This window comes from Bos taurus, chromosome 17, assembly GCF_002263795.3.
Source record: "Bos taurus isolate L1 Dominette 01449 registration number 42190680 breed Hereford chromosome 17, ARS-UCD2.0, whole genome shotgun sequence".
Taxonomy (NCBI): Eukaryota; Metazoa; Chordata; class Mammalia; order Artiodactyla; family Bovidae; genus Bos; species Bos taurus.
In genome coordinates, this window is record NC_037344.1 from 25,011,448 (window position 1) to 25,155,626 (window position 144,179).

The following is a 144,179-nucleotide window of genomic DNA, read 5'->3' on the forward strand; positions in this document are numbered from 1 at the left end:
GGCAACCCACTCCAGTATTCTTGCCTGGAGAATCCCCATGGACAGAGGAGCCTGGAGGATTACAGTCCATAGGGTTGCACTGAGTCAGACGTGACTGAAGCAAATTAGCACACACACACATATGTGCTACATGAGAGTTGTTCCTTTTGGGACTTCGTAGGTGGTACACTGGATAGGAATCCACCTGCCAATGCAGGGAACACCCATTTGATCCCTGGTCTGGGAAGGTCCCACACAACCATGGAACAACTAAGTCTGTGTGCCACAACTCTCGAGCCCGTCCTCCACTCTGCGTGCAGCAACAAAGATCTAGCACAACCAAAAATAAATTAATTAAAAAAAAAAAAAGAGGTAAAGGACTCTGAAAATCTCTTGCCTCACAGAGACCTAAACTTTAAATAAAGGTAAAGATGTCACTATCTGCACTAAGCCCCCAGTTCAAGGCCTCACCAGAACACTCTTTATTACCTTCAGAATTCCAATGATCATAGATAGTGGTCAAGGCATTCTTTTCACTTCTCAAAATAGATGATGTTGAGTTTTTGAAGAAGTCATTCAATGCACTGCCATGTCCCCTCTAAACCCCAGGCAGCCAGTTAAACTGAGAGATAAAATATCCGACCCCCGCACTACTTTCCCCCCTCCCCCCTGCCCCCCGCCCCCCCCTCCCCCCCACCAAAGAGAGCACAAGGACCTCCTGCTATTGCCACAGGCATGGATCACGCTGAAGCCGTGTCCGCTGGGGACAAGCACTCTCCATACAATGTCACAGAAGTTCCTCAGTTTCCCTTATTGTTCATAAAAGGAAGACCTCTAAAATTCATGTTTTTGAAAATCACCTCACTGTGTGGTTTTCTTCCTCCTCAAGTGGCTACTTCACATCCTAAAGAGGCACTTTTACTCCCTGGAAGTCTCAGCTAATCACCAATATAAAAATTGATGGCAAAGCATCAAGTAGTTAATTATAGTATAAGAACTAAAATTACGGCCCAGTGTTATGTGCTGCTTTGACAGCTGGCATAACCAGGAGTGCCATTAATGGCAGAAACTCACCTTCCTCATTTTCCACTCAAAGACAAGATCCCTTAGGCAAAGTGTTCTCCTTATCAGTAAGTTTCATTTCCTTGCCAGCCTCAGAGAATTCAAACAAGCCAATCACATTCTCCCATAGGAACAAAGGAGAAACCATTCCTTTTAATATAAAAAAAAAGTCAATTTCTCATAGCTTCTGGTGTTCCTTCTATCCCTGAGTGTAAAAACACTGAGGTCCTGTGTTTTGCGTGGTGTCCTTCTCTCCCAAACTGTGAGAATATATAAGTAATAGATTGTTGTCAATTTCCTCTGTCTGTCCAGCTTCAGGTGTCATGTGTTCTTCATTCTATAACCCTAGGGTGGAAGTCTCTCCCTCGTCAATAAGGTGGATTGTTGTTGTTCAGTTGCTAAGTCATGCCTATTCGTGACCCCGTAGACTACAGCATGGTCCATGCTGCAGTCCATGCAGTTAGGGAAGGATGACGTCCTTCACCATCTCCAGGAACTTGCTCAAACTCCTGTCCAGACAGTTGGTGATGCCATCCAACCATCTCATCCTCTGTTGACCCCTTCCCCACCTACCTCAATCTTTCCCAGCATGAGGATTCCTTTCCAGTGAGTCAGCTCTTTGCATCAGGTGGCCAAAGGATTGGTGCTTCAGCTTCAGCATCAGTCCTTCCAAGGAATATTCAGGGTTGATTTCCTTAATAGGGTGGATAGCTGATGATTAAACTACCCTTTTTCTACCTTATTTATATTTCAGTATTTAACTAAATTAGTTGAAGTAAGTTGAGCTCCCCTGGGTGAACTTGTTAGGTGGGATGATGATGATTTTACAAAACCAGGTTATTCAGACCTATTCTTGGTAAAGCAGCAGTTTGTTGAATATGATTTCTCTGGGAGATGTTTTCATATTTGTGTGACTCTAGTTTTGCTTATTCACTGCCAACTAGCATGCTAAGGCGAATAGAAATGCATATATTAAAGCAACATTCTAAATATAAATCCTAAAAGGACAGTCAGAACTGTCTTTAGTTTCTTAGTTCCAATTTCATGGTGTCTTATACATGAGAATCATACTTACAGATGAGCATGTGGCAAGGAAAGCACTGAAATTTTAAAATATAAAATGAAGTTCTAGATGCTTTAACTTATTTGTGTATTTTTAAGTATAGTTGCTCCTAGGATTTCAACTTAAAATAAGACACAGGGACTAGAAGCATATGTTAGCCCAGGCTGAGGATTCTGAGTCAAGAGAAAGGGTCCAGGTGAGAAGAGTTAGGATAGTGGTTATGTTCTCTCATCAATTGGTCTGCATTTGTCTCATCTTCATAGGTAGGATGTGTACATGCGTGCTCAGTCACTCAGTTGTGTCCAGCTCTTTGCTACCCCATGGACTCTAGCCCACCAATTTCCTCTGTCCATGGGATTTTCCAGGCAAGAATATTGGAGTGGTTTGCCATTCCCTTCTCCAGGGGATCTTACCAACCCAGGGATTGAACCAGCTTCTGCAGCTTCTGCATTGGTAGGCAGATTCTTTACCACTGAGCCACCTGGGAAGCCCGACTTTTTAAAAAATAGTGCTAAAAACATTATTTGAATGCAGGTGCAAAGGTAGGTTACAAAATAAGTTTTTTACATTTATTGTTTCCTTTATTTATTTTTATTTGCATTTCTTTCTCTTCATTGGGTAATGGCATGTGTGTATGTCACACACAAAAAAAGGAAGAGCCAGAGGATTTGATTTAATCTGTATCCTTTTTAAATTGATCAAGTGCATTTTTGGCAATACACTAGCCAAAGTTCCATGTGAAAAGAAGAGTAGACTTTAAAAATATTTATAATTTACATATTACATATTTATAGAATGATTTCCAAATAAACATAATTACTGAAAACATTAACTGAGGAAATATCATTTAAAAAGTAATAATAATCATCAATTTTCACACAAAGAATAAAGTAGAATACAGTAGAGTGACTTTTATTTGACATAAGGGTAAAAGTCTAAAATTCTCTGGGAATTTTAATACATAAGACTGATTGGGTCCCATTTGGATAACAAGCTTAATAAAGCTTGAATGATAAAATTATCAGACTCTTCTACAAATAAGCTTATCTTCCCTGCAAACATTTTTCTTTCTTTGGTGTCAATTAATACCTCTACCCATCACACACACACATACACACACACACACACACACACACACACACACACACACACACGCGCGCGCGCGTGCGCGCGCGCGTGCGCACGAGCGCATATCAATTTTAAGAGAAATAATTGCCAGAAAACTTTGAAAATGGCCATTCAACCCATTGTTAATTAGGAAACACTCAGTGACAAAAGTCTCACACTTTCAGAATAAAATTCAAAATTTCAGGTTTATGCAATTCACCCTGTCAACAGTTGTATTCTTCCTTTTGTCATGATTAAGAGGAGTCATTCGCGCTGATTAGGGGATGGGAGAGAATGGGAATTTGCTCCAGACTACCTGAGGGCAGTGTTAATTAAATGTACCTTAGTCCTAAATGGATTCCTTGAGGAGTCGCCCAATGATTATCAACTGCTCTCAGAAGAGCATAAGTTAAGAGGAAATAAGACAAAAGTATCTTAATCTACACAATATTCTCAAAAGAAATTTTTACATGGACTAATAAATTTTCTTTAAACTATAAATGCTCCCTTAGAAACATTAACTTAGTCAAAGATGAATAAGAATTGCCTTATTTTAGCTGATAAATTTGAATCCTATTTTTCACAAGAACATAAACCTTCCAACTGATTAAAGAGAGAAAAATGTTTAAACTTTTTGCAGAGCCGAAGGACAACTCTGGAGAACACAGTCTGCCTAGCTAAGAAAGGACAACTTCAAGAAGTCTACAATTAGAACGATTACAAAGAAATCCAATTTCCACTGAGCAGATAGTGAATACTGCCCACATTCACTTTTATAACATAAGTCAGATACAAAAAATGTGATTCTGTCAGGCAGTTAATTCCAACTCATTTATTTGTATGGAAATATAAAGATATTCAGAAAGCACATTGGGGTCAGGTTAAAAAATCAAGTATATATGGCCTAGTGCTGAGGCAGGAGATAAGGTGACTCCCCAGCCCCCAGAGAAAAGTAATTGGAGATTCATTTCCTGTAGATCAAAACTGCTGCTGCTGCTGTAAGTCGCTTCAGTTGTGTCCGACTCTGTGCGACCCCATAGAGGGCAGCCCACCAGGCTCCTCCGTCCCTGGGATTCATCAGGCAAGAACACTGGAGTGGGTTGCCACTTCCTTCTCCAATGCACGAAAGTGAAAAGTGAAAACGAAGTCGCTCAGTCACTTCTGACTCTTAGCGACCCCATGGACTGCAGCCCACTAGGCTCCTCTGTCCATGGGATTTTCCAGGCAAGAGTACTGGAGTGGGGTGCCATTGGTCCTGTTTAGACCATACATTTCTCATTCTTGAAGTCAGGAGACCTCCCTGACCACACATTCACAGAAAGGTTTCTTTGAGGCCAAAGGGGAGTGATGCCAAGGGATGATCTACCCACAGGCCTTTTCAGTAAAATCCATCTTGGCTAAGACATATGCACATCTCTTGGGACTATCCTAAGATATACCAAATATGGTCTATGAACAAGGCGAATCAAAATGATTAACCAAAGGAAACCTGGGAGAAATGCCCCACAGAAATAATTCAAACTGTCAGGAGGGTATGGCTCAGGGATTCTCCCTCTGAGTCTCCCCCATGTCTATCCACATTTACTGTACTCTTTTCCTCTTAATAAATACTTTACTTTCTTCACTACTTTTTGTCTTTATGGAAATTCTTTTCTTCAAAGCCCAAGAGCCAGGGCCTTTACCACTGACCACTGGTCTAGTGGCTAAACATTGGTGCTTTTACCACTGCGACCCAACCTCAATCTCCAGCTGGGAACCCGGGCCCTGCTCTAAGCCACTGCAAGCTGCGGCCACCCAAGATCAGGGCAATCATACTTATACACTTTTCATTAGTATGGACAGACAGCAACTTGAGATTGTCAAAAAGGGGTCGAGAGAGACGACTCAAAGTCAGTGGCTGTGATTTTTGATTTCCTGGACACCATATCACCAAGAAATAAAGAGGCACCTATGGACTGAGCTGATGAGTGGGTACCAAACTTAGGTATATTTTCATCTTGAAGTTTTGAAATTAGTATTGCTTAAATAAAACTCTGAAGCAGTCTGGAATTTCCAGAAAGGAATTATTTCCATTCTCAGACTGTATTCCATACTTTAGGTAACCAAGAATAAAGTAATAGAAAAAATATTAATGATAAAATATGCCACTTATTGTGTGTTAGCATACATCAATTCACCCAATTCTCTTCTACAGCTTAGTTAGTATACTTCCCCATATTTTAAAAGGTAAAAATTCAGATGTGAAGTAACTTTTCAAAAAGATCTTGCTTGTCTTTTCACAGCCATTAAATAAGTTTAAATTTGAAATATAGATCATATGGTGCAGTGCTTTTCTAACATTTAGGGCAATGTTCACAGTAAGAAATACATTTCACAGTGTGACCTAGTTCACACATGTATCTGAAAAAAATATTTCACAAAGAACTATTGGCTTTTATCACAAATGATGTTTTGATATTTTTCTATGCTACATTTTTCATTTTTGTCCTTTATTATGGTTGGAGAAGACTCTTGAGAGTCCCTTGGACTGCAAGGAGATCCAACCAGTCCATTCTGAAGGAGATCAGCCCTGGGATTTCTTTGGAAGGAATGATGCTAAAGCTGAAACTCCAGTACTTTGTCCACCTCATGCGAAGAGTTGACTCATTGGAAAAGACTCTGATGCTGGGAGGGATTGGGGGCAAGAGGAGAAGGGGACGACAGAGGATGAGATGGCTGGATGGCATCACTGACTCGGTGGACGTGAGTCTGAGTGAACTCCAGGAATTGGTGATGGACAGGGAGGCCTGGCATGCTGTGATTCATGGGGTCTCAAAGAGTCGGACACGACTGAGCAACTGATCTGATCTGATGTCATCTTTGCACGAAATGTTCCTTTGGTATCTCTAATTCTTTTGAAGAGATCTCTAGTATACCAAGAGATACCAAGGGAACATTTCGTGCAAAGATGGGCACAGTGAAGGACGGAAATGTCATGGACCTAGCAGAAGCAGAAGATATTAAGACAAGGTGGCAAGAATACACGGAAGAACTATACAAAAAAGATCTTCATAACCTAGATAACCATGACAGTGTGATCAGTCCCCTAGAGCCAGGCATCCTGGAGTGCAAAGTCAAGTAGGCCTTAGGAAGCATCACAACCAATAAAGCTAGGGGAGGTGATAGAATGTCAGTTGAGCTATTTCAAATCCTAAAACGTGATGCTATGAAAGTGCTGCACTCAATATGCAAGCAAATTTGGAAAACTCAGCAGCGGCCCCAGGACTGGAAAAGGTCAGTTTTCATTCCAATCCCAAAGAAAGGCAATGCCAAGGAATGTTCAAACTACTGCATAATTTCACTCATCTCACATACTAGCAACATAATGCTCAAAATTCTCCAAGTAAGGCTTCAATAGTATGTGAACTGAGAACTTCCAGATGTTGAAGTTGGATTTAGAAAAGGCTGAGAAACCAGAGATCAAATTGTCAACATCCATTGGATCATAGAAAAAGCAAGAGATTCCAGAAAGACATCTTCTGCTTTACTGACTACACGAAAGCCTTTGACTGTGTAGATCACAACAAACTATGGAAAATTCTTCAAGAGATAGGAATACCAAATCACTTTACTGTAAGGTGAATGCAAAAGAAAAAGCGAGTGAGCCAAGCAATCAGGCAAGAAAAGGGAAATTTATTAGAGGGAAAAGAGAGGGTGATTGGCTCTTAAGGAGAAGTAGCATCCTCCCTTTCTGATGGAGTCCTTCTTATACCCACCAATGAAAAATTCTCTGAAGGGATGTTCTCCACATAGCTGGAGATCTGGAATCTGGTGGCCTCACAGCTTTGAGAAGTTTTTGATAATCAGATTGAGTTCGAAGTAGCTTGTAGATAGTTTGGTTGGTGAAGGCTTGTAAGCGATCCTGAAGAAATTTTGAAAAAAGACACATTAAACATGAGCAGAAAGTTAGAATTAGGGTAAATAAAAGGAGAGGAACTAGAAAAGGTAGGACCCAGGACATCCAATTCCAATTGCTTACCCAGTTTTCCCATGTACTGCTGATGTGTTGGCGTATTCTCGAGGCCGTTTGTCAGATTTCTTGCTGCTTCCTTCACAATGCCTGATTTATTGGTGTAGAACCAACAGGCTTCCTCCAAAAATAGGCATAGGCCTCCTTTTTCTGCTGTGAGGTCTAATCCTCTTCTGTTTTGGAGGACCATGGTTGCCAGGGAATCTAGCTGGTTTTGGATAGTGATAAGGCTGTTAGCTATTTCTTCTAGGCTGTCAGTGAGGTCTTCAGAAAGGCTTTGATAGTAATTTAAAGAGGTTGTGAGTCCTGCGGTCCCTGTCCCAATCCTAGCAGACATTCCTAAACTAATTAATAGAGGATAGAATTGAATTGCCTGTCTGGGTCTGTTATGAGTTAGTGGGATAGGAAGGGTCTGATTGTTAGGAGCGATAGAAATTTCTGGGGCTAGATATACCAGGGTGCATGTTCCTCTCCAGTTAGTGGGAAGACATAAATAAGTAGTGGTTCCACATAAGAAAAATATTCCATGAGTAAGAAGACAACACCTGAAGTTGATAGCAAATAGGTGTCTTTCTGGGAACTTGTTAGTAGTCTCTGAAACTGACAGTGAACTCTCTAGTGTAGCTTCTACGAGAGGAGTATTTACACCATATGCAGAAGGGAGTCTCCCCAAGAAAGTAAGAGAATGTCCTGCAGTTCCTGAGACATGATAGATCAGCCTGAAGGGAAGGAGAGATGTGAAGTGTGATTCCAGAGGTGTGGCGGTATAGTTCCTAGTTGGGGGTAAGAATTGCACATAGAGTTTTGTCTGGAAAAACAGAAAGGAACCTATTGTAGACACACGTCAGAAGTGGTGGGTGTTAAGGAGCAGTAACCAGGCTAGATCAGAGGGTGGGCTTGGGATAGTAATAGAGGCTTTGAATTTTGAGAGAAGGTCTCTCCCAAGAATAGGAGTGGGGCATTTTGGAGAGTATAAGAAAAGAATGGGAAAAGGGGGTATTTTAAAGTGTGCAAGATAGAGGCTCAGTTATTCATGGCATAGATATTAAACCCCCAAATAGAGACTTGAGAGACCTTAGTTTTTTCAGAGTAGGCAAGCATAGCAAAGTAAGTGGCCCCCATGTCAATGAGAAAGGAGACTGGCTTACCTGCCACTCTAAGAGTTACCCTGGGCTCCTTAGAGGTGATGAGAGTTAGGGCCTCAGGCCCTGGGCACCTTCAGTCTTCAGTGGCAAGCCCAAGGAGGCTAGGCAGAGCTGGGCAGAGCTGCTCAAGACCAGGAGGGGATGTCTGGATCCCTGGAGGGGAATTTGGGTAGTGGACCCTCCAATGTCCCTTTATGCCACAGCTGGGACATGGACCTGGAGGGGGTCTTGGCTTTAGGCATAAGCGGGCCCAGTGGCCTTCTTTTCTGCATTTGAAGCAGGGCCCAGGGGCCTCCTTTCTTTGTTGGTTGATGGAGGCTTGGAGCCATTTAGGGCAGTGGCTAAAAGGTGGTATTTGGCCTGATCTCACTGGGCCTTCTCTAGATTTGCCTGTTCTTCCTGGTTATTGAAAATCTTAAAGGCTAAATTTAAAAGGTCTCATTGAGGGGTTTGAGGCCTTCTGCCTTTTTTAGTTTCTTTTGGATATCTGGGGATGACTGGGAGATAAAACGGGTGTTAAGGACAATGGTGCCCTCTGCTGAAGTGAGGTCTAATTTTGTATATTTTTGTAGCGCTTCGATTAACCTGGCTAGAAATTGTGCCACATTTTCATATAGTCTTTGAGTTATTTCTCTGAGCTTATCAAAGTTGATGTTTTATGGGCTTTATGCCCTGCCTTTTGAAGGCCCACAATTAGGCAAGCAATCATATGCTCATCCAGGTCTCCCTGCCTGATAATCCCAGTTGGTATCATCTCGGGGGACAGCCATTGCCCCTACAGGTTTAGTGTGTATCTCATCAGCATGCGCCTGAGAGGCTTGCCATACTCATTCCTTCTCTTCCGGGAGAAGAGTGGAGGAAAGTATGATGTAAATATCATGTTGGGTTAAGTCATAAGACTGGATAAGATACTTGAATTCTTTTAGATAATTAACTGGGTCTGAGAAGAAGGAGCCAAGATGCTTTTCAATCTGAGATAGGTTGATGAGGGAGAATGGGACATGAACCCAAACAATGCCTTTTGCTCCAGCTACTTCCTGTAAAGGGATAACTGGGGCAGGGAAGGAGCGGAATCCTGCGGTGAAGTTTCCTGATTTAAAGTACTTTAGACCAGTATGGGGAAGAGATCTAGGGAGGTCAGGGTAAAGCCTTGGGACCCTCAAGGTAGAGGGTGGGGCTGAGGTCTCTGCTTATCTCAGGCACAGGCTGGGGAGGGGTATTGGGAGCTGCAGCTTTGGAGGAGGCCTGCTGAGAAGGAGGGAGGGAGGAGGGGACTTAAGGTGGGGGTTGTGGAACTGGAGGATTCCAGAAAGGTGGAATCCAAAAGGTGGATCTGGAGCTGCTGCAAGGGGATTGGGAGCTATAGGGTGTGGGCTGTGGTCCAAAGGGTGGAAGGAAGAAGAAAATTCTAAACAGTGATCGGGAGACATTTTATTAGGAGGATGTGGCTCAGAGTGGGCCAAGAGTATTTGACAAGCAGAACAGGATTCACAGAGAGAGCAGAGAGCGAAGAAAACCTGAACATAAGGGATTTCTAAGCACTTTCCCTTGCAGCAGTGGCTGAAGTTATCAAGGTTCCATAGAGTATTACAATCAAGAGTTCTGTTTTCTGGCCATTGGGACCTGTTATCAAGTCTCTATTTAGGCCAGAATAGTAAATAAGTCTTTTTGGTCTTATCTCCTCTTGGAAGCCCAAGGTTTTTAGGTTTTGGAGAAAGCATCTTAGAGGATTAGATTTTGAGGGCTGGGATTGAGAATTTCCCATTGTGGCCAAATAGGAAGGTTAGACAAGGGTGAGAGAAAGTGAGGAGAAAAGTCCTAGAAAAAAGGCGTCCCCGTTCTCAGGACGTTTTCAGAGAGTAATAATACTCTGCTTTGAAATGGGTGCCCCCTATTCCAAAGTCAGATGGGGCACAAGGCAGAGGGCCTGAGGGCCATGGGGATCCTCCCGCCTAGTGCTAGGACTTGGAAAAGAGGTGACAGAGAGAGGATCCGAGGGAATGGGATTTCACTCACTCTTGCAACTGATGGATGAAATGTGGGCCGGTGAGTGGATGTCAGTCACAAGGCAAGTGGAGAGTCACGTCCCAGAGCTCACTCAGTTTCTCAGCAAGGTCTGAGCTAGGGGACCACTGGAGCTGGGCTTATGAGAGGAGCCCACACAGTTGCGGTGGATCTTCCCTCCCAGGTTTCAGCACAAGAATGTAAGGCTGCTGCTGCTAAGTCGCTTCAGTCATGTCCGACTCTGTGCGACCCTATAGACGGCAGCCTACCAGGCTCCCCCGTCCCTGGGATTCTCCAGGCAAGAACACTGGAGTGGGTTGCCATTTCCTTCTCCAATGCATGAAAGTGGAAAGTGAAAGTAGGAAGTCACTGGTCGTGTCCGACTCTCAGCGACCCCTTGGACTGCAGCCCACCAGGCTCCTCCATCCATGGGATTTTCCAGGCAAGAGTACTGGAGTGGGTTGCCATTGCCTTCTCCGAGAATGTAAGGCAAGTGCAGAGAAAAAGAAAGCAAGCCAGGCAGTCAGGCAAGAAAAGGGAAATTTATTAGAGGGAAAAGAGAGGGTGACTAGCTCTTAAGGAGAACAGGCATCCTCCCTTTCTGATGGAGTCCTTCTTATATCCCATCAATGAAAAATTTTCTGAAGGGATGGTCACATAGCCAGAGGTCTGGAATCTAGTGGTCTCACAGCTTTGAGAAGATAGGCTCCAGTGAGATAACAGCATGCCATTTGGACAATTTGGTCAGTCTCACAGATCACTGTGATTTTAATCTTTGTTTGCAAGGTCAATGTAAGGAGCCATCTTATCAATGAGACCCCATGTAGGCCCTATCACTTACCTGCCTCTTGAGAATTCGGTATCCAGGTCAAGAAGCAACAGTTAGAACCAGATATGGAACAATGGACTGGTTCCAAATAGGGAAAGGAGTATGTCAAGGCTGTATATTGTCACCCTACTGATTTAACTTATATACAAAGTACATCATGTGAAATGCCGGGCTGGATGAAGCACAAGCTGGAATCAAGATTGCTGGGAGAAATATTAGTAACCTCATATATGCAGATGACACCACCCTTATGACAGAAAGTGAAGAAGAACTAAAGAGCCTCTTGATGAAAGTGAAAGAGGAGAGTGAAAAAGCTAGCTTAAAATTCAGCATTCAAAAAACTAAGACCATAGTATCTGGTCCCATCACTTTATAGCAAATAGATGGGGATAACAATGGAAACAGTGGCAGATTTTATTGTTGGGGGCTCCAAGATCATTGCAGATGATGACTGTAGCCATGAAATTAAAAGATGCTTGCTCCTTGGAAGAAAAGCTATGACCAACATAAACAGCATATTAAAAAGCATAGACATTACTTTGCCAACAAAGGTCCATCTAGTCAAAGCTATGGTTTTTCCAGTAGTCATGTGTGGATGTGAGAGCTGGACTATAAAGAAAGCTGAGCGCCGAAGAATTGATGCTTTTGAATTGTTGGAGAAGACTCTTGAGAGTCCCTCGGACTGCAGGGAGATCAAACCAGTCAATCCTAAAGGAAGTCAGTCCTGAATATTAATTGGAAGGACTGATGGTAAAGCTGAAGCTCCAATACTTTGGCCACCTAATGTGTGGCCAACTGACTCATTGGGAAAGACCCTGATGCTGGGTTAGGGTTAGGTGAGAGGTGAGAGGAGAAGGGGCCAACAGAGGATGAGATGGTTGTTTGGCATCACTGACTCAATGGACATTAGTTTGAATAAACTCCGGGAGTTGGTGATGGACAGGGAGGCCTGGTGTGCTACAGTCCATGGGGTCGCAGAGTCAGACACTACTGAGCGACTGAACTGAACTGACGTTTTTCGTGTCCTAAGTACTTATTTTTGATCTTATGCTACCGCCTTAATATATTGAATTGCTCTCACAACTCAATGTTGGCTTTGACCACAAATGTGATCACTGACTTATTTGATCATTTTATTATTTAATAGTCTCCTCTTATATCTTTGGTTCCCAAAGCAAATTATTAATAGAATTTTCTTGAAGACAGATATTACCATGTTACATCCCCTCATTGTCAAACCTTAATATATGTTGAGAATCTAATAAAATTTAACTTTACCTCTGAAAATTCATAATCTGGATTAAATAGACGAGTACATGATATGATTCACAGAGCAGATAACAGTAAGGGGTAGGAGATCCAGGTGCACAGGGGAACCAAAGCTACTTGTAGTTATAGCTGTTAACATTTAACTGAGAACCATCATTCCTGCATCTTTTATTAGTTCTTTTCCATTATCAGGTTGGCTTTACTACATGTTCATATACTTGGTCTTCTCTTTGTGTTTCATAACATGAACCTCTGTCCAGATGTGTGTAGTTTGAACTCAAGAAAATAACTTATGCAAACCACACATGGGATTAAGAAGCACACATTTTTTCTATTACTTTTTAGCTATTAAAAAACATAAATTTCTATAAGATTCATTCAGATTATTTTACATTATAAAAAATTCTATACCTTAATTCATGTTTTCAGCTTGGGCAATGATACCCAAATGATTTCTTTTTAATGTTTCCATTGACTTTAAATATGAAACAGTTTGCTTCTAAAATTTCAGATAAAATTTTTTTCTTTTATTGCTTGAAGGCACTCATATCCTAAATATAATGTTGTTTTAATCCTTGTGGACTTTTGTATTACTACAACTTAAAAAAATTAAAAAGAAAATATAACAGGTGGAAAAATACATGTATAAAATATTCATTGAGGCTATCATGAGACTCATATGGAACTAAATGCCTACTTTCAAAACTATAAATATAGTGAAATCCTTTAAACCTAGCATATGTTGCTTCAAATAAGACTTGGTTTTGAACAGATGTCCCCTTAGACCTGTTATATTAAGACTAAAATTACTAAATTAACATTAGTTGTTTTTAAACTTAGGGCCACATTTTGCCACTGATTTTTATTGAAAGCTCCCACAGGCGTAAGTGGAAGACCCATGCATGGAAAAATGGCATAATATGTATCCTAGTTTTATTTATTTCATATGTATACAGCAGTATAAAATAATATATTACATTTACACTCATTTTACTTATGTATTATTATAGCATTCACAGTAACAAACACTATAGTTAAGATTTAAACTCATCTTTTGTTATAATACCCTGTTTTCACTCACAGATAACTGTCTCAAAAATGTGTTTAGAGCTGAAATTCCCTGCTTACTTTCAGCTTAAGCATGTATGAATGTATTGGAAGTCTGAGTTCTGTCACTCAGAAATTTTTGAGTCTCATGTGAAAATTTAATTTTTTTTGCATTATTAATGCATTATTCTCATGCAACTCAAAAACATCTCGAGTGTAAAACTTCAAACTAAGCATGTGACAAGTTTTCAAGAAATAAAAGCCATTTTTCTAATTTTACAAATACTTAAAAATAGCGGTGGTTAGAAATACATGCATGCACACTAAAGGTATTAGAATTTTAGTCATATTATTGCCTGCAATACTCTGGCGGCACCCAGCAACCCACAGACTTCCCTGGTAGCTCAGTGGTAAAGAACCCGCCTGAAAATGCAGGAGACTTAGGTTCAGTCCCTGGGTCAGGAAGATCCCCTGGAGAAGGAAACGGCAACCCACACCAGTATTCTTGCCTGGGAAATCCCACGGACAGAGGAGCCTAGCAGGCTACAGTCCCTGGGGTCGCAAAGAGTTGGATACAACTTAGTGACTAAACAACAAACAACCACCACCACCCATTCTCATAGAACGCTGTAATCTAAAACCTATGCCAAGTTTTAGAAGAAAATAAAAATACCTAACAGTAGTTTCACAAATTACTGTCTTAGGGTTTTGTTGTTTTGTTTGAGGGATATTCCTTGAAATGCTAACAATATATAAAGTAATTTTACTACTCCATGGCATAAAAAATATGGAATTTTGTAATTTTCTGTTTTTCCTTGTTAAAAAGGAACATAAAAAGGATGTTAAGTGCAAAGCCTTTACCACTACAAAATTTGAGTTGAAAAAGATAACCTAAGAAATTGCAATATGAAAAATATAAGATTTTCAGAAAAATTATTAAGTATATCAATGTTTTCAGTATTTTTGAATTCCTTGGATATTAAACACACACAGAAATGTAAAGGGGAGGAAAAAAAACCACATGCAATGACAAATAACAGTACTAGTATCAGTCAGTGACATGAATTATTTTATCTTGCTGAACACTTGCAACATTTTGACTGAATAATTATATTAAAGATGAACTTTACTCCAGTAAATAACTTTTGGAAGTTAAATGGTACAATTAATGCACAGCTATTGAAATTTATGTCAAAAACTGTAAGGATTTTCTTTCTTCCTCTTACTGGAGATGCAGGAGGGTTTCTACATTACAAAAGATCTGACAGCAAATTATAACACTATTAAGAAAAAATAATTAAAATATTTAAACCTTCTACTGTAGCACTTAATTTGCAATGTTTGATAAAGGCATTGCATTTAATATCTTCATAAAATAAATATTCATATCTCCTTAGTATTTACTAAGATAGATGATACGCTTGTAATGATACAGACGTCTTATATCTGTAAAGTAATTCTGATGCAATATTTAAATATCTTATTTAAAATGATTTCACAAAATTATGTTCACAAGTTAAAAATTAGAATTTTATATATGGATGAAATATTTCTAAAAATTGTCATTTGACATACCTTTGAAACATCAAGACACTGTTTCCACAGGAAAATATCGACTTTTTACTACTCTAAAACTAACCATGTTAACAAGGAGTAAATGTCATGATTATTCTTTTCTGAAATAATTCATTGATGGAATATTGTCTAATAGTTTGGCTATTGTTTTGCATTGATATGTACAAAATTATGGAAGATTGGATATAAGGATGGCTAGATTAAATAGAAAACTTATTCTAAATTTTCTTTTCATACAAACCTAGTAAATGTTCATTTGGAAAACTTCATTATTGGTTGGTTGAATCTTTCCATCTTAAAATCCCCCTCACTGGTAGCTAACATTTTGGCCAATTTAATAAAGTCATAAGCTTACTGTGTTGTAACTTCTGATTTATGCTGGTTGCAATGAACAGATTAATAACTAATCACTTAATATTTCATGTTTAAATCATTCTAGTTGTATCACAGATTAGGCAAAAAATTTGTTGTTTTAGAAGATCATAAAATTTAAAAACTAAAATGCAAATTAGTATGTGTTTACTACAATATATTAAAAAAACAGACAAACATATGATATGAGAAGTTGATTCAAGGGGGATTATATTCAATGATATGAAAGACTAAATGATTAAATAAAGTCTTGGTCAGACGAATTAGTGTAACTCTTAGAGTATAACATATTTTCAACACATGTAATAAGTCTGATGGATGTGGGCTTCCCCCCATATTTGTAAAATTGTGAGTGAAATGTTTTAATTAAAGCAGAGTGATTCAACAAGAAAATAATTTTCTTGTTTAAAACACAATTACAATGAACAGACTTTTTGTTCAGTTAAATTATTTAAAAACACATAGTTTCTTACTAAAATAGTCTATCACCCAAAATATTAACGTAGTAATGCAAAAGTTTTGAGAAAATTTCACTGCTGCCTCTAGTGAATGTGTGTGCTTTTTGTGTCATATGTGATGGATTAGCTTCAAATATTTTTAAAAGGTCCCCCAAAGCCTGGAACATTACACAGATTATTTTGTTACATAAATTGATTGGGATTGTGAATACTAATATCTATTTTGATAAGACAAATAAGTGATACCAAGATATCACTCAAATATGCACAGCAATGACCTAGGAATATATATGCATATTTATATGCATTTTATTGTTAAATCTAGGAAAATATCCCCATTCAAATGACATAAAATTAAGTGGAAGACATTTGTTATGTGTCAAGTTTTGTCTGTTCTTTAATAACAGTCTGGCTCAAACTATCATTGAACATGTGATCAGTTAAAATTAAGGAAAATATTTCAGAATCAGTCCGCAATTTGGGTTGGGAAAGTATTTAGATATAATGTTGAAGGAGTTTTTTAGAGAGGAACTGTGAAAAAGCTGGTTTTTGCTTAGAAGGTTATCACATCTTCTGATTTTCCCTTTCTTATTCATACTTTAACAAGCAATAAACAGCAGTATAATAAAAGGAATATATGTAAAAGAGGAAAATGCAGATTACTAAATTTAATAATCAACTTGTTGACATAAACATAAAAGGAAAACTTCACTTTTCAAGGCTGACTCATGAAGAATTTTCTCTTTAATAAAATAATGACTACATTTAAACTATAATTCTCACACATAAGATAATGCTGAAACAGTAATGTACCATGTTTCTATCCCAAATTTATCTGTTTTAAATTTAGAGATCCTTTATATCTTATAGTTATTCTTTACCAGTTTAGATATTTATGTATCTCTATATATTCATATAGAGTTATAGATTTTATATGTGTAGCGTGTATTAGAAGTCATGAAGCTATGCAAAACTATGTAAAATAAAATTCTATGTGAGTTGTATGATTGAAGACTTCATTTAAAATAGTAATTTTCAGCTACATATTTTACACCACAAAATGTACAGACACCAGTGCTTTTTTTTTTTTTTTTGCTAACAACAAATACAGGTAAATGTATAGATTCTTTATAAAAGCTTTAAATGATTCTAAATTCAAAGCCATAGAAGTAGAATTGAAATTATCTAGATTGTTAGATATTTTGAGAGTACATGTTCAGTGCTCTTTTGATAACATCCACAGCTATATCTTTGGCATTGAAAATTCAGTACAAGTTCTTGACAAAATTTTGTAGCTTGGAGCTTCATTTTTTTTTAAACAAGGAAAAACAGGGTTGAAAAAGATATGAAAACTGGGAGGAAACTATTAATGATTTTCTTTTCCTTCGTATGTTTATCTTTGGGACCCTGAATTACCTTTTATTTTATTATATGATGCGGATTGTATGAATCCATTTAAAAACCAACTGAGTTGTACCACATTTTAGGAAAATTATATAATATAATATATATATTTTATATTTATTTAGAAGCTTTGAAATAGTACAGTAAACACTTTGCAACACGGTGTATAAACTACAGAATGTCTTTGATATTTTGTGGGTCTTCAGAATACAACATTTTTTATAACCCACAAGTGAAAAGAACATAATCACAATCTCTTTTGTAAAGTTGGAATAGTTTGGGGAACACTTGATCACACAAAAATAATATAAAACAGTCAAGTTTAAAACAGTGATATTGCATTTATAATGCACAAATTTCCTTTATCTTTATGACTGGCTTCTCGTGGTGAATATAAACATCTAAAGGGCTCAGTGACATTTGGAGAGAGAAAGATATATAGTGCTGTAAACAGGCACACACTGATCGGAGAGGCAAAATCAGTTGCCTAAAGTTTCTACAGTTCTGCACATTTCAACTCATTTCTCAGGCCTGCTGAGAGCAATTAGGTCCTATAATTGGCCATGATACTCTGCCGGCAATCTAATACTCAGTTACACACAACTAACTGGATGGCCAAGATAAATGAAGTTGAAAAGTTGATGCTTTTGTTGGTCGACTTTGTGCAAATCATGCTGCTTCAGGTAAGTCCTGTAGAATTGACTAGCATATCCTTTTCCGTGCTGTGAAAAAGAAAAGAAAAATACTCTAAGAAAAACAGCCTGACTTTTGATGGTTAGAATTGTACATTATTGTAAAAGAAGCAAATACAGTAAGAAATAAGTTGTATCCCCGTAAAAGACCCCTGTGATGGCAAAATATTTCCGTGTCCCTTTGGCTTCTAATAGTCATAGTCATTCTGCTGTTTGACTTTCTGAAAATGACAATTTTGACATTTATACAAATCGGTTTTGCAAGTGAAATGTGAGCTTTAAATACCAATCTTCAATTATGTTATTAACTTTTTAAGGTTATGTACAAAACAATCCCCACTTCACTGTCTATACACAGAATAGAGGAAAAATTTGTAGTCCTTACATTTGCAGAATAAGTCTTCAGTATATCTATGAATACTAGATATATATTTAATTTAATAAGCTCTATATTTCATACTCTTAATCTACATATAATAAGAGAAAACTATATCAGGAAGTGTTTATGTAGTTAAAAATTAAAGGATGATTCACATTTTTAAGTTTTGTTTTATTTAATTTTTTAGAATCATATGAAGATCAAATCTTTTTATGGCCTATAATTTTTTAAGGTAAATGTTATCTCCTCAAAGGAATCAGTTTTCTCCTAAAGTGGGAAGAGGCGGAGGGGAGTAAAAGATATTATTGAATGTGCTATTGAGTTTTGAAGCATAATATCCAGATTCAATCATGTAGATTTATGATCTTGTTTTTATTTATTTATAAAAAATAAAGGCTATTTCTTCCCAGTTATTCATTATCTTTGTAATATTTGACCTCGAGCACAATGAGAAGAGAAACTGTCTTTTAGCTCAGTATCTGGCACATAAGATATATAATAAAAATGTGCTAAAAATCAAGATAGTTCAATCGTAATTAAAAAATACATGTATGTCTATCTCATTAGAAATTAAGAGCTATGCTAAATAGCATAACTGAACTGTTTCAATCCGGTGAATAGTTATATTTTTACTGTTTCTTACGAGGGTAAGAACATGCTGATGAGTTCAATTTCTCTTGTACAGTATTTCTACTCATTTCAAGTAGATTTTCAAATTATATGTTATTCTTAATTTATTTTTGCTGACTATCTTACTTATTTCTCCTCAGAAACTCAGTTCCTGACCAGATCATCAAGCATTTCTTCATTTGTTCACCTATTAGAAAAGACATCAAATAAAATTATAAAAATCAGGTACCACCACTGACAGAAATGAAAGTGAAAACAAGCATATACTTATTCTGTGTACTAACTGGTATTGAAAATAATCAAAATGTATTTTATAATATATAACATTATGAATTATAAAATGAGTTAGCTGTAACAGGAGTCCACATGGTAGCTATTATAACTTACCTGGTCATAATGCTACACATAGTACTCTAGAGCAAATAGAAACTTTGCTTTTTTCAAAAAATCAAATCCTACTTTTCCATATGCCTTTGCGTTCAAATTCTCTGCTTCATGATAAACTTGATAAATATGAATGAATGCTTTATTTTGTATATATCAATCAAGATTTAAAATTCTCCAGGAAATTAAAATATTTAGCCATCATAGAAACTTGGGCTTATAAAATGAATTAGAACATATAGTTCCTGTGATCAAATAACTTATTGTCTAAACTGAACAACTGTGTGGCTGAAAGAGAACACTATTAATAACTACAGAAGACATACTCTTGCACTTTTCCGAGAACCCAGAATATACCATCATCTTACAAATGATATAATTTTTGTTTTCAAAATAAGTTGGAGATATTACTTACAGGTTGAAGTTTTTTCTTAAACAGTATAAATCAGAAACTATTGATTTATAAGAACCATCATTCTACAAAGTTCAAAACCAGAAGAAAGTCAGGAATAACCTATTTCAACCTATGCTGCTGCCAAATCACTTCAGTCATGTCCAACTCTGTGCGACCCCATAGACGGCAGCCCACCAGGCTCCCCTGTCCCTGGGATTCTCCAGGCAAGAACACTGGAGTGGGTTGCCATTTCCTTCTCCAATTTCAACCTATAAGCCAACACTATGTGAAAAAAATGAATTATACTGAAAATCTGCATCTTAGTATAAATACAGAAATTAGTGAACCTAACACAGGTTTAAATCAGTAAAGTATTTCTAATTAGGTTAAAAGATCACTTATGAAAAAAGCTATTAGCATAGATATTATATGTTTATTTGATTTAGAGTACCAAAAGAAATAGTATTATGAAAATAGTTCACAGTTATAATTAATATCTGAAATATAAACAAAAGCTTAAAAGGTTTACCTTATTGTTGCTTAGGGTTACATGTGTGCTGCTTTTATTTAAAGTGCACCTATTCCACTAGTGCTCTGAAGAATATAAACCACCTTTCATTAAATTTACCTTTTCCCACCTATGTGTTAATTCAGGAATGCAAATGTGAATAAGACAAGTGTAAGGACTGAGGTGGATGGTCAGAAGAAATTAGAATGGAGAGGGAAGATTTCTTTTACTTCAAAAGTTAATTTCCTAAATGTTAAGGATTGCTAGACAAGCTAGAGAAAATAAAAAGTTTTATTTACTAAAGTTACAGTTATATACATCTTGTTTCAAAACTTTTAAGAAGTTTGAATACTGAACAATGATTATTCTTTAGGTGTTGTATGGATTAAGGTTGAACAAGCAGCACACAATAAAAAAAAAAAAATCAATCTTTTTACGTTTTAGGCTCTGTACCAAGGACAGTTGTTCCACAGTATTAACTATTATGTCAATGCATCTGTTACTTTTCAGGCTAGAGACTATGGGTCAAATACATTGAATCTCTATGCTTTCTGATGTATTCTATATATATTTTGGAATTATCAAAGCATAGTTGAAAAATTTCTGCTTTTTCTTTTCATTTCACAAATGTATTTTTCCTTAGCTGTTCATTAGCATATGTGGGGATTTAATTACTTGATATGAATGAAATATTTTACTTTCAGTCAAATCAAAAGTAATAGGAAAAGGATGATTGCCATTCCTTTTCACCTTGATTCATTCACTGCATTTATTCTTCCTAATGAGTCATAAGAATGTTACATTTAAGACAGCTATTTTACAGTCTTAACTACATATGAAAAATTATTATTAATGTAGAAGAGATTCAAATACCCATCTTCTCATAATTTAGCATATATGTATGTGTATATTTACCATATATACATGTATATTTTCAGCATATATGTACAATTTCAATGAAAGTTCCATGATGCAAATTTTTTCTTATATTGGAGAATCATGTTGTTGCCTTTAGTAATTTGTAAAGTATGATATTAAACTGTTGGACAGTTAAAAATTCTAATGACTTAAGAAGAATGACTGTAAATATGTATATTTCAAAAATAATTGAAAAAATCACTAGTGGTATTCTGTTTATTCAGCATAATATCGTTTAATAATAGTCTGGTGAAAAATAATTTTTTATGATATATTAAAATGATAATTTAATCATTTGGATAGTCACATTCCTCTGCTTTCATAACAAGAAGCATAATACCCTTTATACTTTATGACAGTGTAGATCACAGAAGCTAAAGCAATAAATAAAGCTTCCGAAGTGATCTAATCTATTTCTGCCACTGAAAGAAAGAACAGCCTTCAAATATCCCACATGATTGAGACTCTCCACTACAGTGAAAAACCTCTAGAAGCTGAGATCAGTAAGCGACTTGGGAGGTCATTCAAATGTTTCATGAGTCTCACGGTCAGGACACTTCTTTATGTATAAAGTCAACCTAGCACACAAGAGTTTAAGCCCGTTCCCCCTTGTAGGAGTCTGAAACACCTGCTCTCTGTTCCCTGTGTGAACGCCTATGATAAACTTAAAGAGCATTTAAAAGCAAGCCCCCATTAGAGATCTTTCCAGCTGAATAATCAGTTCTTTTAACTTTCCTCTGTCTCATTCTCAAACCATTTTTGAAGATTCTCTTCAAAAATGTCTCTAAAGAATTTTTTTTTCTCTTTAACCCTGAAGTTTTGAAATGAGCATAGTTGCATTAACTATTAAAAGTTGCTGTTTTGTTTTTTTTTATCTTCCCACTTCCCCATATTTGCTTTTCTTTTTCAATATAGTTGCATATTGTTCATATTATGTTTCCCCCTCTCAAAAATTACAAAAATATTTAAAATTAGATATGTATATAATTAAAACCATTACATGCTATGCTTTATTATGAATTATAAAGACCAAAAGCCTTCTGTTAGTATAATATAGATTGTCTTTCTAACTACATTAGCTCAGAGCAATGTAATCTTGAGTTCTTATATTTATTGCATATTCTTCACACCACCCTCATGTTAAATTTATTTTTTTTTCCTTTCATCAAACAATATACCTTTTTATTCTACTTTGACAGAGTTAAGAGATTATAGAATATATCTAGAAAGAGTTAATTTGGAGAAGGAGATTTCCACCTGTAAACTTGATTAATCTTTTAGAAAGGAAACTGAAATAAATGACTCAAAAAAGCCTTCAGAACATTCATATAAGAAATATGTCATACAACCAAGTGTTTTATTTTTAGTTTAATCTATATAGGCATGCAATGCTTACAATATGCTTTGTAGTTATTAAATATCTATTAAATTAAAAGATAAACCCAAGGGTATTTTAAGAGATAAGAAATCGGCAAGTGTAGTTTTGTGGATTACAAATGTACATCAATAAATGAGTAAAATGAACCATTTCTAAAATAAGAGATAAACATTGACACTTTAGGTCTAGCAACTCTGACACCCCTAAATAGTCACCATCTTACCTAAGAATCTAGCTACCAATACATTTATTTTTTAGTTATGATGTAAACTGTATATCAATTTTGGACATCATTTGCTTATTAAGAATGGTTTGTGCAAAGATGAACTTAATTTCATAAGCTGGAAGTTACCCTTGAGGTGAAGCAGAGTTCATGCACTATGCAAAGTCCTGAATTTATTACCTGTGAAAATTTCAGAATTTAGTATTGCTTGGAACTTATTTTTAAAGCCTGTTTTGTTGTTAGATTTAATAGCCTTGAAAATACGGGCTTCTATTTGTCTACAAGCACAGTCCAAAAGTATGACAGAATATCATTACCTTCACATAGCTTTGAGGAAGAGAGTCTCCAGAAACACCATGAAATTCTTCTCAATAGAGGATCCATAGGCTTCTAGAAGGAGAAGGTAATGGCACCCCACTCCAGTACTGTTGCCTGGAAAATCCCATGGATGGAGGAGCTTGGTGGGCCGAAGTCCATGGGGTTGCTAAGAGTCGGACACGACTGAGCAACTTCACTTTCACTTTTCACTTTCATGCCTTGGAGAAGGAAATGGCAACCCACTCCAGTGTTCTTGCCTGGAGAATCCCAGGGATGGGGGAGCCCGGTGGGCTGCCGTCTATGGGGTCGCACAGAGTCAGATATGATTGAAGTGACTTAGCAGCAGCAGCAGGCTTCTAGAAGTTTCTACATACTTGTGTGTATTTGTGTGTATGTGATATATATGTGATGTGTATGTGTATATATACTTTAAAACTATATTCTTATTAAAGGCGATGCAGATGCTGTTGCTAAGTCGTATCCTACTCTTTGAGACCCCATGGGCTGTAGCCTGCCAGACGGCTCTGTCCACGGTATTTCCCAGGCAAGAATATAGGAGTGAGTTGCCATTTCCTTCTCCCAGGGATCTTCCCGACCCAGAGATCAAACCTGAGTCTTCTGTTTGGCAGGTGGATTTTTCTACCACTGAATCACCTGGGAAGCCTACTAAGGCAATAAGATATTTCATCAAGAAATATCTCTTCTATGGGTTACTGCAACTTAGTCAACTATCATTAATACTTTTAACAGGGTAGGGGTAATTATAGTAACTCAATTTTGTTTTGTTTAAAAATCTTTGTCTCTAATTATATTAAATAATGCTTTTAAATCTACAAGAAACAATATTGATAGTAATTAACTCCTTTAATTAGACAATATACTTTATCATTATTTGAATTGATTTAAGCAAGATATTTAAAAACACATGGTAGTCATCTAGACACAAAAATTATCAATATTTTAAATATCATTTTTAAACACTAAAGAATTAAACTTTGACATTAAAATATATGCTTAAAATTTTTATCATAATGATGTACTTGCATAAAATATTATAGATTCAATGGATGTGTTACAAACTTATCTAGAAATGTCAGAAATTTTGCCTTGTAAGCTTAACAAATATTCCCTGAGGAGGAAAAAGTAATAGGACATGACCCTACCCAGAAATCTTTGGCCATCATCTCTTTGACAAACAAAACCCCCTTGCCTCAATGGTGTCTCACAATCAAGTCTGAAGACAGAATTATTTTTTAAATCTCTGAAGCTATATAGGCACATATTTAGGAAATGAAACTCTAATGTTTCCATGTTCATAATGTCATTGAAAAAATTTCTGGAAAACTTTACCACAATGTACTAAGATATAGAAACTATGATTTGTTCTACGACTATTTGAAAATTATATTCTTTACATGGCAATAAAGAAATATCTGTGAAATTTTTTGTGAAGGCAATCCACTCAATTATCTTTTTAAAAATGACAAAGGATCTTTCATTTAACTTAGACAAATACCATTATCCTGTGAATCTAATTTCTAGCAAGATATCCATATGCTTCTTTAAAGAATAAATGGTTCAGGTTTTTTTTTTTTTTCTTTGAAAATTATGGAGTTGATAATATTTACTGACATTTCAAGTAATTTACTTTAAAACAACATTATAGGGAGATAAAATTAGTTACTTCCCTGTGAGGCTGAAATAACATTAATTTTCCAAGCAAAACTTTGGAAAATTCATGCATAGCATTAGTCACTCCTCTAAGAATAGGGATGTTATACCTGTATAGGCTTATTTACAACAACCAGCATCACTGTACCACAATATTAAACCAACCATTAGTGACACGCACAACTTCATCTTTTATGTGAAAACCAAGCAAAAATTCCAGCAATGAAAGATGGGAAAAATTTAAGAATAAATGCATAAGATCTTCATTTTAGAAATATATAGCCATGTGTCTAATTTATTAACCACTAATAGCCTACTTAAACAAGGATAAGATTTCTAAATAATTTAACCTTTTAGATAGCTAAGCTATGAAAATAAGTGGAAAATCTTTGGGCTGGTAAATAAAATATTATACTAATAGCATGATTTTTACAGGGTTATTATCAAAAAGATAGAGACAGCACACATGACTTAGAAACTGTGTGTAAAAGTATGACTATTTATTTAATATACTTGAATTCCCCTAACATCATTCAGTTGCTTCTATGTAAAAACAAACAACAAATTAATAACAGGAATTACATGGTCAGAAGAGGATTGAAATGCTAACACACTGGAAAGCTAACCAGTAGTGTTCTGTATCTAGGGAAAAAAAAACAACAAAACACTAAACAGGTTAGGAATCTAAGAATATAGACATCAGCATCAATAACTTCTTGAGTGGGGTTGCCAAATAAATACAGACGGTCTAGTTATATTTAAATTTCAGAAAAAAAACAATGAATAATTGTTTATATACCCCATGCAATATTTGGGTATCATGTATTTTTACTTGCTAAATCTGGCAACCCTAGTCTCAAAACATCAGTTACAAGATCCCACATATGATACTAGTTATAACTTAGGAAAATGGTATGCTGTGTTTCCTAGAAAAATATTACACTATAGTCTCTAATTATTCCATAGCACTCTGTCATATAATAAATTTTGTACATATTTCCATCTAAAATGATTTTAAAGTTAAAATGGCAGAATTCAAAAGGAGATTAAAAATAAAATATAAAAACAAGTTATCTATGATCATACATGAATACAATCTTGTCATTTAAATTTTTTTGTTTTATAATTAAATTTTAACTCTGATTTTGAGTCAGATACTTGTTCTGTGAGGTAGCTATAGCATATTTGATTAAATGTTCTTTCTTCTTTCCATAAGAAGTATAATTTTTAATTATTTATTCTAAAAAATTAAACCTAAATATACATTCTCATTTCAGTTCTATTCTGGAAACTCATTAACCTCCCTCCCTCTTGGCCTTTCAAATTAATCTAGAATAGGATAATTAGAGATTTGAAAACTGATAAGCAGTGAATCAAACTCAGCTTTAAAACATCACAAAAATGCTAAATTGCTAAAATAAGATTATTATCATGCTTGTTAAACATTAAAAATCATTTTAGTTATGTTCTAATTAAATGACAAGGTTTAAATCCTTAAACAGTTATATTACATTCCGTAACTGTAAACTTTGTGTTTGATTAAGGTTTATCCTAATTACTGCAAATATTTAACCACCCAATAAAAGTAAAAAATAAAAGGAAAAGTCAGGTATTACATTTACTATCTATGGAAAGTATCATAGTAAATCTAGGAACAAGTTCAAATTTTAAATAACTAACCTTTGTTAAGGCAGTAAGAGATTCTGGTTAAATAGTATTAATAATGTATATTTATATATAACATATCTATATCATTAACAAAATATGACTAGAGTATGAATGTACCTACATGTCTGATACTAAAGTTCTCATAGAGCAAAATAAAAATTTTGCATCTTTGTTTAAAAAAAAGCATCTGAGATATTCTTTAGTTGCCACAATGCCATAAAGAAAAAATTTGAAAATAACTTATGTGATAATGAAAAGCAAAAATACCAAAGATTTAAAAATTCACACAAAAACCCCAAAAACCTACAGGAAAGCCAGAAAAATTTTCTCTAGCCATAGTTATCCTGAATTATCAACAATTTCTTGCTCATACTTGTTTCTCTGTAGTGGATTGTGTTTTATGTTCATGTATAAGATTACCTTAATTTTATTTAATGTTTATATATATGTTTGTGAATTATATGTGACAGACAATTAAAAAGATATAGACTAGTGACATTAGCAGTTGGTGATACTGAACTATGAGGATTAAGAGGTTATTAATCCAATCAGAAAAGAATAAATATGTAAGGCCAGAATAAAAGAACATGAAAATCATGGAAGGTTGAAAGATGATGAAATCCAGGACAGTGTATGTTAGGAACAGAAATGGTTATGTTGGGGGGAGTTGTTTGTTTTCCCACCCAGAGATTACTGTAATTATATTAATTTATGTTAACTGGGGAGATATCTAAATAACTAAGGAGAAAAAATGCACTTGCTTTTTTGGTTTCAGGATGTTTCATCTATTGATTCATTGATGTAGTCTAATAAGCCTTTCTCGGTATTTACTTCACTCCAGACAAAGTTCTGGGTTTTGAGACCTTAATGCTTTTGAACTGTGGTGTTGGAGAAGACTCTTGAGAGTCCCTTGGACTGCAAGGAGATCCAACCAGTCCATTCTGAAGGCGATCAGCCCTGGGATTTCTTTGGAAGGACTGATGTTGAAGCTGAAACTCCAGTACTTTGGCCTCCTGATGCGAAGAGTTGACTCACTGGGAAAGACTCTGATGCTCGGAGGGATTGGGGGCAGGAGGAGAAGGGGACGACAGAGGATGAGATGGGTAGATGGCATCACTGACTCGATGGACGTGAGTCTGAGTGAACTCTGGGAGTTGGTGATGGACAGGGAGGCCTGGCGTGCTGCGATTCATGGGGTCGCAAAGAGTTGGACACGACTGAGTGACTGAACTGAACTGAATTGAACTGAACTGAAAATAGGTACACATGGATTCTTATCTAAGAGATCTACCCTTTTAATAGCTTAACTAGTTTTACAGGATATCTTAAAAACAGCAATTACATATAAAACCTATAAGAAGTTACAAGGAGAACATACATGTACATCGTTGTCTGAGAAGGCGTCCCATTTAAGTAAAAGGAGCTGAATCTTGATTGATGAGTAGATGTCCAAGCAGACACGGTGGGGAGTGGATTTGTAGATGAGAGAGCATTCCAGAAGGAGAAAGGAATGCCAAAGTACAAGGGCCTGGGAAAAGTGGTGTATAAAGGAGCCAGCAATCATTGAATGGCAGGAAAGAAAACATGCAGGCAGGGTTTAAACAAAAAAGCCCTTAAAGCTAATAAAAATGTGAATTGCTGCAGCCAAAACAGAAAGCCTCTCAACATTCTTAAAGTGGGGAATATTACAGTCAAATGTTTATGGATGTAAATGTATTCTCTAATTATTTGACAATGGAAGTCAAACAGAAAAGTAGAGGGGTTTTCATTAATTTTGATGAATTAGAAAGAAATGCCTGGGTTCAGGGAATGCAAAGGAAAGCATATTTGTCTTCTCACAGAGAAAAAGCAAGGATCCAGAGTTTATACTTCACACATCTGGAAATAGTTTGCATTCCATCACCCTAAATCTTCCAAGAGTGACAAAATGTTTTGCAGCCAAAATGACTGCCTGGATGTTTCGTGGCTGATAACTCAATTCTAAGCATAATTGTGACAGAAAAAAAGCAGTTTTGTGAGCTGCTAAAAGAAGTCATTCCATCCCAACAACCTCAAGCCTCTGGTTCCATCAACAGCAATAAAAACCAGGAACCTCCAGAAAAGCATCGGACGTTTTTTTTCTCATAAATTTTGACAAAGACAAATTAGGCTTATAAGGATCACTGACTGATATGAATCATATATAAGATTTATATATGATTTATGTAAAGATTTTGGTGAATATTTTTTAAAATAAAATACTGCTTCAGGGTTTCTTTTTTCACAGAGAGACATTCACAAGTAAAGTAAATCACTCCCTAGAAGCATCTGGTCTGCAACTCACAGAAATCGTGATGACACAGGGACAGTTTTAATCATGGGGTTTAAAATAACATATTTAAAGTGATTAAAGTTCTCATTGTTGCTGCTGTTGTTTACTGGTGAAGTTGTGTCCAACTCTTTGGGACTCTATGGACTGTAGTCCACTAGACTCCTCTGTCCATGGGATTTCCCAGGTAAGAATGCTGGAGCGGGTTGCCATTTCCTTCTCCAGGGGATATTCCGGACACAGGGATCAAACCCAGGTCTCCTGCATTGGTAGGCATTCTTTACCACTGAGCCATCTTAAAGGACACATACATTAGATCAAATATTTCCTATGCAAAAACAAGTTCTATTATATCTCAACCTACTAGTATTTTCAGTTATCATCTTTCACAGTGTCTACTTTTCATGTCTAAGTATCTTAATTTAAAAAAGAAAGCACATTTGTTTTTCACACCATCTCACAACTGTGAGCTTGCAGATGCAATCTTTTTCCAATCATCCAGCCTCAAGACTTGAGAGCTACCCTTTAGCTTAGTCGCTCAGTCATGTCAGACTCTTTGTGACTCCATGGACTGTAGCCCACCAGGCTCCTTTGTCCATGGGGATTCTCCAGGCAAGGATACTGGAGTGGCTTGCCACCTTCTCCTCCAGGGGAGCTTCCCAACTCAGGGATAGAAGCCCAGGTCTCCCACATTGCAGTCAGATTCTTTATCTTCTTTACTGTCTGAGCCACTAGGGAAGCCCTGAGAACTATCCCCGATAACTATTAATACTTCCTTTACCTTTTATTGTTACATTTAGAATTCTAATGCTAAACTTTTTTTTCCCCAAAATTTCTCTAATCCTTTCATTTTCATTCTCCATTGGGCCCATATTACCACAAAGTTTGAAACTGCAGTAACTCTCTGTTAGTACAACACCAAAAATTAAACCTCATGCAACAAATCCATGCTGACTTCATTCTAGTGTCCAATTTCTTAAGCCAGGGATTTAACAGTGAATTGGTTAGAGATGTTTACACTAGAATCAGATGCCAACATACACCATGGGCTGGCTCCCCACTATCTCTTGTTTCTCAATGTTATAATCTATAAAATGGGGACAGTAAAAATATCTATTTTAGTTGGCCATTGTAGGATTTAAATGCATTAATGTCTGAAAAGTTCTTAGAATAATGCCAGGAACATATTAAGTTCTTAATAATTGTTAGCTACTATTACTATCAGTATTATCATTAAATCATGTCTGAATCTATCCAAAACATGACTTTCAAACTAACTTCCAATATTCATCCTGGATTTCGTTTAAAGATTTAGAAACCTAGAATATTAAGTTCATAATTTTTTGCTCTCTAATCCCATACTTTTCTTCATGAAAGTCTGTACTTTTTGTCTATCAGTTAAAAATCACATAGTGCTCCAATATTGGCCCCAAAAGAGAATTCTATAAATTCTTCTTAGATTACACTCTAAGATAGCAGTCCCCAACATTTTTGGCATCAAGCATTGGTTTTGTGGAAGACAAACTTTCCATGGACTAGGGTAGAGGAGGATGTTTTACATTTATTGTGCACTTTATTTCTATTATTATTACATCTCCACCTCAAATCACCAGCCATTAAATCCTGGAGGTTGGGGACCCCTGCTCTTAGGGATCTTTCCCAAAGATAACCAAAGCCATTTTATTCTAGCAAAGTAAGCTTAGAACATAGAATCATTGAGAACCATTGCATTTTGAGAGACAATGCTTAATACAGTTGAGAGTTTAATATCAATCACGAATATATTAGGTGAAAAAAAGCTAAATCTATTTTAAGATATCATTTCTTTCATAGCTGGGAAACAGCACTATAAATGCAGGAAAATTTCACTATTTTATAAAAAATAAGAAAATTTTATTTTCATAGGAGCCAAACATAAAAAGAAATAAGCACATATGATGCATGCAACTGGGCATCTAACAACTTAGTTGTTAGGCCTCTTGCTTTCTAGGAAAATAATCATATCTATGAGCCTCCCTGGTGGTTCAGATGATAAAGAATCTTCCTGCAATGCGGGAGACCCAGGTTCAAATCCTGAGTCAGGCAGATCCCTTAGAAAAGGGAATAGCTACCCACTCCAGTATCCTTGCCTGGAGAGAGGAGCCCGGTGGGCTACAGAACATGGGGTCATAAAGAGTCAAACACCAATGAGCAACTAATACTTTCACTTTCATGCAGAACTGAAGTGGAAGGCAGAAGACAAAAAACATAGAGAATCATAAAATCATGAGAATTATACTGCAGAGAGTCCAGTGAGTAAGCCATAAACAAAAAGTAAAATTTGAGCAGCTTTTTCAGGCATTAGTCAAAAGCGCTTATGACATCATTTTCTAGTTCTTTCTGACTTTGAAAGACAAAAGTATAAAAATATAAATATAAGGCTGACTGAGAGAATCAGGTTTACCAGATAACAGGATTTTAAAGAAGAAAAAGGAGGCAGGAAAAACTTAGAGCTTCTGTGTGTAAAGACTGATTTATGGCAGACATAGATACCTAGTATATCTTATAGAAAGACCCAATTTTCCACACTAATAGACTCTACACTTACTTTGTGTGATAATTTTAGGGCATTTGTGTCTCTCACCCAGGGCTCTCAGAACTCTTTGGAATAACAATATCTTGCCCAAGGCCAGAATTTACTCTAAAGGGTTAGTACAATTGTCAAAATTCAGATAAAGTCAAATTGGATATGGCCATCTGTTTGTATCATTTTTAAATTTTTTTGACTTGAAAAAATATGTTATTTTTCTACAATCATCAAATATATTCTGCTGCTTTCTGTATGAAATACAAATCTGTTGTTCCAAAAAAGAGTATTCTTTGTCAGATTATTTTTACTGTTTATTGTACATAATCAATATCTTCACTCACTGGAAATGCAGAAGTAAAATAATGAGAATATGAAATGTTAAAAGTTATAACCATGCTTTGTGACTAACATCATTATGAAACAAATAAACTTTAGTATTTGCTGTGCATTATGCTTTTGGTTCTCTTCTATGCGTTTCATTGGTTTTACAGATGAAAAAGAAAAACAGTCATACTGTACTTTTAAAGCATATGTATTATGTGAAAGAATATATACTGCAGATGTAAAATAGTGATATATCATGAAAAGAACATTTGGAGTCTGATTTTTCTCTGGGAGTAAAAGAAAGCATAATTAGTTCTATTTAAACCCAGAATTTAAATTTTCTCCATACTCAGGCTGATGTCATTGTTCCAATTTTAACTGAATATATGGTTGCCTTGAACACTTAATGAGTGCTTCCTTTGGGCCAGGCACTCACTGCTTTAAGTATGTTAAATAATTTAATCTCCACAATGAGCTTTTGAGGATCTATGTCACAGATGAGGAAAATGAGTTCCAGGAAGGTTAAAGAAATTACAGAGGTCACACAGCTAGTAACAGGTTGGGTCAGTATGTGAACCTTGGCAGACTGGCTCTCTAACTGGAGCTATTAAGTACACCTCACTTCTTTAATATGAGGATCAGAATAAAGATCCACTCTTGTAATTTTGTAGAAAGCTAAGGGTCCAAAGGAAATACCTGCGTACTTTGAGAACAAAATCAGAAAATGATGTCTTGTGAAATTAACCTTTCCAAACTATCATAAAGTCAAAATGAATAAAATTAGTGATGCTTAGAAAAACCTGTCCTGAAAAGAATAAGACTATAGTATTTTATAAGTACTTACTAAGGACACCACAGACCTTCCTGGAGGCTTGGGGGTAAATAATCCACCTGCCAATGCAGAAGACACAGGTTCTATCCCTGGGTCGGGAAGATCCCCTGGAGAAAGAAATGGTAACCCACTCCAGCATCCTTGCCTGGGAAATCCCATGGACAGAGGAGTTTGGTGGGCTAGAGTCCGTGGGGTCACAAAAGAGTTGGCTACAACTTAGGAACTAAACAACAACAACGACACCACAGTTCAACCAGGTGAACAGCTTCATAAAGAAAGAAGAAAACTTTTCATTGGCATTATAGTATGCCTGAGATTGGTTCATTCATTTTTTCAAAATTATTTCAAAGAAGGCTTGTATGAGGTATTATGAGGTATGGAGTGGAGGGATATCAATAACTAAAAATGCTTTTGCATGGTTCTAACACGGCCCAGAGTAGATGTCACTGAGATGACCAAAACTCAGTTATTTGATCTGTGCATGAAGCATAGTGTCCTTACAGAGTGAGGATGCCCGAAGTTGTGATCACCAGTAATAAAGCTGATCGGATGCCCTTTATACATTTTCAACCAGAGTTCTTATAGTATTTTCCCCTGGATATCTTCCAGGAGTACTTCAGTTGATTCAGTTATTACATTTGTATTTTAATTTTTGATATCGATCCTATTTTCACATCACTTTGATGAGTTCACGAGCCAAAATCATTTTCATATTTGGCCAGTCTTCAGAACATTCATATAATCTAGATCTAGGGCAAACAAAACTGAAGACCACCATGCCCACAATATAACAGGTCTTCAATAATAAGTTTTCTTGAATGTGGGTCACACTGTTTGGGAAGACTTGTTTAAAACAGCTGGTTAAAAACCTTTTTACAGTTTTAAATGGCCGTGGCATTAAAGAACAGTATTACAAACAATAGGACCTATGGATGTCTACCCCTCAGAATTAGAAAGTAGTGGAAATATGAAAAACTTTAAAAGGTTTTTTAAAAGACATAGATTTAAAATTAATTTCAAAGCAATAGAATATGCCCTTTGTGAACTACATTAAATGTTTTTGTTTAAAGTGAAGGCAATATTCCCTCATACTAGATACCTTAGCACACTTTTTATGAGCATTTGAAATCACAATTTCTATGAAGAATTCCTACAAACATTCCTACAAAATCCCTCCAAACTCAAAATAATTTAAGTTCTCCAGGATGGTGTTTCTAGATTTTGGGCTCAGTTTTAAGCATGAAATGAAAATGAAATTATTCAACGTCAAGTATTTTCCTAAAATCAATTCTAAAGTAAACCTGCACTTAAAAATGTATACTTTTCTCAGTAACATTTAAATAGTCAATATTTTGTTATAACTGAGAAATAGTTATCTTCCCATCATTTCATAATATAATTTTTAAATGTAGATTTCTCAAATCTTCAGCTTAATTCAAGTTCAAAGGAGTTAAAATTCATTCCATTTTACCGAAAAAAGTTATTGCTACATTGTCTAATACTAAACCCCCTTTACCTATATAAAACTGAGTGGATTTATATAATCATAAAATACTTTAAAATAATTATAAAATTATGTACTATAACCTGAAATTCATAGAGCTTATTTTATCACCCTTGACTGATGAGAATAACTATCACCTTATTTCATCTTCTCATGCCTATATTAAATAGGCATTCAGTAGTAGCTGCTACTATTATTAAATCTAGCATTAATGTTTAGCTAACACAATTCCCCTTTATTTTTCCTTTCTTAAGTGTGTAATGAATTTATGCCTCCACATTACCATGCTAATGCTACATCTTAATTTACTCTCCAAAGTAATCAACCCAAGATATAATGATCTTATATAGCCTGTTTGCTATATCTTCCAAAATAATTAAGAAAGCCTATATCACTACTAGGTTTAAGGAGAGTAGGTAACTTGATCTTGAATCACTAATGCTGGATGTTTCATTTTATTTGTGAGGCACGTCATAGTAACTAACACCAAGGGTTTTCCTTAAAATTGCTCAATAGAGGAAAATATAATACCTAAAGTAGAAAATTCTTATTATAAGAGAAACAAGCCAACTCAATGAAGAAAAGATCAATATTTGATGAACTAAGAGATTTAAAATATTTAAAATATCTTCATATAGATATTTGAAATCTATAGCTATGGGTTCTTTCTAAAAATTATTATTATATAATAAGAAGTCTTAAATCTTTAAGTCATAATACATACATTTAATAGACAAACCCAATGGTATTTATTGCACATACATAAAATATACTAGACATTTTCATACTCAGATTTTGCATTATTTTCCCAAGTTTCCTTCTAAAACTATGATTTCTTAATTTCTGTTCCTAGACATTTAATCATTCATTGCAATTCCAGGTGTGAGAGGGCAAAAAAAGGATTTAAGAAACCAAATATTTCCTTTCCAAAATTCCAAAGTAGAAGAGATAAGAAGTCATCTATGTAGAAACAGGAAGGGAAGGAAATATATAAAAGCACAAGGCTTTCTCAACTGCCTTTCTTTTCTCCCCTAGTAAAATTGAGCCTCATGCCTTCACTCCTTTCAACCAGGCCCAGTGTTAGAAACGCATTCTTCGGGAATACATCACAGGACTAGAAAGTGCTATTCCACCAAATCACAGTTGGCATATGCATACGTTTGTAGTTTGTAAAGCTTTCTAGGTAATGTGTTTTCATATCTCTCAGGAGCAAATACCAATGTCAGCGTCAGGATATTTACCATAGCATGTCATTTAAATCTCTCAGGATCAATATAGATCCTTTTTTTTTTTCTTTTCTGCTCTCAATAAAGACAGATTAACTGATCGCTATCTTATCTGTGTCATATTTGTTTAAACACTTAACATTTGCTTTGTTACCGATCCCCTTTTCTTCTCAATTTGCAGTCCTTCAAACCTTTTAGACTCTCTTCAGATATGCTATTTTCCAAAATGTTAATCTCTTTACTTTATTAAGTATCTCCTTTAAGCATCTTGATCTCCAATTTGCCACGATCTTCTAATCGAGACTCAAAGAAATGTGAAACAGAGACATTTCAATTTTTCTACTCTGTTGTCATAATCTGGTATTCAGGTCAACATATTTAAATATTTGTTTCTGTAAAACACTGCAAAATTAACAGAAGATTATGTTTCAATAAGAAGATATAATGAGATATATCAAGCACTTTAAAAATATTAGATGTGGTAAGAACTCCGAAGATAGTAAGAGAAATCATATTCAAAGAGAAAATATCCTAAGTAAATTGTCTTTTTAGCTTACACACTGATATATTTTAGCTATATTTGCTTTCCCTATGTTATCAGAGAGAATAACCAGCTATTATATTCTAGTTAACTCAAGTATACTGCACTATTTATGCCGTGTCTGTCCAATATACATATCATATATTAATCAAAGTTTTAAAGTAAAGATGGGTTTCCATCAACAAACTTGATTTTAATCATGAATAAAATTAATTATAAATGCAAATAAGAGTTATGAGAAAATTATGGAAGTTTGAACAATGACCAGACAGTGAAAAATAGCAAGCAAATTTTTAAGGAGAGAGAGTATTCTTGTGGTTATGCTAAACTTTAATAAACCTGCTGAAATAGTTATGGGTTAAACAGTAGGGTTTCTGGATTTGCTTTACAAAATCTGAATGAAGAGGAAGTATATTAGCTTTTGCATGAAACAAATTTGGCCGAGAACTGGTAATTGTTTAAGCTGGAGAATGTGGAGAGTTTAGTAAACTATTCTCTTTTTTGAATAAGCTTGAAATTATCCATCATTTCAAATGTTTAAAAACATAACTTAGTAGAATGTATGGGTTCTACATAATATTGTTCTCTGTTACCACTGTTCTTATCAAAAAGACTGAGATAAATCAAGAACCAATATATACTCCCCCAGGACAGATCTAGATTCATGACCTCCAATGCAACCGTCTGATGAACAATTCTATGGTAAATAAAACTTAAAGCCACATTACTAGTCACTAGCAGGGGGATTAGTTCTGGCATCAGATTTATTAAAGATGAAAAGTACAATAATTCTATAGGTCAATCTCCAGGTTTTCTAGATATTTCTAAAAATAAACTCATAGCAACTGTCAAACTATAACATTAACTTTCTTATCTGAGGACCTACCACCATTTCAATTAAACCTACGTGGGAAATATTTTATCTTAAATACACCATCAAGTGTACATCATCAAGACATCTTGCTACGTATACTTTATCTACTGTTGCCATTTTTGACTCAAAAACGTCCTACCATATGTTGCCCTTTGAGACAAAGCCCAACAGTGTTTAGTTAGGTATGAGAGAAGCATCCTACCCTATTTCTTTACCCAGGATGATTAACAATATAACCCAGCAAATATACCTTTGATATTGAGTTTATTTTATGTATTACTTCTAGGCTTAAGTTTTCCTTATCTTTCAAAACACTTATTTTGGAAATTTCTGACAAAAACATTTACAAATATGCTTTTTATGGAATAATACAGTAATTATCCAAATTTCAGCTGAAACATAGTTACTGGCATATATATAAATCTTGGAATATTTGATGACAAACTAATGTCAATTTTCTACTTTGTGTAAAATATACAGGTAAACATCCAACACAAGTGGTATTAGAATCTGGTGTGGGATTCTAGTCGACATCAACATTAAAGAAGAAAAAAAGCCCTACTGATTACAACATTTTTACAAGCAGTAAAAATAATGTCTTCCTTATAATATAGACATCTATTTTCTCTACAGAGTCATGGTTAATTTCGCTACATGATGTAATATGAACTGGTCCTCAAAAGTACAACTAGTAGTTTAAAAAAATAAAGGAACAACCAAACTTGTTCCTCTGATTGTCTCACTCATCTTTTCCTCCAAAAGCACTACACTATCATGTTAAACAGCTTCTGATAATGAAGTGGCAATTAGTTAAATAAGTTTACTCTTATTTTAAGCATAATCCTTGTTTATTCTTTCTCTGGAAATAGATACAATTAAAAATTAAACTTAAATTAAAAATATAATGCTTCTCTATGGGATACATAAATGCATAACTGTATCCATACAACAGAATTGTGAAAATAGGACACAGAAAATATATTTATAATCACTTGTTGAACTCAATGACTTAAAAGCTATGCTTGATGATTTAGATAGCACTTTAAAGTACAGGTTATACAACTTTTATTCAAATAAAGTTCACATATAATCTTTTAATCCTTAGTTAAAAATAATCTATCTCTAGGAGAAAGAAGTACCTAGGAGTTAAGTGCCTAGATATAATGTATAAACATAAAGTTGTATATTGTATCAAAGAAATAAGACTGGATTTTTTTCCTGTAAATTTTATACCTTACAACTTGTTTTTATTCATGTCATTTTGTACGTGATTACATTTTTGGGTTAAATCTTTCAAATCTTCTATACTGTCCCCACCTAAACTGATGTAGGTTATTAGAAATCATTAATGCAGTAATTAGGGAGTCTTATTGGACTTTAATATAAAACTTCCAAGATTATTATTATTAATGTTATTTGGGAAGCATTAAGTGGATCCACGTTATGCTGAGTTTAGTCTTGACTCAGTAGTATTATCTAATCTTGAACAATGAACGCTATGGTCCAAAACACTTTCTAAACTGTCTAAATGATGCTATCTAATTTCTATTAAAAGGATATCAGAAGACGCAGACTCACTCAAAAAAAGTCTGGCACATTGAGTATTGAACAATGTTTAATGATATTTATAAGCAATTGAAGTTGTAAATTCCAGACTTATATACAATATCTTTATAAATTAATGCATTTAAATTTTGACCCATGATCTTCAGAATGATGAGGCAGGAAAAATTCCCAAGTAGATATTCCTTTTGATTGATAATTCTATTTATATTTTAATTGATAATCTTCCTTTGTTAGGCTCACATGATGGACAAATGCTTATATGGATTTACTTCCAATGTACAAAATAAGAAAAAGGATGAAAATGATCTGTAATATAAAATGAGGTATATAAATAATATTAATATGCTAAATGTTAATTCAATAAAATGCAAAGTGTGCACAAAAAGAACGGTTTTATGTAAATAAAGAATCACTTACTAAGCAGTGTAAACATTGAATAAATATATAAATTAGTTTTATTAATTTTCTCTTCTGTATGTCCTTCAATATTTTATTTAACCATGTATCAATGAACTGAAAAATGTAATTAATAACACACAAATAAATACCTCCTACCTGGGAACTAAATAAGAAGAATAAGTGACTGTAACAGAGCAAAGAATGGAAGATATACTAGCTTTAAAAAATGTGAAAGATGAGAGCTTATGTATGAAAGTTGCTAGTAAGTAAAACATGTAAAGTATTGTTTTACAGATCTGGCAAGAAAGGGGAGCAATTAAAATTCTAAGAGAGTTAAGAAATAAAAACAAATATATTTCTTCCTTAGGATATGAATTCAATTCTTTGAATAAATCAAAAGAAATTTAAAATCTTAAGGTATTAAAAAAAACATCATATTTCACAAAACAGCTTGGTTAGGTGTATTTCAGTATTTTGAATGAGTTCAAACTCTGTCTTCCCTCATAAAAGCTTATAGACACTATTTAGAGATAAATTTAAGCAATTTAAAACATGTTTTATTAATTGAAAAAAGAGAGTTTGCCTGTTGTTCAGTCACTAAATTGTATCCAAATCCTTTGTGACCCCATGAACTGTGACCCACCAAGCTTCTCTGTCCATGGGATTTCCCAGGCAAGAATACTGGAGTGGGTTACCATTTCCTTCTCCAGGGGATCTTCCCAACCCAGGGTCTAACCCCCATCTTGTGCATTGGCAGGCAGATTCTTTACCGCCGAGCTACCAGATAATTTGCCTAGAGATATCAAAACTATGTGTAGTTGTTGTTTAGTTGTTCAGTCGTGTCTGATTCTTTTGTAACCTCACGGACTGTAGCCTGCCAGGCTCCTCTGTCCATGGGATTTTCTAGGCAAGATTACTGGAATGGGTTGCCATTTCCTTCTCCAAGAGATATCAAAACTATGTGTAGATGTGTGTGTAAATTAAAATACGATGACAGCATTAAAGAAAATTTGGTTACTTTAATAACACTTATTCATCCATTAATTCATTTCCCATCACATAATTACTTTGCACTTATAATATGCATAGTTGCATAATGAGTCTAAATATGCCAAGAGAGTATCGGTTACTAACTAGTTTCACCCAAAGGCACAAATTTTTAAATGACATGTTGTAAGAGAAGCACTGCTGTCTAAATAAGTAAAATGCAAATTGTCCACAGAAACTGTCAGATATATAGATTTAAAATGAACTGCTCTGTTTCATATCTGCACCTCAGAAGATTTTTATATCTTTCACTTTAAATCATATTAGTTACAGAAGATCATTACTCAACAACTAAAGGAGAAGAAACAATATAATCTTATAACATCTCACTTATCTAGAGTATAAGAAGGTTCCAGTCAGCTGATGCATCAGTTAACTGGAATAATGATATGAATTGTGAATAGATTACCATTTTTCAAAACAGTGCAATATTGTAAAATTCAGTGAACATTGAATTCTAACAGTAGATATATAGAGAATATGAACTAGATCAGGTTTCTTCTGATCTTGAGTTGTCATATGTTTCCTGCTCACAGAGTTGAGGTGAGTAAACTTTTTTGACTATGAGAGATTAATTTATAATTACAAAATAAAAGAATTTAATGGAAAAATAGAAAGACTGGTGTGATTCAAAGACCAGAGGTTTGTCACAAAGAGATAAACCAAAAAAAGTAATAAATTAGTTAGGCTCACAAATCTAGATGTATTTTTATGAAGATTAGTGAGAGAACAAAAATCTCAGAAATAGGATATTTTTTTTAAAGCAGTACAACTTGAAGAAAAAGTGAACAGAAACAAACATATCCATTTTAAAAAAAGGAAAAAAAATATTGAAAAAGATGTCCATTCATTTAGTAATGTAAGGACCTAAAAAACAAAAATGTTAAAAAGGCCACATATAAAAATACCTTTTGTGGAATTTAATATTTGGTAAAGTGATGCTATGTTTATGACATTAGAGGAATATACAAATCCCAAAGAGAACACTATACAAGGATATAAGGGTAATCTGTACTGCTAAGAAAAGTCATTTTATTTTGAATTCTATATATGCTCCTACACAATCTTGACTTTAACACTCAGAGGGCAGGTTGAAATAATGAAAGGATTGGAAAAGGTGTGACTCAACAAAATATACTCTACAATTTTAAAAAGTTCTAGGTAGAAATAATATAGATACCAAAAAGAATTTTTCCTAAAATGATGGTCACGAATGGAAAGTCTAGGTTAAAGTGGCAGCAATATTTTAAATGCAGTGTTTCCAAATTCTGACATCTTTTCTTAACACTATGTTATGTATGATTCGGGTTGAAATTTCAAAAGGGCTCCAAAGTAGGCAAAAACAGGTCAGGAGACAGCTAGAGTGATTTTTTGACACATCTGGACCACTCTAAATGTTATTTGATATGAAAACAGAATCAATTGCAACACTTTTTTTTTTTTTAACACTTTTCAATAGATGGTTTCCTACAGTCCTAGGATTATAGAAAATTTCATGGATTTAGGATTTTCAAAAAATCATATCAATGTAGGCTTTTTCACTCTATTCGATATAATTTATTTTGTATGATTCCTTAAACAAATAAAAGAAATATTTCACAAATACAGTTTAGATGAAACTTCATTAGTCATTTATAAGTGTCTTCAATTCTTAGGGAACGATTATGTTTTTGGCAAGAAATCAACAGGTTTCCAAGACACAAATCCTTATATCTTTAGTACTGTATTGTTTAGGCTGATTTAAACTGAAAGATATACTTGCTTCCAGACAAAAAAAAATCTGGAGATAATGTTCAAAATGTGAAGCCAAAATCATGAGCAAGAAAGATTACAAAAATAATATTAAATGAAAGTGAAGTCGCTCAGTTGTGTCCGACTCTTTGCAACTTCTCTTTGTAGCCTGCCAGTCTCCTCTGACTCATTTGAAAAGACCCTGATGCTGGGAAAGATTGAAGGTGGGAGGAGAAGCGGACAACAGAGGATCAGATGGTTGGATGGCATCACCGACTCAAAGAACATGAGTTTGAGTAAACTCCAGGAGTTAGTGATAGGCAAGGAAGCCTGGTGTGTTGCAGTCCATGGGGTTCCAAAGAGTCCGACAGGACTAAGCGACTGAACTGAACTGAACTGAGGCTCCTCTGTCCACGGGGATTCTCCAGTCAAAAATACTGAAGTGGGTTGCCATTTCTTTCTCCAGGGGATTTTCCCAACCCAGGGATCAAACCTGGGTCTCATGCACTGCAGGCAGACTCTACCGTCTGAGCTGCCAGGGAAGTCCCCAATATTAAATATATTATTTTAAATATTGGGATTTTCTAAATTACATTAATGATATAACTTTTACCAGTTATATTCTTGAACTTAAATTACTTTTATGTTCCTTATTTGCTTGGACTATCTAGATTGCTTTATATTTAACTTACCGTGTCACTTGAAACACGTTAGTTTTAAATCACATGTTTACAGTTTTAAAGAAAGTATTGAATTCCATATGAAAGAATATAAGGAATTTTAAACTCCAGAGAATATTTTTATTTCATTTTAGCAAGTGTTGAAACAATTATTAACTTTTATTAAAAGTTAGTTATGTTTTATTATTCTAGTAAAAATTAAAGGTAAAGCTAAGCTAAAATTTACTAACATTTTAAAATAAAATCTAAACACTGCATGACCATACTCTACATGTTTACATTTATTGTCTCAATCTTTCAGTGTATTCCTTTGATCCTTAATAGAGTATTAGAAATCTACAACATAACACAAATAAGAGAAGGCATGGCTGTAAAGCGCTCATGACTAATGATGTTAAATATTAACAGATAAGTTAAAAATTACTCCTGATTAAAAAGTTCCATTTCATTAAGTGCATTATATATATACTCTTCATGGATCTTTTCTTATACATAGAAAAATGAAGAAATAAAATCGAACACAGGTTTTTTAGAAACACAAAGTATGTTTTTAAAACATGTATATACACACTTCTGGGTAAAAGTTGTTTTCCTCCAATTTTTAATTTTAACTCTAGCATTCAGAGGTGTAGAAATGGAAAGTTCTTGGGTGCAATGACCTCATTTGTATTATTAAGCGTATCACCATTTCCCTGGGATCATTTCTAAATGATAGTACTAGCTTCATAAGGCTTTTTTTTAGGGCTTCACAAAAGTAACTAAATATACAGCTACTTTTTTTAACATCAAAATGTACATTATGTTCATTTAAAAACTAAATGTATGTTTAGCAAAAGTAAAACTGCTTTCTCAAGAATTATTTAAACACTCTTGATTTTTAAAAAGGTATTTAGTGCTGATTTTTAGTTTCTTTAGTAACATAAGGGACGTGCTTTTCAATTTAGATGATGAGAATATTTTCATTTCTGATGATACATGATACACATATTAACAGCTACCACTATGTGAATTTGGGGGCAAAATACTCAGGAATGGATGGTTCTGATTTAGTTTGTATAGTTAAATTAAGCATAAATTGACTATGCTTATTAAGTCAGAGGCACAAGGTAATTTAAAGATAACTGTGTGTCTAAGATGACATTAATCACTGGAAGTTAAAAAATGTTCAGATATGACTAAAATTATATGAAGAACTGAGGAGAGTATAAATAAAAACATCAAAATAGCTAATTTTCTGCTTCTTTTTCATCCTGGTTACACTTTACTCCAAACCCTAAATTGTGAACAATGTGAGCTGAGCTGACTAAAACAGAAGACATAAATTGCTACTCAAAATTAATTGATTATAATAAACATCTGGATAATATGCAAAAAAATCTTAATTTTCTTAGTAAAATAATACATGCATTCTTTGATTTCTAGCAGTACATATAACTGATAACATATTTCATAATCCCTGAAATCAAGGATCTAAGTGAAAATACTAGACTTCTAAAGTAGAGACACTGGCATTATAATATATGCAGCATTAAAATTTTTATCAAATAAAAAATGTTACCATGATTTTTTAAAATTAAAAAGAAAAACTAGTCAGTAGAGAAAGATTTTTATAGATGTTCAAAATTTCAGTTCTATAATGTAAATGAAACTTCATCAAGGTTGGTATTCACTAAGAGTTAAAGAGGGTGAAGTGATTTCTCACTATATTTAATGTAGAATTACCATGTAATATATGCTAACAGAAAATATTGTGTATTTATTTAGAAATACACATTTGAATTAGTCTGAACCATATACACTTTGAATTTTTGCCTTGACATTACTGATAATATACTTCTGTAGTGTATATTCTTACTTTAAGTGAAACACTAGTGAGAATATGTTGTTTTAAATTTGGAAAACTTTGGTAAGTAAAATTTTAAATCCAGAATTTAGTTTGAGGGGCAAAGAGTGAATTATAGTCCTTATTTATTAAAATTTGATTTTAAGCTGCTTTAAATCATAGTGTATGCGGATGTGTAAGTTAAACATTAGGACTTTAGCATCCAAATTACATCTATAAGATATTTTGTTAGATAATTCAACAAAATAAGTATTTGTGCCCTCATATTTCATAACTTTATAAAATGAAGCAAAACAAATATCAATAATTTATATTTATTTGGTTCTGAAATGCTAATATACTATATTATTCCGAAGTAATTTGAAAAACTGAATGCAATCCTTCTAAATACACAATTTGATCACTGTTGCTATCAGAATGGACGTATTCAATGGCAGATTCACATTTTTAATAGTAAGATAATAACTAACTCTTATTATCAATATCCAAAGTTGTAGTCAGATCCTTATCCTCCATATATTTAATCCATGACTTTCATATTTACATAAAAGGGCTAAATTCTAGTTTTTTCTTCCATTTAAGTATTTTTTTCATCCCATTTCATAAGTCATAAAAGAAATAATATATCTGCAGTGGCTCATTTTTGTTTCTAATTTATAGTTCCATTATTTTTATTTTTTGCACTGGAAGATCAAAGTAAGAAAATGACACATACATTGGATTTGCTGTACAAGATGAAAATCATCTTTTGATTAAGTTTTTATAATTTCCATTCTTATCAAATATTAGTTGATGTTGTTTGATCAAAATATTGAATCATCAGTGGTATTTAACCATTAACTAAAAAGTAAAGATTCCTTTATAGCAGTGAATAAATGGAATAATTTCCTTAGCAAGACCCTCAAATAAAATATACTAAATAATCCTAAAGCATTTGTTTTTCAGCTGATTGTATAAAATAATCCACTTAGAGACTAGGGTCCCCACATCGAAAGAGCTGAGTACAATGATCAAAGTCTCAATATTAGAAGAAGAACCTGTTGTTGTAAATAAATGAATAATATTGCTGCAGTAATATGCTTTCATCATGTAGTTCCTCTGATTCTGATAAGTGACTTGAATCCATGCCAACATATTACTAAACTATGCAAAATTATCAAACTGATGGCTGCAATGTATTCTGAACTTAGCCTAACATGTTTAATGTCTTTATGGGAAAAGGATGACTAAGCAATAATGCTGGTATCGATAAGAAAACAAAATTTCTCTGTGAATTGAGTCAAGAGATGTTTTTTCCGCCTTACATAAGCCCTTCAAAACACAAGGAAATCAAGTAAACAGGTGAGCAATATTCAAAGGAAATATGAAGATCATTCGAAAAATGTTTTCAACAACATCAGAAGTTATGTTTGATTTAATATACCAACCCAGGAACCTGTCTTCCTGTTAAGTATATTCGTTTCTGTATTGTATAGTGCTGCCTGCATCCCAGAGTCACTTTTATCTTTGTTTTTGAAAACAAGGTGAATTCTATTTTTACTAAGAAGAAGGGCACGTTGAACTTTATTTCCTGAAAGGGAAGACTTTGATACAGCCTTTTATGTAATACTTACTCAAATATGGTGGTTTGTAAGGCGCTCGTGTATTAGACAGCAGTCCATCCAGCTCCTTCCTCTCCAGGGTGCTGTGAAGGGCCTTCTCTTTGCCGAAGGTGGAGAAGGACCTCTCCGCCCCGGGCTGGGCTTCTGGAGTTTCAAACACTTCAGTGTCTGGAACAGAGTCCATGCCAGGAACATGCAGATTGCTACGATAATCAGCAGCCTGGCGTCCATCAGAAGGGACAAAGGAGGGCATCCAGCACCGATCTGAGTGGCCAAGTGCTTTACATTCCTCGGTGCAGTTGGAGAAGAGATCCATACCTGTGAGTAGAAAACAGAGAAGCTACGGATGGAGGCTTCATCAACATGACCAGCTGCTTGTGTCTGTGCTCAGTCGCTCAGTCTTGTCCGACTCGTTGTGACCCTATGAATTGTAGCCCACCAGGCTCCTCTGTCCGTGAGATTCTCCAGGCAAGAATACTGGAGTGGGCTGCCATACCCTCCTCCAGGGAATCGTCCTGGCTTAGAAGTGAAAAATTACAGGCAATGTAAAGAGTAATAGGTAAAGGTATCTTAACAGATTTTTCTTATGTTAAGAAAAATCTGACAGGCTCCTGACAGGAGCCCCAAATCGCTTTATATTATTTTGTTAAGTGTAGGACTCTTGGCAAACAAGGTTCTGAGATAGATGCTGAACTTGTCAGGATGTTGAGGGAAAATATTGACTCTAAATTATTTAAATAATTAGAAAATAGTGAGAATCAATATTAAGAAAAAGAAAATCTGTGAAATTTGTAACAGAAAAAATAAAACCCAAGTGGAAAGCCTTCATTACCTGTAATTTCTAATGATGATAAGTCATATTTTTTTCCTAAGAGACAAAAATGGAAGAAATATGGGAAGCGTGAGTGATGATATTTAGATAATAAGATCTAGACATGAAATAAAAAGTGAAATTCAACAGACACATGGCATACATATGGATACACCAATAAATAATAAGAATAAAACAAGAGTGGCCAAGAGCATGCTTTTTTAGGATCTTAGAAAATGACTTTCTACAAGTTATTTTTCAGTGACACTCTTGTAGTCCATATTACTACAAACTGCTTATCATTTACCACTTAGACAAGCCCAGAACAAATGGCTGTAATTAGTGAAACCAAGGTAACCAAGTGCAAGGTGAGTCAGCTGCAGACGCTATTGGCGAATACCTTATTACTTGTTCTATATTGGAAAACACTTGTCCCAGACAACACAGAAATGTTTGCTTACTGATCCTAGAACACCAAGATTTCAAATGACACCTTCAAGTTTCATTGTCTCCTGTATACTGACAAGAATATTAAACATGATATTTATGACCCAAGAAAGCTCACTCAGTCTCTTAAGCAAAATATCATTTTGGGGCACTACAGAATACTATCTGTTATTCAATTTGATAACTAGCATTATGTAAAAAAGTAAGCACACAAACAAAAATCACATTTTAATGTGTTTCTAGACAGAGCAATGCATTTATTAAATGTTTAAAAATAGGATCAATTAGAAATAACCAAAGAGTGATTATTCTGTACATCAGAAACACTCAAATGCATGAAATGCCTGGTGTGAAAAAACCAAGGATTATTTTTTTAATCAAGAGAGTGTAATGAAAACACTTGTTTGTTTCTTCTATAAATATTATGAGTGACTTGAGCTCTTGAGCAAGTTTTAGTTTGTAAAATCCTGACACACAATAATTTACTTTTTATATGCATATTTTAACAGCTCTTTATATAATACAAAGAAATAAATTTGTCATAATTACTAAGCCCCCAGATTATCCTCAAGTATTTTGGAGTTTAAAACAGTTAATTATGTAAATTGCTTAAAGAAATAACACCAAACTTCTTATCATATATTAATTTCACGTTATAATGACTTTTTAAATTTTAAATTAAACTGTGTATAATGCTGGGGCTTTCCAGGTGGCTTATTGGTAAAGAATCTGCCTGCCAAGCAGGAGATGCAAGAGAGGGGAGTTTGATCCTTGCACTGAGATCTACTGGAGAAGGAAATGGCAACTCACTCCAGCTTTCTTGCCTGGGAAATCCCATGGGCAGAGGAGCCTGGCAGCCCACAGTGCATGGGGTCACACTGAGTCTGACAGGATTTAGTGACTCAACAGCAGCAGCAAGCATGTGTGACTAAATCTGACTTAGATTATAATAATCTATTGATAATTGTCATGCATAAACCCAGAACTAAATTACTGATCAGTGCATTATTGAGGAACATAAACATGAGCTGAAGCTGGGATAAGGAATCAGACTAAGATCAGCCAGTGAAACAGGTCAACTATTTTCTAGACACCAGGGAAGTTATCTTATTCCTATAAGGAGATAGGTATTAGGAAAAAAAAAAAAAAAGAGGAAGGGAAGAAGAATATCCCTGATGCACACTGACACAGCAGGTAACTAGAAGCTATAGAACCAGAGAGATCTGTATGTTGATGTGCTGTACTCTAAACACTCCCTATTTATAGTGTGATAAGGAATAAAAGGTCTTTTTGATAGATGGAGGTACCATTAAAATTCAATTATGGGCAATTATTTAAAAATAAATTTATATCATATTAAATTTGAAGTTGATGGAAAAATTCAAATATTAAGATAGAATTATATTACCAGATCCTGATAAAGATGGGTACTAATGTAAAATTTGGAATTAATACAATTTTTCATCACATAACTGATAAAACCCTTTCAAATACACCTCATGAGACCATTAATAGTATTTCACATCTTTTTGAGCACTGTATCCAAGGATTCTTATAATTCTGAATATGATAATCACACAGAAAAGTTTTAATGATCTAGTCTCTGCATTATCTTTAAGATATTTGAAGGTACTTTTATGAGATGTTAGAAGGTACTTTTATTAGAACTTGTTTTCATGGCTAGTTGATATTCAATTGTGCTAAATTTCTTCTCTTAAAGTATATGGTTTTCTGCCTCTTTGACTTATTAGACGCTAGTTAAAATTCCCTTAGATGATGAAATAAAGTTCTCTGACTTGAAAACCTGCACAAAAAAATTATCATGTGCATAACAAGAAAAGTGAGAAATATGATAAAGTTTTCTGTTGGATAAATAGTGTTACCTGCCTGGAAGGGGAACAACACTTGTACATAATGTTCCTCATAAATTTATGAGCTACTCCTTTTAAAGTGGGATCCCCATAGTGATAACACAGCTTTATGTAACTACAAGGACAGGGAAGATGGCACACCTTGTGCATGAGTATGTTTCACACGTTTTACCAACAAAACAAGTGTACTAATTTCTCATGAGGAAAATATCAGACGTAGAAACAATTTTTTTTAATCGCATAAAAAGTATATCAATAAATTTCAAGTAAGTTTTTGAAATGTTCATTGACAAAAAAATTTTTTTTCCGTTTCATATGTATAGTTTGAGAACCAAATAAATTGTGCCCATTACCTGGCCTCACCTTAGGGAGCCACTGAAAGATGAAAATGACTTTATCCTTTTTCATATATCACTAGTCCCCATTAAGTATATTATTTTAATGACCAGACAAGCAGAGGCATGTTTAAGTTTTGTGGTGGTCAGTGACTGCACAAAGGACTGGAATGCCAAGTATTTCAGTACATGGGACATTTAAAAATGCGTGTCTTTCACACTGCTTTTGGAAATTTTTAACATCTCAGGTTGAAGGCCCAAGAGAAAATAACTTCAACGTCATGTCATTTCTTTTCTCATTCAAATGCCCTTATTTTAGAACCTGTGAGACTTGTATAGCAGAAAAGTACAGGCCACACCTGAGTTATGAAGTTTTGGTCATTCTTAAGAAACATTTCAACATACAGATTTTATTTGCAATTTCTTGTAATTTATTTTTTTCCACTTCTTGGAAATGGTCTGTTCTACATGGCACGACAGCTGAAGTGATAGACTGCCTGTTATATAGAGATATATTTAGACAAATTTTAAAATACATCTTTTTACACTAGCAAGTAACTTGATCCCTTATAGTCAGAGGCTGTGATATTACCACTGAGAACAAACTGTGATTTCAAAAATGTAATTATAGTCAATTTGTTCTGTTTTCTGATGAATTCAATACAACAAAATTACATGGACCTTTCTCATGTAACCTTCTCATTTTTTCTTCAAAAAATGTATTTTTCCCCAAATATGATAAATTAGTTAAAAAAATCAACACACATATTTTTGAGGAAATTGTAAGTCTTCTTTTAATTATTTAACACTGGAGAAATTAGAGATATTAACAATAATCACCAAAATTTCTGTAGTTTTTGGTTTGGTTTGGGAGCAGAGATTTTACAACATAATTCATCTATGAAAAAATCAAAACATGCAGATCAGAATTTTCTCACTACTAACACATTTCAATATGTTTATATTTTTCTCCATTTTATCTTAATATTTGTTTTATATCTTTTTCAATTGTAAATGTCTTGGCATTACCTAGTTGTAGCTCATATTTTCAGCAGAAACCTTAGAAAAAAGCTTTTGCTTATTCAGACTATGGTATAAATTCACCTTATTTATAAAGCCAGAAGCTAATTGCCAATATCTAAATTCTTATTGGAGTTGAGAAAGGGAAATTTTTAACTTTATGATAGGCCGAAAATTCTTATTGATATTGCAGTAGTAGTACAATGGCTTAATTTATTTCATGATATATGTTTTTCTACTAGTATGAAAACACTGACAATATAAATCACTTTTTAAATTTATAGTCAAGTTTTGACCATGTGTCATGTACAAGTCTCCTAATAATTAGTTAAGAAATAAACACATTTAGAAGCTAACCTGTCTTTTAAATAAACGAAAAATTTAGAAGAAGAGAAATTTGAAAAATTTCAGGTAAACTATAACAAGTAACATTAACTTATGAGGGTTTTCTTCTTCAATATACATTTTAAGAAGGTCAATTACTAAAAATAAATTCAAATTTAATCTTAGTGTGCACATTGTGTACTTAATAAATGGGGTGGGGTGGAAACAACTACTTACAGCTAAATAGATCTCCTTAGATCTACCTCGGATAATACTAAAATGTTTAAGACTATCCAGCTAAAAATGTTGTATCAGTATTTAAATCAGACAAAAAAATCTGTCTTTTAATCTAATGGTATTATAAAATTGAACATATACTAGTTTTAAGTTCACTTTGGCTTTTTTTTTTTTTTTTTTTTTGCTATTTAAGCTGTGATTAATCAGTTTCTCCCCTTGTGATGGTTTATGCAAGCATTTACCACATCTCCTTGGACTTCTGCCATACCTAACCAATACATCAATAGTGTACTGAAAAAAACGGAAAGCACCTTGACAAGGCTATAGAAAGAAAGTACCACAGACCCGTGGTCAAGTCGAAGAATTCCACACATGGAGCCAGGTGCAGTGGAAAACTGAAAAAGCTTATGTGATTCTCTGTGCAGCTGCCTCCGTGTTTAAAGCCCTTCTATGAACAAGATTGGTGACTGCAAATGGCTTAGAGAGGAGAAAAGCAAGTGGGGGGGAGGGAGAAAGAACAAAAAATAAAACTGTTCATAGAAGAATAAATGGAAGGCATATCCAAATAAATAAATACAAATTAATTTTAACACGGAAAATGAAAATGGGAATAAATAAAGACTTAGGAAGCTTAAACAGTTGAAGAACTAAGCTAAACAGTGTATACTATGTAACATGAAATGAGGTATAAACTAGAGAATTCAGAATTCATATCTTTTCAGTGTTGTTTTCCCATGATAGTCTAACTTTCCCCTTTAAAACCTAAAGCTGAGTGGGATTTGCTTATTAGCTCAAAAGTTTTTCATATCCTAACACTGGAAACAGATTTGCTATAAAGAATATTCTCTAAATATTGCCAAATTGGAAGATCATCCTGGTTGGAAGATCATCCTTTATTTCCTGGTTGTATAAGGAAATAAAGCAGATGTACCTGTTTACCTGAGACAGGCTTAACTTTTAGGAAATTAGCTCTAGCTACTTGGTGTGAAGTTTATAGTACACAACAAAGAATGGACTGGAAAAAAGTCATTAAGTAAAGGCATCTTAATTCTCTGCATTTAGGGTTTTATACTTTAAAAGGTAAACAATGTAAAATCATTTTAACAATAAAACTAGATATATTAAATCTGACTGCAATTCAGCACACAAATGTGTAATTATTTCTTAATACAAGTGTGTTAATACAATTCAAAAACAGCTATCATTATGCCCAGTAGGTTGTGGCAACCCTATAAATGCTAATGAAATAGATCCACAGATTGTTAATTCTGTCATACTTTTACATGTTAAAAATCTAAAGACAGAAAAAAGAATTTGCCATTTTAATAAGAAAAATGAAAACTACCCTGCTTTTAAACATGTTTTCCAAACACGATTTAGCATTTAACATTTTCAAATGTTTTGACATCTCAAATAATTTGTAAGTAATGTTACCAAAATGGCAACATTGAGTGCTTGCGAAATAAAAGAGCCGCTGGGAAGGCACATTGATAAGAACATATTCCCATCCATCTTCCAAATTTAGCACTTTTTGCAGATGTTTATTCCTTTCTCTTTCTTCAGTTAAGTTATTATGGCTCATTATGTCTGAGGAACTAAACTAATTGAAATGTTCATTGAGACTGGAGTGTTACAGAAAAAAAAAAAAAGTAAGGGGGAGTGGGAAAGGAATAAAATACACCCACAAGGAAACATGCAGCGGGGGATTTTCTTTTTTTTAATGTTAAACATTTTGTTTCAAAAGCTTTAAAAGGCTGACTATGAAATCAGAAACTGAAAAAAGAATAGGAATGAGCAATTCCAAACATACACCTTTTAAAAGATAACAATAAATCATATGTCATATATAGGCCAAAAATGAAAGGGACTTTGTACTCAAATATAAACTTCTGGCAAGATCTGGTTTGTTGTCGGGTTCCCAGACACTAAATAGATGCTCTGTTCACTTAGCGTGAAGGCCCGCAAGGGGCAGGGACCTCCGGGGATTCTTGGCAGTTCTCAAGTCTCATTAGGTCTGCATATTAATGACTTGCAGCAATATAAAGAGACCCTTGAGCAGTCTTTTCGCCCCCTCCTCTTGCCTGCGTTTCCCAAGGCCAAGGCAGCCTCAGACACACCACACATGAGCCAAGTGAGAGGCCTGCAGCCACTACTGCTGCCAGGCGACGGTGGGGCGGGTACTGCCCTTTGACACACTGCCTCAACACCTTTCAGAGGTCCATGGAGTGTGTTAAGGAATGGGTGCTCTCGAGGATCAATGTTACCTTGAAAATGAGAACCCTATCTCCCTATGGCTTAATCATTAACCAAAATAAACCTTAAAAGCTCAAGTGAATGAAGTTGAACCTCCAAACAGTCCAATGATGGGCGTTTTTTAGAAGTGACACAAGCTAGCTTGCCTTTGCATTGCTTTATGTGTCAGATAAACACAAAACTCAGTTGAAAGAGAAAAAGTTTAAAAAAAAATTCAAAAAGCATCCTTCATAACTGAAATGCAAATAAAGTAGAAAGAAAATCCAAACCTTGTGAAACTGTTTTCATTAAGGTACATATTTTATTTCTTTTCAGTGTCTTCTTTAATTATTAGTAACTAGAGTTATCAGGATTCTATAAAACTTAAAGGGGACATGTATACAGGAGAAAAGTAAAGTAAAATAAAGTAAAACAAAGTAAAAAATATGTATCACATTGTAACTCCCATCAGGGAATACCTTCAAGCTTATATGCAAATACACCCAGAAGTCAACTTTTGAACATGGATCCTGTTGAAAATATGAGGAATGCTTCAGAAAATGCACATTATCAAATGTTTACTAATGTCCTGAAGCCTAAGAACCCAGATTTGGAAATCCGGCTTTCAATGTACTCATGACTTTTAATCACCATTCCTTCTCTCATTCAATATTCAGTGGAATGTAAAATGCATTGCTCTGGAAATGAGAAAATTTGGATTTTGGTTCCCAGTCATCCACTTATCTTCTTGTGACCTTGTGCAGGTCAACCAATTTCATTCATCTTCTGTTATTTCATCCATAAGCAAGTCTAAGAATAGCTTAATTGACTGAAGACTGGGGACTGGACCAGGTGAGAAATCTATGTCCTTTGTATGCAATATAATTCCCCGAAAGAACATGACATAAAAAAGAAAAGTTTCATGATCTCACGTATTCCACAATGAATTTCTAACTTTCATTCTCTAAAGGAACGTTAGACTGTACTACAAGTCCCTTTGAGTATACAATTGTCAACATAGGATGACACCAGTTTTCTGTAGGTTTACTAACACTAAAAACTACCTATAACATCATCCTCTCAGGATTTATTTTTTAAAAAACCACTATAAAAGTCAGCATCGCCCTTTAATCACACTTACCAGCTGACTGGCCGCGGTTGGTGGCGTCATGATCACTATCTCCCTGTTCACTGTCTCCATGACCACTGTCCTTAGAGCTTACTATGTCGGCTTCCTGGAATGCAGAACTAGAAGTACAAAAATGTGAATATTAGAATAAAAAAGATTGAAGAAACACAGAAAACATTCTTCTGCCACCACATGGTCACCTATGGTGCTGCAGATGCTTATAGCTCTTGATTTCTGCTTAAAGCTAGTTTTTAAAACCTTAAGCCTAACTCTCCAACACTGAGCATCAGCAGTCAGTTTGAGCCCTTAAGGCATGTAAAGTTCAATCATTATTCTATGATTGGAGCTAAGCATATGCTTATATCATTTTCATAGGACAGATATATATGTATATGTCTGGAATAGTTAGAAAGATTATCAGAAGCAGCGCAGGAGTGTAAACTGACAAAATATTCAAATATACTTAGTGGTTGTATATAAAAGAAACACACCAATATTTTTTAATTTATTGTCTAGAAAACCTAATACAATCAATATTTATGTCCTGTCCTAATTGGAAATATTTTATCATTTTCTATTTTGATATTGAATAATATGCCTAATTCCTACTTTTAGTAGGGCGTAATTTGTCTATACACCAAGCTAGGAAAAAAAAAAAGGAGTCCATACCTGTTAACTCGGCGAGGTCTGTCAACTAGATAGCTGAGCTCTGCTCGCTGGTGTTTAGTCTAGAAAAAAAATAAATAAATCAAGAGCATTCGAACACTATGGGTTTAACTAACAGTCTGATTTTGAGGCTAGGAACTATTTCTAGCTTAAGGAATTGTGTACATTTTTAAGGAATTTCTAAGCTGTTCTAAGACCTCAGACTAGTTTTTATAAAGACTAGTGCTAGTAAAGACAAGAAGATATGCAGATTTTGCATATCTAGATTTACAGTAAAGGTTAAAAAAAATACACAAAAGGCCAATTTTAAGTGTGTGTGTGTGTGTGTGTGTGTGTGTGTGTTTTAAGGAGAGAATGCAAATAACCTCATAGCTGGCCCTCATAAACTACTGTCTCCAATAGTCAACCTAGATATACGCTGCAGTCTTTCTTTCAGTGGCCTAAAAAAGTGTTTAGGTGCATACTGGTTGACACAAGAAAAACAGCACGCTCAATAAGCAAAAAGGTTGGATATTTTATGGAATTATTTTGTTGTTTATTTTCAAAATGTGCTTAAGATACAAATGAGCTGTACAAATATTCATGAAAGTCAATGAATAATATCTAAGACTCAAAATAAATAAAATAACCTGCCAAAAAAAGGAGTTCATAATACCCGCTTCCCTCCTGGCCCCAATTCTTCCCCCTCCAAACACACTCTGCATTCTCCTCCCCGCCTCCACCACCCCACACACACCTTTTCCGGTCCAAACTTTCTTTTACAGAAATCAACTCTGTTCTCCCTCTCCCTCCCTCCTTTCAACTTTGCCACTTCTCCATCTTAAAAAAGGAAATCGGAATTGACAAGCCAAATTCTTTGATAAAGAAAGCCAACAGCAGTGATTCATCAAAAACGATGGCAAGGTGATTATTAGCTAAAAGGAATATGTAAGACAAGAACTGTTGAAGCCTTTCCGTGAGTTTACGCTTACAGGGGTTTGTGCCAAAGCAACTTCATTCAAATTCACACTGTGTGGGCGTTGGGCTTCAAGAACGTCTGTAAATGCTGTCCAGAGTAGAACTGAAGGCTTTTTTTTTGCAACCCGAGTTCAGAGAACAAGGATCTGATAACTCATTCACTAAAACATGCATTCGAGTTTAGACAACTGTGCAAAGTTAAACAATCTATAGCTTACTTTTACACGCGACTGAAGGCATCGATAAACAAAGCCAAACAATTAACTTTATTATGCTTGGGACAAATGCAAAGAGAAAAAAAGACCTTTGCCAGTGCCAGAAGGTCCCTCCCTGCATTTCCCTCTCCCCTCGGGCACTTTCTCCTTTACCCCCAGCTTTCTAAGAAGGGAAAGGACTGGGGTGGGGTAGGGTGGGGTGAGGGGGCTAGGATTTTAAAGGAAAGATGCCAGAGGGAAGAAGGAGGGTCCAAGGTGGCAAAGCACCAAAGGAGGGGAATGAAAATAAATGTGGAAGGGTGGAGCGCAGAAAATTAGGGACGACACGAAGTTTAAGTTACACAGGAAGGGGTGGGAGAGGCGGCTTTCCATTCCTGCCCCCACAAAGATACAAATAAGCTAATATCCTAAAAATAAATACACAGTGCACCAGAGATACAAGGGCCGGGCTAGAGGAGGCTTTCGGATGGAGGAGATGAGAGATGGTGGTCCTTTCGCTTCAGCCTTACCTCGTTGGACAAAATGCTTCCGTTGGAGATGATGTCGGGCTGCTGGTCTGTGTAACCGGTGACGATGGCCCCGCAGGGGTTGTGCTCAGTGTCCGTACTCCGCGATGGGCTGCAGGGCTTAAGGAACATCAGGTCGGTTTTGGCGGACTCGGGGGTCAGGCAGACCTGGTAGCAGTAATTCTGGTTGTGGTGATGGGAGCCAAAGCCCCCGGACTCCTCCACCGGCACCTGGGCCGGGTTACTGGGTACGTTGGAGCTTTGAACCAGCATGATGTCCGACTTGCTGAGTTTCTTCTTGCGCGCCCGGGCTTGGCGGCCACAGCAGGTCGACCCCCCGCTGCCACAGCAGCAGCAGAGGCAGCAGTCGCTGGCCAGACACGTGTAAATATTCAGCTTTTTCTCTTTCTGGCAACGCACGGCAAGCACGATCATGGCCAGAAGGAAGATGAAGGATACCGAGCCCAGCGCGATGATGAGGATAAGGGTGAGGTCCAGCGACGTCTCCCCGCCGCCGGAGCGGCTGGGACGCTGGTGCTCTCCTGACCCCCCGCCCCCGCCCCCGCCCCCGCCCTGGGGCTCGACAGCGCCATCCACCAGCTGCACCACCAAGGTGGCGGTGGAGGACAGGGGAGGTTGCCCGTGGTCGCGCACCTCGATCACCAGTTCGTAAGGCCGCTGGGGGTCGCGCTTGGCTGGCACCCGGCGCGCTGTACGGAGCTCCCCGGTGCGCCAATCCATGCGGAAGAGGTTCATTTCGTTACCCCTCACAATGCTGTAGGTGAGCCGGGCGTTCTCGCCGTCATCTGCGTCCACCGCGGCCACGCGGGTCAGCAGGTAACCGGGCTCAGCCGAGCGGGGCAGCACCTCGCGCGCCGGAGTCCCGTTGCGCCCCGGAAGGGGGGCTACGATAGCAGGAGCGTTGTCGTTCTGATCCACGATGAGGATGTTGACCGTGGCGTTGCCAGCCAGTGCCTGGGGGCTACCGGCGTCCCGCGCTTCCACTTGGAAGCTGAAGTCCTTGAGCTGTTCATAGTCGAAGGAGCGCAGGGCATACAGGTAGCCGTTCTCGGAGTTGATGGACACGTAAGTGAAGACGCTCATGCCCTGGATCTGGCACTCCAGGATAGAGTAGGCTAGCTGGGCGTTGGCGCCCTCATCACGGTCTGTGGCGCTCACCGCGTAGATGTAGGCGCCTGGCACGTTGTTTTCGGTCACATACACATCGTAGACCGGCTGGCTGAAGCGCGGTGCGTTGTCGTTCACATCTGACACTTGCACCTGGATGGACTTACTGGTGGAGAGTGCAGGCTCGCCCCGGTCGCGAGCCACCACGGTCAGGGTGTAGGAGTCCCCCGCCTCTCGGTCCAGAGGGGCCTCGGTCACGATGGTATAGTAGTTCTTGAAGGAAGACTTGAGGCGGAACGGCACATCCCCCAGCAGCTCGCACTGCACCTGCCCATTCTCCTCTGAGTCGCGGTCGGTTACACTGAACAAGGCCACCACCGTGCCGGGCGCCGCGCCCTCGCTCACCGCCTCCTTCACGGTGCTGAAGCTGATCTCCGGCGCGTTGTCGTTAGCATCCAGCACCCTCACTATCACCTTGCAGTGCGCAGGCACGGCGTTGGGGCCCAGGTCCTTGGCTTGAACGTACACTTGGTACACCGGGCTCTCTTCGTAGTCCAGCTCGCCGCTCACCTCCAACCGCCCGGTGCGAGGGGAGAGTCCGAAGAGCTCGCGTGCCCGGGGCGAAATGTGGCTGCTGAAGGAGTACACGACCTCTCCATTCTGGCCCTCATCTGGGTCTGTGGCGTTAAGCTGGATCACGAGCGTACCAGGCGGCGAGTTCTCTGGTAGGGACACAGTGTAGACGGGTTGGTCGAAGGCGGGCACATTGTCGTTTGAGTCCAGCACTCGGATGGTGAGTAGGGCCGTGCCGGTGCGCTGCTGCTGGGGGAGCAGGCCCCCTCCCCCGCCGCCGCCTCCTCCTCCTTCTCCGCCTCCCCCTCCTCCCCCGTCCACCGCGGTCAGCACGTAGCGGTGCACCGCTTGCTGCTCTCGGTCCAGAGGCTTCTCCAGCACCAGCTCGGCGAATCGGTTGCCATCCCCCTGGGTCTGCACGTCCAGGGAGAAGTAGCTGTTGGGGGTGATCTCGTAGTCGCGCAAGGAGTTGGTACCCACGTCTGGGTCGAATGCGCTCTCCAAGGGGAAGCGGGTGCCCGGCGTGGCGCTCTCAGAGATCTCTACGGTCAGGTCCGGCTCCGGGAAGGAGGGGGGATTGTCGTTGATGTCCAGCACCTCGATCTCCACCCGAAACAGCTCCAAGGGGTTCTCCAGGAAGACCTCCAGGTGCAGGACGCAGGAGGGGCTCTGCTTGCAGATTTGCTCGCGGTCAATCTTCTCATTCACGTACAACACCCCGGTCTCCAGGTTGAGGTCCAAGTAAGGGGTCCGAGAGTTGGGAGCCGTTTGAAAGCCGCGAGCCGAAAGTTTTGTAATGTCCAAGCCCAGATCTTCAGCGATATTCCCCACGAAAGTGCCATGTTCCTGCTCCTCCTGCACCGTGTAGTGAAGCTGGGAAAAGACTCCTTCCACCATCCAGAGCAAGGCAAAGAATAATAGCACAATCATCTCCAAAGGGAAAGGAAGCAGCTTCCCGCAGCCAGTCAGCCACCCAATCACCTCCCCCACCACCACGGAAAAAAAAAAAAAAAACTCAAATAAAAAATACAAATAAAAGTGCGCTATGTGGGGGGGCTCCTGTGGCTTTCTGTCCTTACAAATCTTATTTCTTTTGCTTCATTTTAGGGTTTCCCCCAATTCAACCTCATTTTTTAATCTTAGATCAGGAAGGGTGACAGGCGTCCCCTTTCCTCATCTGTAATCTTCCCACTGACCAATTAATAAAATAATAATACAATAGTCAGCGTCCTTTATTCCGACAGTCTTGGCGCAACGCGGCGCTGGCAAATCCCAAGGAGGAAATTTCGGTATTTCAAGACTGTCCTCGGTTTGTCTTCTCGCTGATGGGAGGAGAAGAAGGAGGAGGAAAAGGAGAAGGAGGAGGAGGAAGATGAAGAGGAAGAGGAGAAGGAAGAGGAGATGCTGTTGGCACCGCTGAACATGCCTCTTACTGTCAACGGCTGGCAAATGCAAAAGGGCTTAAAAACAGCGAGGGAATTTTGTGCCGGAAAAGCATAGAATGGCTCTGCAGCATAAAACTTTCATTCTCTTCATTTCTCCGGATGGATGTTCTTGGCATTTTTTCCTCTTTCGCTCTATTTGTCTGTTTTGGCTGTCATAGTCTTGCCTCTCTCTGTCCTCATCTCCACCGTCGTTTGCCTCTCAGTAACTGTGAGGAGCAGTTTCTTTTTTGCTGTTTCTTCCCAAGCCTCTTCTTTCCTCTAACCTGTCTCTCTGCTTTTCAGTTCTTCCTTCCTCCTCCTGCCTCAGCCCTAAGCCTGCGATCTCGGCTGGCAGTTTCTGAGCTCTGAGCGCTCCGCTTCTCTGTTTTTGCGCAGCGCCCTCATTCTGCCAACCAATCGCCAAGGAGCACCACCCACCGAGTCAGAGCTAATTGGACAAACTGGCCGTCAAGAAGGCGCGTCACGCAGTAACCGGGCCGGGCGCGATGGAACCCGCGTCTGAGCTGCCGGGGTGAGTGTGAGTGTGAGAGCGAGAACAGCCCGGCAGGTCCCGAGGTGCTAGCTGGGGACTCTGCCGCGGAAAGTTCCCAGTCCCCAGCCGCAGGTAACGGAGAGGGAATAGAGAGGTTTCCCTGTTTGCATCAGCAAATGCGAAAACATAATAGCAGCAGCGGTATCCTCTCCCAGGAGCGGGGTTTCCAATGACGCTAACATTCTTTTTCCTTTAAGGTGTTTTCCTTGCTGCTGATCGTGAAAATAAGTCACCGAGAAAAACAGGAAAAAGTTGCAGAGGGGCCACTAATTGGCTGGGGTTACCAATTTAAGGGACCCTGGCGGAGATTAGCAGGACATTTTAAAACAGATATGGCGTAGGCTGTGTCAAACTAAGTGTGAAGGTCTGAAGGGGCTGCGGGGAAAAGGGGTTAGACAGCTGGAGTGTGGAGGGGAGGTGGGTCCCAAACAGCCAGGGGATGCAAGCCCAGGGATGAACGCTGGCGGCTCCTATAGACGTGCAGACGCTTTATACTCGCCTCTTCCCTTCCTAAACGTACATCCACAGTATCTTACCAAAAAATTAATTCGCTTAGGGACCTGGTTTGAGCTGTGAGCCCTTTGATCAACGACTGAGGAGTTTCATTTGAGCTCTGCTTTCCAGCCCGCCAGCCTAGCGCTGACTCTCTGGCCTCGGGCACGGAGCTCTGCCGTTCGCTGCAAGGCGCCTCGAATATCCCTGCGCCTCCCCCTGCCAAGTGCGACGCAGCGGCGGCGCGCACAGGCTTTTTTCTGCTTTTTCTGACAATTGGCGATCTCCCCCTCCTCCCTACACTAGACCCGAGCACCGATTCTTGCCCAGCCTGGAGCAAGACCGCAGGATGAGGGCAGAGGGACGGCTGTGAACGCGTGTGGGGGCGGGGTTGAGGGTAGGTGCGTGGGCTGGGGCCGTGCACACGCGGGGCCCCAGTGTGTGTGAGGCTGCGAGTATCTGCGAACGCGCTTGCACATCCATCCACGGCGCTCGCATCCATCCTGCCTGGTTCCGTTCACCGCTCTGTATAAGCCCCAACGGAGCATCCCTCCAACACCTCCGGGGCCCCGAAGGATGCGCTTGAGGAGCTCCGAGTGCTCACTCTCGGCGAAGCGCCGGGGCAAAGCGGCGCGTAAACGCACCCAGTTCTTGTGAAGTTAAAATACAGCGCGAACTCTTCAATGCTAGAGTGGATTCAATGTTAATTCTCCAAAAAAGATTTTTAAAAGCGTAATTGTGTATTAATTAATGGGCTGTAGGGGGTTGTTTATTCAACCAATGCAGCCCTTGTTCAGTTGCCTTCTTATGCTACAAGATAGAAAGATCCCTTGGGGCTTCCTGGTAATGAATGACCTGGGAGTAACACCGCCACAACCTGCGGGGAAAAGGAGAGTCATTTACCCGATCCTGAGGTATGTTGTCATTCCCTCCTGGCAGGGAATTAAGAAGGGCGAGTGGCCATGGCCGGGAATATAGACTGAGGCTTGCCTCTGCGAGTTCCGTGAGTGCCTGTCTTGCGGCTCTAGGCCCCCCGCCCCCATTGGCTCTTTCATGGAGATAGGTCCAGCCTTTGAGCGGTTGGAAGGAAAGGATGCCAGCAAAAATGGCTAATCCTTTTCCAGCTGCAGTAAACTGACGATTGGCCAAAGCCAAGAGAAAACCGCCGCAGTTAAAATGATTTTAGCGTCACGTCTGCAGCTGAGAATGGAGCGTCAGTTTTTAAAAGGACCTGTGGATCAATGAAAAGGAGATTATAGTGTATCTGAATATTAATAATGGCATTGCATCTGTACTTTCTCCCCCTCCCCTTCCTGATTTTTCCTTAGATCTGCAGGATTGAAATGAAATGTTTTGAGGTCTTCAAGCTGACTCATCAGAATAATCCTGGAACATTTTTAAAATGACGGTAATTTTCTAATATTTCATTTGTACGTACGGAAACACTTGTGTGTGCGCGCGTGTTTGCGTGTGAGAAGCATGCGGCTGAATGACAATGCAGATCCAGAAACTGTTTGCGGGAGGGGGATTGTGTTCTCAAAACGTAGACGAAGTTTGAGCAGACTTTGGACGTTCGCTTAGAGCCAGAGAGCTTCCAGAGGTGGAGATGAGAACGTGGAGAGATGGCCAGATTTGCCTGTAAATAATCACTACAGCCACTGTAATACTTGAGCTGCATTTTTGTTTTTTTGATAGCAGTTGTGTTTGAAAGGGAAACTCTCTCCACAAACGTGGGTTACAGGCGTCTCCTAGCGGCGAAAGCGGCACAGGACAAGCCAGCGAATTTTGCTTTGGGGCTTTGGTTCGGCTGGGCCGGCCTGTTGGGGGCTCTGCAGGATTTCTTGGGTCGCAGAGGCTAGGATCCGCGCCGGCAAAGCCGGCCGAGGTCCTCTAGAGGTCTCGCCTCTGTGACTTCTAGTCTCCGAGACGCCCTGGAATCGGCGGGGTGACGACGGGGTCTTCCTCTTGTGAGAACAAGCACGAACCCTCGGTCCCTTCTACGTCGCTCCAGCCAAGGGTAATTGCAAGAGCATGTTGCCCCCGGCCACGATTCAGACATCTGCCTCGTTACCCTGGAACCATTAAACAGCCCCACCCCATCACCCAAGGAACAAAACAACACTTTAAATCTATCTTTAAAAACTGCCTTCTTAAAACCCGTGTACTTTCTTCCTTGCTGTGTCAATGGAGCAGATTTCCCCCTTTGCTTTTTCACTCGGCGGACCCCAGAATTTAGTGAGGCCGTGATTACATAAATAACAGCCCGGGTGGTGGGGCTGACAATCTGTTTGAAGTACAGAATATCTTATATGCAGCGTCCTTCACCCCCTCCCCCCTCATAACTGAAACCGGCGGGGAGAAGCAATCTTCAACATAACCCTCCTCCCTCCCCACGTCCCCTCCAGGAGCGCCAACTCTCCGGGCCAACGCAAACTGTATCCTAAAACAGACAGGGGAAAGCAGCTATTACTATTATTTGGAGGGTTGGTTATCAACATCAGTCTTAATAGAAGTCCTTGTTGGTGTGTGAATGATAAACCATCCTCGTTAATTTCATTGTCCTCTAAGGGCAGCAGGCGAGGGTGGGCGCTAAGAATCTCACAGTCAGGTTTTCTGTACACAGTAGTTACAAACTTTGAAACTAACTAACCGGGCTGCTTTCCTCCCTGCCCTTTTCAGGGAAAGGCGGAAGGGAAACAAGTTTGTTAACTATCATTTGGATGAATGAGTGTTTGCAGTGATTTAACTTGACTTGAAAGCAATTTGTTTCTAAATCCTCTTATTATTGCAGTGTGCCCAGAGCTTTGAGAGAATTTTTTTTTTAAAGAAATAGGAGAAATAAAATTTAAATTGTCAATAAGGAGTCTTTCAAATGCCAAACCCCTGCCAGGGTTGAGCTGGGTGGTTCACTGCACTTATTACTCCCAGCAAGCACAGTGCAGAGAGCAAACGCAAAGGACCTGGACTGTATGGAGCTCTTATGGGTAACCATGAAATCGGTTTATTTGTAGCAGTGTAACCTAATTTCAGAGGTGTGAAGGCAAGGCTTTGGAACCAATGCCATACTGTTTGCTTTGGTTCATTCCAGGAGAGTGAGTGTTGATGAGAGTTGGCTGGAAAAGATTTATAGCATATACATGCTATATGTTATAAGCATTCAGGTAACTCTTTAGTTACTGTGTTCTAATGCTTTGAACCCAATGGAGACCAAACCAACCTGTTTGGGGGGCTGAGAATACTAGCTATTAAGTGTTACTTGATATTCAATGTAGAAACGTTTTCTCCATTTTGTTTAACCTTGTTAATATTGATGTGGCTTCACATTTCAGTGTCTTTTCAGTTATCAGACAGGGCCAGCATTTTGTTAAACTCTAAACAGTGAATTAAAAGCACTGATGAGCTGAAGCAGCCCTTTAATGCAAAATGACAAATTGCACTTAAGCAATACATGAACAAGAAAATGATTTATGGATTTTTTACAATAGTCTGAGCAAATGAAAGCAACATGAATTATATATCCTAATGCTCAAAATATCATTTTCTAATAATACTGTTTCAGTTCAGATGCTATACTCTTATCCTTTCTCTAAGAGGTATTGATCAGTAAGAAGTCCAGGAGTATTTTAAAATCAGGCAATAGTGTTTGATACTGTTTCCAAATATATTTCCTGAGTATGGGGTGGGTGATCAACATTGAGTACACTCACATACTTGTCAGCTCCTTCACATACTGTGTCTTTTAGTGAAAAATAGGTAATCCTTTGGAAACTTATGCTTTGCTCCACACCTTCTTTCAGAATGTAAATAAAGAGATCTGATATGGAATGACAATCTTTATTACATCATGACCTCTTTTTCTGAAAATCAAAATGCATTACCTCATCTTATCCTTCTATAAAAAATTGCCTTAGATATTGAAAAATCTGATTTCTTCAAAATGTCTCATCTCTTTATATTGGTTTATCCTGTTGTTTATTTTTATATTTTTCTTAGTGTCCTTAAGACACACCTGAGTTAGTATAAGTGTCATGTGCCTTAGTTTGGGGGGCATTAAGTAGACAAGATAGATGTATTGTTGTCTTAAATTACAGAAAAATACTCAATCAGATAGAATTTGGTGGGATGCCTATATGAAAAAGAAAATTAGTTACTTCTGTGTTATGATGAGTGACTACTCCTAGCATTTTTTTAACCATTTGTGGCTCATATAAGTATTTTGGGGTATGTGTAGAAGTTTAAGTGAAGACATTATCTTTGCTGTATTACGTAGTCAATCATAGGAAATGAGTTTCCTCTAGAGTCACATTATTAAGCTTTATCTTAATTATCCAGGTTTATTTATTTTTTTAAAAGGAAAAGAAAAAACTTGAATCCCAGCCTCTGCTTTTGACAGCATTAATAATTACTCTTACTGAAGATTACTGAAATCAATGATGTGATTAGGATTGTAAATAAAACTATAAGACATCACATTTTAAAAAACCAGCTAACAGGGATGATATGTGGGTTTTACTTACTGATGGGGCCCAGAGGTAGAAATGAAGCTTTAAACATTAAGGATGATATAGAACAATTTCAAAAATTTAATTGCAAGCCCTGATTAAGTTTATATGAGTAGAAGAAAAGATGTCTAGAATTCTGTTTTCTTCCCCAGTGAGTTTGCTTCTTTTTTGACACTGATACAGTCAGCAAAATACTAGTGTTTGCCTGGCAAGTATAAATTGTTTTCATCAAGGGGAAGCCCCTTGATTTTTATGAATACAGAATGAGATTACTCAAATTGTGATTAGGGTTACAAGTCATAGCATTCTTTTCTAAAGGATTTGAAAATGTTACTGGAGACAGCACCACAGAGACACTATCACATGTAGAGTGAGAATTACATTGGTAATTAGAATTATAATAGTAAACAGACCAAATAGTAGAACAGATATTTCAGTTTAAGAAAAATATCTTTCTCAGTTTGGCTGGTTACTATAATTCGTTCTATAAGAAACCTGATTTCCATGATGTCTTATTTAAATAGGCTTGTCTATGCAATACTGTAAAATGCTTTATTTGATTGCAATTTCTTGTTTTTTTTTTTTTTTTTTAGGTCAAAATGGTTTTTAAACAGCCAGTATATGTCAAGCATTCTTAGATAAGTTGTAGTATTTTCACCCATGTCTACAAGTAATATCATCCCAACATTATAGATAAATGATACTCAGGATGTTCAGCATTTAAGTAACTCAGCAAATTAGTACAAAATTTAAATCCAGGCCTTCTGATGCTCTCAGGTTGAGGCTCCACTATGATGTTCCTCTGGTCTATCTGATTGGATTTACTTTGGAGGTAAAACAAAAAATGAATTAATTTACAGATTAAAGATGGAGTTCAATCTTTAAAGTTCATCTTTAATCCAGATTTTGTAAAATAGAAGTACTGATTTTAGACCAGTCAAAATGGCTAGTACCTCACTGAGTTGAGCCAAGGAGGAGTTCATAAACATATTTGAGGAGGCTTTTATTTTTTATTTTTTGAGATTTATTAGGAGACCAAAACTTGAATACATTTTCTTACAAGTGAGGTTATGAAGCATCCATCTCTTTCTCACATTTGAAGTGTGTGGCATGGGAATCATGGTTTTTAGTGACTGAAAATAGAAACTGATAATACAACCATGTCCAAAAGGAAGGCACTTCTAGTTCATCCATTCCTGAAACATATACTAAGTTGATCAATGGTCCCAGAAGGCTTGTTCACTTAGTTTATTAGAGATTGTTAAAAGCTAGGAAGAACTAAGACATGTACCCATTTTACACAGCACAAATATTCTTTTTTTTTTGTATGTATTTCTGAGTTGATCTTTAAAAGGGAAAGAGTGTTTTGTTAAGCAAAATTTCAACCATCATTTTCATACTAATTTCTTCAATGTTACTCCAAAAAGATTGTTTAAATTTGAAATTTCTGAAAATCAAACAATGGAATTTATTTGATAATCTGTGCCTGCAGGAAATGAAAGGAAATGACTTAAAAACAATTTTAAATATAGGAAGAAATCACCAAGGGAAGAAGATGATGGAATCTTATTTACTTACTGTAAGTATAAAATATGTATTACTATTTTGGTAATAAGTACTGATAGAAGAAAAATATTGTATTTCTTTTAGAAGTGTGCCCAATAACTCAGAGTATGTGTAATGTAGGCCCTCTAAGGAAGGTTCTATATGTTACTTATTTCTGAAGGCACCTAACTGTGGTGGGTGATGATACAGTAAATTATGAAGAATTAAACCAAATTGGGCTTAAATCCCTGCTTCTGCAAATATCTGAACTTGGTCAAATTACTTAACTCCTTTGAAACATTATCAAAGTGTGTTAAACATCTTAAACATCTGTTAAAATATGACAAAAATTGACCTTATTGAGTCATTGTGAGGCTTAAATTGAAATGATATATGTAAAACTCTTAGCCCATAGTAGACTTTTAATAAATGTTAAATAATATTATAGCAAGATGTTTTGAATGAGATAGTCCTTAAATATTTATTGAGAATAATTAATATTGATTTTCTTGGTGTTTTTTTTTCTTCATGAAATCCATACTAAAGTATTTACTTTGAGGACAATTTTGCATTGTCCTTGTTTTGCAGGATATTATAATTTTAAAGAGAACACAAATCATAAGTGAAGAAGATCAAACTAGCTAAATGTTAATTAAACATCAAAATATAAAAGTCAATGAGCTTCTCTTCATAATCATGTTGTTTTATTTTAACACTTTAATTTTCTTCTAGATAAGTTTAAATTTTCGATATGTTTTAGTTTATATGATAAAACGTGTAGATTCAGAAAATCATTTAAATGAAAACATGGTGTTTCATTATAAAATACTGTTGTTTTAATTCTATAATTATCAACATTTTAGGATTGTGTGAAAGTGTTTGTTGCTCAGTCGTGTCTGACTCTTTGTGACCCCATGGACTGTAGCCTGCCAGGCTCCTCTGTCCATGGGATTTTCCAGGCAAGAATACTGGAGTGGGTTGCTATACCCTTCTGCAGGGAATCAGCCAGACTGAGGGATCCAACCCATGTCTCCTGCATTGTGGGCAGATTCTTTACTGTCTGAGCCACCAGAAAGTTCACATTTTAGGATTCAAAAACTCTTATTTGATATAGTCACTATTTTCCCTCTAATTCCTTAATACAGTATATACTACTATAGTCAAGTGAGCGACTGAACTGAACTGATATTATGTCAATGGGTACAAAAATTCTCCAGATTAAAAACAAATTGCTAAAAATCACTTAAGATAGAATGAATTTATTAGAATGACCAATTTTGAGCCTCAAGCCTTTCTCTTTATCATTCTCCTCTTTTGCTATATCTGTGTCTAGCATTGCTGTTATTAGTATTCTCCTTAGTAACTCATTATACTTTTAGAAAACAAAAACACATTGGTGCTGGTGTGATAGGAGCAGAGCCATACAAATACTTAAAGAATAGAAAATAAATGTAAATCATGGATATATTTCTCCAGGATTCATCATCAATTTTATAAAGAATGCATATAAAATGTTTAGATACATTCATTAAATGGCATAAAAATACATTTAAACATCTAATGACTATGAATGCTGAGTGCATGGGAAATATAGAAAAGACTAGAATAAAAACAATTAAGCAAAGATTTCTAGAAAAGGGCAGTTTGTGTTATGATTTTAAAGGCAACAGTACTATACAGATAAGCAGAAAAAACATTTCTAAAGCAGGTGAGAAGGACTTGCACAGTAAAGAAGTGAAAATAGTGATAGCAAAAAGCTTTTCTATGGAGATCATAAAAACAGCAAATTGAGCTTTTCAATTACAGGCCAACATCCTGACTTTGGACCCAGTTACTTACATCTATGATGCCAGTTCAGTTCAGTCGCTCAGTCATGTCTGACTCTTTGCGACCCCATGAATCTCAAGGCAGCTTCAATTTTGTTTCATTGGATTTATTCCTCTTTATCCCCACCCACAAGAATTTGGCCAAATTTAAGGTCAGCAGAGTTGGGTGAGAGTCTCATTTAGCTTTCACACCTGAGTAATGCTTTTGGTATGGATTGGGCTAATAGCCAGTGCTCAGCCTTAGAATTATAATAAAACCTAATATTATTGCTTATTCATTAGCATATATATTTGAGAATCCTGGCTGCTGCTTGTAATTTAATAGTGATGTGATGATGGCTGCTTTTCTCAAAATACTGTAAAAACCTTGTCTGGTTAGACTACCTAACCAAGTATCTAATTTAACAAAAACGTATTTTTATTCTGCTAAGCAAATAAGGGAGAAATGCGTTGCATAAGCCCAAGGAACCTAACAAACATTCGGCTGAATGGTCCCACTTTTGATAGTGTTGTTGGCTGCATTACCAATGCTTAATAAAGATGTGCTGACTAAATGAATGAATGCTTGACCTTTTAACTTTCCACTTTATTCATCTTTAAAATATATCTAAGATGTTATACTCAACTCCACAGGCTATATTCTTAATCATCTGTATTTGAGAAAGGTCTTTGAAGTGGGTTATTTCAGAAGAAACCCAAATTAAAATGGAAAATTCACTGTACAAGTGTGTTCAAAACACTTGATCTCTCATTTACAGCTCATGAAATGCATTCCTTCTCTCTCAGAACTGCTACTACTCAAAAGTGACATTATCAACTTATAATGTTCTTTGTTTTCTAGTTTTCATCTTATTTTGTATATACTATGTTGACTGTATAACTATGACTAGAATAAGTACAATGGCTAGTATTCTGAATTGTTTTATTGTTTTTATAAGGTCAGAATGGCAAGCTAAGAAGCAGTCCCCCAGGATTAGAATGTTAAGATGTTAAAAGTAAATATGACTGAGATAGGAGGACATTTGCTGCCATAGGTAGAATCAGGAGATATTATAATTTATAAATGTTTCGGGGTTAAGTTTAAAAGAAAGGTTGATTGACTTGCTAGATTCAAAGCAATGAATATCCTGAATTTTAAGTCAGAGGGGACACTGTCTTGCTTTTAGCTTCTGTTCTTCAAGTCTCCTGAAATGAAGAGATGTCAGTTCCAAAAAGAACTGTTGATTACCATAGTATGTGTATTTTTTCCTTTTCTTATTCCCCAGTTTCCTTTTTCATAACTGACAGACCTGTATTGTTTGTGGCTTAGATATGATGGACTTTAGAAACAATTCTGTAATTAGGTCATAATTATTTTATACATGAAGGATTAAGAATAATCTGAGAGGTTTTTCACAGGCTAATAAAACCAGGATTAGCTGACCAGAATGAAAGGGTTTAAGTGTAAATATAAAGTACACACACATAAGAAAGAAAAAGGGCAGAGTAGATACAACTGTATTTTTCCATGTAAGAAAATATAAAAATGTATCAGTGAAACAGGATGGATCAGAGTTGGAGGATACTATATGTTTGCTTGATTTACAATGGAAAAGTTCCATGTCTGTGATGAACGGAAAGATTGACTTTTTCATCTTGCAATATACAAAAATGAACTCCGGGTGGATTTGAGCATTAATTCAAATATAAAACCACGGAATAACTAGATCTACAGTAGTATCTATCAGCCTGAATAATGAAGTAAACTGAGTCAAGCTTGAATTACCAGAAATTGAGTTCATTCCAGAACAGCAGAAGAATTACAATTGGGAAATGCCAACTGCACCAACCCAGGCTCAAGTCTGTAGAGGGTCCGCAGCGGGAGCCCAGCCGCAGTTCAAGCGGTAAGTTCATTGGCTTGAGCAGGATTGATGGCAGCTGTTCATTGGTCAGTTTCTGTCTTATGTAAATCACGCATTTACAGGAAATCAGTGTCGCAGTACCCAAGTTTTGTTTTCCTGAGGGAAGTTAGTGAGGTTATCCTTTTCATACCGCTTTTTCATTTAGAATTGAAAACCACCGTTCACATATAGAGGATTTACATCCCTCCAGTTAAGTTTCTTAAAAGTGTTTAATGTCCTGTTGTTCAAATTTATTCCAGAAAGCAGAAGAGAAAAACAAAACAAAACAAAACAAAAGAAAACCTCAATATCTAAGGGACAGCAGAAGCAGGAAGCGCTTCTGGAGCAGAGCTGTCATCCTTTCCTGGAAGCTGCTGCTCAGTAGCCTGTCTCCACCGAAATGCTAATGGTGACAACACAGGCAGATTCTGGAAGGGGAACTCAAGGATTCACAGGTCAGACATGTCTGTTAACAGCATGGTGAGTCCCTTTTGACGTTGGAAAGAGAAGGAATTAGGACTGTTAAACTTTATATATATTCTTCACTAGCTGGATAAAAAAAAAATCCCAGTTTTTGATACTGAGGTTCTAGAAACTCTAGGAAGAGGCTTCTTCCAGTTGTGTGCTCAATCGTGTTTGACTCTGCGACAACATGGACTGTAGCCCACCAGGCTCCTCTGTCCATGGGATTCTCCAGACAGGAATACTTCAGTGGGTTGCCATTTCCTTCTCCAGGGGATCTTCCCAATCCAGAAATCCAGGGATCTAACTGGTGTCTCCTGTGTCTTCTGCATTGGCAGGCAGATACTTAACACTAGGCCACCTGGGAAGCCCTCTTTCAGTTGGAGAATCCTTAAATAATGACCTGTTTTTCAGATTCCTAATGGAGAGTCCTTTTGGAATGCTGGGAATGCTTCTAACATGCATAGATCGTTTTGACAATTTCTTCTGATAGAAGAAACTAAGTTACTGGTTGTTGTATGGTTATTTCTTACTGAATTCACATTCGTATTTTTCTAAAAGTTTCTGTTTCTTCATTTATTTGTATTTTAGTGTATTATTCCTTGTCAGATTAACTATATTTCTTCTGTCAATAGAACTGAAATAATTTAAGACTGTGTTTATCTTGGAAAGGCAGGAATGAGTAGATATCATCCTAGAACATATGATTTATATGATTTACTTATTTTAAAGATCTATTGTTCTTTACCATGATTCTTTTTAATAACACTTATGAAATAAGCTCTATTGAGATGGGAAATTTTAATTACAATTTAAAAATAAAGCCCCCTCTAAAAACCTGCTCTTCTTCCTCCTTAAGTGAGTAGTTTGGATTTAGCTGGCATTCTCATAACTATGCAATGTTTTTGTGTTTAAAATAAGGATATACATGCATGGGAACATAATATCTGATTCGTAGATGGAAATTGTAATAGGAATTCCTCTTTTTATTTCTATGCTCTTAAATTTTACCCACATATGAAGATGAGTTTTAGATGTAAAGACAGAAATGTTATTATTGTTAGAGTTTTATTTCAACTGTAATAATTAAGAATAAAATGGATAGAGAAAAAAGGCTATGGCATTTAAGGACATTATTTTAATATGGTGCTGTCTTAAATTGCTGATGGTCACAGAGTCACTGCAGAATTTTTCTTGTGTTCAAGAGCATTTGTACATTTCCTTCTTTTATTTGAGAGAAATGTGTTATAGTTTGGTGAATTATAGGTGGCAGTATACACAGCTAAATTCCATGTTTTATTGCAGGTATATAGAAGATATTTCAGTTGGTTATCAAATTTATTTTTTAGCTTTTTGTCTCTTTAGCCCCATTTTAAACCCCTCCTTCCTTTTTTTTGTCACTATAAGAGCATGAAATAAACTCCATTAGATTAAAAAAAAAGTGTTTTAAGTATCAGGTTTATTCTGAAACATTTTTAAGAAGTTTATTTTTAATGTTATCAAATAAAGATATACTAGAAAGAGTATAATATTCACCTAGCAGTTGACTTAATATTAAAATCAGAATTTTAATGCTGAAAGGATTTTTCAGAATTATATATCAAACCAAAGACAGAGAAATTTTTATTGTCTCTTTACATTTTCTGTAATAAAAGTTATAGGCAAATACGATTTGATTGCTAAGTTGTAAAAATGCAATACTTTCTTGATTTACTGTCCTGAGGTGGGATAGCTATCTTTGAGCATGTTAAGTACACAATTGCTATTCTTTATGCCTGCTATCCACTCTAAATGCATTATATTCATGAGAACAATAATACAATTATGAATGATGTAGCAAAACAGAATAAGCTTAAATTGATGATCTATAGCCATACTGTGGCACCTCATGGAGAATAAGAAAGTTAGCTGTCCATTGAAACCATTTCTTCCAGAGATTTTGACAAAGTGCATCTAGGGTTTCCTGAAAGTTACCCACAGACAGATGGGGTAGGAGTGGCAGGGGGAGGGCAGGAATAGTGGAAGTGAGAGCCTAAGAGGTAAGCAGGTCTGACCTGGTGTCTTGCAGTTTTCCTGTTGTTTTAATTTACTTACTGAACTTTGTGAAATACCACACCCCTTTCCCTTTTAAACTAAAATCTTTTTATCTAATTCAAATTGTTCATGTATAGAGAAGAACACTGAGAGCTGAGTAGATGGGATACTTACCCAGGATCAAGACAGTAATTAGCAGTGTAGGGTTGACATTACACACTACTGCATGGAGAAGTAAGCAATCCTAACTTTGGATTTATATTTTCTCCAGTATTTCCTATTTGTTTGTTGGCTTTGTCCTCTCTGCCAACATAATTTGTTTATCTTAATGCACTCAATTACTCTGCAATTATTGGCCCATATGTAGCTTATAATTTTCAAGAAGATGTGCTTGCTTGCAAATGCTCACTTTACTGCTGGCCAGTTGTTTTAGGATCATGTGGTTCTCTCAAGCTGATGTATAAGCATGATGAATTACAAAATGAAATAAGCAGACAAAGAAATTCAGAAACTGTTTCTTCAAATTTTTTTTCCTTGCCCTTTTCCAAGGTCAGTAAGATAAATTCTCTAAACTTGAGTATTTTCAAAGTACTTTCCAATGAAATTTATTGTTTTTTGATGAGGTGTAAGTTCTCTAGCATTCTGAAGTCTGAGTGCTCTTAGGCATTTGGAGTTTGAAATAGAAACAAACCTCTAGAAACCCAAGGAGACATTAGCTAAATGTATTAAGTTCATTTTTAAAATAAAATGAAGGCATGAACATCTGCTAAAATAGGAGGTGAACCCATAGCCTCCTTTTTGGGTTGGAGAAATGAAATGGGCCCCAGGTTTTATCTTCGCTGTTTTTGAATAAGTTACTTTCCTGGATAGCTTCTGAGTGAAATAGCAAGTTAAGTATGAGTATCTTTTCACTTGAAACAGATATGCTTAGTGCTAACCTAGTCCCACTGGATATGTCTCCCTAAGAAAGTTTTGGTTGAGATCTCAATCCTTCCCACTATTGATGCTTAGGTTTAATAAAAAATAAATAAATATCTTTAAGATGCAGATATTACAATATAATTACAGCTGACTTATTTTGCTTATTTAGCTAAAGCCTAAGAGAAAACAAAAAGATCATTTCTTTAGGTTGTTTCTTTATATAGTGCTTACATAGAGCTGTATTATAATCTAGATTTTAGATCTTTTACTTTTATGAACTCAAATTTATCAGCTATAGGGTCCTTCCAAAGTTAATAACATGTAATGTGCCATATGATTTGAATTTGAAATGAAAAATGGCAAGACATTTTGGATGGTTGATTAATTCATTTATTCATTCAGGAAATACATATGGAGCACCTACCGTGTACTCGGGGCTTCTCTGGTGGCTCAGTGGTGAAGAATCGCCAGCCAGTGCAGGAGATGTGTTTTTGATCCACTCCAGTATTCTTGGCTTGAAATCCCCATGGACAGGGGAGCCTGGCAGCTACAGTCCATGGGGTCGCAAAGAGTCGAACACTACTTGGCAACTCACCACCACCATGATATACTAGGGTGTTTGGAATACATTATGAATAAAATAGGTGTTCTCAACTGCTTTTGTGTGTGTGTGTGTGTGTGTGTGTGTGTGTGTTTAATAAATAAACCAGTATGTTGGAAAGTGAAAAGTACCATGGAGAATAGGAAAAGAAGAACAAGTTAAGAATATCTCTTAATTTAAAATTAAGGAGAGCAATTTTTCCTTCTCAAATTTGTGAGGGTAATAGAACTCAGACATGAAATAGATTGAGTTCTTAGTAACTGGCTATGGTTGTTTTGCCATGACAAGAGAAAACAAACACAACTTGAGATGTTCTTTTTTAAGGTTTCCTTTAGGAGTTGCTTTAAAGTAGATTTCTCATTATCCACTAAATTGAATGTTTTCCCACTAGGCAATTTGCCCCTAACACTAAATTAGGGGGAGAACCACTAAAACAACTCTGTCATTTAATGACAAGGAGGTTTTAAAAATAAAGGGATGTCTACATGGGACGTAGAGTAGGTTTCAATTTTTTGATAGTTGCTTTTTTTTTCCCCCCACCAGAAACAAAAGGTAGTATTTAAAGATGTGTTGGTGGAGGGGAAAACTGGGTTTAGGTTATTAAGTCCCCAGCAGGAGACTTTAGAAGAATTTCTTGGTTGCCTCAACAAAACCTTTATCTTCCATGGGGAATAGTTAAACAATAATAACAAAGGAAATTAAAAGCAAAGCAATGTCTAGTGACTGTCATTTGAACAAGTACATTTCCTAGAAAAACTGATGATGAATAACTTTGTCAAACTTGAGTGCTTTAAGTGCCTACCTCCATTGACCTTTACAAAAATATGACTTGCCTTCAAGTTGTAATGAAAAATGCATCAACAAGCTAAATGTCAATATGATAGACTCTTCTAGAATGTGCTGTCTGCCAATAGTATAGGGTGTGTTGCCTATAAGGTTTCCTAAGGTTTCTCTCAATTCATTCAGGTATGTAACTGGACGAGCAGTGGTCGTAGAACAAATTATGTCCTCTGTCCATACAAAATCTGTAAGTATAAAATGCTCACTCTTGTAGTTCTCTGGATGGTTTTTTCTTGCTAAAATTTCATTGTTTGATTTTATCAGTATGCCTGTCTCCCACGCTTGCTTATTTATTTGCTTACTAACTACATACATTCATTTACTCACATATTAAAAAAATATTAATATGAAATGAACTCCTTTATGTTTGGGACATTGTGCTAAATACTTATAAAGTCCTGGATAAAAATGTTTTCGTATGAAAAGTGGAACTGTGATATGGTTAGTCTCAATACCTAGTTTGAGAATGACTAGTCCTTTCTGGATTACAGCTGTATATAGGAAAGGGGAAATGGATGATTGTGAAGACAGATGTACAAATCTCATTAGGTTTCGAAGCAGAGACACAAACTGGATTAATTCAGTGAGGTGCTACATATGTGATAGTCATAATGATGACAGAGAAAATGTTACATGTTGTTGCCTATATTCCTCTTAATAAGACAGATATTTTAATACATTTCGGAATTATTTCAGCACAGTAGTCCTTTATGTGGAGTTAATAACAAATTGCATTATTAATAACAATTGTTCACATTGATATATTTAAGTAGTTTGTGAAATTTTTAAGGTTCTTTTGTAAATAAAATTACTTTGTAGGGATGACTTTATTTTTAAACATGGATGCATCAGTTATACCATTATATATTTTATTCACTCTATTTTTTTAGTTGTACTATTTCTGTCTTACTGGTTTGCTGCAACAACCTGTTTTCTTTCTGTAACACATGTATACCTGTGGCGGATTCATTTCAATATTTGGCAAAACTAATACAATTTTGTAAAGTTTAAAAATAAAATAAAATAAAAAAAAAAAGAATTTCTTACACTTTATAGATTTGCAATGCAATTAATGAATGCATTTCTAATCTTTCTAAACATTCAAATATTGATGTGTAAATCACTCTTCCACCTACACACAATGAGTTCTATTTTATTACGGCATATGTAGAATTATCTTATACATACTTACCTGTGGATGTCTAGTTTCTAACTTAATTTCATCCCATAGAGTTAAAACTGTGTTTTAGTTTTTTTTCAGTATTGTATTTTAGCTTCTGTAGAATGGATGTGAAATTTCATATAATACCTTTCTGGGAGAGATGAAAGTAATTAAGAAGCACAAAGGTACCTATTTAATTAGCGTAGTTGTATCCTCAGAAGAATCTTTAGTTGTGAAAAGTCTAAGGGAGCTTGCCCTTAGTTAATTGAATCAGAGCATTTTTCACTTTTTTCATGTCTCTCCACTTTATTTGATTTCGTTGTGTTCTCCACAATGACTCACTAAAAAAAATTCCAGAGTATATTTTTTCTCCTAAGTAATATTTTGTTGAAGCCTGTAAATCTGTGGTCAAATCTAGGATCAATATCAATCCTGTTTTGTTACCAGGAAGACACTGAATGTATTTTTATGATAAGAAGGTATTCAAATATGAAAATATATCTCGTTGATCTTTAAGAGTAAGGAATTTAATATGCTGACATCTACTGAACAGTTCAAATGCAGTTTGAGAGCTGCTTAATCTTCTTTTCATGTGGATATTGCTAAACCACAGGTATAAGAGCTTGTCTCACATATAGATCCTTCCTTCCCTAGATAATTGTAGTATTTACTAAGATGAACTTTATCTGTTTCAGCTTAATATTTCTTTGAAAGGGCAGTCCTAATTTAGAAGCAAGTGAATAAAAGGCATCATGCTTTTAATTACTTTTAGAAAAGTTAATTCTTTCCCCTTTGAATACTCTAAATTAGATTAAACTTTTTTGGGAGAGACAAAACAGAGGGGAGTTGCCAGTGGAGAAGTGTGTGGAAACCAAATGTAAAGTTACCAGTCCTTTTACTAAATAAAGGAAACCGAGAAAAATAGCAGCTGCCATTTCAGCTCAGTAACTCCAGTACCTCCTAGTGAAATCATTTCGAGACTGCTGAGTGGAAATAGTTTAAAGGTCTATTGTAAAAGAAATAAGAATTTTATTCATTAATTAGATGCGTCAGAGACTGCTTTGATTTTTTGCAAAACTGAATGACCTTTTATTCCCTGGTTATAGTTACATCCTTAAACTCTTTTGATTTCCTGTGCCCCATTCCATTTCTCTTTAAGATTTCACCTTTGCAAATGCATTATACTAGGCCAGTTGCGAAAAGGTTTTCATTTCCCTTTCACTCTAGTAAAAAAGCAGAGTAACTGTTTTTAAAATTAACACATGACAGGAGGGATATAAATTGCAGATTTGAAATCTATTGATAATGCATAAGGAACATTTTGTTAATGTTTTTTGCGCTTCTTACCTCAGCGGAGATAGATACTGAAGATATTTTTTGGTCTTATAGTGAATTTTTTTTGTTTTTGTCATAAAATATTGGACTTTTATGGAGATTATTTTCAGTTTTGCTCCTTTACAGTTGAGATTGGTTCAAAGGCAGAATTTATGCCAGCATTTGGAATTTTGCTGTTCAGCATGTATTATGTAGTAATTCACATTTGATTAATTTAGAATTTCTGAAAATGTGAATCTAACGTTGAACTATTTTGGCACAGTGGAAAAAAGCATGCCAAACAAATAAATAGCATAAAAAATGAGAGAGGAAAAGTATAAATAGTTCAAGATCAAGCAGTTTTCAAAGGTTTAATAGTTGAAAATGTTCAAAGCATTATTTTTCAATCACTTTGATATGACAGTTTCAACTCACTTGTTAATTATAGCATTTATCTTCCTAAGAAATAGTTGTCTTTTAGATAACATATTTAAAGTTATTATAGTTTCTTAAAAATAACTATTTTTGAATTTTTTCAGTTATAATGAATTAGCGTGTGTGTGTATGTATGTGTTAGTGACTCAGCTGTGTCCAGCTCTCTGTGACCCCATGGACTTTAGCCTGCCAGGCTCCTCTTTCTATGGAATTCTCCAGGCAAAAATGCTGGACTGGGTTGCCATTCCCTTCCCAACCCAAGGATCAAACTTGGGTCACCTGCACGGCAGGCTGATTCTTTACTGTCTGAGCCACCTATACATCTTAACCAAATAGTACACTGTGCAAAAATTTGAGTTCTTCTGCTCCTATTCTCCTCACTCAAGATACCCAATCATCAGGGGCAAGTATTTGAACTTCAGAGGATTTTTCTTTTGGTATTTGTACATATATACCTAAATGGCTTGTTTCTATTTCTATTTATGGATTTCTCAGTTTTACATTCTATGTATCCATTAATGTCCCAGAGTAGAAGCTTTTTTTTTTTTTTAGCAGTCTGTTCATTCATATGAAAACACATTTTCTCTACCTCCATTTTTTCATTAGAGGTTTATCATAACTTTTGGTTAAAATGTTATTCAGTCATTACATTAATATGTGTTTGTAAGTATTTCTATCTGAGCTAAATACTGTATATTATGAATATAATTGCTTTCTTATGTGATACTTTATCTGGAGTTAATCACTTGCTTTATTATGTGTTTAGTTTGTATATCCTTATCACTCCAAATTCTCGGAAGTGCCAAAAATTCTTTCAGTACAAATATATCATGTAAATCAGGTAATCTAGTTTCTTTCTTGCTTTCTTCTTTTTTACTTCCAACTTTAGCATCTTATTGCATTCTGCAGTGACTATCAATGGAGAGCTTTCTTTCATCATCATCGCATCATCCCCCAATTCCCTTTGCTTTTCTCTTTATTGATTTTATTCACTGTTTTTTAATTCGAGAATTATTTATGTGTGGTGCTCATCCAGTCAGTTTAAATGCAGAATTAAAATGTTGATTTAATGCTCAAAATAAAAGGGTTGATTGGATGCTGTGTGTGCAAGGTCAGCATGAGAATGCAGCACATCCCTAATGTTAGGGAGAGTCATTTAATTGGGGATTCTTAAATATCAGTGTCTAGAGATCATTTATTTTGTGCTAATTTTCATAGAGCAGAATCCTCTAATCTCTTTCAGTCAAATGGGCCAGGGGAATTTCTCTTTTGACTATGCCCACTTTGAATAAATGGGCAGGTCTTTGCATGGTTAATTGAGAAAGGAAATATAAGCAAGAAGTTTGGAGAAAACACATGTTCAAATGTATTAACCTTGAGGTTCTTTTGAAATACTAAATAGCAACCTATATATAGGACTGGAGCTCCTCAGAGAGATCTGGCTTGAGTTCAGTTCAGTCACTCAGTCGTGTCTGACTCTTTGCGACCCCATGGACTGCAGCACACCAGGCCTCCCTGTCCATCACCAACTCCCGGAGTTTACTCAAACTCATGCCTATTGAGTCGATGATGCCATCCAACCATCTCATCCTCTGTTGTCCCCTTCTCCTCCCACCCTCAATCTTTCCCAGCATCAGGGTCTTTTCAAATGAGTCAGCTCTTTGCATCAGGTGGCCAAAGTATTGGAGTTTCAGCTTCAACATCAGACCTTCCAATGAATATTAAGGACTGATTTCCTTTAGGATGGACTGGTTGGATCTTCTTGCAGTCCAAGGGACCCTCAAGAGTCTTCTCCAACTGCACAGTTCAAAAGCATCAATTCTTCGGTGCTCAGTTTTCTTTATAGTCCAGTTCTCACATCCATACATGACTACTGGAAAAACCAAAGCTTTGACTAGACAGACGTTTGTTGGCAAAGTAATGTCTCTGCTTTTTAATATGCTGTCTAGGTTGGTCATAACTTTTCTTCCAAGGAGTAGGTGTCTTTTAATTTCATGGCTGCCGTCACCATCTGCAGTGATTTTGGAGCCCCCCAAAATAAAGTCTGCCACTGTTTTCACTGTTTTTCCCATCTATTTGCCGTGAAGTGATGGGACCAGATGTCATGATCTTAGTTTTCTGAATGTTGAGCTTTAAGCTAACTTTTTCACTCTCCTCTTTCACTTTCTGGTTTAAATATATAGAATTGATTGGATTCACCCAACTGCACAGAACAGTAATATTCTCTTACCACACGTGCTTAAATAAATTTATTTCAATCTTGTGGAAGAGCATGGTGGAAGGCAACATTGCCTGAAATGAGTTCTAAAATGTCATTGAGGCTCCTTCTGCATCTCTATTCTGCCATCCCAGGGTGTGCATTCCTCTACAGGGTCCAAAATTTCTGATGTAGACACTTAATCACAGTGGTGTCTCTGGTAGTAAAACAAAGGAAGAGAGGAGGATAGCATACCTCCTCCCTTAGAAAAAGACCTCGTCAACTTCCAACCCATTCCTTTTTCATCTCTTTTACCACAATTTGATCATATTTGTGGTCCTTTATTCTGTGTGGTATCATGGCAGGTAAAAATAACTTACTATATTTAAATAAAAGTGAGGGAATGGAGGATGGAGTATGCATCTAACAGTCCTAAATTAAGTCACTGGCGTATAGATTGCATTTGCAAATATAGATATGTGTGAATCACAGTATGTATATTAAAAACCTTATTTTTAAGTCAGATTTTTGTGGATTGAGCAATGAATGGCAGATGAGGCCCTAAAAAGAGAGACCAATCCTTCAAGAAGCTTGCCTGAAAGGTGAGAGTGGTAGGGACCATAGTCCAGAAGTTTAGGTTTTGTGGGAGAGGACACTAAAGTGAATTCAGAAAGAGGTGAGTAAAAAAAAAAAGAAGGACATGGTAAGACTGATGACCAATTAATATTTATTAAGTGATGCTGTTGATACTGAACTGAATGCTTTTATATGCACTATTTGCTATAGGTGTTATTACCATCTTAATTTTTTAAGTGAATAAACTTAGGCCTGGAAGATTAAATAACTTAAACTGAGACACAGAGTTGCTAAATTCCAAAGCTGAGAATTTTACTCTAAGCCTCTATGTCAACTTATAACCCCAACCCACCTTACTATCTTCTTATTTATGAAGCATCTCAACTTTGAACTGCCGTCCAACTTACTACTTTCTCTTTAAAAAAACAGAAGTTAAGGAGCTCAGTGAAGGTTAATAGATGGTTTTAGTCAGAAAGGACAGTATATTTGTAAGGTTTCAGTGGAGAAAAACTTTTTAAACACTGCTTAAAAGGGGAGGGCTTTACATTTCAATATATTTAGCTTTATTTTGTATACGATCATTTAAAATTTTAAATAAAAGTTCGCTTATAATGACTATGGTAATGTTTTGTGTGTGCTCAGTCATGTCCAACTCTCTGACCCCATGGACTGTAGCCCGCCAGGCTCCTCTGTCTATGAGGATTCTCCAGGCAGGGATAATGGAGTGGGTTGCCATGCCCTCCTCCAGGGGATCTTCCCAACCCAGGGATCGAACCCAGGTCTCCCTCATTGTAGGCAGATTCTTTACCGTCTGAACCACCAGGGAAACCCTATGGTAATGTTTTATTGCAGTTAATTTTGTCTGTATGAAGAAGGTGCCCTAGATGTCTGTGTAGTTGGTGACTATATTGTCAGATGGTTTTATTCTTTAGAGCCATGTTATTACACTAGATGTTCAAATAAGTGTACAGAATAGAAAAAGAAAAAAAAAAAGGATGGTTTCTTCTTAGGGAAGGACCAACAGTTTGTTTCTCCCTAAAATCTTCATTTAAGTGGATTTTTCATGGTATAAAGTTTAGCTTAAAAGCCTGATTCTTCGAATGTATTGAGATTATTTCTGTTTCTCTGGTATCATTTTTCACTGACTAATAGTGAAAGACGGATGTATATTTTGTTCTTGTTGTTTAGTCACCAAATCGTGTCTGACACTTTTGTGACCTTATGGACTATAGCCTGCCAGACTCCTCTGTCCATGGGATTCTCCAGAATACTGGAGAATATTCACTCCAAGAATACTGGAGTGGGTTGCCATTTCCTTCTCCAGGGAATCTTCCTGGGTCTTCTGCATTGGCAGGCAGTTTCTTTACCACTGAGCCACCAGGGAAACCTGATGTATACTAGCAGAATAAGTCCAAATATAAATAAATAACAGAGAGCAGAGGTGTAAACTAGACTAGAGAAGCACCTTTACTTCATGGAATTAAGCCTCTGCTGGGGCCAACTGCTTGGTGTTCCTGAAATGAGTCCAAGGCAAGTTAATTTAATTTAAATTTATAGTATCATAACAGTTATCTAACACATTCATCTCATACGATGGTCTTACCTCAAGAACAGTTCATTATTTGTAGCTCATTGTGAGGAGAGAGTATAAGTGTGTAATTGTCTGGGCCCTTCATATGCAGCAGTGTATCAAGGTTTTTAAATTACTTAATTTTCCCTTTACTGCAACATTTTCCAGTTGATAATGTTATTCTCATTCTATACATGGGAAAACTAGAAGTAAAAGGTACTATGAATTGTCCAAGGTTTGTAAATGCTTGATTCAGAATTGTAACCAAGGCCAATTCCACAGCCTCAGATCTACAGGACTCACTCTATAATACTGTCTACAGAATGCCTGCATTCATTTGCAAGGGCTGCTGTAACAAATGACCACAAATTTAGTAGCTTAAAATAACAAAAATTTGTTTTCTCAACAGTTGTGAAGGCCATAAGTCCAAAGTCAAGGTTTTGACTCCTTCTGAAGGCTCCAGGGAAGAATCCTTCTGACGTTTTCTAGCTTCTAGTGGCTCACAGTTTTCCTTGGCTTTTGCCAACAGAACTGGAGTTGGCAACTCCACTTTGCATGGCCTTCTTCACTGTGTTTGTGTCTCTTTTCCTTTTTTTTTTGTTTCTTATAAAGACATTTCTCATTGGTCTTAGGACCCATCCTCATCCAGGGCGATTTTCTTTCAAGATCCTTATCTTAGTTACATTTACAAATTCCCATCTTCCAAATAAGACCACATTATGGGGTTCTGGGTGGACATATTTTGGGGGAACCACTGTTTAACCAATGACAGTGATCAAGGCTGAATTTTTAAGAACATTTTAAAATTGTAAAATATAACAAAAGTATGGAGAAATACGTGATACATGATATACACTATAATTAATAATAATAAAGTGATAAGCTGAGTAGCCACCCCTGGTATGGAGACATAGAACATTTTAAGCACTCTGAAAATGCACTGTTTCCTTTAGTAATCATCTCCCTATCCATAAGATTATCTGAACTTTATGAGAATCACTTCCTCACTTTCCTTTAAAATTTTACTCATGTAGTAAAATAACACAGTTTTATATATTTGTGAATTGTATGTAAATGAAACAATTATATATCTTATTTTGTGTTATGCTTCCTTTAATTAACATCATACCTGTAAGAATCATACACATTAGCAGGCAGAGTGACTCAGTGCAGAGTGGAAAAGAATCTGCCTGTCAATGCAAGAGACATGGGTTCGATCCCTGGGTCAGGAAGATCTCTTGGAGAGGAAACTGGCAGCCCACTGCAGTCTTGCCTCGGAAATGGCATGGACAGAGGAGTGGGCTACTGTCCATGGGGTCTAAAAGAGTTGAATATGGCTTAGTGACTAAACAACAGCAACAAGAATCATATGTATCACTGACTGGTTATCATTAATTTTCTTTACAACGTAAGCTATTCATTTTACTTTTGTTGCATATGTGTGTTATATATATGTATTTGACTATCATAAATAGTGTTAGTAATTTTTATATATTCTAGTATAGCTGCAGGTTTATGTGAGATATGTGCTTATTAGATGGTGACAGTTTTTCAAAGCCATTGTAGCAATATAGCTCTCATCAGCAGTTCATGTTGAGTTCACATTGCTTTCACATATTTAATAGCTTATAGTGCTGGATAAAATTTTAGTTATCTGATAATTCCATAGGTGTGCATGTATATTCCATGATAGTATTCACTTAAATATCCTGAATTACCAAAAATATTGAAAATAGTTTCATAGTTTTATTGCATTTATAATTCTTTTAAAACAGTCTCAGATTTCAAATTTTCATACTCAACCCAAGCCAATGAGGAAAGCTTCACCTCTCAGCTTATGGGATGGGAAAGGGTAGTGTTGAAAAAGTGAGAATATAGATCTTTTGACTAAAGATATATTTTTATCACAAAAAGATGAAATACAGTAATGAACTGATAAATTCTGAAGAAAATACAAGATCTGTACTAATAGAGTACCTTCAGATAAATATGCTCACAGTTGTGAGATTTTCTAATTTCCATTTCCCTTCTAGCTAAGGCTATGAACAATTTATGCCTTAATTAATTCTTAAGAACTCTAATATCCATATAAAACAGAATTTTAATGAAAATTTAGTTACTCAAAATAAGATTGAATCTGTCAGACCTGTATTAACCTAGTAAGTGGTAAACTCTCTTCTGCACATTTCTCCTACCTATGGTCATATTTTAGTATTATATCTCATTTTGAAGATTTTTAGTAGCTTCCAGATTTACAATCCTAGTGTACATATGCTTCTTTAAAATAATTTTTGTGCTTTATAATTATAATCACATCTCTTTCAGAAGAAGAAAAATAGAAAAGGTGGCCATTATGTATCAGTTTCTCAGATGAATTATATTCTATCATGCTGCTATTGTCTCAATATATGTCTTACTACTGGATATAGATTGAAATCTGGGTAAATCTATATTATCATTCTACTGGGTGTTGGGGGGTTTCTCTTAAAATCATGCTTTTCAATTTGCTTTGAGTCTCTTTGGCTCCATCTCCTGCTGTTGTAATCATTAGAAGTCCATAGAGAGTGAAATTTCTCAAAATATAGATAGTTTTATTCAGAACATGAGCCCTGCAGGCATTTCTTTTCATTTTTACTTCACTTGGGATATACAGACGCACCTTTGACTTTCATATGCTTATTACAGAGCCTGAACGCAGGGTATGTTTCCTTCTGCTTTGAGATACAGATGGCAAAAATCCTCAGTCTGCCAAGAAACTTTATTTGCTTCTAAATTCTGACTGGCCCATTATATGAGTTTGTTATATGAAGATTTTAATAGTGCACATAAGGGTCAAGCATTCTTTGTTGCTGAAATATTAAATCATTCTTTGGTTTTCTTACATCTGACGGTTGTTTTCTACTTCATCCTTAAAAGCGGAAGTTCATGAGCTTTTCATCCGGTGGAGTCGTTGTGTTTTATTCATGCTCAGATTCATTGAAACCTGCCAACCATATAAAAATAGTTGCCAATATGGGAGAAATTTTTCTTGTGTTGTGATAGAAAGGGTTTCACTGTTGAGATGTGAGCCTAAAATAAATATATATTCCTCCATTAAAAAGACAAAGAACAAAAAACATGGCTGCTTGTCCCAGGTGGCTTTTTATAAGAAAGAGGAACAAAATGGATTATTTGATGACATCTTAGATCTTAAATTATTTTTCGAACTACATGTACTTACAAAACTTGAATATGTTTGTGTGTGCATGTATATATGTATATGCACATACATGCAAACACACATACATATACATTCAATGTTCAGTTCAGTTCAGTTCAGTTCAGTTGCTCAGTCCTGTCCGACTCTTTGCGACCCCATGAATCGTGGCTCGCCAGCCCTCCCTGTCCATCACAAACTCCCGGAGTTCACACAAACACATGTTCATCGAGTCGGTGATGCCATCCAGCCATCTCATCCTCTGTCGTCCCCTTCTCCTCCTGCCCCCAATCCCTCCTGGCATCAGGATCTTTTCCAGTGAGTCAACTCTTCTCATGAGGTGGCCAAAGTATTAGAGTTTCAGTAGAAACAGTTTTAACTTAATGTAAGTGTTAACTTAATGTCAATGTTAAATTGAATACAAACTTTTTTGGACTTGTTTTCTGTTTTTGACAAACTAGGAAAGCAAGCAAATATTTTTCTTTTTTAAATTTACAAGTGTTTTCTGGGCCATAATTGAGATGTAGGTATCTGGATTTAAAACATATTCAAAATGACATGACTTTTTTTTTTCCTGAGTAAATGTCACTTAGCACAAGTATGGTTTTTCTCCACTACCTGGATTCTTTTGTTGGTTATATTGTTATCCATCTAATTACCTATAGCAGCAAACATGAGGAGGTCATAGTTAAAAACACTGAAGTCCTATTGATTCTGCCTGTTTGATGTTTCCCAGTCATCTCTTTTCCTTCTGTTCAACTGATCTCAGTTCCTAACATTCAGATTTTTTTTAAGTTTCTATGTGGCCATTTTTCTTTCCAGTTTCTCTCTACTCCAATTCATTCTAAATGTTACTTTCACTATCATTTTTCAAAAATATAGTTCTTTTCCCATTATTTTTTCTTCTAGAAGACCTTGTATAGATTCCTGTTGTCTTAAATTTCAAATTCCTAAGAAACTTCATAAGTCAATACAGTAGCCACTAGTTCCATGTGGCTATTTATATTTAAGTTTAAAATTAATTTGAAAAGTAATAAAAGAAATTGAGTTCTTCAATCACAGCCTCATTTGAAGCACTCAGATGACATAATACTGAATTGATAGTGATTACTGAATAGGACATGACATCACCAATCTAGAGTATTTCCATCATCATAAAAAGTTCTGTTAGATCTGCTTTTGAATGTTATACCAACGCTTCTATAGCCATGTTGCAAGTTACTTTTCCAGCATCATTTTCTTCTACTCAGTGTCAGCACACCTCTGTGATCCAGTTATGTCCATGAACCTATGGTTGAAAGCATCATTCAGTCAGCAAACTCTGAGCACCTTTGCACTATTCTATTCGAAGTGCTGTGAATTAAACCAAGACAAAACAAAACTGCTTTCATGGAGTTAACATTGGGGACAAGATTATAAACATCCAAAATATTAAAAATGTAAAATACTTTGTGGCCAGGGATGTTAGAAAGAAAAATAAAAAATTGTACTGTGCAGAGAACAGTAGGTGACTGGTTACATGGGATGTTCAGGGAACAAAAAAAGGCCTTTATGATGAGAGGATATTTTAACAGAGCCCTGAATAAAGTGAGGAGATGAACTATATAGCTCCCTGGAGAAGTATAAGCCTTTCATCCTATGCCTTCAAGCTTTTGCCCCTCTTACATTTGTGGGAATATCATTTATAAAGGTCACAGCGTCATTAAGTGGTATCTCTTATCTTATACTAAAGATTTTTGGTCTCAAGCCAGAATGTAATCAGCATCACAGACTGTTAAAGCATGAGGCAACCATAGAAATCATCTAATCTAGTTCCTAATTTTAAAAAGGAGGTGGCTGAGATTCAGACAGGTTTAATTGATTTGTTTCAAGTGACAGAGTGAAATAATGGTAAAATGGCAATTAGAACCTTGGTTTCTTGGCTCCTGTCATTGTCCTGTTTAGATGAGAGTTTCTGAGTAATGAAATCCAAATAAGGAGGACCTCTGAAACCTTTGAGGAGCTTTCCAGGTGGCACAGTGATAAAGAATCTGCCTGCCAATGTAGGAGATTAGATACCTAGAGAAAGATATAGCAGCCCACTCCAGTATTCTTGCTTGGAAAGTTCCATGGACAGAGGAGCCTGGTGGGCTACAGTCCATGGAGTTGCAAAGAGTAGGACATGATTGAATGACTACACATGCGAGCAACTAGAACATTTTTAAGAATTTATATGCATATGTGTATATGTACATACATATTTGCAGCCAAAGAAGGAGAAGCTTTATACAGTCAGCAAAAACAAGACCAGGAGCTGACTGTGGCTCAGACCATGAGCTCCTTATTGCCAAATTCAGACTTAAATTGAAGAAAGTAGGGAAAACCACTAGACCATTCAGGTATGACCTAAATCAAATCCCTTATGATTATCCAGTGGAAGTGAGAAATAGATTTAAGGGCCTAGATCTGATAGGCAGAGTGCCTGATGAACTATGGAATGAGGTTCGTGACATTGTACAGGAGACAGGGATCAAGACCATTCCCATGGAAAAGAAATGCGAAAAAGCAAAATGGCTGTCTGGGGAGGCCTTACAAATAGCTGTGAAAAGAAGAGAAGCGAAAAGCAAAGGAGAAAAGGAAAGATATAAACATCTGAAAGCAGAGTTCCAAAGAATAGCAAGAAGAGATAAGAAAGCCTTCTTCAGCGATCAATGCAAAGAAATAGAGGAAAACAACAGAGTGGGAAAGACTAGGGATCTCTTCAAGAAAATCAGAGATACCAAAGGAACATTTCATGCAAAGATGAGCTCGATAAAGATGTATGGACCTAACAGAAGCAGAAGATATTAACCTCAAGAGATGGCAAGAATACACAGAAGAACTGTACAAAAAAGATCTTCACGACCCAGATAATCACGATGGTGTGATCACTGACCTAGAGCCAGACATGCTGGAATGTGAAGTCAAGTGGGCCTTAGAAAGCATCACTAAGAACAAAGCTAGTGGAGGTGATGGAATTCCAGTTGAGCTATTCCAAATCCTGAAAGATGATGCTGTGTAAGTGCAGCACTCAATACGCCAGCAAATTTGGAAAACTTAGCAGTGGCCACAGGACTAGAAAAGGTCCATTTTCATTCCAATCCCAAAGAAAGGCAATGCCAAAGAATGCTCAAACTACTGCACAATTGCACTCATCTCACACGCTAGGAAAGTAATGCTCAAAATTCTCCAAGCCAGGCTTCAGCAATATGTGAACCGTGAACTTCCTGATGTTCAAACTGGTTTTAGAAAAGGCAGAGGAACCAGAGATCAAATTGCCAACATCCGCTGGATCATGGAAAAAGCAAGAGAGTTCCAGAAAAACATCAATTTCTGCTTTATTGACTATGCCAAAGCCTTTGACTGTGTGGATCACAATCAACTGTGGAAAATTCTGAAAGAGATGGGAATACCAGACCACCTGATCTGCCTCTGGAGTAATTTGTATGCAGGTCAGGAAGCCACAGTTAGAACTGGACATGGAACAACAGACTGGTTCCAAATAGGAAAAGGAGTTCATCAAGGCTGTATATTGTCACCCTGCTTATTTAACTTATATGTAGAGTACATCATGAGAAACACTGGGCTGGAAGAAACACAAGCTGGAATCAAGATTGCCGGGAGAAATATCAATAACCTCAGATATGCAGATGACACCACCCTTATGGCAGAAAGTGAAGAGAAACTCAAAAGCCTCTTGATGAAAGTGAAAGTGGAGAGTGAAGAAGTTGGCTTAAAGCTCAACATTCAGAAAACGAAGATCATGGCATCCGGTCCCATCACTTCATGGGAAATAGATGGGGAAACAGTGGAAACAGTGTCAGACTTTATTTTTTTGGGCTCCATAATCACTACAGATGGTGACTGCAGCCATGAAATTAAAAGACGCTTACTCCTTGGAAGGAAAGTTATGACCAACCCAGATAGCATATTCAAAAGCAGAGACATTACTTTGCCAACAAAGTTTCGTCTAGTTAAGTCTATGGTTTTTCCTGTGGTCATGTATGGATGTGAGAGTTGGTCTGTGAAGAAGGCTGAGCACTGAAGAATTGATGCTTTTGAACTGTGGTGTTGGAGAAGACTCTTGAGAGTCCCTTGGACTGCAAGGAGATCCAACCAGTCCATTGTGAAGGAGATCAGCCCTGGGATTTCTTTGGAAGGAATGATGCTAAAGCTGAAACTCCAGTACTTTGGCCACCTCATGCAAAGAGTTGACTCATTGGAAAAGACTCTGATGCTGGGAGGGATTGGGGGCAGGAGGAGAAGGGGACGACAGAGGATGAGATGGCTGGATGGCATCCCTGACTCGATGGACGTGAGTCTGAGTGAACTCCGGGAGTTGGTGATGGGCAGGGAGGCCTGGCGTGCTGCGATTCATGGGGTCGCAAAGAGTCGCACATGACTGAGCGACTGATCTGATCTGATACACACACACACACACACACACACATATACATACACACTTTAGTTTGACTTTCTTCAGAAGTGTGTTGATAATGATGTTCCAAATGGACCTTTTCTCTTACACTGCAGAGTCTACCCGATCATTCAGTAACATATTTGCAACAATTTTCACCTATAAATATATTTTGAGCCCCAATACTGTAAAACATTTTTAGCATTATGAACATGATACTTACATATATTTTTATGTGCATCTACAGAGTGTGTATATATGCACATCTCTTTGTAATTAATTCCTTATGCTGCTTTTGTGTTCAGAGTGTAGTCACAGAACGCTCAGATTTCCTTGTGTATAGTCCTAAATAGCATAAAGTGGTGGATTTTAGCTGAAATATAGCTTTATTCTCCCAATGAAATCCTGAGGAATTTCTCTAAGAATTTTCATAGAAGGTGGCATAATAATAAAGTTTTTAGAACATCTTTAAAGAACTAGAAGTCTTTAAACTCATCTGTGGTAGAGAAGGGCTAAGACTTTGCTCCTTTATGGAATGCCAGTCCATGGCACATTCTTCAAAGTTAATAGCTTAGTAGTAAAATTTTATTATGCTTATTACTATATTGTCAATGTATAGTAAATGCTTACAGTGTACAGTAAATAAACAAAATTATTTAATAATTTTGAAAACAATGAGTTTGAACACTAAACTCCAGCTATTTGTTTAGAATAAATTTGTATGTTTATAAACATGTTTATATTTTTATAGCATATAAGATATATATTTTTATAAAACATAAAATATATAATTTATATATAATATTGTATATTTCTAAATGTATATGTGTATAAAATTATATGTTTCAGTGTATAATTTTGGGGTAGGAAATTATTTTCTTGTTATATCAATAAAGCTTTCATTTACAGATACCTTTTCAATATACTAGATAATTATTTCTTTTTAGTATGTTCATAGTTACTTATCTTAAATCAATATAATTCTTTTTAAAAATATAGAAAGCAACCTGCCAAAGCCTTTATTTTATTCATTTTTTAATATATATTTATTTTAATTGGAGGTTAATTACTTTACAATATTGTATTGGTTTTGCCATACAGCAACATGAATCTGCCACAGGTATACACATGTTTGCCATCCTGAACCCCCCTCCCTCCACCCTTCCCGTACCATCCCTCTGGGTTGTCCCAGTGCACCAGCCCCAAGCATCCAGTAACATGCCAAAGCCTTTAAAATGCATTCTGTGGTTCCAAATTCTGGTTGGTTCCCTTTTGGATGTGAATTGTGCCTGGTCTGATTAGTTTAATCTTTATGCCTTAATTGTAATTGTGCTAAAGCAAATTGAATATCTAATGGGCTATTTATTACAGTTGAAGATACAGTGTAATAAATCACTCTTTCAGTGTTTTTTGGGGAAAATATACGTACTTGAATGATTATATACTGTCAGTTTAAAATAGTCTTTAATTAAAGACAACGTGTGTCTATCATGAAAAATATTCTGCAACAATTTTACCCACAGGTGAAATGTGTTTGGAGTGTTCCAAATTTTGTATCATGAATCATTTCTGCCATTCTCAGACTAATGACACTCTTCTCGGCAGGCCTGAGTACACTCTTAAGCTCCCAAAGAAAAATATGACTAAGCAGTGTACTAAAATACATATAGTTGAACCAACAGGCAAATGTTCATTTTTTTTTAAGCATGGGCTTAGAAACAGAATTCTGAAATTTAAAGGTCAGTTTTCAGATAAACTCTCATTCATGGAAGTTTATAAGCTAGCATATATTATATAAGGACAGAAAAATCAATTACATATCAATGTCATGCTTTAAAGCACCACATTCTTTTTTTTTAATAAAAAATTATGAGCTTTTTTTGATCCCTAATCCATGGTTTTTCAGATTCTTTTCTAAATGCACACTATGTGAAATGAAGGCAAAGATGAAACAAAAATGTTCTTAAAAGGAAAATAGATTATATGAAAATATAAGAAAATGAGGGAGTTCAAATAGATAATCTAAAAATATTGAAGAGAAAATTGTTCCAAACAGCCTCTTTAGCCTAGCATTCTTGGGCTTAAAGCCTTCATTCCTTGTGGTTGGTGGAATCCTTTTCATTACTAAATTCCCTTGAACAAATTCTGAAATTGAATTAAGGTAAAATATGTGCAATTGTGAATCATCTTATCTCAGAGTAAGATTTCAGTGTATTTATTTTCCTTAAATGTCAAGAAATTATACAAGCTAAATAATTATTAGAGTACCACATAAAGTTTAGGTATTTCTTTTCTTACAAAATATATATATATTTCACTTTAGTGATACATTTTATATAAAATTTGACAGAAGCAACCAAGGAGAGAGAGGAGAGAAACCCCAAGACAGTTGATTTTCTTAGCTGACCAAAAAAAAAATCACTTCTAGTAATTCTCTTTCTTTGCTGTATTTATTCCGTATATGATCTGACTAACACTAGACAAGGAAGGAAAAATACAGTTTATTTTTTTCAACTAAAGAAAGGTTTGTAATGCATTTACAGGTTATTTCCAAGGTAATTTTTCTTTTATTTCTAAGTAGTAAATTTTATGAGATTCAGAATCAACATCTAGTCCGTGTGTCATAAATATAACATTTCAAATGGTGCAGGAGACATATTGTTGCCCTTATAGACATTGAGTGATGAATGTGAGCATAACCTAAGGAAGGATTCATATGAAGATTCCAAAACTAAGCTTGTGGGCCATGGCTTGGGGTGATGGGTGTTAGAAGGAAAGGCAGGTGTTTTTCTACTGTCAGCATCACACATGTTGCCCTGCTCACCTGTCTACTGATACTTTTGTAGCCCCAAGATTTATGGAAAAGGCAAGAGAAAGCAAGGCCTCTCTTGATATAATCCATCTTATTACCATCACAGAACAAGTGTTACCAAGTGGTAATGTTTTCATCATTTTTGTCTTAACAGCAACAAACCACAGGTTTTATTTCTCCAAGGAGAGACTTGAGTAGTTAATATAATGAGTATAGACATAACAGATCATAATAATGGTAGTAAGTGTCCTAATGAATACACAAGACTGTGTTTTAATGATGCTCAAATTAAGATGTTTGATCTAAGAAGAAGAAAGAGTTTCAAATAGCCCTGACCTTTGCCTATACTGTCAATAAAGGAAATGGTTTAAACACTTTAAATATTAGGCCTTCCAGTACCTTGGATCTCTTTGAGGTTACCAACAGATATTATTCCTTTGTGGTTGCTCTTTTCTGTTCAACTCTATATGATATTGCTATGAAAGTCACAGAGAATCTTCTTTCAGCTTTAACAAAGCCATTGAATCTACATCATTGGTAGGAGTCTTTAAAAAGTTTTAGAATGATAGTAACTGTATCTGTAAAGTACCTCATCATGTTAATTCTTTTCAAATACCAGTTGTCATTTTTATTTGCTTGTGAAAGATGAGTGTAGGAATCTTTGTGGTCATTTTTGTGTGAGTTTGAGGAAAAAGACAGCATGCATCCGTGTGTATTTTGGTACTTGTTTCAGTAAATATCAGTATTTTTTGGTTGCAGCACATGGTAAAAATATGGTAGAAACTAGAAACAAATTAATTATAATAGTTATTGCCCTCATAGATAATCCTGGGTACATTATTAAGTAGCTGTGATCATAGAGGCATTGATGCCAGTACACTGTTTGCTTTTTGTTTTTTGTTTGTTTGTTTGTTTTTCTTTTTTAATACCAGGGAGTTCTTTGCCTTTACTTGGTCTCTGGTTCTTGAAATTCACCCATAAAATGGGAAGAATTTTCCTACTTTCAGAATTTTAAAATCTGTGTTTTCAACTCTAAACCATATATATGGTCTGGTTTTGTCTGGTTTTGAAATTTACATGGCAGAATTTTTCAGTATGAATTATTTTGCATGGTATTAGTATGATTAAAAAACATGTTTATGAAATTTGTCCAGACCATTGCATGTAGGTTTAGCTTTTACCTTTCATTTCTGTGTAATGTTCTCGTTATATGCATTATGTTACAGTATATTAACACTGAAACCCATTTGACTTTGGGCCTCTGGGTTGTTTTTATGTTTATAGGCCATTTGGATATTTCTTGCTGTGAAGTGTCTGTTTAGGTGTTTTTCCCAGTTTTCTTCCTTCATTGTGTTGTCTGTGTTTTCTTGTTGATCCTCAGTATAAATCCTTCGTCAATTTCACATGTTGAAACCCCTTTTCTGTTCTGTGATGTCTATTTACTTTCTTCATGCTGTCCTTGATGACTGTTTTAGGTGGATGATTTTTTCTTTTTTTGTATTTTTGCTTTGTAGTTAGTGCTTTTCTGTTGTATTTTAGGTATTTTCTAAGATTATATCTCCTAGGTTATCCTCTGCAGGCTTTGTAGGGTTTTTGTTGTTTTGTCTTAACATGTAAATCTATAATCCACCTGGTGTTATTTTTTTTGCCTAGTGTGATGATATGGTCCACTTTATTTATTCTGTGTAGATACCTAATTATCCCATTTCTTCATCCTGTACTTGCCTCCCACCTCCCTCCACATCCCATCCTTCTAGGTTGTCACAGGGCACTGGCTTTGGTTGCCCTGCATCATGTGTCAGACTCCCAATGGCTGTCTATTTTACATATGGTAATATATATGTTTCAGTGCTATTCTCTCAAAACATCCCATCTTCTTTTGTCACTGGGTCTAAAATTTTTGACCATCTTAATTTATCCCAGAAAGTATTCATTTTGGACACTAAAAACACAATGTTCTTCCCTTTTTGTTTTTGCATAAAGTACTAGTTAATCTGCAGATGTTTAGTTGTGTAAATTTTTCTTTCCTTCTTCTTAACAAAAATAATGTTGGTGAGGCTTCTTTTAATAAAAGGCATATCTGCTTACCACATGATTCCTTTAAAAAAAATAATCTATTTATAGTATCCTTTAGTTCCATTTTAAACCTATAGCAACCACTTCTATACCCATCTTCACTATTAATGCTTTGGCATCCTTTCCATATACCAACTCTGCAGTTGTGGTTAATGACTATGTTGATTATTCACATTTTCCATTTTATCATAATAGTTATCTCAGTATTGAGAAGTTTGAAGCCTATACACTGAGCCCATGTAAGATTTCAAAACAGATCCTCACAGCTTTTAGTCTCAAACATTTTCATAGTATTGAAAATTATTGGGGCAAACAACAAAATTTTTTGTTTGGAGGGCTCTTATGTAACAGTATTTATTACCATCTTCGAAATTAAAACATATCTTCAGACCCTTTTAAAGTTTATTTAATTGCATGTTATTGTAAATATATTATTATGAAAAATAATAATTTTAAAACAAAAAGGTGAGGGGGTGGCATTGCTTTACATTCTTGCAAATTGTAATGTCTGCTTTCATAGAAGATAGGTTCTCATCTCAGTTTTTACATTCAGTCTTTTATGATCTCATCTGTTTTGTAGGCCCTGGAAACTGCCACTGCATTCCTGTGAGAGGAAGAGTGTGAAAAAGGCAAATGATGCCTTATTATTATTAGAAAAATATATTTGACCTTGTGGACCACCTGAAAAATTGTTTTCTGGAGTCACTAGGAGTCCTTGAACCACACTTGGAGAACCACTGTGATTGAAGAATATTATCCTACTCATTGGGTGAATTTTATGTTGATCTCTCTACTCCACATCTCCTAAAATCAGTTGCTTGTAAATATTTGTATTCCATTTGTACACTAATCGATTGCTGATGGTACCAAGGTCAAAGCATGATATTAGAGCTATATCTACGTTTGCATGTGCTGTTCCCACTAAGGAAGCCTTTGGTCATCTTTCAGGTTTCTCAAATGTCACTTTTTCTGTGACATATTAATCACACCTTTGTCTTTCATGTTATGTACTTCACACATACTTTTATTATTTTACAACCAGGCAGGTATTAATTACAGTCTGTAAGCCAAGATGTGTAAAGTATAAGTGAAAGTGAAAACTTAATTTCTTTTTAGAACTTATTTGCCATCACCCTTTAGCTTTCTAACTTTACAGAAAATCCTGTCTTCTGTGTGGTAGGTTCTCCTTTCCAACCCAGTGTCCCTCCAGAATCTGAGAGGCCTACTTGGTGCCCAGGGGATGAATGAATGCTTCTGGTGATTATGACTGTCTCTGCTGATATTCCCATCACCCACGCTTAACAGTGGTGATCTACTTGTTTGCCACTTTTTAACTGTTCCCATACCATATTTGTGGGACGCCTGGTGGCGCAATGGTAAAGAATCTGCCTGCCAACCAGGAGATGCAGGTTTGATTCCTGGGTCAGGAAGATCCCCTGGAGAAAGAAGTGGCAACCCACTCCAGTGTTTTCCTGCCTGGGACATTTCATGGACAGAGGAACATGGTGATCTACAGTCTGTGGGGTCGCAAGAGTTGGACATGACTTAGCGACTAAACCATCACTATTCTATACTTGCAGTCACAAAATCTCCGCTGAGGCTGGTGACCAGTGACAAAGGTCACTCGTTCTTGCATTGCTCATGGCCACCCGTCTTGGAAGCCTTGGGTCACTGTCCCATCACTGTTAGTGCCCATAGTTCTGGGTACCCACCAACTTGAGAAAAACTGTAATTTAAGTTTAACCCCAGTTTGCCTCTTGCTTTTCCAAGACCCTTTTTGCTTTACAATTAACACTATGATGCACACTGGGTCTAGGATCTACAAATCAAATGTTAAAAATTCTGGCAAGCTCTTCTTTACTTCCAGTTTCATACCTATCTTGAATACATGAAGGGTGGACCTTTCTGCTTTCTTGAAGGGTAATCAGTAAAAAACACAAAATCTGAAGTAGGGGAAAGATATCACTGATTAATCTAACAATATAGTACCTAGCCATATATGTATTAAGCATGGTTATTTTATTTATTAGGTTTTATCTTTGCACCTCACTCCCCAACACATGCATGTATGCACATACAATTCATGATGTTGGTGTGAACACCTGTGTGAACATCTGTGTCATAGCTTTTAGAATCAAAAATAATGACCAGCATAGAGTTGAATTTCTGTAAATGTTTAAGGCATTCTGAAAATATAATTAGGGGAAATTGAAGATGATTCAAAGAAATGGAATAATGTCCCATGCTATTGGATTGGAAGACTTAATACTGCTAAAATGACCACATTGCCCACAGTCTACACATATTTAATGTGCTGTCTATCAAATTACCCTTTTTATACTTCTCACAGAACTAGAAAAAATAATCCTAAAATTCATATGGAACCATAAAGACACAGAATTGCCAAAGCAATACTGAGGAGAAAGAACAAAGCTGGAGTCATAACTCTCTTATACTTAAGATAATACTACAGTGCTCCAGTAAAGCAGAGTGGATCTTTGGCATGATATTGGCACAGAAATACACATATAGATCAATGGAACAGAATAAGAGCCCAGAAATAAACCCATGCATCAACGGTCAATTAATCTGTGGCAAAGGGGGCAAGAATATACAATGGAGAAAAGACGGTCTCTTAAGCAATGGTGTTGGGAACGTTGGACAGTCCCACATAAATTAATGAACTTAGAACACATCCTCACACCATACACAAAAATAAATTCAAAATGGTTAAAGACATATACAAGATAGGATATTTTAAACTCCTAGAAGAGAACATAGATAAAACATTCTCTGACATAAATTATACCAATGTTTTCTTCAGTCAGTCTGCCAGGCAATAGAAAAAAGCAAAACTAAGCCAATGAGATCTAATCAAGCTTATAATCTTTTGCATGGCAAAGGACACCACACACAAAACAGAAAGACAACCTTCAGAGAGGGAGAAAATATCTGACAATATTGTGACCAACAAGAGCTTAATTTCTAAAGTGTACAAACAGCTCATGCAGCTCAACATCAAAAACAAACAGTGCAATCAAAAAATGACCGATGACCTGAATACATATTTCTCCAAAGAAGACTTACAGATGGCCAGTGAATGTGTGCTCAGTTGCTCAGTCATGTCCAACTCTTTGTGACACTGTGAACTACAGCTGGCAGGGTCTTCTATCAATGGGATTCCCCAGGCAAGAATACTGAAATGGGTTGCCATTTCCTCCTCCAGAGGATCTTCCCTGACCCAGAGATTGAATCCATGTCCCCTGCATCTCCTGCCTTGGAGGCGTGTTCTTTACCATTGTGCCACCTTAAAGTCCACAGATGGCCAAAGGGCACATGAAAAGATGCTCAACATTGGAAACTATTAGACAAATGCAAATCAAAACTATAATTAGGTATCACCTCACACCAGTCAGAATGGCTATCTTTGATAAGTCTATAAATAATAAATTCTGGAGAGGGTGTGGAGAAAGGGGAACTCTCCTAGTCTGTCAGTGGGAATGTAAATTGGTACAGCCACTATGAAGAATAGGATGGAAGTTCCTTAAAAAACTAAACATAGTGTTGCCATATGATCTGGCAATTCCATTCCTGGGCATATATCTGGAGAAGATGATCATTTAAAAAGATATGTGCACCTCAGTTTTCATAGCAGCATTATTTACAATAGCCAAGACATGGAATCAACCTAAATGTCTATCATGGATGAATGGATATGTCTATCTAGATAGCCAAGACATGGAATCAACCGAAATGTCTATCATGAATGAATGTCTGTCTAGATGAATGGATAAAGAAGATGTAGTATGTATTACAAGGCGAACCATTACTCAGCTGCAAAAAAGAGTGAAATAATACCATTTGTAGCAACAGTATGAAAAGGCAAAATGATAGGATATTGAAAGAGAAACTCCCCAGGTCAGTAGGTGTCCAATATGCTACTGGAGATCAGTGGAGAAATAACTCCAGAAAGAATGAAGGGATGGAGCCAAAGCAAAAAGAATACCCAGCTGTGGATGTGACTGGTGATAGAAGCAAGGTCCGATGCTATAAAGAGCAATATTGCATAGGAACCTGGAATGTCAGGTCCATGAATCAAGGCAAATTGGAAGTGGTCAAACAAGAGATGGCAAGAGTGAATGTCGACATTCTAGGAATCAGCAAACTGAAATGGACTGGAATGGGTGAATTTAACTCAGATGACCATTATATCTACTACTGTGGGCAGGAATCCCTCAGAAGAAATGGAGTGGCCATCATGGTCAACAAAAGAGTCCGAAATGCAGTACTTGGATGCAATCTCAAAAACGACAGAATGATCTCTGTTCGTTTCCAAGGCAAACCATTCAGTATCACAGTAATCCAAGTCTATGCCCCAACCAGTAACGCTGAAGAAGCTGAAGTTGAATGGTTTTATGAAGACTTACAAGGCCTTTTAGAACTAACACCCCAAAAAGATGTCCTTTTCATTACAGGGGACTGGAATGCAAAAGTAGGAAGTCAAGAAATACCTGGAGTAACAGGCAAATTTGGCCTTGGAATACGGAATGAAGAAGGGCAAAGACTAATAGAGTTTTGCCAAGAAAATGCACTGGTCATAACAAACACCGTCTTCCAACAACACAAGAGAAGACTCTATACATGGACATCACCAGATGGTCAACACCGAAATCAGATTGATTATATTGTTTGCAGCCAAAGATGGAAAAGCTCTATACAGTCAGCAAAAACAAGACCAGGAGCTGACTGTGGCTCAGACCATGAACTCCTTATTGCCAAATTCAGACTTAAATTGAAGAAAGTAGGGAAAACCACTAGACCATTCAGGTATGACCTAAATCAAATCCCTTATGATTATCCAGTGGAAGTGAGAAATAGATTTAAGGGCCTAGATCTGATAGGCAGAGTGCCTGATGAACTATGGAATGAGGTTCGTGACATTGTACAGGAGACAGGGATCAAGACCATCCCCATGGAAAAGAAATGCAAAAAAGCAAAATGGCTGTCTGGGGAGGCCTTCCAAATAGCTGTGAAAAGAAGAGAAGCGAAAAGCAAAGGAGAAAAGGAAAGATATAAGCTTCTGAATGCAGAGTTCCAAAGAATAGCAAGAAGATATAAGAAAGCCTTCTTCAGCGATCAATGCAAAGAAATAGAGGAAAACAACAGAATGGGAAAGACTAGGGATCTCTTCAAGAAAATCAGAGATACCAAAGGAACATTTCATGCAAAGATGAGCTCAATAAAGGACAGAAATTGTATGGACCTAACAGAAGCAGAAGATATTAACCTCAAGAGATGGCAAGAATACACAGAAGAACTGTACAAAAAAGATCTTCACGACCCAGATAATCACGATGGTGTGATCACTGACCTAGAGCCAGACATGCTGGAATGTGAAGTCAAGTGGGCCTTAGAAAGCATCACTAAGAACAAAGCTAGTGGAGGTGATGGAATTCCAGTTGAGCTATTCCAAATCCTGAAAGATGATGCTGTGAAAGTGCAGCACTCAATATGCCAGCAAATTTGGAAAACTCAGCAGTGGCCACAGGACTAGAAAAGGTCCGTTTTCATTCCAATCCCAAAGAAAGGCAATGCCAAAGAATGCTCAAACTATTGCACATGCACTCATCTCACACGCTAGGAAAGTAATGCTCAAAATTCTCCAAGCCAGGCTTCAGCAATATGTGAACCGTGAACTTCCTGATGTTCAAGCTGGTTTTAGAAAAGGCAGAGGAACCAGAGATCAAATTGCCAACATCCACTGGATCATGGAAAAAGCAAGAGAGTTCCAGAAAAGCATCTATTTCTGCTTTATTGACTATGCCAAAGCCTTTGACTGTGTGGATCACAATCAACTGTGGAAAATTCTGAAAGAGATGGGGATACCAGACCACCTGATCTGCCTCTGGAGAAATTTGTATGCAGGTCAGGAAGCCACAGTTAGAACTGGACATGGAACAACAGACTGGTTCCAAATAGGAAAAGGAGTACGTCAAGGCTGTATATTGTCACCCTATTTATTTAACTTATATGCAGAGTACATCATGAGAAATGCTGGACTGGAAGAAACACAAGCTGGAATTAAGATTGCTGGGAGAAATATCAATAACCTCAGATATGCAGATGACACCACCCTTATGGCAGAAAGTGAAGAGGAACTCAAAAGCCTCTTGATGAAAGTGAAAGTGGAGAGTGAAGAAGTTGGCTTAAAGCTCAACATTCAGAAAACGAAGATCATGGCATCCAGTCCCATCACTTCATGGGAAATAGATGGGGAAACAGTGGAAACAGTGTCAGACTTTATTTTTTTGGGCTCCAAAATCACTACAGATAGTGACTGTAGCCATGAAATTAAAAGATGCTTACTCCTTGGAAGGAAAGTTATGACCAACCTAGATAGCATATTCAAAAGCAGAGACATTACTTTGCCAACAAAGGTCCGTCTAATCAAGGCTGTGGTTTCCTGTGGTCATGTATGGATATGAGAGTTGGACTGTGAAGAAGGCTGAGCACTGAAGAATTGATGCTTTTGAACTGTGGTATTGGAGAAGACTCTTGAGAGTCCCTTGGACTGCAAGGAGATCCAACCAGTCCATTCTGAAGGAGATCAGCCCTGGCATTTCTTTGGAAGGAATGATGCTAAAGCTGAAACTCCAGTACTTTGGCCACCTCATGCGAAGAGTTGACTCATTGGAAAAGACTCCTGATGCTGGGAGGGATTGGGGGCAGGAGCAGAAGAGGACGACAGAGGATGAGATGGCTGGATGGCATCACTGACTCGATGGACGTGAGTCTGAGTGAACTCCGGGAGTTTGTGATGGACAGGGAGGCCTGGCGTGCTGCGATTCAATGGGTTGCAAAGAGTCGGACACAACTCAGTGACTGATCTGATCTGTTTTGTAGCAACATAGATCACTCTGATATTATACTATCTGTGATAACAGAGATGATCAGAGTAAGATAATCAGAGATAGGTAAGTGCAGTCAGAGAAAGACAAATACCATACAATATCACCTATTTGTGGAATATAAAACATGATGATTTCCTCAGTGGTTCAGCAGTAGAGAATCCACCCGCCAATGCAGGAAACGCAGGTTTGATCCCTAGGTTGGGAAAATCCTCTGCAGGAGGACATGACAACCCACTCCAGTATTCTTGCCAGGAAGTCTCCAAGGACAGAGGAGCCTGGCAGGCTATAGTCTGCTGCTGCTGCTGCTGCTAAGTTGCTTCAGTCGTGTCCGACTCTTTGTGACCCCATAGATGGCAGCCCAACAGGCTCCACTGTCTCTGGGATTCTCCAGGCAAGAGCACTGGAGTGCATTGGCATTTCCTTCTCCAATGCATGAAAGTGAAAAGTGAAAGTGAAGTCGCTCAGTTGTGTCCGACTCTTCATGACCCCATGGACTGCAGCCTACCAGGCTCCTCCGCCCATGGGATTTTCCAGGCAAGAGCACTGGATTCGGTTGCCAATGCCTTCTCTGAGGCTATAGGGGTCGCAAAGAGTTGCACATGTCTGAGTGACTGAGCATGCACGTTGCTCACTAAATGGTAGCTATTTACTTTGCTTTTTTATTTCCCTCTGACTATAGATTGTGAGGGTCTGTAGCACAGCTACATGCAACAATGGGAAACACCACTTCCCTCTGCTGCCGATAAATTCTCTTTGTACCAAGAGGAAATCTAGAATTTTCTTGCTTAATGTACTTAATAAAATAACTAATACAGTAGCAGAAAATAGGTGGGGGCAGAATGATTCTCAAATGTCTTAGGAACTTACCTTATAGGAAATGATGGGGAGAAATCTGAATGTCCCAGTAGTTTTAAGATTTTTTCTGACTTCTTTGTTTTTGTGTGGTTTATTCCATGGTCACTGTGGGCTGTGTTCAATGATAAAGTCAAAGTATGTTTTGACAGATGCTGCTCAACTTTTTGAGGTATATTAACATGTACAACATAAGATCTCTTCCTGCATAAAAATTAGTCTTTATTATATAATGAAAGGAGAATTGCACTGAGTTTTTAATATTTTAGACAGCATGATTCATGAATTATAATTCATTGTACAACTTATTATAAAACTGCTGTAGACAACTGATGGATTTTCAGACTGGAAATGTATTGGGTAATTTTGTCCAACACTAAAATCCAATACTGTAAAATCTTTAATGTAAAAGTCTCCTTGTGTTCATGCTTAAGAAGGTGGGGTCTAATATCTGTGTTTTAAACTTGCCTCTACATTTGCCAGTGAGAAAATTCTTACATTTTCCGATCCCCAGTTTTCACATCTGAACAAATGAGCTAGAAATGGGACCTTGTCATAGTTTGATTTTGATTAATAAGTGAATAATTTATATAGGATGATGAGTGCCTAGCACATTGTAAGTGTTCATTAAATGTTAACCATAATAATAAATTAACTTCTAACATCTGTCCTCAAAATATATCCATATACAGTGCATGAAATATTATTCAAATTTTAAGAACTACTTTTGTCTTTCGTCCAGAAATACGCTGAATGATTATAATACATTTGGATGATAAATTAGGTCATAGAAATATTCCTTACTTTCTAGTCTTAGATTTCAGAAATTAAAATTTGAATTTAGAAAAGTTAATATTCCTACTTGTAAATACCATCTTTATCATTTGATTTTACCATACACATTTACTTGACATCCTTATTAACAATTCTTTTCATATGATGATAAATCAGAATAAATCCCCATCCTATTTGTTTGATGGTTACATAAATATGTGATAAAAGTCTCCTTTCTTTGAATTTGGTATAAATATACTTTTCATTCTTAGATGAGTACAGGAAGTAGGTAAGTTTTCCCTTTTTTTCTCTACTCAGTCCAAGATTTGTACAGTGATTAGTATTGATATCATTGAAATTCTGAGATTTATTTACCTTCATACTCACTGTTAACTTGCCTAACAGTTCATCTAAGCTTGGGTGCAGGTCAGCACTGATAAGCAGTTTAGCAAGTTTTCATATTTGACATGAAAGCTTCTGTGAACATAGATTTTCTACTCTATTAATATTGTCAACTGGACGGCTTCCTGACATTCTTAAATAAATGGGAGCTGTATTTACTATTATTCCAAAGACAGATCACTCGACTACTCTGAATGAAAAATATTTCACTGGCTAGTGGAATTTTTCAAGATGTATTATTATAGTCAGAAAATTTAATGAGAATCAGTAAGGTTCTTATTAATTTAATTGAAGCTTCCTTTGGATATAGTTAAATTTAGCAGCTGTATTACACTCAAATCAAGAAGATGGCTGCCTTTATGTGTTTATATTTTAAATTAGCAATTATTTTCTTGAAAGGTTGTAATATAATGTGAAAGCACCATAAAGGACAGTCTCTCTCTCTCTCTCTCTTTTTCTTTCTTTCATAAAGAGGGGAGTCTTTAAATTGTGAGTCGTTAAACAAATGTAAAATGAGGCCACTTCTGAAATGAAAGATTCTGTCAAAGTAGTTCTAGGAAGTTAAACCCATTTGCAGGGAAATGTAAACAACATTTCATTAATTTACTCAGCAATAGCATAGTGGTTAAGAGCAGGTTCCATATAGTCATATGCCCAGGGTTTATCATCCTGTCTGCCACGAGTGACCTGGATCAAATTATTTCTGTGTGCTTCACTTTCCTCAGCTTTAAAATGGGGCTAAAAATGATACCACCTCACTAGGTTGTCATGAAGGACCACTGAATGTATCTTTATTTTTTTTATTTGTAAGACACTAGGAATTGTTCCTGGCAGGCATGGTAAACACGTGAAAGAGGTCATTTCATAAATACATAAAGTTATTTGTTGCAAAGGTGTGCCAAGCACTGAATTTAGAGAAACAAGTAATACAGTCATATTCCTATTCTAAATATTACAGCAGGGAGTTGGTATAATTGAATCCTGGGAGGGGAGATGGAGGTAGGGAATGGGGAAGAGGAGAGGGAGGAGAGAGAGAAAAGGAGACAAAGAAAGATAGGGTAAAACAGAGACAGAGAACTGAAATAATTATAAATTATGTAACTTCTTTGGAAAAAAAAAAGCCAACAAAGTGCTGAATTAGAGACTAAGTAGGATATATGCTTGCTCCTTGGCAAGAAAGCTATGACAAACTTAGACAGCCTATTAAAAAGCAGAGACATCACTTTGCTGACAAATGTCCATATAGTCAAAGCTGTGGTCTTTCCAGTAGTCATGTACAGATGTGAGAGTTGGACCATAAAGAAGGCTACGCCAAAGAATTGATGTTTTTGAACTGTGGTGTTGCAGAAGACTCTTGAGAATCCCTTGGACAGATAGGAGATCAAACCAGTCAATCTTAAAGGAAATCGACCCTGAATATTCATTGGAAGGACTGAAGCTGACTCTCCAGTCCTTTGGCCACCTGATACACAGAGGCCATGCATTGGAAAAGACCCTGATGGCTTGGAAAGATTGAGGGCAAGAGGAGAAGGGGGCGGCAGGGGCTGAGATGGTTGTATAGCATCACTCACTCAATGAACGTGAGTTTGAGCAAACTCTGAGAGATAGTAAAGGATGGGAAAGCCTATGTGGTGCAGTCCATGGGGTTGCAAAGAGTAAGACACGACTTACCCACTAAAGAACAACAACAAGGGCATATGTCAGATATTGAAGAAGAATTTCATTAGAAGACCCAAAAATCAAGTCTCAAAAATGTACTCTTTTCACAGTGTTTTAGAAAAAGGATCAAGCGTGTAAGAGTGGAAGCAGGACTTTACATGTAGAAGAAGGCCATGAACCAAGGAATATAGGCAACCTCTAGACGTTGGACAAGGCCAGAAGTGAATTCTCCCCTTAGAGCCTCCATAAAGGAATACCGTCCCGTTAACACCTTGATTTCAGTCTAGCGAGACCCATATCAGACTTCTGACCTCCGAAAGTGTAAGATACTAAATGTAGGCTCTTTTAAGACATTATCATGGTAGTTATAGCAGCAATACGAAAATAATACACTGCCACTCGAAAATTCTGTTTTTACTTAAAATATTGGAAATTTCATAGAAGTTATATATCTTGAGATGGAAAATTAAAGGTCATTTGTAAGTATGACAATGTATCTTCCTCAGATCTGACCATCTACAGTAATGGGACACTGCCAGCTTTTAGAGTATGGTTACTACAGTTTAAGGATTTCAGTCTGGTAGGCAGGCAGTGAGGGAATGGTTAAGTATCTTTCTATTTTATTTTGTGTTTTAAGAACCTGATTCATTTTGGATGTGAAAAAGGGATTAGATTTTTAAAATAAAATTCTTAGACATTTTAATGAAGGGTAACTACTCATATAATAATAAATACTCATATAAAATATCTCAATAATAATAATAAATACTCATAAAATAACTCAAAAATAAAATAAGTCAGTAATAACTATTCATATAATAATAATAAGGTGTCAGACTTTATTTTTTTGGGCTCCAAAATCACTGCAGATGGTGATTGCAGCCATGAAATTAAAAGACGCTTGCTCCTTGGAAGGAAAGTTATGATGAACCTAGATCGCATATTCAAAAGCAGAGACATTACTTTGCCAACAAAGGTCCGTCTAGTCAAGGCTATGGTTTTTCCAGTAGTCATGTATGGATGTCAGAGTTGTACTGTGAAGAAAGCTGAGCACCGAAGAATTGATGCTTTTGAACTGTGGTGTTGGAGAAGACTCTTGAGAGTCCCTTGGACTGCAAGGAGTTGCAGCCAGTCCATTCTGAAGGAGATCGGTCATGAGTGTTCTTTGGAAAGAATGATCCTAAAGCTGAAACTCCAGTATTTTGGCCACCTCATGTGAAGAGTTGACTTATTGGAAAAGACTCTGATGCTGGGAGGGATTGGGGGCAGGAGGAGAAGGGGACAACAGAGGATGAGATCGCTGGATGGCATCACTGACTCGATGGACGTGAGTCTGAGGAACTCCGGAAGTTGGTGATGGACAGAGAGGCCTGGCGTGCTGCGATTCATGAGGTCGCAAAGAGTCGGACATGACTGAGCGACTGAACTGAGTGAACTGAACTACTCATAGCAACAATAGTCTTATTTTTAAAAAATAAATCTTTGTGTCTTTTTCTTTCTTCTTTCATAGATATTCTAGTGGGTGTTTGGGAAAAACTGTCAAAAACTGTTCCCTTATTGCCATTTTAATTATGAATTGAATATTTCACTCATTGAAAGAGCTTGTCAGATGACATCAGCATGTGCCTATTGATTGGTATAAATTATAAAATGATAAAACAGTTTAATATGAGTTTGATTTCTTTTATTCAAGGGGAAACAATCCATAGATTGGGGCAGTACAGTGCCTCACAAGCAATTTGGAGCAAGAGAAAGTTTGCTTAGAAGCAGCAACAGGGAAACAGCACGGATGGCTAGGAGGTCAGATATTTCCTTACAAGACTCTGTGTGTGTGTGTGTGTGTGTGTGTGTGTGCCTGCATTAAATAGCTTCAATTGTGTCCTACTCTTTGTGACCTTATGGACTAGCCCACTAGGCTTCTCTGTCCATGGGATTCTCCAAGCAAGAATACTGGAGTGGGTTGCCGTGCCTTCCTCCAGAGGATCTTCCCGACTTAAGAGTAGAGCCTGTGTCTCCTGTGTTGCAAGCTGGTGCTTTATCCACAGAGCCATCTGAGAAGCCCACTTATAAGGCTGACAGGTCCTATTTTCTTGAGTATGTTAAGCTACCTAAAGCTGAATTGGAGGACTGTGATTGCTCTTTGTTGGATTTCTTTACTGGTATTTCCAAAGAGTGCACACTGACCTTGGTTTAGATTTGTGACCTGGGCTTGGCCACTGGGGTCAACTCCACCTTGTGTATCCTGATCTAGGAATTAACTTTATCAAAGTATATATTTTATCATAGCCCCAGCAAGCTAATTTGCATCAGTGTGTAATCAGAGTCAAGGCTTGTTTTAATTTAGATTCTGAATGAGACAAAATTAGTACATAAATTCTGACCTAAGAATATTTGCAAGTTGCATTATCTCTTGAGATACCAAGACATTATTACATATTTATGTATCAAGCAGTTTAAAATAATTCTGACACTTTTATGACTCTCTACCTGGAAAAACCTATAGCTTCTCCTTCTGAAAACGCTTGATTATTCTGTCTCTGTCCCTGTGTCGCTCTCATTTATTAAGTGGCTTATGAACAACTTGGGCATGGTCCATCACCTCTACATATTTCTGTGGAGGACATCCATCAGTTACATTATTTCGATTAAATGTGTACCTGAAGATTGGAAAAGAAGAATGTTCTTTATGATTTCTAGTGGTTTTTCCCTCATGTTTAAGTTGAGAGTGAGATTCAGACCATGGCTCTAGAGCATTTTTCTCCTTAAAAAAATGTAGGAAAACAAACATTTTTTGTAATATAAATGTTATATCTCTTTATATATGGAGCATGATCTTTTAAATTGAAAATGTCCAAAGGAATTTAAATGCTGGAATAGTCTAGTTTGTAATATTAATTGATTAGTAGCCCATTCAGCTTTTACTTTGATTATATTAATGAGTCATAAGCATTGCCCTTTCTGCATTCACAGGCAGCATAGCTGACTTTTAAAGGACTATTTCTGGCTTCACTGACATTTGTAGTGACCACTATTCCTTTCAGTCACTTGCTTCCTTTCATGATTCTTTCTTTCTTGGCTCAATGAGGAACAATATTTTCAGGAATCATATTCAAGTATTATGAACACAGACATTGGAGCCCTGGTCCACTTCACATGCTTAGTTATAATTTATATAGTAGATAATATTAAGTTTTAAATTGAGTTTTCTATTTATGAATTCAATAGGATCTTCCTCCAACTTAAGGGTAAAATAGAAATCTTGCTCCCTGCAAATATTTTTTTCAAAAAACAAAAGATCAAAAGAAGAAAACAGCATCTTACTTGGCCTTAAGTTGATTTATATTTTGAACCAGACTTGAATAAATAGAAGCAGTAATTATAGTTCATAGATTATTCAAAACAAAGTAAACATTATTTATTCGTGCTTTCCAATTTTGCATTTTAAAACTTATTTTCTTACCTGTTGATTACTTCACAGTCCTGCCACATTAATATACTTATGTTAGTTCTCATATTAAAACCAATTAAAATGTATGTATTAAAGTTTAATTTCTGTTTTATTTCAGCTGAACTAAGGTTCTGAAAAATCTTCATATTTCCCTTTAAAATAGAACATTAATCACAGCTACCAAATATTAATTAGTTTATAAAACTTCAGCACTTTAGGAATTTTCTATTCACAAGTCAGATATTTTCCACATTAAGTTAGAAAAATCATTCAAATAATATTTCAATGCATTGCAATTTATAGAGATTTATTATTAACTCTGACTGTCATATCTATAAAACATAATCCCAGAATGTCAGTCTTGCTCTGAAATATAAATCTCTATAGATAAATGTTCATATGTTGGAAGTGAAGGTATTTTTCTTTCTTAAATAGACCCAGCATTAAACTCAAGGCATATTTCTCAGTGAATAAAAATTTTTGAATCAGAGATGTAGATGACATATTCGTTAGATTTTTTGATTTCAAAAATACATAACTCTGGTTACCCTGAATAAAACAGTAAAATTTTTAGAAAAGTATCTGCTAAATCATGGAATTTCAAGGAGTGCTGTAGAACTAGGTTTGGACAAGGATCTGTGTCAGCACAATAAGCCAGGATATCTGGTCAGAATGTCACACTGGTTCTATTTTCATTTGACTTTTATTGTTGCTGCTGCTGCTGCCCCTGGACACATAACTCCACCAGTTGACATGCTCTTCGATTTGACACTGTGTCTTTGTATAAATTTATCAGATTTCATATTTCAGAACTCAAGCCAGTATTATCTGAGTGATCAGTCATGGGCCAATGCCCCATTCTCTGTTTACCTAGGACAGGGGAGAAGGAATGTCTGCTCTGGCCATCTCTCTTTTGGGAGAAATGCCAGCCAAGTGAATTGCTTACAGTTATGCCTACAGAGAGGATTTTCCTTCACTGTCTTTTAGAGCCACCTGAGTGTGGTGGAACTGTTATGGCAGTTTTACATCTGAATTATACCAATACGTGGTACCATCTCTAAGCTGGGTTCCTCATTCAGCTTAACTGTGCCTAGAGAACCTGCTTGGGTTCTAATCTATATTGTACTACTTCACTTGGTGTTGGAGTATTGCTGGACATGCTTATCTGTATGGAAGGTGAATCTGATGACACCTATAAGATGATAGATAGCTTTGGTCATATAACCCTTGGTTGCATCTCTATGGGGTAACTCAATAACTGCTAATTAAATAATGATTTGTCATAGGGATGTTGCTTTAATCTGACAACTAAGTTGTGTTTGTCATCATTTTTTCTTGCATATACAGGTTTGTATTTAGATAGAGATATCCACTGAGAGATTACCAATAAGTAGTAAGGACTAAGAGTGAGGTCTGCTTCCATCACAGCCTGGATGACTGAAGAAGCTGCTCTTGCTTTGCTGCTGCTAAGTCGCTTCAGTGGTGTCCAACTCTGTGCGACCCCATGGACTGCAGCCTACCAGGCTTCTCCGTCCGTGGGATTCTCCAGGCAAGAACACTGGAGTGGGTTGCCATTTCCTTCTCCAGCTCTTGCTTTAGGATCCTCCTAATACTTTCTGAGGGCCTTCCCAGGTGGCTCAGGGGTAAGGAATCTGCCTGCCAGTGCTAGAGATGCATGTTCAATCCATGGTTTGGGAAGATCCCCTGGTGAAGGAAATGGTAACCCACTCCAGTATTCTTGCCTGGGAAATTACATGGACAGAGGAGCCTGGCGGCCTACAGTCCATGAGATTGCAGGAAGAGTCAGACACAACAACTAAACAATAGTAATACTTTCTGAATAATGTAACCCATATTATGTCAATAAGATTTTTAAAAGACTAAAACAAAACTTTAGTTAAAAAATCTAAAGCATGATTTTTTGTTAGTCATTTGTTATTAATTTGCTAACTGATGTTGGTTGGTTAACATCCCTGTAACTTTATCATTAAAGTAAATGTTCTTATATTTCTGGCTCTGTCAGGATTTTCTGTTTAATCATAGAAAAATATTCTATTTTTTACTATCATTTTTTCCTGTTGACTAAGATAATTAGAGAAATAGTTTTGAACATGGCTTTCATACTGATCAAGACATTTCTGAGGAAGACAACTCTGTGTAAGAGAACAAAATGAACAAGCTGGGTGGACTTGGCTTCCTTAAATCTACACTAAATGGAGGCTTTAGGAACTGTTTGATGGTTTTTATGTATATTTTCTTGTTGGTCAAAATTTTATTTTGTTAAGAAATATAATTTCCCCTTTATTTGTTTCCCTTTTGCATTTCTCCTAAGATTTGTTGGAACCACTCTGGATTTATGTTAATATCTTGAACATATAGAAACTATTCAAGCATAAGAAAACTCTAAAGGGTAAATTTAAGGGAGGTGCCCATGAGATTTGGTAGACAGATTAGTAGGAAGCAGTGGCAGCTTTTCATAGCTATATATCAGAATGACTGACTGCCTTTCTCTATTGGATAAATTGTCTGTAATGGAGGCTTGAGAGAAGAAACATGTCCTGCTGAGCTGAAAAGGCTAAATGCAGAGGAAATTAAGAGTTTGACTCCTTGCAAGTGAAATTAGTGGTTTACAATGTGCAGTTGGTCAAACATAACGATAAAAATATTTGTTGTTTGGGTAACACAAATAGATACTAGCTATTAGTATCAATCCAATGTTAATTTTCTCTTAAGGAGAAATAGAAGCCATTCTAAATGTGAAGTCAAAACTTAGAGCTAAGTAGAGAATACCACTGGAAAATTTCAGAAATATAAATAAAGAGGAGAAGGATTTTCTGAATGCCCAGCATAAATGAGAGTACTTGTCAGAAACTAAAATTTAATAAGATAAAGAACAAATGCAGCATGTAAGGAAATAATATTGAGACATATATATGGCACGTTTCTGGCATAACTTCAGTTTTATATAAAAGAGTCAAATCAAATATTTTATTAGATAAGCAATGACATCAATTCTATCATTGTGTAAAACTATAGGTAGTCAGCTAAGTTTGGGTGTTTAAGTTTCATAATAAAAGCCTCAATTTGAATATATTTGAAAAAATGGCAAAGGTTAATGTACTTTGGAACAATTTAGGAAAAATAACTTATAGCTTTATTTACTTGATGTGAAAATTACCTTGCTGTCCAACAATGCTATTATTTAAAATAATAGCTTATTAAAATTATGTATCCTTTAAAATAGTATATCAAACATAAGGTAGCTTTGATTTTATGCTTTCTTAATGTCTCCATTCCCTCTTGAATACCACAAGCTGTCAACAGAGAGAAAGCTCATATATAATATTTCATACAGACCAGGTTAACTTCAACATTAATTTCAGCAACACAGCAACACCCAACCTATGTTGATATTTTGCCAAGTTCTAGTCTCTGTGTAAGTGCTTTACATGAACTCTTCTCTTCCTGCCTCTCAACAAAATCCATAAAGTAATTTCTGTGGCAACTGAGACTCAGAAATGGAATGAATTGTGAGTTGACCAAGGTCATACTACTGTCAGGCCAAGGAGCAAAAGCAGGAAGTCTGACTCCAGAGCCACTGCTCATTTTAAATCACAGTTGAACTTTTACCCTCTGTTTCAGTCTCTTCATGAGCATAGCAAACCATCCCTTAATTTAGTGTTTCTAAAAGCAGTATGATTTATTATTTCTTTTAATATTATGAATTGACTGGTGCTGTAGACTGAATATTCATGTTTCCCCCAAATTTATATGTTGAAACCTAATCCCAAGGTGATGGTATTAGAAAGCTGGGATTTTGGGAGGTGTTTAGGTCATAGACTTGCCTCCATAACTGTGAGAAATTCTGTTGTTTTTAAGCCACCTAGTCTCTGATACTTTGCTGTAGCAGCCTGAGCATACTAAGACAATGGACTCATTTGGGCAGATCGTCTGCTTCACATGGAGCCAGCTGAGACTATAATCACCTGGAGACCAAACCAGACTAGAACATCTGTAACTTATTCAGCATGGCTAGTAGTGGGAGCTGACTGTTAAGTGGACATCTACCTGAGATTGTCAATGGGAATACACTGACCATCCTCCACATTGCCTCCCTGCCTCCGTTGGAATTCTCTCTAGTGGGTGACTTCCAAGAGGAGATTTTCTAAACATATGAAAGCAAGAACTGCAGCTCTTTTAAGGCCCAACCTCATAAGGTATATGGTTACATCTGTTGTGTTCTAGTGGTAAAGAAAAGTTGTGGATCCAGCCCAGAATCAAGGAGAAGAGAAACAGACTCCATCTCTTTTTGGAAGATGAGGCCAAAAATATGTGGCTATTTTAATCTACCATGCTACTAATTTATTGTACTTATAGGTCATGTTGATTTCAATAAAAATTAAGTTGGTATTTATATTTTAATATAATAAGTTAAAATTTTCTTATAGGTATATTTTGAATGATTACTTTGTGTTTTTTTTTTAATGTACTATTTGAATCACAAATTCTGAAACTATATAACATTATCGTATTAACTAAGCTTTCTATGACTGTGTATTTAATGAGATGCTTTGTTAGCCTATGAAATGGAACGTTTTTGTTGTTGGAAAATAGAGATATTAAAAACCATTTTTTTTGGTCATCATATTCTTCACTTTCAGTAGATTTCTAATCTAATATATTATTTATATTAAACCACTATTTTGTAGTTTTTTCCATACTAATTATTTTTATGTTATATTTTTAGAGTCCTTTGGCATTTGAATTTCTCACAGCTTCCATTCCTAAGGCTAAGGAAATATAGTCCTATTACTTTTTGATGAAAAGGAAAATAAGAACCATATTTTGTTTCTTACACCTGTCTGATTCATCAGAACAGTGTGACTAATGGCTCCAAATGTTTATGGATAGTTTAGTAATTATGCAATTAGTGATAGGACTTTACATATTTCTTTATGACAGTATTATTTTGTATTATTATTTATATGTTTATTATTACATGATGGACTGAGGAGCCTGGTGGGCTGCAGTCCATGGTGTCTCGAAGAGTTGGACACAACTGAGTGACTTCACTTTGACTTTTAACTTTCATGCACTGGAGAAGGAAGTGGCATCCCACTCCAGTATTCTTGCCTGGAGAATCCCGGGGACGGGAGCCTGGTGGGCTGCCATCTATGGGGTCGCACAGAGTCAGACACAACTGACATGACTTAGCAGCAGTGCTCTTAAATCATTGTAGGAATTCCAGTAAAACTCGGATCTAATGAAATTATTAGATAGCAAATAGTGTGATTAAAAATTTAAATATATAGTTACCAAACTATAAGCAGTGTGAAAGAAATCGTGCCCTTGATCTAAGTATTATTGAAAATGTATTTGGAGAGTGAAAATGCTTGTACGTAGAGCTTAAAACAATCAAATGGGATGTTAGACAAGCATGCTCTCATAACATGGAGTGGTAATTTTCTAAACTGGGTTTACTGTATTTGAATTCTTAAGCTAAATATTATCTTTGAAAGTCTATTCTGTTGAGACAGAACCAATTTTTGTTTATTTAATTCTTCTCAGAAATTTATGCAAGAACTGATTGCCGCAACTTCCCTTTAAAATATATTGAAGCATATGCTGCTGCTGCTAAGTCGCTTCAGTCATGTCTGACTCTGTGCGACCCCATAGATGGCAGCCCACCAGGCTCCCCCATTCCTGGGATTCTCCAGGCAAGAACACTGGAGTGGGTTGCCATTTCCTTCTCCAATGCACCAAAGTGAAAAGTGAAAGTGAAGTCGCTCAGTCGTGTCTGACCCTCAGCAACCCTATGGACTGCAGCCTTCCAGGCTTCTCCATCCATGGGATTTTCCAGGCAAGAGTACTGGAGTAGGGTGCCATTGCCTTCTCCGATTGAAGCATATAATAATATTTAAAATGTACTGGCCATGCAATTTTACAGGCTCTCTTTTGGGAGTTTTGTTTTGATCATTTAATTTAATACATACAAAACCCTCAAGGGAGAGCTTTTGTTAATTATACTTATTATAGTGATTGGGGGCTTCCCTGATGGCTCAAGTGGTAAAGAATCTACCTGCAATGCAGGAGATGCAAGAGAGGTGAGTTCGATCCCTCGGTTGGCAAGATCCCCTGGAGGGGGGCATGGCAACCCACTCCAATATTCTTGCCTGGGAAATCCCATGGACAGAGGAACTTGGTGGACTATGGTCCATGGGATCACAGCCCTCAAATTTCCTGTTCTTCCTTTTAAGTACCTTCCTCCTGCCCTTCCCAACTCTTTGCCACAACTTAAGGCATCTGCTTACCTGCTTTCTGTCAATAATAATTATTTTTCATATTCTAAAATTTTATTTACATGGAAGCATGCAGTATATTTATATTGTTTATCTGGCTTGTTTCATTTCACATGATTATCTTGAAAGTTCTGGTTTGTGTATGTCATAAGTTCATTCCGTATTTTTTCCTGAGTAGTATATCATTTTGTGGATATATGACAATTCAGTTTTTTGTCCATCTGTTGATGTACATTTGGACCATTTCCTGATAGGGGCTGTCACATACATGATATGAATATGCATGTACAAATTTTTGTACAAACATATGCTTTCCTTTGTCTTGGAGAAACTGCCAAACTTTTCAAAGTAGTTGCAAGTAGGTTTTTTTCCATATTGTAGTTTGTCTTTTCATTCTCTTACCAGTGTTGTATGAAGAGCAAAAGTTTTTAATTTTCATAAAGTGCAAATTGTGATATTTTGATGTCATATTAAAGAAATGTCCTAACTCAGATTCACAAATATTTTCTCCAAAGTTTTCTTCTAGAAGTTTGAGTTTTAGGTTTTATATTTACCTATAAGATTTATTTTAATTTCATTTTTTGTATGATACTAGGTATGAAGTGAAGTTTTTCTAGTAAAATGTGGTGAAAATACTAATTTTTTTTTCTTGAATTGTCTTTGCAATTAAAAAAAATCAGTTGACCATATATGCAGGTCTATTTATGGTCTCTCTATTCTATTCCATTGATTTATTTTTGTAACTGATTTAAGAGTACCACACATGTTGGTTTTACTTCTTTTTAAATATTTGGGAAAATTTTCCATTAAAGCCACCCCGTCCTGAGCTTTTCTGTGTGGGAAGATTTTAAACTACAAATTCAATTTGTTTAATAAATACATATCTGTTCATCTATTTATTTCCTTTTGAATGAGCTTTGGTGTTATATACCTTTTTAGGAATTTTTTTCGCTTAATTTAAGTTGTTGAATTAAATGTCACACAATGGTTGCTAATATTTTCTTTTAATCTGTGTACAATCTATAGTGATGTTATCTCTTTCAATTCTGACAATAAGCATTTTTGTCTTCTCTCATTTTTCCTGATAAGTTTGGCTAGAAATTGATTTTATTCATCTTATTAAAGAACTAGAGTTGAGTTACATTGACTTTTTCTACTGTTTCTGTTGTTGTTTTCTTCTTCATTGATTTCTTGATCTTTATTATTTCTCCTGCTGACTATGGACTTAATTTCCTCTTGTATTTGTAATTTCTTAAGATAGAAGCTGAGGACATTTGGAAACTCTTTTCTTTTCAGACAGGCATTTAAGTTTAAATTTTCTCTTAACTTCTTTAGTGGCATTCTCTGCATTCTGATATGCTATATTTTTATTTCCATTCAATTAAAAATAATTTCTAATCTGCTTCTTTGTTTTGTTTTTTTAGATTCCATGTATAAATGAGGTCATAAGGAGATATTTTTTTCTTAAATGGATATTAGATTTGGTTAAATCCTTTTAGTGTATTGATTAATATATAATTTTTCTTCCTTAGCTTGTAGATGTGAGAGTTTACACTGATATATTTTTGGAAGGTGAAATAGCCTTACTTGGCAGAAATAATTCGTACTTCTTTGTGGTATATAATTCTTTTTGCACAATGTTGGATAAACAGTCTTAATATTTCATTGTACATATATTACACTTATGTTCACGCGAGCTATCAGTCTGTAGTTTTTCTTTCTTGTAATATGTTTAATTGATTTTGGTATTATGGTAATGTTAGTTCTCATGAAAATAGTTGGGAGTTTTCCTTCCCCTGTTCCAGAAGAGATTTCGTAGCAGTGGCAACATTCATCTTTAAATTTTTAGTTGTATTCATTGTGAAAAACGTCTGGACATGGTGAACGTTTAGTTAATCTGGCTAGAAGTTGGGCTCTTTTTAACTTTTTCTGTAGTTGTAGATTCTGGGGGCTTCAAATCCCCTACTGTCCTTGTTTTTGTCTTCTGTTGTCCTTTCTTAATAATTGTTACTTCAAGAGAGTTTGTGTCTGCAGCTCTTTTAGCTTTGATCTGCAGTCATTACACTGAAGCCCTGTTAGTGCTGGAGTGAAAGATGAGGGAGGGGAATGCTCTCTAATCCACTTATTTCTGTGTTTATTTCCACGTCCCCTCCATAGGTGAGGCAGGAAGCTGAGAGGAGTCTGGAACTGGGGAAATGCCTTTCCCCTATTTAGGATACAGCTCTAGTATCTGGAGTATAGACCTTTGTTATGGAGAACGCACTTGGATTATTCCAGAATGTTTACCCTTCCTCTCCCTTTGCTGGGCTTTCCAGATGGGCTAGTTGTAAAGAACCTGCCTGCCAATGCAAGAGACATAGAAGAGGTGGGTTTCATCCCTGGGTTGAGAAGATCCCCTGGAGAAGGGTATGACAACTCAGTCCAGTATTCTTACCTGGAGAATCCCATGGACAGAGCTGCCTGGCGGGTTACAGTCCATGGGGTCACAAAAAGTTGAACACACTTGAAGCAATTAGCATGCCTGCTCCCCTTGCCAGAGACATGAGGGTGTATTTCTCTGCTCTTTGCTGCTGGTGAGAAGTTGAGGATGGGTGTTTCTGGAGATGAAACCCACAAAAATATGTGGCATTCTCTAAGATTTTTTCCCCCCATTTTTCTCATTGTCATGCTAATCAATAGTCAGCTTCCAGCACGCTGCTTCATCGTTAGATACCTACCAGTTTATGTCTTCATCAATTTCTAGTGTAGGGGAACAGAACCCAGCTGTGACTCTCTGGATCCATCTCTCTCTCCAGATTTTTCAGTTCGCTGAGGTGTCCAAGAAAAGTGATAGTTTTTCAGTTTCTTCATCATTGTTGTTGTGAGGGCAGGGGTGACAGCTTCCATGTTGTTTACATGTCACTGCTGAAGCCAGAAGTCCTGTGATGTGATTATTTCAGTCTTCAACTTACTTTGACATATTTCAATATACAAATATATTTCAATCTACAGTATGTTCTTTATGATGGTATCAGTTCAGTTCAGTTCAGTCGCTCAGTCGTGTCCGACTCTTTGCAACCCCATAAATCGCAGCACGCCAGGCCTCCCTGTCAATCACCAACTCCCGGAGTTCACCCAGACTCATGTCCATCGAGTCAGTGATGCCATCCAGCCATCTCATCCTCTGTCATCCCCTTCTCCTCCTGCCCCTAATCCCTCCCAGCATCAGAGTCTTTTCCAATGAGTCAATTCTTCGCATGAGGTGGCCAAAGTACTGGAGTTTCAGCTTTAGCATCATTCCTTCCAAAGAAATCCCAGGGCTGATCTCCTTCAGAATGGACTGGTTGGATCTCCTTGCAGTCCAAGGGACTCTCAAGAGCCTTCTCAAACACCACAGTTCAAAAGCATCAATTCTTCGGTGCTCGGCCTTCTTCACAGTCCAACTCTCACATCCATACATGACCACAGGAAAAACCATAGCCTTGACTAGACAAACCTTTGTTGGCAAAGTAATGTCTCTGCTTTTGAATATGCTATCTAGGTTGGTCATAACTTTCCTTCCAAGGAGTAAGCGTCTTTTAATTTCATGGCTGCAGTCACCATCTGCAGTGATTTTGGAGCCCAGAAAAAGTCTGACACTGTTTCCACTGTTTTCCCATCTATTTCCCATGAGGTGATGGGACCGGATGCCATGATCTTCGTTTTCTGAATGTTGAGCTTTAAGCCAACTTTTTCACTCTCCACTTTCACTTTCATCAAGAGGCTTTTGAGTTCCTCTTCACTTTATGCCATAAGGGTGGTGTCATCTGCACATCTGAGGTTATTGATATTTCTCCTGACAATCTTGATTCCAGCTTGTGTTTCTTTCAGTCCAGCGTTTCTCATGATGTACTTTGCATATAAGTTAAATAAGCAGGGTGACAATATACAGCCTTGACGAACTCCTTTTCCTATTTGGAACCAGTCTGTTGTTCCATGTCCAGTTCTAACTGTGGCTTCCTGACCTGCATACAAATTTCTCAAGAGGCAGGTTAGGTGGTCTGGTATTCCCATCTCTTTCAGAATTTTCCACAGTTGATTGTGATCCACACAGTCAAAGGCTTTGGCATAGTCAATAAAGCAGAAATTGATGTTTTTCTGGAACTCTCTTGCTTTTTCCATGACCCAGCGGATGTTGGCAATTTGATCTCTGGTTCCTCTGCCTTTTCTAAAACCAGCTTGAACATCAGGAAGTTCACGGTTCACATATTGCTGAAGCCTGGCTAGGAGAATTTTGAGCATTACTTTCCTAGCGTGTGAGATGAGTGCAATTGTGCAGTAGTTTGAGCATTCTTTGGCATTGCCTTTCTTTGGGACTGGAATGAAAACTGACCTTTTCCAGTCCTGTGGCCACTGCTGAGTTTTCCATATTTGGTGGCATATTGAGTGCAGCAGTTTATGGACGTATAATTCAAGAAAAAGACAAGGCTAAAGAGGTCACTGTAAATTTAAATATTTTGAACCTGTACACAGCCTGTGTAATATACTCTTAAGTGTAAGAGAATTAGTATCAGATTAACACAGCATTTTATCCTGAAAAATTTTGAATGAAGTTTGTTTCTATCCTTTCAAGTGATGTTGCTATTAGCAGAGAGTAATAAACATTCCCTGGTTGACTGTTGTCATGCATGGTAAATTCACCATTTTGATATTAGCAGTTTTAAAGTGGTTGGCTAAATACATATCAAATAAAGATCCCATCAGAGTGAATGAACACTGACTAAACAGTGCACTCCATTTAAGCTTCTTGTCAAGGGACTTTGATTTAGCTATATACACTTCTGTACTAAATTTTTTAAAAGAGATTTATACACTAAATGGAAACCTGGATTTGATTCTCTCAAAGTGTTCTATTGAATCAATGAGAAGATATGTTGCTCTTGGTTAATTTCAGCCTGAAATTCTGTAATGATTATTTCTGGCATTTTGAATGGGCTGGAACCTCCAAGTTTTGAGTTGGTAGCATAAAACCCCTTTCTGTCCCCAAAAGCTATATGACACATTAGTATTTTAAGTGTTTAAAATTCAAATTACAATTATTTTAGAATTCTGTGAAACTCCTTGTGATAATTAGAGATCTGTCTAAAGCAAAGTGACTACATATCTAACGATTAGGTTTGGGAGTTAGTAGAGGCAAGCTACCTAGCAAAATGACAGTGTTTTCTTCCTCTGCCTTCTCAAATCTCTACAATGTAGCCTCTGAATATAGAACTGGGTTTAACAGTGTCAAAAAGAGTTTGTCTTTACTAAATTCGATTTTACATCAACAAAAAACAAAACAGAAAAGGGATTTTGAGGTTTACAATATTTGCATACTTACTCTACAGTAATCATAATTTGAGATGCCCGAGTTTGAATTCGGAATATTACTTAGTATTGATTCTTTGGGCAAGTTACTCAATCATTCTCGGTCATTTTGAGGTTAGAAAATATATTAATTTTTGGTTTTTATACGAGTTGGATTAATACGTAAAGTGATTGGAACACTGTGAACATTGTCCATACATATAAGCATTTACTAGTGTTAAGGTTTTGCTGTAGTAATTCCAAAAATATACTATCAAATTTACATCATATGGACCACAGTTTATCCATTTACTGACTGAGGGATATCTTGTTTGCTTCCATGTTTTGGCAATTATGAAATAAAGCTGCTATAAACATCTGAAAAAAATTATATCTTGGCTTATTTATAAAGATTTCCAGAGGGTTGCTTTGGATCATTAGAATAAATGCTTCAGTACAGCAATCTTCATTTAGGACATGTCAGAACTAACATTGGAAATCACTACATGAACAATAAAATCCATTTTCCAATTCAGCCATTTCTCTCTTCTTATATACAGTGACCTTACTTTTTTTATCTATGTCTGATTTTTGGAAATATGACAGAATTTTGATATTTTCTACTTCAAGTAGAAATTAAAATATTCAGCCACCAAAACAAAAGCCCTATTCCTTCTGATGTTTTTTGCTTACTAGAGAGACGGAAATGGCAAAATGGTTCATTTTTAACTCTTACTAGGATGGATTCAGAATACACAGGAGGAAAGGCAAAACATGTCTTAGATATGTTAGCATATCAGTACAACCTAGACCGGAAATGGCTTTTTGATTAATTTTTGTGTTATTTTATCAGACGTCTTATTCTTAGCAGTATTCTATTTGCCATTTGGATTTAGGATGTTATTTTCTCTTTGTAAGGTTTGTGAGTTTCCATTTTCCATGTCTTTCTTCTCCTTAATTAGATACTTCTTTTATCAACTGTCTTTTCTGCATGGATGTCATGTTTGCTCTTGCTTTTGCAAGGTCTGCTCATCAGGCAAGTCCCTCAAATGAGGGAAACAACAGAAGTTCGAGCTAGTGATTCAGACTTGTAGGTGGGCTTTTGTCTACCATCAGTACTTATTAACAGCCAATACAGTGGTTAGGAGAGGAGCTCTCTTTTAAAATCACTGCTGGTTGGTTAAAAAAAAAAGTTTCAATGTTTTCTGTCATCTTTTGAGAAGGATAATTTTTTGTGATCACTCATGTAATAAAATAATTGTAATAGTGCTGCAAACTGTATGGAAGATAGCACATTGTTGTAGTTTCATACTTTGAAAGATAAGCTTCAGGATTCAGGGTAATTGAAATAATAAACCTCTGCCTGTTGGCAGCTCTTAACTTTCATAGAATTCTTGGTTTTCTATGCAGTCAGCATGTATCTCCAGCTGACTAGTGGCACTTTTGATTAAGAACAGATCTAGGGGACTTCCCTGGTGATCCACTGGTTAAGACTTCACCTTCTATAATATAGGGGGTGAGGGTTCCATCACTGGTTGTGGGGTGCTAAGATCCCACATGTCTCACAGCCAGAAATCAAAATGTAAAACAGAAGCAATATTGTAACAAAGTCAATAAAGTCATAAAAAATGGTCCATATCCAAAAAATCTTAAATAAAGAATAGATCTAGCTGAGTGCTTTATAATAAAGAAAATCTTGATAACATTTTAATATCGACACAGTCTCAAAGATCTCTACTAGGCTGTTTTAAGAAAGATGAGAGCATTATAGACCATTGGTTGTCAACCTGGATACATATTAGAATTGTCTGGAGGTATTTAGGGGTTTTTTTAATTTGTTTTTATTTTTTATTTCTCATTTTTTTTCTTTTAATCTTTTGTCTGATTCTTTTTTTAATTGATTTATTTTTTTATTAAAGGATAGTTGCTTTACAGAATTTTGTTGATTTCTATCAAACCTCAACATGAATCAGTCATAGGTATACATATATCCCTTTTGAACTTCCCCCTACCTTCTCCCTCCCCATCACATCCCTCTAGGTTGTCATTTTTTTGATATATCTATAAAACAGCTTTATTGTGATATAACATATGCCATAAAATTCACCCACTTTAAGTATACAGTTTAATGAATTTTACATTAAATTTTAAGTGTACAATTTAATGAATATATATATATATTTATTTATATATTACATATGGGTTCCCAGGTGGCTCAGTGGTAAAGAACCTGCCTGCCAGTGCAGGAGTCACAGGAGATGTAGGTTTGATTCTTGTGTAGGGAAGATTCCCCTGGAGAAGGAAATGGCAACCCACTCCAGTATTCTTGCCGGAAGAATCTCATGGACAGAGGATCCTGACAGGCTACAGTTCATAGGGTTGTAAAGAGTTGGATATAACTGAAATGACTGAGCGCGTGCACACACAGAAAAACACACATATTTATTGAAGTATAGTTGATTGATAATGTTGTGTTACATTTTTGAAAAACAAACAAAAAACAAAAAACAAAATGGAAGCCAAGGATTTACCTCCAAAGATTCTCATATCATTAGATGTGGATGGGACCTGGGGATTGAGACTTTAAAATTAACTGCTATACAGCCCATATTGCAAACCAAGGAGTTTGAGAATCCAATCACTATATACTAAATATATTCCTTTAGATTGATACCTGTGGCCCTGAGTTCAAAAGTAAAGGCTTATTTTCCTTCGTTTTGGAGCAGCATGCTTAGTTTTGACAAACAGCAGTAATGATGGAAAATATTGGACTTGCTTATTAATGTAATATCATTGTTGAACTTATTTTTTCCTCTTGATATCACAACTTTAGTTTTTGAAACAGAAGAAGGCTTGCAATTAACTCTATTATTCACAGCCACTGTGATTTGCCAGGGGAGTCTAACACTTGCTGGGTCAAATGATGTCTGAAGAAGTATTTGTTATTTATTTTCTCTGCTTGATCTCTTTATGTTGAACAAATGTACCCAATAGAAATAAAAATATGATGTGCTATGACTGATTGGTCATGTTACTCTGCATTCCATGTAGCTGATCTCTTTGATAATGTTGCAAAATACTTTTCTCAAGTTTAGAGCTTTATAAATGAAAACTCAAAAAGATTTTTTTTCTGAACATTAATGTTAACATCTTTGTTAAACCAGAAGTTGTTAAAGCAGTTAACATATTCACCAATGCCCTTGAAATCACATATTTGTTTTTAAAGAATAGCATGCTGTTTACTTCAATTAATTTCTAATTTAAGCTTAATTCTTTCAGTTGTATAAATGTTAGTCCAACTATATATATATATATCAGGGAATCTTCAATTCCCTGATAGTAAAGATGCAAATTAATTTTGAAGTGTCTGATTGCTTCAGTGTTTTCTTTAAGATGAGTTGATGCCTGTTATAGTCATGAGTCAATTATGTACTGTTAAATTCTATAGTTTAAGAAGATAGTAGAAGTAAAGCTATTTCCAATTTATACTTTTAAATTAAAGTACTATGTAATTTAATTGTGTTATCCATAGGGTGGTTATGTAATATACAAAAAAGCTTATTTTGTAATGTGCTGATAACCCAAATCTAAACCAGGATAATAAAAATCTTTCAACAGTTTCAACTGTTTAAACATGTAATTTTATATGGAGAAAATATTAAGACTAGTTTTGCAGTCCTAAAATAACATGTAACTCTTTTATCCTACAACCTCAAATGCAGAATATGCTTTGCATATAAACATCATCAAAATTTTTAATTTCGGTGGATCAAATATGATCAGATCAGCTATCTACATTACATAAATGAAATGGTAGCTATGATGGGCTTCTCTGTGCTGTGCCTTATCAGTGATAATATTTTTCAGTTCCTTTGGAAATGTTATACGAGATAATTCACTCTTATCCTTTTCTTTTGCTTATGTTAGAAACAACACACTAAAAACCCTAAAGATATGCAAACTTTATGGGTGTCTAGAGCGAATTAATGTCAGAGATGGAAATAGGGGCCATGTGTTTATATTTAAATTAAAGATTTTTTCACTTGGCCAACTACCTTACCTCTTTCTCAAATGACTTCTTACTTGAACAGTGCATTTAGTTCACTATTTTATAATGTCACACACACCACAAAATAGTTCTTTACTGTCTGAGCCACTGGGCTGCCGTGGTGGCTCAGATGGTAAAGAATCTTCCTGCAATGCTGGAGACCTGGGTTTGATCACTGGCTTGGCAAGATCCTCTGGAGGAGGGAATGGCTACCCACTCCAGTATCCTGGCCTGGAGGATTCCATGGACGGAGGAGCCTGGTCGGTTACAGTTCACGGGGTCACAAAGAGTCGAACATGACTGAGCGACTTTCACATACATACCTGCAGTGCCATACCCATTTGTTATTTAACATATCGCAATAGATACACCCTTTATATTCTTTTTTTTTTTTTTCCACATCTGAAAACAAAATTAAGCCTCCTTTACTTTATGCCACAGGAAAACTTTTACTTTGTTTCAGTCATCTGAGTTATGTCTGTCTGAAATTAGTTCATATGTAAAAGCATTCTTTTTTATTTTTTTTTATTTTTAAACTTTACAAAATTGTATTAGTTTTGCCAAATATCAAAATGAATCCGCCACAGGTATACATGTGTTCCCCATCCTGAACCCTCCTCCCTCCTCCCTCCCCAGATACACCCTTTATATTCTGATATCAATTTAAAATTACTACTACTAAAAGATCTTGTGAAGGACAGGGAAGCCTGGCATGCCGCAGTCCATAGGGTCGCAAAGAGTTGGATATGACTGAGCAACTGAACAACAACAAATGGTCTTGTCCTAGAATCATCCTATCCTTGTATAAGGATATATATACCTATATGTATATGTATATATGTATACATATGTATAATTAGTAACATCTTTTGGATTCTTGAACTTAGCATTCCCCATTGACCTCCCTTCTCCCTTCATAACATCTATAGTTGTTCCAAAAGTCTTTTCCTGTTTCATGGTAATAAGGATTTTACTGGATCACACCTTCCTACAGTCTCTGAGTGGTTGTTACTGGAAAAATGTTGAATGGATAAGCTACCCATTTTTCTTTTTTTTTTCCTAATTTTATTTTATTTTTAAACTTTACATAATTGTATTAGTTTTGCCAAATATCAAAATGAATCCGCCACAGGTATACATGTGTTCCCAAGCCTGAACCCTCCTCCCTCCTCCCTCCCCATACCATCCCTCTGGGTCGTCCCAGTGCACTAGCCCCAAGCATCCAGTATCGTGCATCGAACCTGGACTGGCAACTCGTTTCTTACATGATATTTTACATGTTTCAATGCCATTCTCCCAAATCTTCCCACCCTCTCCCTCTCCCACAGAGTCCATAAGACTGTTCTATACATCAGTGTCTCTTTTGCTGTCTCGTACACCGGGTTATTGTTACCATCTTTCTAAATTCCATATATATGCGTTAGTATACTGTATTTATGTTTTTCTTTCTGGCTTACTTCACTCTGTATAATAGGCTCCAGTTTCATCCACCTATCCCAGGGATGCAAGGATTCTTCAATATCCGCAAATCAATCAATGTAATACACCACATTAACAAATTGAAAAATAAAAACCATATGATTATCTCAGTAGATGCAGAGAAAGCCTTTGACAAAATTCAACATCCATTTATGATAAAAACTCTCCAGAAAGCAGGAATAGAAGGAACATACCTCAACATAATAAAAGCTATATATGACAAACCCACAGCAAACATTATCCTCAATGGGGAAAAATTGAAAGCATTTCCTCTAAAGTCAGGAACAAGACAAGGGTGCCCACTTTCACCATTACTATTCAACATAGCTTTGGAAGTTTTGGCCACAGCAATCAGAGCAGAAAAAGAAATAAAAGGAATCCAAATAGGAAAAGAAGAAGTAAAACTCTGACTATTTGCAGATGACATGATCCTCTACATAGAAAACCCTAAAGATTCCACCAGAAAATTACTAGAAATAATCAATGACTATAGTAAAGTTGCAGGATATAAAATCAACACACAGAAATCCCTTGCTTTCCTATACACTAATAATGAGAAAACAGAAAGAGAAATTAAGGAAACAATTCCATTCACCATTGCAACGGAAAGAATAAAATACTTAGGAATATATCTACCTAAAGAAACTAAAGACCTATATATAGAAAACTATAAAACACTGGTGAAAGAAATCAAAGAGGACACTAATAGATGGAGAAATATACCATGTTCATGGATTGGAAGAATCAATATAGTGAAAATGAGTATACTACCCAAAGCAATTTATAGATTCAACGCAATCCCTATCAAGCTACCCATTTTTCTTTCTCCACTTTACCTATAATTCATGGCAGGGGTCTACACAGCCTTATTTTCTTTAGATTTAACTATAGAAGATAGAGCTATGGGGAATTAGACAGTTGATTTGGCATTCTTTGGCATTCTTCTAAGTCCAGTGAATTAAATATTATTCTACATTGCCTTTCATGTAAGGGAGAGTGGAGAAAGTACTGTTATTCCTTAATTTTTGTATTGGAGTTTTTCCATGAACCATTTCTGTTTCACATATATAATACCATTTAAAAACATTTTTAGGGAAAAGCTTTCTAGTAGTCCCAGTTGTTTTACTGAGATTTAATAAACATAAAATCATCTCATTGTGACTACATAACAATAAGGCAAGTACTTTAAGTCCACAAAACTAATAGATGACAGACAGGGATGTTTGAACTCTCACAATGTCCTCCTCCATCATTTTCTCCCCACATGCAGGGAGCTGAGCTTTTTAGAGAAAAAGATAATTTACAACAAAACATAACAAACTGTGTTCTCATCATATGGGGCTCCACCTTGCTTAGAAATGACATATCAGGAGCACATTTATTTATATATCTAATTAAGTTAAATACTCTTGAATAGCTAATGCAACTTCTTTTCCTGTGATTACTTACCCCTTAAGAATCTAGTTATGAGTAGTTCTTGAATCTTTGTAATTTTAGTAAAACTGTCCAGAAGGTAAAATTGATAAAAATAATTCTTAATTTGGATATTGTGGTAAAGTTGAGGTTAAAATTTTGATAATATAGGAGGATTGTTTTGATTGTTGTTGAAATTATATTAATGTCAACATTTTTATATGATGAGCAATAGTGTTTTCTAGAATGTTGCCATATACACTTGAGCATTGGAAGTATAGCATTTCTGATTTGAGATATGCTTTAAGTATGGGCTTTTTATGGGCTTCCCTGGTGGCTCAGAGGTTAAAGCGTCTGCCTCCAATGAGGGAAACCCAGGTTCGATCCCTGAGTTGGGACGATCCCCTGGAGAAGGAAATGGCAACCCACTCCAGTATTCTTGCCTGAAGAATCCCATGGATGGAGGAGCTTGGTAGGCTACAGTCTACGGGGTCGCAAAGAGTCGGATGCGACTGAGTGACTTCACTTTAAGTATAAAATTTACAGTGGATTTTGAAGACTTAGTTTGAAAAAAGAAATGTAAAATATCATAGTTTTTATTTTGATTTTGTGTTGAAGTTGTAATATGTGTGCTATAATGGATAAATGAAACATATTAAGTATTTTTCAATTTTTAAATGTAGCTAATACAGAATATAAAATTATGTTTTTTGCTCATGTTGTATTCTGTTGGACAGCACAGTTCTAGACTGATAATCAAAGTACATTGTAAGCATGAATAACATCAATATATATAATTTATAGAATGGAATATTGGATGCAATATCTTTATAGACTTTTATACAATTATGTTTAATTTTTTGGCTTAATAGTCGCTATGAAAGTGAAAGTGTTAGTTGCTCAGTCGTGTCTGACTCTTTGCAACCCTATAGACTGTAGCCTGCAAGGCTCCTCAGTCTGTGGAATTCTCCAGGCAAGAATACTGGAGTGGGTAGCAATTCCCTTCTCCAGGAGATCTTCCCAACCCAGGAATTGAACCTCGGTCTCCTGCACTGCTTCCCTTGTGACTCAGCTGGTAAAGAATCCACCTGCAATGTGGGAGACCTGGGTTCAATCCCTGGGTTGGGAAGATCCCCTGGAGAAGTGAAAGGCTACTCACTTCAGTATTCTGGCCTAGAGAAATCCATAGACTGTATAATCCATGGGGTCGGAAAGAGTTGGACAGGCCTGAGCGACTTTCACTTTCACTTCCACCTGTCCAGCTATCACTGTATCTCCTGCTCTGCAGGCAGATTCTTTACTTCTGAGCTACAATACTAGATATAATATCTATGGAATTGTATACAATTATGTTCATTTTTTTGGCTCAGTAATAGCTATATTAGTCCCATAATATGTTTGGGTTTTAGATTTTAAGTGTGAGCAATAGCTCCTATTTAACTTAGTATGTGCATAACATTGATTAGATTGTTAGGTTATATACAATTCAGTAATAATACAGAATTATTTTTAAAAATCTTACAGGATACAAATAGTACATGATATTTAAAATGTCACTTAAAATTTTTTTAATGTTATTTCTTTAAGTACATAGTCCTTAAGATTTAGTTTGTTTTTGTTTGTGTATTTGGTTTTCTGTATTAATTAGGGAAGATCCAGTTATTGAGATTCTACTCTGTTTCAGGCATTCCACACTAGACACTTCAGACATGTTACTTATTCTTTGAAACAGTCCTAGGATATGCATATAATCCATCATAAGATGAGCCTCTTTTGACAAAGGGTTTTCACTATTAATTCATCTGAAAAGTCCACTGGTGAGTAGCTGAGTCCTATGAGGGTGAAGTAGTGGGACCCCAAGAACTTAGACTATCTAAAATGGGATGCAGTCTCCTACTGAAACTTATTTAAACAACAGACACAAAGCAAATAACAGAGAATGATATGGAAAATTAAATTTTAAAATATTCTGTAAGTTGGATTAAATCAATAAAGTGATCACCTTCTCCTCTTTGGTCTTAGTAGTACAGTAGTAGCATTGGTTGAATTATACATGTTAGAGATCATGGTGCCATCATTGAACCATTCACCTTTCTTAGCCTCATATTTTGTTTTATCCAGGTGCCATTTTTCTTGAGTTTTACTATTCTTTTCAGCTTTACTCTTACACCTTTCCCAGCCCCAAGTCCAGCCATCCATGATTCCTCACATACCGTTACACTGCCTCTAAACTTCAATATCTCCCCAAACAATTGTGGTTCATATTTATACTAGTTGTTATTTTTTAACAAAACATAGATCTGATCATGAACTCCTCCTTAATAAGCAAACATTTGTAATTGTCTCTGATTGAAAGTTAGATTTTGTCAAGTTTCAACATTTTATATATAAAATTTTAGAAACTGTTGGTAGAAAGCTGAACTTGAATTAAATTGGAATGTCATGATCACAATTTATCTTTGAATCTTATTCTCAGACTCAATTCTAAAATCAAAGCTCTAATATTTCTTGTCATTTAACTAAAGTGAGGTATATCACATTTCATCAGTTCAATTCAGTTCAGTCACTCAGTCCTGTCTGACTTCTTGCAACGCCATGGACTGCAGCACCTCGGGCCTCCCTGTCCATCACCAACTCCCGGAGTTTATTCAAACTTATGTCCATTGAGTTGGTGATGCCATCCAACCATCTCATCCTCTGTCGTCCTCTTTTCCTCCCACCTTCAATCTTTTCCGTCATCAGGGTCTTTTCAAATGAGTCAGCTCTTTACATCAGGTGGCCAAAGTATTCAGCTTCAACATTAGTCCTTCCAATGAACACCCAGGACTGATCTCCTTCAGAATGGACTGGTTGGATCTCCTTGCAGTCCAAGAGACTCTCAAGAGTCTTCTGCAACACCACAGTTCGAAAGCATCAATTCTTCAGCACTCAGCTTTCTTTACAGTCCAACTCTCACATCCATACATGACTACTGGGAAAACCATAGCCTTGACTAGACGGACCTTTGTTGGCAAAGTAATGTCTGCTTTTTAATATACTGTCTAGGTTGGTCACAGCTTTTCTTCCAAGGAGCGTCTTTTAATTTCATGGCTGCAATCACCATCTGCAGTGATTTTGGAGCCCCCCAAAATAAAGTCTGCCACTGTTTCCACTGTTTCTCCATCTATTTCCCATGAAGTGATGGGACCGGATGCCATGATCTTAGTTTTCTGAATGTTGAACTGTAGGCCAACTTTTTCACTCTCTTCTTTCACTTTCATCAAGAGGCTTTTTAGTTCTTCTTCACTTTCTGCTGTAAGGGTGGTGTCATCTGCGTATCTGAGATTATTGATATTTCTCTCAGCAATCTTGATTCCAGCTTGTGCTTCATCCAGCCCAGCATTTCTCATGATGTACTCTGCTGCTGCTGCTGCTAAGTCACTTCAGTCATGTCCAACTCTGTGTGACCCCATAGATGGCAGCCCATCAGGCTCCGCTGTCTCTGGGATTCTCCAGGCAAGAACACTGGAGTGGGTTTCCACTTCCTTCTCCAATGCATGAAAATGAAAAGTGAAAGTGAAGTTGCTTAGTCATGTCCAACTCTTCGGGACCCCATGGACTGCAGCCTACCAGGCTCCTCTGTCCATGAGATTTTCCAGGCAAAGGTACTGGAGTGGGTTACAATTGCCTTCTCCACATGATGTACTCTACATATAAATTAAATAAGCAGGGTGACAATATGCAGCCTTGATGTACTCCTTTCCCGATTTGGAAGCAGTCTGCTGTTCCATGTCCAGTTCTAACTTTTGCTTCTTGACCTGCATACACATTTCTCAAGAGGCAGCTAAGGTGGTCTGGTATTCCCATCTCTTTCAGAATTTCATAGCTATCACTTATTTTACTATAGCATGTTACATACACTTAGGAAGTTACCTCAGGCAAGCCTGCCTGAATCCTGGGTGGCAAGGAAAAATTTGAGCTTTGATGCACTCAATCTTACAACAAATGGCTAAGAATGTGCTGAAGTTAAGTAACACACCAGGAGAATCACAATTATTTTCAACAGTTGACTGAATTTGTAAAGATTTGAACTCCAAGAAAGCTTATACCTCTGTCCAGAAGGCTGTTTTGTTTATGGTTTACAGAGCTAAGAGTTAAGAGACTCATCTGTGTGTATTAGCATCATTCTGTCAATTACAGCACCATCAGACTTGTGATAAGCATACATTTTATAATTTATAGTACTTTACCATAGAAACCAACACTCTCACACATTATCTAATACGGTTATCAAGGAATTTGATTTTTGTTTAAAAAAAAGTACAGAGTTTATTTTCTTTAAGATAAATATTCACATTCTGAGAATAGGTTATATTTATGGGTCTAATTTCATGACTTATACATCACCTGCAGATAATTCTATATACTTGGTCAAAGTTTTCACTGGGGTAAGCACTAAGAAAAATGATCCAACTAAGAGTGAGGTCTGGGGGATTATATTCTTCCTGTTAAAATTTAGTGTCCATCTGTAATTATGGTAAAAATGTTTAGAAAAATGCATGATCTGCTGATAAAGTTGGATAGCATTTTTATTTGCCTCTAGAACTTACTTTTCAAGATTAATGAAGGCTCTTACCTCTTCAACTAACCTTTCTCATATTTCATATTTTAGCAAAAACCTAACAGTCTGCTGAGGATGCTTCTGTGTGTCTCTTTCTGGTGAAGTTTGTTCCTTCTTTCATATTCTAGGTACATCACTTTCCAAACTACGGTATATACTCTTTTCAGTTCCTCAGTAGCCGATCTAATTTTTGAAAATTCTTGCCCAGGTGTTCTCAGGTCTCGGTCATGTCCCACTTTTTGCGACCCCATGGCCTGTAGCTGCCAGACTCCTCTATCCCAGTAAAAATACTGGAATGGGTTGCCATTTCTTTTTCCAGGGGATCTCCCCAACCCAGGGATCAAACCTGGGTATACTGCATTGGTAGGTGCATTCTTTACCACTGAGCCTCGTGGGAAGCCACGTGTCTTTAGGGTAAAATGCCTTTTACCCTATGCAGCAATGTGTGTGTTCCATGAGCTTAGTAGCTTCAGTCGTGTCCAACTCTTTGTGACCCCATGGACCATTGCCCATGGGGTTCTCCAGGTGAGAATACTGAAGTGGGCTGCCATTTCCTTTTCCAGGGGATCTTCCCAACCCAGGGATTGAAACTGCATCTCTTAAATCTCCTGCATTGACAGGTAGATTCTTTACCACTAGAGCCACAGGGGAAGCCCTATGCACTGATAGTACCTTCCTTTAATTAAAAAGGTTGTCCTATGGATTATCATATTAATAAGTATTGATTTTGCCCATCAGTCTATCAATCTGACTCCTCAGTTCCTTGCCTTCTTATTTCTAACAGTCTATCTCCTATAACTCCTAGTTACCTAAACTCTAGAATTTAGTAGTGCAACTACTAGGCTGTTGAACTAATAAATTTGTACATCCCTTTTCAAACAAAATTCATTTTCTTAACAACTTGTTTACACCCCTAATTTTTTCCCTCCCCCACGTTGCATTTTCAAGTCCATCTCCTTTCTCTAATTTCATCTAGCTTTCTGTACTCTGTTACATATTTCTCTAACACTGAGGGTGACCAGCCATAACAGTTTACTCTGAACTGAGGGATTTCTGTGGACTTAGGACATGCAGTGCTAAAACCTGGATGCTACTGCTAAGTCACTTCAGTTGTGTCCGACTCTGTGCGACCCCATAGACGGCAGCCCACCAGGCTCCCCCATCCCTGGGATTCTCCAGGCAACAACACTGGAGAGAGTTGCCATTTCCTTCTCCAATGCGTGAAAGTGAAGTCGCTCAGTTGTGTCTGACCCTCAGTGACCCCATGGACTGCAGCCTACCAGGCTCCTCCATCCATGGGATTTTCCAGGCAGGAGTACTGGAGTGGGGTCCCATTGCCTTCTCCGAAAACCTGGATAGTCCCAGCAAAATTGGGGCAGTTGATCAGGTTACTTCAATTGCCCCTGTGTTAACTATCATTACCAGCCTGATAAAACCATAACTACTAGAGAAAACCTGTCAGCTGGTTAGATCAGCCTCACCATAAGTACATAGTTTTCCCTTTAATGCTACCTAAGAATCTAATATTATTTATATCAGCAGCACTTTTCCTGGTTTGCTATAGTAAATAAACTTTCATCATTATCCTTACACTTTAGTCCTCTTAACTACCACACTTCCCTCCCTCTACTCCCCTGAAAAGTAGAAACTATCTAACAGACTCATTAAGCTTTTGCCAACAGACCTAAATTTCCACCCATCCCATCTTTATCATCTTTGAGTTAGATTGGAAGAGTAATCACTTCTTATCCAAAGCCAATCCCTTCATTTGCAGTCTGGGTTAGCTTCTCATGCCCCTCTCAACTATACCTTCAATTGAACATCAAATCTGATTTATTCTTGCTTCAGAGTAGTCCAGAAACCATTCCAGTTTTATCTACCTCCAGTGCCAACACTCATATCTTAACTTGACTGTTATGATAGCTTCAAAGCCAGTCATCAGTCTCCAGTATATCTCCTTTCCAATTAATTTATGACATCAAACTCAAGTGATCTATGAAAAATGCAAACTGATCATATCCTTCTTGATCAGAATGATTCAAAGACTTTTCATTATGCTTAACATTAAACTTAGAAATGGTAACACAGCCTTCAGAGGCCAAGATTCCCTGTCCACTTTGATTTCTTCTTCTCTTATTCTGTGCTCTACACATACCTAGCTTCACCTGTATTTCCTTGCAGAAACTTGCTGGTATTTCACTTAGAGATTTTTTTTCCATAAGTAGTTTCTATGTTTCCAGTCCCTCTGCAGCACCTAATTGTTACTCATTCTTCAAAATGTACATTCTTCAAAAGGTAATATATTACCTTTTCAGAATCATTTCATGGAGTCTTGGACTGCTGCTGCTGCTGCTGCTAAGTCGCTTCAGTCGTGTCCGACTCTGTGACCCCATAGATGGCAGCCACTAGGCTCCCCCGTCCCTGGGATTCTCCAGGCAAGAACACTGGAGTGGGTTGCCATTTCCTTCTCCAGTGGTGAAGAATCCATATTATTTGCTCTCATAGCACCCTGCACTTCCCCATCAAAGCATCTGCCACAGACTTTTGTTGTTGGCCATGCCATGTGGCATGCAGGATCTTAGTTCCCTGACCATGGGTTGAATCTGTGCATGACCACTAGGGATGTTCTGTCAGGCTTAATGTCTGTATTCTTTACTTGACCATGAATTGACCAAGAAACTTTGTTTTTCCTTTTTGTAGTTTTATCCAAGGCAGCTAGCTCAGTGCTTGGGACATAGTGAATGAACAGTATACATTTGTGTATAAGTTAAATAATTGAATTTAAGTTTAAAAGTTCTTTTTGTATAGGCTGTATTTGATAATAGAATATATTATCAGTCAGTCTGTGAACACTGCAGGTGGCTTTCAGCCACACAGAAACATAAATTAAGTATATGCACCTTTCTTAGCAGGCAAACTCAGGACAAAAGAATACACATGGTCCTAAAAGAAAACATTTATATGTATGAGAAGTTAAAGAGAGAATGTTTTTAGAATTATTGAATTGCTGCCACATGGTTGTTTCATGGAGATGTCAGAGTAAAGGGAATAGAACTACTGCATGAGAGAGAGTTTTGCCAATCCATTTCACATATTCATGTGTTCTGGTTATAGTACCCTGCTCTTAAATGTCTATTGTAGAAGAAGTAAGGTATTTCAGACTAAGAGACAACTTCTTAATTTCTGATTAACTTACATATGGTCAGACGATTACTGACAGGTCAAATAAAACATGTTGAGGGTGGAGGAGTTGCTTTAGTTTTGGAAACTGTGTGTGTGAGAGAGAGAGTGTGTGTGCATGCGTGCACACACACTTTTGCTCAGTTGTATCTGACTCTTTGCCACACCATGGACTGTAGCCCACCAGGCTCCTCTGTCTGTGGGATTTTCCAGACAAGAATATGGAAGTTGATTGCCATTTCCTACTCCAGGACATCTTCCTGACCTAGGGATTGAGCCCATATCTTTTGCATCTCCTGCATTAGCAGATGGATTCTTTACCACTGTGCCACCTGGGAAGCCCTTGAAATCAATATTGGGTTATAAATTAAGAGTTAGGGATTCTGTTACTACTGTATTTTATTTCCTATTGGACTTGGCTAATTCATAATTTTAGATCAGAATTATTTAAATTTATCAACAGTAAACATTTCTCTTAACATGTTTCATTTTCACTGTTAATTCCGTTATGCTTCAGACTCTCCTAACTTCATTTTAGACATACCTTTTAGTTAATAAAAGTGATATCATTGTTTAGTCTTTTCATATAAGAGAATATCTTTTTATTTCCCTTTTTTAGGAACATGTGCATATTGGAATGTTTCCATGATACTGTGCTGCTGCTGCTGCTGCTGCTAAGTCGCTTCAGTCATGTCCGACTCTGTGCGACCCCATAGATGGCAGCCCACCAGGCTCCCCTGTCCCTGGGATTCTCCAGGCAAGAACACTGGAGTGGGCTGCCATTTCCTTCTCCAATGCGTGAAAGTGAAAAGTGAAAGTGAAGTCGCTCAGTCTTGTCCGACTCTTAGCGACCCCATGGACTGCGGCCCACCAGGCTCCTCCGTCCATGGGATTTTCCAGGCAAGAGTACTGGAGTGGGGTGCCATTGCCTTCTCTGCCATGATACTATAGATTCTTTTAAAATAGATGTAAGATTTAAAAATCATGGAAAAAACAAAAAGAATGAGATCATTAAGAAACTCAGAAAATCTCATATGTATATACATACACCTATAACATATATTATTACATACCATCTATATATAATCTATAAAATGGAAAATACACAAAGAATATGTTCACTATTTTAACTTTTCTTTATTCAGTTACTTTATGTAAAACATTATGAATGTTGACTATAAAATGTATAAATATTTGGATTTAGCAACAGAAAATCACCATAGAAATCTGCAAGAAACTCAATGCTCACATATACCCTTGCCATGACATTTTAATTCCATAAAATCTGGAGTGTAGGAATACAACCTTTTGAGTTATGACTTTGGCAATCAGAATTTTCAAGTGATATTTGTGGCAGCAACATGAAACAGGGAGGCAGTTTAATAGTTTAGAAAGATTGTTGCCTTGGATAGTTTCAGCTCTGCCATTTGCTAGCTTTGTGACATTGAGCAAAAACCTATCCTCCCTTGCTCTGCATTTCCCATTTGCAAAATGAGGGATAACCATAATTGCTCAATGAACCTTAGTTACTAGTTTATTGGAAATATCGAATTAATATGCTAAAATGATGAAACATAAGCAGTTTAGATCTGTTGATTACAACCTCAGTGGAGTTTTGTACACCTACAGATTTGCTGAAGTTAACACAGTTCCTGGCAGGTTTCTGGCAATGAGTGGTGAAGCAGATTAATTTGGTATATCATTATATTAAAGGATGCCTTTAGAATTTCACATTTATGGTGAATAGATCTCCCTTCCACAGCCCATGTGGGACATAGCCTGCATTTGGTTTTGTGCTCCCTAAAGAGAAAACTCTGGAGTTCAATGTCCCAGGGTTAGGAAATGCTGTCATGGCAAATGCAACTTCAGGAATAATCAGTTCTTAGGATTTTGCTTTTACTTGGATCTGAGCCAAAAGAAATCTGTTCTATCATCTCTTAAATTCATTTTTAGTGATTTTCAATGAAAGAGGGAGTCCTAATCCTAGCCAGCCATGTTCCATTGACCATAAACAAAGCTACTTCTCAGCCATATTCCTGGAAATGAAAGTTCCTATGTATGTTTTAAATTTTATTTTATATTCCCAAAGTAACAAAAGTGCTTTGAGAATTCTACATTTTATAGAATAAGTATGTCAGATTAGGTTAAGCTAGGTAAGACTCCCTATATTGAGTAATGTGTGAACTCTGGAATGAAAACAATGAGTTACATAGATGAGGAAGTAGGCAATGCCAGAGGGAACAGTAACTTCGAAGTCAAAGGCTTATTTCAGTAGAATGGTTTGTGGAGATTTAAAATAATTAGTACCTTAAATGAACTAATCATAAATGAGCCTACTTTTTAAACTTAAGAATTGGAATGACACTAACATCTTTTCATATACTCAGTAAATGTATTGCTTTACATGCTGCTTTAGGAATTCAGAATGGGTGATAAATAAGATACCTGATCCCCTAAACATTACATTTTGTTTTGAGGAGGTTATAAACAAGTAAATAAATACATTAGCTATTATTTTTAGGCACAGTTGTACCTCCTTATTCACAGGGATACATTGTGAGATCCCCAGTGGATGCATGAAACCCTAGGATTGTACCAAACCCTATACATACTATATTTTTCTTATATGTACATATGTATGATGAGATCTAATTTATAAATTAGGCATAGTAAAAGATGAGCAATAATAACTAATAATAAAATAGAACAATTAAAGCAGTATACAATAAAATTTATTGAGTGTGGTCTGTCTCTGCTTCAAAATATCTTGTGCAAATTTAATGTCTTTTCCATATTAACTAAGTACTTATCATTCGCTGTGGCACTAACTTTTTTAATTTGAGGGGCAACACCAAAACTTTTCCTCTGTCCCAATTTTAAGAAGATTCATTCTTACTATAGATCTCAGGAACCTTAGGTTTTTATAGTCTTTTAAAATAGTTTTTTTTTTTTTCCTGAATCTTTTCCCTTTCCTTATGAAGTTAAGGACTTTCACCTTTTCACTTTAAGAAAACACTTGACAACTTCTCTTGGCATATCTAAATTGCCAGCATTACCACACTTGTGCTTTGGAGCCATTACTAAGTAAAATAAGGGTTCTTGCACACAAGCACTGCAGTACAGGGACAGTCTATTTGATAACAGAGTTGGGCACTAAGTGACTACAGGGTGGGAGATGCCAGACAAAGATATGATTTTTGACATGGGTGGATGGAGCAGGATGGAGTGAGATTACATCCTGCTACTCAGAACAATACTCTACTTAGAAATTATAAATTATTTCTAAAATTTTTCGTTTACTGTTTTCAAACCATGAATGATCATAAGAAAGTGAAACTAAGTAGGAAGGATTAATGTATTAAAAAATGCTTTGTAGAAAATTAATCAGGGCATTTTAATAGAAAATGAATAGAGGAAAAGTCTAAAGTATAATGGATGAATTAAGTAATTTGTGAGCTAAATGGCAAAGAAGAGCTGGTGAAGTAATATCTTAAAGAAAGTAGAAAACCCTGAAGCTGTTCTAGAGGATTAGACAGAGAGCCAAAGAGCTAGAATGAGTGAGCTGGGGAGAGAGTACAAGTTGAGAGGTGTTCAGGGACCACTTCATTGAATCCTCTGTAGACTATCTTAAGAAATTTAGTTTTGATTCCAATTACAGTGGATTGTTTCAGGCAGACAAGTACCCATATCTAATTTATGATGAAAAAAAGCACTCACTTTTATGTGGAAGACAGATTGTAGGGAAAAAAGTTTGGAACCTTTTTTCCAAAAGAGACTAGTGTTTGGTCTGCTGCTGGCTAGAGCTGAAAAGAGCTTAAAATGAAGCAGTGTCAATGCTTTTCTTCTCAGTAGAAGAAAAAGATTGTGTTTGAAAAAAATATTGAACAAATAGAATTAAAACAGATTATATATGGAAGAGTCCAGATGATTCCCTGAGTTTTGGCTTGAATGATTGGGTGAAGGGCAGAACCTTTCCCCTGTGACAGAGAAAACATGAGGAGGAGGTTTGTATTTGAGAAGATAGAGAAATAGAGATGATAGGATTACTTTTGGAATTGGAGTGGTTTAAATTGGACATTTAAGACATCCCTTGGTCATTTGGATATAAAGAAGTGACCTGCCATGGTAGAAAAACATGAATTTGTAATCAGATTAAGATTTCAATCATGTAGTTTACAAGCATGAAAACTTAGGCAAATTAAATTATCTGATCTTCAACATTTTATTTACTAAAGCAAATTATTAATACCAAAACATTCAAATGATTTGAGAATTGTGAATTATATTGTGTTTACACTCAGTTTTGTTTTGTGTTTTTTTGTCATGATTATTATCATATGTGATCTATACAATGGGAAAAAAATTGCAAGTATCACTTGGGGCAATATTGACTTATAGTTTTTTTTTTAAAGTCTATGGATTTGAAAGAGATATAGTGTAAAAACTGTATAAGTGGGGGAGTATATGATGGAAGGAAGATGTCCAAAGGGGCACATGAATGGTGGTGGTAAAGTTGATGCTGAATAGAAAGAGAATCTTGTGAACGAGAAGTTGGAAAAGAGGAGGGGAAATGAGAGGAGGAAATTTGAGAAGTAAACTGTAGTCAGTTGTTGTAGAGAAGGTAAGAACGGGCTAGAAAAGCGTCTGCAGACTATAATGGTATTAGTGCCATATTGACCTTGTCAGGGCTTCCCAGGTGGCGCTAATGATAAGGAATCCACCTGCCAAGCAAGGTTTTGATCCCTGGATTGGGACGATCCCCTGGACGAGGAAATGACAACCCGCTCCAGTATTCTTGCCTGGAAAATTTCATGGACAGAGGATCCCGGTGGGCTACAGTCCATGAGGTTGCAAAGAGTCAGACACGGCTGAGTGACTGAGCGTGCGCACACACATGCACACACACACACACACACACACACACACACACACACCCCCTTGTGAAGAGTTGTTTCACTCAGTATAGAAACTTCAGAAGAGGAGGGACGTGTTTCCATTCAGAGAGGTGTGAAAATATAATAATATGAGCATATTTAGTTTAGCTTATTTATAGAGACAAAGTTGAGATAAATGTTTCTTTAGGTAGGATACAAAATCATGTACTTCCGATGGGGGTAAAAGGGCTTGGGTAGATTATATGATAAAAGAGACAACAGTTGGAATGACTGAGGGTGACAACTTCTCCAAAATCACATGCTTACAAGAGCAGTAAAAATCCTAAAGGACTAGTGGAAAATATTGGTTTACATTTATATTCTTTTATATAGTCATTTATATTCTGACACTAAATATTGAATATATGTATTCAAAATATTCATTTATATTCTTACACTATATTCTTAAGTCATTATCAGTAAGGATATGATATTAAGGTACATTAAAATTAAATATAATTCAGTATCTTCTGTGTAAAATACATTGTAGTTCACACATTTTTACCAAAAATGATCTACTCCTGAATAAAAACTATTTTTATACATTTTTGATCCAGAAGACATGCTGCTTTTTTAATTGGTGTACAAGGAATTGTTACGTTAGATGATTATGTTCAATTAAGTATAATGAATATAATTAATGTAGTTGCTGTTTTAGGTTCTTGAGTTAATAGTGCCATTAAATGCTGCTGTTTTTGTTGTGGTACTGATTATTATTATAATAGAATAGCAAACTTTGAAATGATAGGAAAGCTAAAAGTGTGACTACTCTTTCAATAGCAAGTTTATATAGACATTTATATTTATATATATTTTATTTAATAGCAGATCATAACTTAAATACAGTATAAAATGACACCTTTTTAAAAGTCAATGCATTAACCACTTTAAAACACTTCTTTTTATATATTTAAATAAGTAGTTTTTAAATTGAAATTATCAGTATCAAATTATAGTTAGAAGACAAGTATAGATGCCTTTTAACTACTTGAAATAAGAAAACATGCATTTAGTTCCTATACAAATTGTTAAGCATCTTTAACATGTCAAATATTTTAAATAAGGTTATTTTTCCTTATTAAATGCTTTAATATTTCACTTTTATGTAAAAATTATTTCCATAATATTAGCCATCAATAACAATGCACAATAAAATTTTAATAATAATTATAATTTGTTTTCACTTCTACTCATTCTACAGGCAATATTAATGAATATTTAAATACTGATAAATGAAAATCCTTATAGCTTGAAGCAGTGCTGTAAAAGGCACACAATATTTATTTCTTGGATTTTTTGTTGTATAAACAGCATAATTAAATAAAACATTTTTAACATGTTAGAAATCTCTATCGTTGATTCTAAGCTATAGTTGTATTATATTACATTGGAAAATGAAAGGATTCTTATTAAAATTGTTTTTATATATGTTCTTATTTTAGATATGAACATGCGTAATTCCATTTACTTTTATTTTCTGTCATTTTAAGTCTTGCCACATGTCTTCTGTTATGCAAGTTAACTAAAAGTTTCTACTTATGTTTTGAAAGAGTAAGATATGACATTAAATATTTATTTACTTAACTTTGAAAAGCATTTTACACCATTTTTATAGTAGTAAATATTGGTAGCTTTTTTTCTTTAAAAATGCATTTTTCCTGATGTTTGAAATTTCTAAGTGGTATTTTAGAGTCCAATTTCACAATTTGTTTTCTGTAAAATAGAGGTGACTCTCTTCTGTGCTGGGTGTTTAGAATGGATCTGGAGTTCTTTAATCAACATATAAACTTTTTCTCTGTTGGAGAAAAAATGCTGTCTCTGTTTTGTTTTGTTTTGTTTTTTCTCAAGAAAAATAGTCTAAAACTGAATATGGGCAAGATATCATAATTGTCAAGACTTTTGGTGCAATATTTTGAAAAGGCACTGTATTTAGAATCATTTGACTTCATGGATATTTCCAATCCAATGCTGTCTGACTTATTAACCCTAAAAACACTTTTCAGTATCCTTTCACATAAAACAAAAAGGTTAGAATGAATGTGTATTTTTCAGACTATAGTCTTTTAATCCCTCCGAGGCAGGGACACTGCAGGTGGTTGTGTGTTGTGTAAATGCACATGGGTGCCATCGGCAGCCTAGTCTGCTTGCAGGACCGGGTTCTGGATGTAACTCAGAGGGGGGCAGACAATAGGAACTAGTTAAGTTTCAGAACCCCAAGCTTCAGATTCAATCAGAAAAGAAATATAAATGTTATACTTGGTACATGTGTGCCCAATCGCTCAGTCACGTCTGACTCTGTGGCCCCATGGACTCTGTTCTGTCAGGCTCCTCTGACCATGGGATATTCCAGGTAAGAATATTGGAGTGGGTTGCCATTTCCTCCTCCAGGCGATCTTTTGACCCAGGGATCCAACTTACCTCTCATACCATCTGCATAGGTCAGGTGAATTCTTTAGCACTGAGTCACCTGAGAAGCCCATTATCAGTTCAGTTCAGTTCAGTCTCTCAGTCCTGTCCGACTCCGCAACCCTGTGACTACAGCACGCCAGGCCTCCCTGTCCATCACCAGTTCTCAGAGTTTACTCCAGCTCATGTCCATTGAGTCGGTGATGCCATCCAACCATCTCCTCTGTTGTCCTTTTTCCTCCCACCTTCAATCTTTCCCATCATCAGGGGCTTTTCAAATGAGTCAGTTCTTTGCATCTGGTGGCCAAAGTATTGGAGTTTCAGCTTCAGAATATTCAGGACTGACTTCCATTATGATGGACTGGTTGGACCTCCTTGCAGTCAAAGAGACTCTCAAGAGTCTTCTCCAACACCACAGTTTAAAAGTATCAATTCTTCAGCGCTCAGCTTTCTTTATAGTCCAACTCCCACATCCATACATGACTACTGGAAAAACCATAGCTTTGACTAGATGGACCTTTATTGGCAAAGTAATGTCTCTGCTTTTTAATATGCTGTCTAGGTTTGTCATAACTTTTCTTCCAAGGAGCAAGCGTCTTTTAATTCCATGGCTGCAGTCACCATCTGCAGTGATTTTGGAGCCCCTCAAAATAAGGTCTGTCACTATTTCCTTTGTTTCCCCATCTATTTGCCATGAATTGATGGGACCAGGTGCCATTATCTTAGTTTTCTGAATGTTGAGCTTTAAGCCAACTTTTTCACTCTCCTCTTTCACTTTCATCAAGAGGCTCTTTAGTTCTTCACTTTCCGCCATAAGGGTGGTGTCATCTGCATATCTGAGGTTATTGATATTACTCTCAGCAATCTTGTTTCCAGCCTGTGGTTCATCTAGTCCAGCATTTCTCATGATGTACTCTGCATATAAGTTAAATAAGCAGGGTGACAATATATAGCCCTGATGTACTCCTTTCCTGATTTAAAAGCCCATTATACTTGGTAGAAATGACCAATTGCTTGAATATACTCACTTGTAAAAAACCCATCTAGGATTTTTCTGTGTGTATGTAAAAATAGTTAAAATTATTGACAATTCTTTTTTGTTTGTTTAATATGATTCAATATTTTATTTTTACTTGAATTGCTTTGGCAATTTAACATAATTTTTTCTTTTTTTTCTGTTTTAAATTTCAACAAAGATTTTTTCAGTTTTTTCCCATCTTTAATATCTACAACTTCTGTCACTCTATTTGTCTTCTAATTTATAATATTGTGTATTCCCATGTTCTCTTTAGGTTCTTCATTGATTTTGTCAGAAATTTTCAAATTAATTTTGTTATATATGATTCAACTTTTTACTGCTGAATCTATTTTCTATATACTATCTTATTTAAAACTATTTATATGTATTCTTCATTTTTTCCCATTAAGAAGCCTTCTTACATTCATTCTGTTTTCTTTGTGCTTCATTTATATTTCCTCCTATTTTTCATTTTTTACCAGTTTTACTTTTCCTGTCCTATTTAAGACATCTTTGCCTAACACAATGTCTTGAATATATTCTCAAATATTTCCTTCTGGAATCTTAAGTTTAACTTCATATTTCGGTTTATGATTCATCTTGAATAAATCGTAGAA

General features: G+C 36.4%; 3 protein-coding genes across 13 annotated transcripts; 1 reads left to right on the forward strand and 2 right to left on the reverse strand.

Moving 5' to 3' along the window:
- Positions 1 to 6,752: 6,752 nt before the first annotated feature.
- On the reverse strand, positions 6,753 to 8,042 carry LOC112442019 (syncytin-B-like). The gene is made up of 2 exons (XM_024977579.2): positions 7,230 to 8,042; positions 6,753 to 7,112 (listed from the first exon to the last, which is right to left on the reverse strand). The coding sequence occupies exons 1-2, from the start codon at positions 7,555 to 7,557 to the stop codon at positions 7,054 to 7,056; spliced, it is 387 nt and encodes a 128-aa protein (XP_024833347.1). The 5' UTR covers positions 7,558 to 8,042; the 3' UTR covers positions 6,753 to 7,053.
- A 5,341-nt stretch (positions 8,043 to 13,383) lies between these two features.
- PCDH10 (protocadherin 10) lies at positions 13,384 to 59,770 on the reverse strand. 4 transcript variants are annotated; one of them, XM_010813744.4, is made up of 6 exons: positions 56,285 to 59,769; positions 54,607 to 54,665; positions 53,950 to 54,056; positions 46,364 to 46,399; positions 45,544 to 45,849; positions 13,384 to 18,045 (listed from the first exon to the last, which is right to left on the reverse strand). In XM_010813744.4, exons 1-6 carry the CDS (start codon positions 58,910 to 58,912, stop codon positions 18,026 to 18,028), a joined length of 3,156 nt encoding a protein of 1,051 aa, XP_010812046.1. In that variant the 5' UTR covers positions 58,913 to 59,769; the 3' UTR covers positions 13,384 to 18,025. The 4 variants fall into 4 exon arrangements, with proteins under 4 accessions (XP_010812046.1, XP_005217621.1, XP_010812045.1 ...); XM_010813743.4 differs by lacking the exon at positions 13,384 to 18,045 and adding an exon at positions 37,902 to 38,536 and having other exon boundaries at positions 56,285 to 59,770; XM_005217564.5 differs by lacking the exon at positions 46,364 to 46,399.
- Positions 59,771 to 59,864: 94 nt separating this feature from the next.
- Positions 59,865 to 103,257, forward strand: LOC112442020 (craniofacial development protein 2-like). 8 transcript variants are annotated; one of them, XM_059876259.1, is made up of 6 exons: positions 59,865 to 59,938; positions 61,780 to 61,859; positions 66,446 to 66,532; positions 70,465 to 70,659; positions 75,189 to 75,249; positions 95,416 to 103,257. In XM_059876259.1, the coding sequence occupies exon 6, from the start codon at positions 98,710 to 98,712 to the stop codon at positions 100,387 to 100,389; it is 1,680 nt and encodes a 559-aa protein (XP_059732242.1). In that variant the 5' UTR covers positions 59,865 to 59,938; positions 61,780 to 61,859; positions 66,446 to 66,532; positions 70,465 to 70,659; positions 75,189 to 75,249; positions 95,416 to 98,709; the 3' UTR covers positions 100,390 to 103,257. The 8 variants fall into 8 exon arrangements, 6 of the variants coding, with proteins under 6 accessions (XP_059732242.1, XP_059732245.1, XP_059732243.1 ...); XM_059876262.1 differs by having other exon boundaries at positions 59,913 to 61,365; positions 70,465 to 70,684; XM_059876260.1 differs by having other exon boundaries at positions 59,913 to 61,365.
- Positions 103,258 to 144,179: the final 40,922 nt, after the last annotated feature.

Excerpts from the sequence above, each read along its gene's own strand:
- PCDH10 (XM_010813743.4), bottom strand. The coding sequence starts at position 58,912 with ATGATTGTGCTATTATTCTTTGCCTTGCTCTGGATGGTGGAAGGAGTC. Across the intron at positions 45,850-46,363 it reads ATCATCATTAGAAATTACAG|GTATGGATCTCTTCTCCAAC; the intron begins GTAATGAAGGCT and ends TTCTACTCACAG. Across the intron at positions 38,537-45,543 it reads TTACAAACCACCATATTTGA|ATCATTTTCATCCTTTTTCT; the intron begins GTAAGTATTACA and ends TTTATATTACAG.
- LOC112442019 (XM_024977579.2), bottom strand. The coding sequence starts at position 7,557 with ATGTCTGCTAGGATTGGGACAGGGACCGCAGGACTCACAACCTCTTTA. Across the intron at positions 7,113-7,229 it reads GCAGTACATGGGAAAACTGG|GATCGCTTACAAGCCTTCAC; the intron begins GTAAGCAATTGG and ends AAATTTCTTCAG.
- LOC112442020 (XM_059876259.1), top strand. The coding sequence starts at position 98,710 with ATGAAAAGGCAAAATGATAGGATATTGAAAGAGAAACTCCCCAGGTCA.